Raw genomic sequence first — 144,179 nt, 5'->3', positions numbered from 1 at the left:
TGGGGTCAGGAGGGAAAGCAATAGTGGATTCATTCACTCCAGTATTTAGGAAATGTCTATTGGATACTAGGAGTAAAATAACAAACAAAACAGATGCGAACTCTGCCTTCATGAAGCTCACGACCTAGCAGGAGGCTGACAAGGAAATGGGCAAGAATCCATCCTCAAAGTACTCTGTCTATGGACTTGAGGACACGCGGAGGGGGAAGGGTAAGCTGGGACGAAGTGAGAGAGTGTCATTGACATATATACACTACCAAATGTAAAATAGATAGCTAGTGGGAAGCAGCTGCATTGCATGCGGAGATCAGCTCGGTGGTTTGTGAACACCTAGAGGGGTGGGAGAGGGAGGGTGGGATAGGGAGGGTGGGAGGGCGATGCAACAGGGAGGATATATGGGGATATATGTATGCTTGTGGCTGATTCACTGTGTTATACAGCAGAAACTAACACACCATCGTAAAGCAATTATACTCCAATAAAGATGTTAAAAACATTTTTTTAAAAAGAGCACTCTCTCTGCCAAGGTAGAATTCCATGCATGGGCACCCTATGAAGGCTTCCCCCCAAAATAGTACAGCTAGGCTCCTCCAGTCTCTAAAAGATGAGTAACCAGAGCAGAGGTGAGAGTGGAGAGAGAGGAACAGCCAACCAGTGTTTTAGGCCATGGGAGCACCACAGCTCAAGCACCTGAGAGAAATATCAAGAACCAAGATCAGAGCCAAGGTCAGACAGAGGTACGTTGGCTGCGTCAGGACCTCGTATGCACCCAGCTGCACTGAGGAGCTGGGATTTTGTTTTTGCTCTAAGTGCAATGAGAATGATTGCCTGAGAAATATTGTCAAGACACATGTAGCACTTCTGTGATCTGGGAAGGTACTTAACCTCTAAAGCCTTTTCCCATCTGTAAATGGGTTGATTGATAACACTGATCTCCTAGGATTCAAGGAGAGAATCCCAATACTGTTTAGCACAGTGCCTGTGCATACAGTAACCATAGCTAGTATTTTAATTACAGCTTGATCACCATTATTACCTTACTAGATTGGTGTGATCATCCATATATTTCCAGTTGAGAACACTGAGAGCATCTTGGAGGACAGGCATGCCACTACACAATGGGCCTATGTTAGACCACAGGAGAATTCATAGTAATCACCTACTTAGCCTCCTCTCTATACTGATTCTAAAGAGACGACTTGTAGCTGTGTTACAGGTAGGAATGGGGGACAGGGCAACATCCCTGTCTGGGCAAGAGGATTGCCTGGAAAGAGGCCAAAGAAAGGAAACTACCCACTTGGAACAGGGAAGCTCCAGTTTTGGGACCAAGCTCCAGGCAGGGAGGCCTGGCCTCGAGGAGAATTTGAACATGTCTGGAAAGAGGCCACTCAAATTCTAACAGCCAGATGTCTATATAGTAATGCCTGTCCCCAAGCAGGATTCATCCAGTACCCAGAAATTAGATGGAAATATGTCCTAAAGTCATTGAACATTTCTTTTTCTTTTCTTAAATTTATTTTATTGAAGTATAGTTGATTTACGTTGTGCTAATTTACTGTACAGCAAAGTGATTCAGTTATACATATATATACATTCTTTTTCATATTCTTTTCCATTATGGTTTATCACAGGATATTCAGTATAGTTCCCTGTGCTATACAGTAGGACATTGTGTATCCATTCTATATACAATAGCTTACATCTGCTAATACCAGACTCCCAATCCATCCCTCCATCATCCCCCCTCCCCTTTGGCAACAACAAGTCTGCTCTCTATGTTTGTGAGTCTGTTTGTGCTTTGTACATAAGTTCATTTGTGTCATATTTTAGATTCCACATATACATGATATTATATGGTATTTGTCCTTCTGTTTTTGACTTACTTCCCTTAGTATGATAATCTCTAGGTCCATCCATGTTGCTGCAAATGGCATTGTTTCATTCTTTTTTATGGCTAAGTAGTCATTGAATGTTTCTTGATCTCATTCTATGGTTACTATATAACCCCCAGCAGCAGGCTTCTCTTCAGCTGTGGGCCAGGTACCATGTATGAAACACAGATGAGTCATGTTAATAACAATGATGGCAGTGGTGCTACCTTTATCAAGCACTTCCTATGTACCAGCTGCCTTTCTAAATGCTTTTACAATTATTAACCCTCACAGTCACTGCACTTCAAGAACTCACCAGTTACAGGCACAGGACAAGAAGCAATGAAGAGCAGAAGACTTGGGTCAGAGGATGATCTGTAACCATTTTGGGCATCACCCCCTGCTCTCACCTCTACAGAAGTTAAGATCTAAGAGTTCCCTGACACTCCCTGCTATAGCTCTTCTGGGAGGCAGAAGATGACCTTTGCTTTGTGGGAAAGGAAACTGAAGTTGGGGGAAATAAACTACAACTTCCGCATTAGTAAGTAATATTAATATCCTACCAATATGATTTGAGTTGGCAGAACAAACATATTAATTCAGGTCTGCAGGATTCCATAGGCCATAAGCTTTCTATGGACCTGGCTCCCCAGAGAGAAAGATGGTGACCAGCCTTGGGGAAAACATGGCAGTGGTGTGAGCCCAGGTGGGCTGGCTGGTCCAATCAGAAGAATAGAATGAACAAGACTGTCAAAAGACTGCAAAACTTGACTTCCTATCTCCATCTTGTGTCTTTCACATGATCTAAATATCGAAAGTCTTGATACTTTGCATTTCCTGGTTCTCTCACAGGGAATCTCCATGTGTAGAAGTAAAACAATATGCCCACAGCAGTGAATCCAGCTCTGTTCCTTACTAGTTCTACAGATTTGAGGAAATGGAGTTACCTTCATGGTTTCCAGGCCTGCAAAATGTAGGAGAATAATAAAGACCCCTACTAAACCCCTGCTACATCCAGTGTGGTCCCTGGACCAGAGCACCCCAGGCATCACCTGGGAACTTGTTAGAAATGCAAAGTCTCACCCTCATCATAACCCTGATGAATCTAAAACCCCATTTTATCAAGGTCTATTTTTCTAGACCACCTTTCTAAGTGTAGGGCCCCCTCATCAGAGTCACTTGAGGAGTTAGTTAAATGGAGATTTCTGGCTTCTCCTTGAATCAGAATTCCTGTAGCAGAGCCCCCAAACTGGATTTTCAACAGGTTTCCAGATGGTCATTCTGCGTGTCTACTTCACTCATTATATCCTTGTGTGGAGGGTCCTCATATGAGAGCGTTATTGAATCCCTCCCTTCTAGGCTATGGCAAAAATTAATGGAGAAAATTGATGCAAATGGCAGAATTCCTTTAAATTGCAAAGCCCTGTGCACGTGCCAAGGATTTTCTCCCCTGTGCCCTGATTTGAGACAGATAGTGATGACTGCCTAGCACAGGGGTCTTTATAGTCACAGTAAACTGGTTCCAGGACAGTATCACTCTGCACTTAACGAATAATGAGGAAAAAGAAAGTGAGGAAACAGGACAAAGGGAGGAAGGAACAAAGGTGGCAAAATCAGATGGAACTCTGTATGTGTGTGTGTGTGTGTGTCAAAGAGAAAGAAAGAGAGAGAAACAAAGATTGAGGGAGGGAAAGGCAATCAGATGCACAGGGAACTGTAGAGATTAAGGCAATAACTTGGGGGAAGAGATGAAATCCACATACATAACACATAAAATACACTTACAAAGCCCTCCTATGTGCAAGGATCTCTATAGATACCTGCCCGCCCAAGGAGGTACTCCATAAAAATTGCTTTTAAATGAGTTGACACTAATTTTGAGGAGCTACATCAAATAGAATCTATTCGAACCCTTACATTCTAACCTGAACCAACACTAGCAGATTGATTATCACTCTGGAAAGTGTGAAATTCACTGTTCATGAGAAGCCTATATCTTCAAAGTAAGAAAGTGCAAGGTGGTCTCTGAGACAGGAAGTCACAGTCTGGGGGATTTTTGTCTTTCAAGTACCCAGGCTGGAACCACTTTGCTGTCCTCGGATTTATTCCCAGGTCCTCTGGAGCTGCTGCCCAGTTCTGAATCCAGATGGCCAGCAGTCCATCTCTCCCTCCAAGAATCTTCAGGAACATTACATCCTGGGGCTCCTTCTCCCCTGCAGATCCACCTGGGACATCACCACTTACTCCCTTCTCTAGCCTTCTCTGATATTCTCATTTTTGTCAATTCCTTTGCCTGCCCTGGATGTGAGAGTGAGTTCTCCAGGGACAGAGCAGGAGGGTCACTTGGCCACTTAGTGCCCCAAGGACTAGCCCTATGCTTGCTGCCCAGGAAGTGTTACATACATAGATGGTGAGGAAAGGATGAATAAATGAAAAAATAAATGCCTACTGGATGGAGATCTATTCAACACTCAGGGGCGGATATTTAATGTAGCATTTCTTCTGAAGATGCCATCTAAATATCTGAAATTCTTCCCTCTTAGCCTCATCAAAGCAGTCTGCTTCTCCAAGAACCACAAACAAAGAAGAGAGGGACCACAACTTCTCATGAAATAAAATCTCTCTAAATCCCTGCCTGTAACTCCTGACCGTCTCACTCATCAAGTTCTAAAACCATCACTTGAAATATAAACAAACATTAACAAACAAATAAAACTCCCATAAACAAATATCTAAGAACGGAGCCTGGAGACTTAGCAGGCCAGCCTCTATATTATGTTTGTTCTTCTAGAAAGAGTGAGCTTTGCATCAGTCAACTCAACATTCAAACTCTCCATCAACAAACACCTATGCCACTTCTGGAAAGTTACGTGAACTCCTAGAGCCTTAGCTTTTCCTTCTAAAAAATAGAGATAAAAATAGTTAACTTCTAGTGCTTTTATGAGGATGTAAATCTCCCTACACAGTCCCTGGCATAAAGTAGACACTCAGTAAATGATCAATTTTCCTTTATTATTTAGGCTCTCACCTGCGTGTTTTTTGGACATAGTGGTCCCTCTTTCTGCCATTCCCAGGCTTAACTACCACCCCTTGCAAAGTTCTTACTTTCCAAGACCTGGATCAAAAGCCACCTACTTAAACATTCAAGGGCACCCTTGTTGTAAGGTTAAACATAATCCTTAAATTGTAATAAGGAAACAACACGTGTCTCTCTCCTGAGGGAGCCGTCATTGATCTGTAGACGGTCTGATGAGCAGCTTGCTTTACCAAAGGCAAGTCATTTTGAAGTGATTCTCTGTGAGAGATCATGCTGTATTGATCTGGTTGGAGGCCAGAGGGCCCGAATATTAAAAAGCAATGGTTGGGAAGTTGGGGTCAGGAGAGGCAGGAGGTTTCCTATTTTATTGTTCCCTGGAGGATCTAACAGGCAGAAAAGCTCTGGGGAAGCATTAAAATGGTGGACTTTCAGCTTTGTTTGAAGCTGCAGAAGGGCCCCCTGTTGTCTGGGTGAGGTGCCTTCCAGATTGTAGTTGGTTGGTCCTGTTATTCCTGATGTGGAGGCCACATCCACTCCAGATGGTCCAGCAGAGGTCCATGGTCAGCCCTTCACCCACCTGAGAAAGCAAGCAGAATCAGGGATGTGTACACCCAGAATCTTTAATGTGTTTATTTACACTGCCATTTAAATACTAATTTTCTTTGTGCCTATGCCATTCGTAATGCTGGTTTGGAATAGGAGTCACACACACAAATTAAATATAGCTCCTGGCCTTGGGGGCTAAGGAGTTGACTGGGAAACAGTTAGGAAGGAGTCTAAGGAAATATAATTCCAGCAAGAATTCAGGGTTTGGCATAAGAATCACCATGGGGAAAAACTTCCCTCTGTCAGTGACTTTCTATGATGTTAGTGAGTTATTGAAACTCTCTGGGCTTCCATGTTTTGAACTCTAAAATGGGGAGAGTTACAACAAACCATCCTGGGCATCCTCACAGGATTGAAGATGGCATATGCAAAGGGCCTGGCAGGCAAAAAGCATGCAGTATAAGGGGGGTATTATTATCAATACCTTTTGTAGACTTTCACTTGCAAATTTTACATCTCTATTCCATATCCATCATCTCATGGAAGGGAAAGAGAGTTGCCTTTGAATCTTCTGTATGTTCACATACCCTAGTAGGTACTTTACACAGATGCAATGTCTTCCAACCCACCTAACAATTCAACGAGGTAGGTACTATTATCTCAGTTTTACAGATGAGAAAGCTGAAGGTCAGAGTGTTTCTGTTTCTTGTCTAAGGTCACACAGCTAAGGACTGCCCAGGCAGGGATTAATTTTTCCTGGATGTACTCCATTCTGAAAAGTAAGCTCTTTCTACTATCCCAGACTTGGGTAATAGGGGAAGGTATATCTATATCTTTGAGAAATAGCATAAAACTATGGTTAAATGAATACAAGATCCAGTGCTTACTAATTACGTGACTTTGGGTGGGTAGGCTAGACTTCTAGGGCAGCTATAACAAAATACCACAGACTAGACAGCTTAAACAACAGAAATTTATTTTCTCACACTTTTAGAGGTTAGAAGTCCAAGATCAAGGTGTGGAAAGTTTTGGTTTCCTCTGGGGCCTTTCTCCCTGGCTTGCACAAGGCCACTTCTTCTCTGTGTCCTCACATGGTCTTGGCCCCATTTGCACATATCCCTGGCATCTTTTTGTATGTCCAAATATCCTTTTCTTATAAGGATACCAGTCATATTGGACTAGGGTCCACCTTAACAGCTTCATTTAACCTAATCTGCACTTTGAAGGTCCTAACTCTTATTACAGTCACATTCTGTGGGTTAGGGTTTCAGCACATGAATTTGGGGGGGACACAATTCAGCCAATAGCATTGGGTTACTGAACCCTCCTAATCTGTAAAATGGAGAGGATAAGTTGTTTATAAAGTGCTTAGAACAGTGCCTGACACCTAGTAGATGTGATAGAAATGTTTTCTAAGTAAATGAAGTAAAAACATATAGAAATGAATTTTCAGGCCTGACTTAGCTGTTTACCAAAAGAACTACAAATGGATTCCAAGTCTCTGAACCTGGGGTCTCATATAAATAGGTGCTCCAGTAATATCTGTTGAACAAATGAATGGGTAAAAGTGATTCAATTAAGAAGGAGGGGTCAGGTCTGGAAGAAAGATCAGACCTGGAAGGAAGATCAGAGATTATCTCTCATCTCAAAAGAGGAGAAAATTGAGAGGTAGGGGGTTAAGTGGCCAAAGTGTCATAGCTAGTAACAGGCAGAACTGTGGCAAGCTGTCAGGGGTCCTTTCTCTCAGGCCACTATTCTGCCTTGGACCAGGCAGCCTTCCAGGAAACTGAGTTACTTACAATATATGTTCTCCCTCTGTCCCAAATAATCACAAGTACCTAATGTGCTCAGGCTTGTGCAAGTTACTTCCAGCAATAACATCTCTTTTAAAAATATTGCATTCCTATCTTTCACCTGGGAGGCCCTGATTAATTATTTTTTAAAAACCTCATAAAATTCTGGTTCATAGAGACAGGATGTGTGCTGTATAATTAGAACAGGGTGAATCACAGCAGATGGGGCATAGCACAAGTCCGTGCAAAAAAAGGATGAACCCAAAAGGGCAAAGAAAAGTGACAAAAATAAATGCAGAAACCCTTGCTGAAAATACGAGGTGTAAAATAAGAGGAGTAATTGCTGGCTTTGGGACTCATTCTGACGTCTGCTTTGTTGCTCTTACTACAAATATCGTGGAATTTATTCACCTTGCTTGTATAAATCAGAGGGCTAATTAATCATGCATTGATATTATTATTTAGAGATATTTATTGTACTTTGCTCTTAAAGCAACAGGACCTTATTTCAAAGGAATGTAAAATCAACATGGAGTCTTTATATCCTGTCTGCTCAGTTAAAAGTAATAATAAAGTATAACTTTCTATTAAAATATTTGCCTATTATAAAATTTTTTTAATGCATACAGAGCAAATTCTTTTTTTTTCTGTGTATATTTTATAGTCTTTGAGCACAGTATTTTCATTTGCTACTTAATACTCCTTGCAAGTATTGGGTTGGCCAAAAGATTTGTTCAGATTTTTCCATAAAATATCTTTTATCATGCAAAACAGATTCATTTGTGAGGTGAAAAGGAAAGCACACTTCTGTCAAATGGAGAAGAACAAGATTCTTAAGTAGCTGACTTTGGGACCTCCTGGGTGGGAAGACTTGCTGTGTTGCCTTCAGATGTTGTCTCTTTACTTGATGTTTCAGATGCTTCAGCAGCCTTTTCGGGCTGTCCTTCACTCTGGTCTGCCTTTTCTAAGTCCTTACGATAGTTAAGCTGGTATTCCAGATAGCTTATATTCCTGGTCTGTTAATCCAGGAACTTTTTCATGAAGCGTGAGAGATTGGTTTCTTTATTCTTAGAAGCCAAGGTCTTCAGTTCTGGCAGCAGCTTGTTTAATGCTTTCTCCAACTGCAGAGCAGATTTTATAGCTTGTTAACCAGTTCCCCAGTTATCTATATCAGGCCTCTCCATCACCAGAACGAACCTTTTGGCCGACCCAATAGTATAACATAATTTACTCAATTTTCCTTATTGTACATTTTGAAAGTTTCCAATTTTGAAGGGTAAATGTAAGCTGGCTTAGTTTTATGCTTTGAATTTATTGGGGTTTTTTTTCCTAAAATAACTAAGATTGTGGAAATCAAATATTATAAGTTGCACATACTATGATGTCATTAATTGACGGTTATATTGTCAAAGTACACTGTTAGCTAAATTACCTGAAAGAAACAAAAAATGATTAATACATTTTCAGGTGTTAGCATTTGAATCCAGCTATCACTACACCATAAAATCATGAAATATTCAAATAATAATAAAACAAAGTGAGGGAAAATGAAAGGAACATAAGCTTAAGAGTCAGACCAAGCCAGGCGTGATCCAGGCTGGTCAGGCATGGCTGTGCAAATTTCAACACCTGCCTTCCCCTTCTGGGTCTTGATTTCCTATCTGTAAACTGGGGATAATGTGACCTTCTCATCATGGTCAGAGGAGTCAATTAAAAATAGCCCAGCGGCTGACATACAGTTCTTCCTTTCTCTTACTCCATTAAATCAGACTCTAAACTATCCTTCTCTAGGAATGTACAGATAATTACAGCCCAAACGAGTATTTATTAACCTCCATTTTCTACATAATTATATCAAGTCTCTTCTCTAATTTGCATATATGAACACAATGTAAAATAGCTAATTGCATTCCTTTTTTTTTTAATAATTGCATTTTTAATTCATTATCAGAAAGATTCAGGCTGAGTCAATGCAACAGAAGTGCTATTATGGAACAATCATCACCTCCAATGTGTCAGGACCCAGAAAAATAAAGTGCTCCAGCCATCATAGACCCAAGTCCTTTTAATGTGGTAGATGTGACCTTGTCCCTGAGTCCTCCAGGTTCATGCCACTCCCTCGAGCTTGCCTGGTGACAGTCTTTCCTCCTTCAAAGCTCAGCTCAAGTGCTAGCACCTCAATGTAGAGTCTCAGCTCCCCATCCCCGCTACTGCTCCACACAAGGTTGCTGGTCCCACCATCAAACTCACTTTTGTGAACTTGCCCATTTTCCCGCCCATATCCTCCACTCACCTGTGTGCTCCTTGAAGGCAAAGACAGGTGCCCCATGCATTGCTCTTCTACAAGTACCAGGCGCAGTGCCATGAATCAAATGGGTATGATCCTTTGTGGATGGAGGAAACCAATGAAGCCTGGGTTTCAATAGAGTGGTGGCCCCAGAATTTTCATACACATTGGCTGGGGGTCGAAAAGCCTGGGGACTTTTCTTGAAACCATAATATTAAGTATTCTGGTTTTGCAGATTGTTTTGTAACAGGTGAGAAACATTGTAAAATTTTCTAAGAATGCTTTTATTTACACTTTCGATAAGATGAGAAAAAAATGGTGTTTCTTGTTTAAAATGATTGTGTCAAGAGCAATGTTTAGAGGCATCTGCTGGGAAAGGGCAATCATGGAATTTATAAAAAGGCTCCCATCTGCCCGCTTACGGCACTGCCACTGGGCATTTTTCAAGGCACAGCGTAACCCCAGAATGTCACCCTCTTAACACAGCATCTGGAAGCTGAGATGTTTCATGCTCCCAAATAAAGAAAAAATGCTGAAGTGAATATCACATTCTAAATTAATTTTTTTAAAAAAACTGTGTTTTATTTGGGGCTTCCATAAAATTCCCAGTAAGATTTATAAAGTCTAAATTAATTACCAAGTCTTCCCCCGCAATTTCCTAATTAATTCTATATGAGATCCTGTTTTGATCAATTTACAGACTTCATTGTATTTAGTTAATTAAGAAATTGAAGGCATGGATTTTGTCATTACTACAGGCAGCGCCAATTGACCCTGGGTGATGGTTGACGAGCTGCTGTGAACCTAGAAAAATGGGGTCCTGACCACTGCTCCATTAGAAAACCGAGGATGATCCAAGAGATGAAGTTAAATCTGGCTTAGAAAAACAAGCATTCAATGTTACTTTAAAGTAGGAGGCAGAAAACTGCAAAGTATCATTCATAAGCAAGAGGAGGCAACCAACACTGGCAAGTATTTTTAACTGTGTGTAGTCTGTAATCTATTATGGTGAAGAATAGGAGCTTCGTAATGAAAATGATTTGTGTTTGAATTCTTACCCCACCCTTACACTAGTTGGGTGACCTCAAGTTATCCAACCTCTCCAGAAGAGTTTCTTGGATGGCAAAATGTTTATAATGATATAATAAAGTTGGGGGGGATATAAATCATCTAACATAGTGCTTGGTACAGAGGTAAGGATTAAAAAGATGGCAATTATCATCATTGTCATCATCATCATTATCATCATTGGGTACTTTCACAATACTGCATTTTTAATCCTCAAAAACCTCTTAAAATATAGAGATAAATTTCCTCTTGTACAGACAAAGAAACTAAGTCTTGGAGCAAAAAAGAAAACATTCCTAGTATCACACAGCTAACAAGAAGTGAACATAGAATTCAAACCAGGGTCTCTCTCACAAAACCTTGTTCTTCCGATTAGCTAGTTATTCTTCAAGGTATATAAAAATGGGATGCTTTCAACCTCCATTTGTGGAAATTGATACCATTCTCTTACATATGTAATATAAAGTTTTCCATCTAAATAAATATAGGCATGTAAAAAAAGTAAGTTGATTTGAAAACATGTGTGTTAAGTAGACCATTGTAAGGGTAACACATGTATTAGTTATCTATTGCTGTGTAACAACTTATCCCAAAATGTAGCAGCTTAAAATAATGAACATTTGTTATCTCGCTGTTTCTGTGGATCAGGAGTCTAGGTGTGGCTTAACTGATACCTCTATTCAGAGTCTCTCCCAGGGCTGGAATCAAGGTGATCACTGGGAGGGACCAATGTCCCCTTGAGGCTCCACAGGCAGGTTCCACTCAGACTGTCTCTCACACAGCTGTTTGCTGGTCTCAGATTTTCATTGCTGATTGGCTGAGATTTCAGTTCCTCATCACATGGGCTTCTCCACAGGGCAGCTCACAACATGGCAGCCTGGTCTCTTCACTAGATGTCAGTCATTATCAGATCCAGCTCACATGATTGGTTAATGGTAGAATCCAGTATCAATATCAGGTCTCCTGATTCCTTATTCTTATGCATATTTTTGATCAAATATAAATGTTTACAAACCCATAACCCACCAAAGACCCCTTTGATTTCCATCCCTCCCTTCCCTTTATTCTCAAGTTTTGTATCTTTGTTAACTGAAGTTTACATTGATTCAGTAATAACAGTCTATACTATCTTATCATGGGTCCATTTAAGGTTTTCACTGGGTGAGTGGAAAAAGTTGATGGGAGTCCAAATTGCTGTCTTTGGGGGCTCCAATATATTCAAGCTCAAGGTTGAGAATACTAACCTTAAAACCACTGATTTTGGAATCTTGTTGGATTTTCTGCAGCAGCGTTTGATGCTCTGGTTTTGTTTCTTTGTTTTCTTTTTTCCGTGAAATTTTCTTCTTTCTCTTCTACCCTTCTCCCTAATTCTCCCAACTTTCTGGACATCCTTTCTCAGTTCCTTGGCCTGGATTCACTTCCTCTGTCAGCCACTTAATTGTGAGTATAACCCAGGGTTCTGTCCTTGACCCTTTTCTCTTCTCAGTCATGCATAAAAAGGTTTCCTTTTTTTTTTATTTTTTTTATTTTTTTGCAGTACGCGGGCCTCTCACTGTCCTGGCTTTTCCTGTTGCGGAGCACAGGATCTGAACACGCAAGCCCAGCTGCCATGGCTCACTGGCCCAGGCACTCCACGGCATGCAGGATCCTCCCGGGCCGGGGCACAAACCCGTGTCCCCTGCATTGGCAGGCGGACTCTTAACCACTGCGCCACCAGGGAAGTCCTCCTTTCTTATCTTCATTGAAACACTTACCCTTTCAGGACTTCCTTGGTGGCGCAATGGTTAAGAATCTGCCTGCCAATGCAGGGGTCACGGGTTCAATCCCTGGTCCAGAAGATCCCACATGCTGCAGAGCAACTAAGCCTGTGCACCACAACTACTGAACCTGAGCTCTAGAGCCCGCAAGCCATAGCTACTGAAGCCTGCACACCTAGAGCCAGTGCTATGCAACAAGAGAAGCCGCCGCAATGAGAAACCCGTGCACCACAACGAAGAGTAGCCCCTGCTCACCCCAACTAGAGAAAGTCTGCGTGCAGCAACAAAGACCCAACACAGACAAAGAGAAAGAAAAGAAAACAGTTACCCTTTCATCAAAATAGGGAATGGGTGTCATTTCCTCCGGAGAGTGTTTTCTTGCAGCGTCCTCCAGATTAAATGGTCCTAGTCTCTGTGCTAGCTCTTTATCATTTACTTTCTTCTACCAAAGTGTTTATCACATTCAGAAGTTATCTGGTGACATGTCTGTCTCTTCTACTAAAATCTGAGCTGCTACAGGTTAGGCTCTAGTCTTATTTACCTTGGTATCAGCAATGCCCAACCTGGAGCCTAAAATCAAGCAAGCACTCAATAAACATGAGATGAATGGACCTGAACCAATCATTAACCTGGAAACATAATGTCAATGCACTCTGCTGTGCCCTATAAATAACTGCTGCTTTTGTTTTCCCAGCTCATCTCTACTTGCTGAAACAACTTCTCAAGAAGAACCAGTACTCACATCCTAAGTGGAATCTGTTAAAATCATAGCAGACATTTAATTAGGCCTAAAATTGGACAGAAAGAGAAGATTCCACCTGAGGGATGGTCACTAGGGAAATCACAACTCACTCCTGCTGAGAGGAGGGGAGAGAGAAAGAGGAATTTATCGCCTCTCAAAGGCTCCTAAATACAGTCCAGGAAATGCCACTACTATAATTGGTGGAGTAGAACATATTGGTTAGTATGTATTTCCACCAGGAGGGTGAGATAATTAACACTGGACTACCCCAGTGTTCTCTAAGTATACTCTATGGAACTTTAATGCTAAAAGATGTTTCTTGGGGGAAAAAGTGTTTCTGTGGACAAATAAGTTTAGGGAATGCAACAAATGATATCCTTCTTTTCTGGTCTAGAAATCACATTTGCATATAAAAGCCATTAAGGAGTCTTGAAGAAAAGAAACCTGGATAACTGTGTTTAACTGAGCATTTTCTCAAGCTTATGGGACTAGAGGTTTTTGTTTTTCTTATATCAACTTTCATCACCCAATGGAACTAACTTTCAGTGGAAAACACTATGAGAAATACTAGCCTCACTCTAGACTGCCTAATCATGATACAAATAGCATGTTCCAGGTGGATACTTCTGAGATGCTTGTGCAATCCTCTTTTCTTCAAACAGACTCAACCAAATGGGTAATTATAGGCTCTATGTTAATCTTCATAGCCATGCCTTCCCCTCTGACAATGTTTGCTTAGAAAAGTAGAAAGAGTTCTATCCTTCCTCTTTCAAATCAGGACTCAGAAGTTTTAGGTCCAGCTCAGATAGTACATTGGGCTAGGGCTCTGGTGATCATTTCCCTCCATATGTATTCGGAAGCAGAGAAAAGCAATCCTCAGAGACAAAATGAGAAGAAAATTCATCAGATCCTCAGAAAGAAGCAGGGATGACTGAGCTTGAGGTCCCAGAGAGATGGAGGAATGGACTTTATGCCTCTAGCATTCCAACCCCCATCAAGTTGTGCTGAACTTCACATCCTAGGATATTATTAATTATCCCTGCATACTCCTACTGAATCCCCTTTTTGGTTTGAATTTGTAGAAGGTGGTTTTATTTCCTTTAACAAAAGAGCCTTAACTAATACATGGAATCAGAAATAGAGACATTTAAATTCAAGAGGTATTTATCGAGCATTCTTTGTGTTGGGTACTATGGGGGGATTAAGAAAGTATAATGCAGGTTCTGCCCTAGAAAGCTTTACTAATGACAGATATATTCACATCATGTGCAGATTTCACTGGAATCAGGCAATTGCTAGATAAAGGTATGTTATAGAACATTTATTTAACACATGATGGGTATAGGAAAAAAAAAAAAGATTCCTAATGCAAGCAATTCTTAGGGTAAATCTTGGCCTCTCCCATTGCGGAGCACAGGCTCCGGACGCGCAGGCTCAGTGGCCATGGCTCACGGGCCCAGCCGCTCCGCGTCATGTGGGATCTTCCCGGACCGGGGCACGAGCCCGCGTCCCCTGCATCGGCAGGCGGGCTCTCAACCACTGAGCCACCAGGGAAGCCCTAGGGTACATCTTGAAGCTTGAGTTTTCCAGGTACACAAGTGCCATAAGCGTTTTCCAGACAGGAGGGACTGAATGTGCCTAGGAGTCCATGTGTGAAGCAGTGATGAGTGCGTGGAGGAAAATGTAAAAGGTTATGTTTGGCACTTGTTGAACAAGGGGACCAGCAGTGGGAGACGAAGCCAGAGAAGTAATCAGTGGGTATAAGGGAGAGAGAAAAAATCATTCTGCAGTACAGCTAAGATGTCAGGATGTCATCTTGTTAAAGAAGCAGATTCCAATCAGGAAAGTAGCACAGTCAGATTTGTATGTTGCAAAGATATGTTTTGGTGATTGTGCATAAGATGCATTTGATATAGGCAAAAGAGGAGGCAGAGACACTGGTTAAGAGATGATGCAACACAGTGGGAATGGAAAGGAGGAATGGAAATTAATCATAGAGTAATAATTTAAAGTGAATTAATAATAAAATATTATTGAAGAGAAAGACCTTAGAGATTTAATAGGTACTTAGACATTCCTCCCTACCACTCGAACATTCTTATCTCCTCATGAATTATATATTTCACAACAACCCTACATACCCAGCTTCCAAATGTGGTCTTCAGTATAGGGCAAATGTGAGTCTAAGCATTAACAGTATTGAGATATGGGGTCTTTTTATTGATTGACCCTGCCAGCAATGGTCCACAGAAGTAGGAGCTGGGAGATGATGGGATGTAGCTTGGGTTCCTGAAAGATGCAGATTCCTCCTGGACCCATGGCCTCTCTAGGGCTGGCTTCTTCCACCTTCAGAAAGAGAGTGTATTGGATTAAACCAGTTATTTCAAACATTTTGTCCCATAGTGAACCTTCTTACCAAAGGAAAGTGTTCATGAAAGTCCTATATTTAAACAGCTTTGGCTGAGGCAGAGGGTAGAAAGCTTCAAACCCTCTTCTTGACCTCTGCAGTGGACTCTGAGATGCCCACACAGAATCTTAGAAGTTCTGGGAAACAGAATTTCAAAACTAGAGCATTGCAGAGGTCCTTTTCAGCCTTTTATATGAACCTTGATGTCTCATTGGTGGCTTTCTCATGTCTGCCTGAGCTGGGCTCTGGTTTCCAGGGTACGTAATATGTCCCCTAGATCTCAACACATGGGCAGAGGGAGAGCCACTCAGTTGATTCCACATATGTTTCTCCAGTAGGTTGGGAGAGGTCTTGAATATGTCACAACAGGATCCCTATAAAGGAATTCTATTTAAAGAAAGCTAGTATCCCAGCCCAGAAAGAATATTTCACTGAACAACAACAACAAAAAAATGGACTGAACCCTGACCTTTCAGTTACCACTGGCTTGACCTTGGGACAAATTAGGAACTTCTCAGCCTCAGTCAGTCTTTCTGTATATGGGACTCAATAACTTTCTTATGAAAGTTCAAATAGTGTGAGGTTTATGAAAGAGATTTTTATTCTACAAATATCAACAAATTTTATTTAAAAGCCTATCAATGCTCACATATTCTATGATAGAATCAGAACACCAAAATGACAATTTTATTAACAAAACAAACAAACATCCACACTACATATTAAATTAATATCATGGCAAAATGATCAATGACTAGCCATATGGTGAGGCAATACTAACATATCATAATTGTATGAAACTTGCTGCAGAACTAGCTCTGGATTCATAAAACCGGTCCAATAACTGTTTTCTCATTTTGTTGGGAGTACTTGCCTATTCTCACAGTAACGGCCATCACATTTTCTCTGCTGCACCTGATAAGGGCAAATTGGCACTTTGGAGCTTTGTTCAGTCCCACAGTTCAGCCTCCAATTGACTGGAAGAGTTGTACAAATTGTTTTCCCTTCGTTCAGAGACACTTATCAAGGCCCACCAACGAAGGTAATTCGGGCCACTTGCCAAGCAGACATATCTCTCAAAAGAGACAGCACCAAGCCCCCCAGCATAATGAAATTGTAAGACTTTGCCAGCCCTGGAAAAAAGAAAAGAAAGAAGAAGAAAACAAAAGAACTTTCTGAAGCAGATTGTTTAATAAGGGGTACCCAACAGAGTAATTTAGTGAACTATTTCAAACAGCTATTCAGTTGTGGCATTGTAACCTCCCAGCATCTGTGGGAAGAGGAGCTCACTGCACAAATATTCTGTTTCATTTGCAGCCGATTTTCCTCTCTTAGATACATATACTCAGTGCCTCTCAGGTAAGTTGTTTGAATTATGGTTTTGTTAATCGTTAACCTCAGGATTGGAAATAACCTTGAAGAGAAACAAGTAAATAAGTCTAAATCCAACCAGCAATCAGAAAATGCAAGTTCCATCGGTAGGCAGGCTATGTTTTATTATTTTCCCCCTATGGGCAACAGAGGCTTTTGACCTCTTGAGGAAATATTATACAACTCCATCCATATCACTACACTTAGACTTCTAGCACCTACATGCTTTTGTCCCCTCTTTGCCTCCTAGAATCGTAGGTGGTTAGAACAAAAGGGAACTTTATGTCCATGTAGCCCAATGTTCATGTTTTGGAGTAGAGACAACTGAGGCACAGAAAACATAAGTAATTTCTTAAGGTCCAATAGCTAGTAAATAGAAGATATGGATGATAAAAACCACCACGACACCAGCAGTGACACTGGGTTTTGATCTATTGTTTTTCTACACTCTATCTGGCCTTATCCATATCCTTATTTCCATGTGAAATGATAAATTAGAAATTGTGCTGGAGAAAGAGTCAGTAGAATAGGAATAATCCCCACTCTCGCCAAGAGACTTGAGATGCGACTTAATCTTTCTGCTTTAATTTCTACTGCCTCAAATTGAGAATGAAGGAATGCATGTAGTATACACACACACACACACACACACACACACACACACATATATATATATACCTAGTGTGAGCCAGATATAGAGATATTGTTATTAGACCTAAGAGGTAATTATTATTTGCTCCATTTTATAGCTGAAGTAATTGAAGAACAAGGATGTTAGGTGATTTGTCTGATTCAGCCCAAAGAGAGTAGAGCAGGAAAGAGAAACCAAGTCTGTCTGAAGCTACAGTCCATTGAGTAGCCAAAGAGCAGGTCAACTGGAGACCAGGTTATGTATTTAGGGGAAGGCTTTCTCCAGGCACTTGGTTTTTAAAAGTGCCAAATGAAACCAAGCAATGGTAATGTTTCATTCTAAAGAAAGTCTTTGTTAAAGACTCTGAGTTAAAATAGGTGTCGAGAGACCATATCTTTAGTTGTCAGCCTCTGCTTGGATCTCCTCAGAAATGGGATTTTACTACAGACAAAGCTTAGCAGATGATGTCAGTGTTCCATCTATATTCCATCAGATCCCTTTAACTATTTTTGTGTCCACCAGCTTTCATGTGCTTCTGCTACCAACAGCAGCAATTGGAGGGCTGCCTTCAGGCTACCAGAGCCTTCACTGCCTATAGGCATAAGGCAAAAAGACCCAGAAGTACCTGGGAATGTATGTCATCCTAGGGCTTAACTAATGATGAGTGCAGGAGTATAACTACTCCAGCTCTCTTGCCCCTGATTCAGGAACTCTGGAATGTGCCCTTCACTGTGTCCAAGGCTCCCCTGTGGGATTGAGCCAAAGCTACCCTCCAAGAGTGGGTATATCTTATACTTGATATCATATACTTCCTTGGCCTCCTCTCCTTCCTCATCTTACTTCCTTCCCATGTCTCTGATTTGCTTTTGTGCTCATCATCATATCAGAGGCTGCTTCTGGGAAATCAACTTAAAATACAAGAGCAGCCCATCTATTGTTTGACACCATGAATATTTTTCCTTACATTCAGTAAATTGTTTTTCTTTAATTCAATAAAACTTAGACTCCCTATAACTCCCATCCAAAGATCTATTCTGTCCTCCAAAGTGACAGAGCACACATCTAATCCACTTCCACTTGACTGGCCTTCAGATGGTTGATGGTACTTGCAGGTTCCTTTCTGTCTTCTTTTCTCCAGCTCACCAATGACTTAAAAGAAACTTGTTGTGTTGACGCAACACTTGCATTATCAGAAGATAACAACAAAGAGTTGTCACTGTCACTTCTTCATCTGTTATCTGAGAAAGAGAAGGAAAAAAGAAAAAAAAAAAAACTCCTTGTCATCCTAACAAAGGATGTAGAACCCATGGGTGTCCCTTTCCCAAGTCAGAGAAATAGCACTGTGACAAGTAATTAAGCACTATTTAGTGAGCTATTATTATATTCTTGAGAGTTCACAGTCATTTTACATAGATTATCTCATTGAATCTTCCCCCAAACCCTAGTAGGAGTTACTATTGTTATTATTCTTGATTTACAGCTGAGAAAACAGAGTGCGGAGGTTATGCTACCGACCCTATGTTCAATAGGAAGTGACGAAGCTGGAATTTGAACCCAGGCAATTTGATACCAGATCCCACAGTCTGAATCATTGCAAATCACTGGGAATATTCTGTGGAAAAAGGAACTCATAAATATACATTGTTGTAATGCACTGAATTATCTCAAGTATTTATTAAATAGAGTGTGAGAGTACAGACTAGAAACTCAACTGAAATTTCACACAAGATCTTTGTGAATTCACTGAATTCTTTCTGCAATGAGACATCAAGAACCCGAGCTTCATTAAGTCCTGAAACCAGGTGTATGATCTCAGTTGGAAGACTGTGGGTTTTGGCCGGGTTCGAGTCCCGGCCGCGTGGGTTCAAGTTCCAATATGAGGTGCACAGTTTCAGTTGGAGGAGACCTGCTCAGGAGAGTTGCCTAATCTGCATTGGACTGTGACATAAAGAGAGGGATAAATCTTTGCCATTTAACCCACTGAGATTTAGGATTTACTTCTGATCACCTCACAGCCTAGTCTCAGTCTTCATTCCTGACATGTTATATGTTAGAAATAAACTAAACTCATTTATCCTTTCCTTTGGAATGAGTAATGAGAAAGTTTGAATTAATTTGTCAGTAAATGAGCAGATTCCCTTCAACATATTTTTTTTCTTCCAGTTTTGTAGAGATATAATTGACCTACAGCACTGTATGAGTTTAAGGTGTACAGCATAATGATTTGACTTACATAGGTCATGAAATGATTATCATATTAAGTTTAATGAACATCCTTCATCTCAAATAGATAAAAAATTAAAGAAAGAGAAAAGTTTTTTTTCTTGTGATGAGTACTCTTAGGATTTACTTTCTTAACAATTTTCATATATAACATACAACAGGGATAATGATAGTTATCATGTTGTACATTGCATCCCTAGTATTTATTTACCTTACAACTGGAAGTTTGCACTTTCGGACCACCTTCATCCAATTCCTACTCCACCCCTCTCCCTGTCTCTGGTAACCACAAATCCGATCTCTTTTTCTTTGATTTTGTTTGTTTGTTTGTTTTGAAGTATAATTGACCTACAACACTATGCTAGTTCTTCCTCTGGGGTGTTATCTTGTCTCTTCATTTTGAATATATTCCTCTTGCCAACAAAAATTAATCAGCTGATCTGAGAAAGAAATGGAAACTTTTATTCAAGCCAAATTTGAGGATTATAACCTGGGTAGACCATGTCAGAAAGCTCTGAGAACTGTCTCACACGTTAGAAATCAAGTCACAGTCATACAGGTTTTTTGAGACAGAGGGCTATACATCAAATGATGTATTATTGACAGTTTACACAATCCAGATGTAAGCTCCATGTGACCCTTTACAAGATCAAGAAGGAATGTTATCTTTAAGGAGTTGTTGATACGAGGAGAATGTTGCTCTTTATGGTTGAGCAGGTATTTCTGCTGATGGGGGAGGTTTGGTCAATGCATAATGCAGATACACAATGCACAGTGGGGGGAAAGAGGAGGCCAAATGGCAGAGAAAATTTTTTGTTTAAATTTTTATCTTGCCATTAAATATGAATTTTATTTCACACTCTGTTGCCTCATTTTGCCTAATTTGCTGTTTTTATTTCTATATATCTGGTAAGTTGTTTATGTTTCCTGACCTTGGAGAAGTGACCGTTTGTAGGAGACATCCTATGTGTCCCAGCTGCTCACTCCTCTCTGATCCCCAGAGCTATATGCTCTAGGGGTGTCCCCTTTGTGAGCTGTGTGAATTTTTGTGTTGTGGTGGGCTGACTACTATGGGTGTCTAGTAAGTTGGCCACTCATAGGCGGGGCTAGTCATGAGGCTGTTGGCTGCAGGGTCTTAGGGGTCCTGGAGCAGGTATCAGCCCACTGGTTGGTGGGGCCATATCTCCACCTAGGTAGTTCCTTGGCCTAAGACATAGTACCAGTGCTAAAAGGCTGCTGCGCTGGGCCGGTGCTAGTAATCTGGAAGGAGGCCAGCACCAGTGTCCACATGGTAGAACGAGCTCCCCAAAGTGGCTTCCCCCAGTGTCTATGTCCCCAGGGGGAGCTCCAGTTGCCCTCCTGCGTCTCCTAGAGGCCCTCCAAGATCAATAGGTGGGTCTAATCGAGGCTCCTTTCAAATTACTGCTCCTTCCCTGTGTCCTGGAGCATGTTAGATTTTGTGTGTGCCCAATGAGAGTGGAGTCTGTATTTCCCACAGCCCTCTGGGTCTCCTGAAATTAAGCCCTGATGAACCTCAAAACTGAACATTCTGGGAGCTCATCATCAGGGTGCCAGAGCCCTGGCTGGGGAGCCTGATGTGGAGTTGAGACCACTCCTTGGGGAAAACCTCTGCATTTGTAACTATCCTCCTGTTTGTGGGTCACCTACTATAGGGTATGTGTCTTAACTATACCATATCCCTGCCCCTCCTACTGTCCTACTGGTCTCGTGGTGGTTCCTTCTTTATATCATTAGTTGTAGGTCTCTTCTGCTAATCTTCTAGTTTTTCTCATCAATAGTTGCTCTGTAAATTGTTGTAATTTGGGTGGGCCTGTGAGAGGAAGTGAGTTCAGGTCTTCCTATTCCACCATCTTGGCTACTTCTCTCAGATTGCCTTCATCATCTTTAATCCAACATGGCAACTACTAGTGTGCACATCCCAGCTCTTGCATTTATTTATTCAATAGATGTTTATTAAGTGGCTAATAATTGTCAGCAACCATACGACAAACAGAGCTGTGTAGAAGAGTAAGGCATGGTTTATGCCTCTGAGGAGGTCACAGCCCACTGGGGAAGGCAGCCACATTAAAAGAAAACTCACAAAAGAAATCACTACAGTGATGAGCTTTTAAACCATGTACTGGGAGAACTTCAAGGCCTTGCTGAATAACTGCCTGGAGAAATCAGAAAAGTCTTCATAGGGAAGTGGTATTATAAATGGGTCTGTAAAACTGGATTTTTAATAGGCAAAAAGTAAAGAATACAAGGAAGTCACAGTCAAAAAGCATTCCAAGCAGGAGGAAGAGCAACCACAAAGTAAATGGGAATGTGAGGTCTCTTGGCTTGGAAAAGAGTTGAGGACATTCCCCTTCACAAAAATTGAGGAGAACAGGGTGATTAATCTAGAAGCCTATATTCTCATGTATCGCTCTGTTACAAACCAGCCCCAAACTTAATGGCTTAAAAAAACAATCATTTTGTTTTATCTCCTGATTTTGTGGGTGAGGAATTTGGGCAGGGCTTGGTTGGACAATTCTTCTGCCCCATGTGGTGGTGATGGAGGTCATATAGATGTATTTGGCTGCTGGCTGGGCTAGTGTGGGGTTCCAAAATGGCTTTACTTACCTATGTGGTGCCTTGAGAGGCATGGCCGGGTTCAGCTAATACTATTGATCTAAGCACTAATATCTGGCATTTCCAGTATGACAGTAAATGGTCTCAGAGTAGTCAGACTCTTTATATTGTTGCTTAGGGCTCCCAAAGAGAGTATTCTAAAAGGCATAAAGTAAAAGATGTCAGTTTTTTTAAACTTAGGCATTGACACTGACACACATATGACATACGTCAAGCATATGACACTCACATTTGCCATACTCTATGGTCACGGTTATCACAGAGCCTGCCCAGTTTCAAGATTAGGGGTCACAGATCCTGGTTCTCAATGGGACTTTTGTCAAAGATTTTTCAGGCAAGAGCAAGGGTCTTAGTGTCTAACACAAGATGACAGAAGTTTCTTCCTCACAGAAACCACCAGTAGGAGCATTAACACTCAACAGTTTCTTCTTGACCCTTTGGGATGGGATGAACTCCTACTGTGAAAAAGACCCCTGGGAACTGAAACCAGTGTCAGAGGTGGTCTTGAGCGATAAGGGAAATTTTAACAAGATAATTTTGGAGAAAAGGGCACCCAAGTTAGATAGAAAATTGAGCCTGTTCAGAAGATAGAGAATGTTCAGTGGGACAGGAAGCTAAAGACCTACAGGGAAAGGAAATAGTGGGGGGATCCAGAGGAAAGTGATTGAAACAGTAGATGAAAAGATATATTATATGTGTTTAATTTTAGGCTACAGACATTACTCTGGAAGTTATGGGAAGCAGTTGTGGGGTGATGCTAAGAGTCTTGCTTTAGAACAGGGTCAACTCTGGCATCTGCTTATTACACAGCCACACTCATTGTTTTTTGTATTGTCTATGGCTGCTTTTGCGCTACAATGGCAAAGTTGAGTCCTTGTAACACAGACCCTGTGACCCACAAAACATAAGATATTCACTATCTGACCCCTTTACAGAGAAAGTTTGCTGACACTTGTTTTAAAGACTAATCTGATAGCCATGGTCTTCAAACCCCTGACCTGTCCTAGGAACAGAAGAGTTTGGAAGATGAGTTGTGAGGCTACTGCAACAAGCTAGCTGAGTGATGGCATGAACATGGATCATGGCAGTGGGTTTAGAAAGGACAGGAAAAAGATAGGAGACATCCTGGGGGTAGAAATGACACAATTCTATGTTTAGTTAAATGAAGATGTATATGCTTGTGTGTGTGTGTGTGTGTTTATGTGTATGTGTGTGTGTGTCCTTGTAGCAGGAGGAGGGGTAGAAGACTCAGAGAGGTGTTTCACTGCTGGGTGATACTGATGCTATTAGCAAAAATGAGGGTAGGGGCATGGGACACAGAAAGTGGAGCTGTTTTGGGTAGAGGGGGGTAAATTTGTTTTTCTTTCCCCCTAGCTGACATCATTATTTGGACACTAGCTAAGACAGGTGCAATAAGCATGAATTCCTTCTGAAACTCTATTCTACCAAATAGAATAATTGTGGAAGAAAAGGGTCAGTGTCACAATTTCCAAATTTTTAATTCATTTCACCAGTTTAACATGCACCTGATTGACAAATAATTCTCTACTGATCTCTTAGAACAGCTTACAATTTCTGCCTGGATCATGCCATATCCTGCCTCAGGACATTTACTCATGTTGCTTCCTTTGCCTAAACATTGTTGAGAAAGCTCTTGCAACTCCCAACTTTCCTTGCAAACTTCTACTGATCCCTTAGGGTTCAGTTTAAACATCACTTCCTCCAGTAAGCCAACCTTGAATTTATGAGTTGGATTAGTTACTACTGGATAATTCCCTGGCAACACACCATATTTTCCTCTGCTATGTTGTTCTGTACAACTTATCTGTGCTTCTTCCCCAGGCCTCTTCCTCTAGATAAGAGGTGTTAAAGAGCTAAGACTATGTAAATAAATGTTTAACCCTCAACATATAATACAGTACTTATTAGCTGTTAATACAAATTTAATAATACAATAAATTAAAAAAAAGTTTTTATTGAGCATTTATTACTCTAAGTAACTAGTCTAAGGGTTTTATACAAATTATCTCAATCTTCAAATCAACCCTCTATTGTAGGTACCATTGTTATATCCACCTTAGAGATGAAGGGACTGAGGCTCAGAGAAGTTGAGAATCTCCATTTTACTCAAGGTAACACAGCTGTAAAATGGCATAACCAAGCCTTTAAACCCAAATATGTATATGATTCCAGACCCTACAAATTTAGTCAATATAAATATAGGTCCTTGAGTGGATACATAAATACATAAAGGAAGAAAGGAAGGAAGGAAGGAAGGAAGGAAGGAAGGAAGGAAGGAAGGAAGGAAGGAAGGGAGGGAGGGAGGGAGGCAGGGAAGGAGGGAAGAGAAAGTATTGGCTTTATGATAGAATGACTTCACAGTGTGCTATTATCAATAATGTTGTGTCTATCATAAGGAAAAATACAATTAACTCTTACTTTGTACATTATTGGAAGTGCTTTACCTATATCAACACATTTACACCTTGTAACAGTAAACTTATGCAGTGCTTTCAACTAACATCATCTTGTATCCAGAATTTAACCACTGCATACCGCTTCCCCATCATCTCACCTTCATCCAAGCCACCGTTATCTGTTGCTTTGGATTATGGCTGCAACCTCCCTGCTGCTGATCTTGCTACACTCTAGTCCATCCTCTGTCTAAAAGTCGGGATGATACTTTGAAAATATCTCATATCCTATTAGTCAACCTTTCAAACCCTCCAGTGTTTTCTATTCTTGGAGTTAAAAACCAGTTATTACAGGTCTGTTCAGGTCCTGAGCAATCTCACTCCCATCTCTGAATCCATCTCTATCCCCTCTTCCTCTTGCTCAGTCAACTTCAGCCATACTGCCCCCAACCCCATTCTTCTCAAATCTGCCAGGTATGCTCCTGTGAATTTGCTGTTCCCTCTGCATGAAATGCTGGTCCCACAAATATCTACATGATTTATTCCATACTTTGCTCAAATGCCACCCTATCAGGGAGGCATTCCCAGACACTACAAATTACACCACTCCTTTCTTCCTAGCACTCTGCTTCCGATCCATTCTTCCTTGTTTTATTTTCCCCATTACCCTAACAGCCATGTAATATGCAAAGTTGTTTACTTATGAATTTGTTCATTTCCCTCCATTTCTCCAACTCCCAGAAGGTAGAGTTCAGGAATTGTTGTCTCTTGTTTTTTTTTTTTTTTTTTTTTTTTTGTTGTCTCTTGTTTTCTCCTATATTTTCAGCACCTGGCATTAGTAGGCACTCACTAAATGTTTATAGAAAGCATGACCAATGAGTCCCCTTTTCACATATGAGGACACTGAGAAACATTTAATGATTTGCCCAATGTCATTCTGCAAGTCACTAGAAGACTAGTTATTCAAAGGCCATCAGCTATCTGGCCCTAGATCTGAGCACACACCATTCTCCTCTACTGCCTTCAGATGAAACAATGGCTTGGGGATCATAGGTCTCTAAATCAGCAGGCCCTGGATGGACCTCTGATCAACACTGCTGTGTGACTTAGGCAAGTTCAGTTTCTCTAGCTACAAAATGGTCATAACAATATCAACTCTGCAGAGATTGCATGACTTTTAAGAAAACATATGCTAAAGAATTTGCAGTCTCTGACACACAGTAGGTCTTGGATAAGTAAATGTGTAAAGTTAAGTCTTATTATCATGATTATTATTATGATTATGATGGACAAGGTACCACCCAACACAGTCCTAGAATGAAACCAGTGGGTCTCAGGTACATCTGGTGTCTGGTCCTTTGCTCTGCTGCAAAGGCAAAGATTCCCTTCTGCATAGACTGCCCACCCCGGATGCTAATTCCTCTTGTTTTCTGTCAGTGCCCCTGGTTTTGAATGGCAGGCGGACCGTAACACAGCACGTAGGGGTGAAGTTGGTTTGACTATGATTTGAAGGCCCTTGAGAGAGCCATGTGACAGCCCAGGGATGAGTTTCTCACTCCAGATCCCCTTTTCCAGGGCTGAGGGAGCATCCTCATGACATCTCTCACCATCTTGCCTTGAAGAACTCATCGGCGGTGGTGACAAAGGCTGCTGAGTGTGGAGGGAATTTAAAGTTGTTTATCACAAGCTGGGTGGAGGTTGCATGGTTACTTAAATGTCTCAACGGTAAAATGTAGTGTCGAACCTTCTTTTCCTCTCAAGTAATTTCCTGTCGCTCCTAAAGTCTAACTGGGGGTAGTAGTGTTAAAGAAAAATTCAAGGAAATAAGACCAAAAAAGGGATTATAAGTAATACAGTAAAATAAACACATTAGCACCTTCCTTATTAAAAGAGGCTTCCTGAGAATCACTGGACTCTCCCAGGGCTCTGTAGCCAGAGGAGGTAATGTACATAGACATGAGAGAGTCAGAGCCCATCCTACCTAAGACAGAGTGCTCTCTGATAAAAGGGTTCAGCCTTGGGCCAATCATTGCTATGGAGGCTGCCTTTGTTTATGTTTGCCTTTGTTAAATGCTGTACATAGAAACAGAGTGTCCTGGGAGTTTAGAACACAAACAAACCAAAAAAAAGAACTATTAATTTGGCAAAAGGATTGGTTTTTGTTTTGCAAGAGTTGGGACTGTTTACTCTTCTGTCGGTTGGTTGAAGGTGGGGAGCCCAGTAAGGAGAGTGTTGGCACCTCTCCTGCCTTCCCCAGAAGCAGAATACATGGCAGCCTCCTGAAGGATTGGGTCCACCCCCAGCCCCACCCCATCACACCAACACAGCTAGAAGAGTCTAACCCACTTGCTTGTATGAAGAGCTTCTTCCCTACCCTTCAGGGGCCTGGAAAGAGTCCAGGGTCCTTCTGCTGGTGGTGCAGGACTGACTGAGCCCAGGAGGGCCATGTGGGTATCAGAGTACAGGGCCCTATTGAGCATCTCCATTTACGGTTGGTCCACCTTGGGCAGGTTCCTAGTTCCCTGTCTACACCTTGCTGACTTTGAGCCAGGTGCTTGCTAAGCACTTTACAGGCGTTATCTCTTTTATTCCTCACTTTGGTCATGGGATAGAGGAACTGTTATCTTCAGTCAGCAAGTGGTAGAGTTAGGCTATGAACAAGAGCACTTTAACTCCAAAGTCACCCTTTTAACCATTAGTCACTCTGTTCTCTTGGATCTGATGATCTTTAAGCCCTGATCTTTAAGTTCCAATGTTCCCTTTCTCTAGGACTAAATCTTGCTCCTTGGACCTCTGGTGAAAACTGTGCTGGACTTCTCTGATCTAAAATGTAGGTACATGTTAGATTCTGTATTAGTCTCTTAGGGCTGGCTTAACAAAGTGTCACAAACTGGGGACTTAAATAACAGAAACGTATTTTCTCACAGTTCTTAACTCATTATATCTGCAAAAACACTATTTCTACATAAGTCCAGATTCTGAGACTCTGGATAGACATGAATTTTAGAGGGACATTATTCAACCCACTATGGACCTTGTTACTGTTTAAATTGTATCCCCCCAAAATTCATATGTTCAAGTTTTAACCTTTAGTACCACAGATTGTAATGCTATTTGGAAATAGGTTCATTGCAGATGTACCGGAATACGGTGGGGCCCTAATCCAATATGACTGGTATCCTTATACAAAGAAGAAATTTGGACACAAACAAGTATAGAGGGAAGACAATTTGAAGACACAAAGAGAAGACAGCTGTCTATAAGCCAAAGAGATAGGCCTGGAACAGATCCTCCCCTCAGATTCTTCAGAAGGAACCAAACCTGCCAACACCTTGATCTTGAACTTCTAGCCTGTCGAACTGTGAGACAATACACCTCTTTTTGTTAAGACACTCAGTTTGTGGTACTTGGTTATGGCAGCCCTAAGAAACTAATACAGAAGGGATCAGCCAAAGAGTCAGAAAGGGGAGGACAGCCAATGAAACAGAGATGACCAGGTCTTTCCTTAAGCAGGGTTACACCAGCCCTAAGAATTGAATACAAGGTCTAATATGGGTCTACATTTTAGATCAAAAAGTTTGACACAGTTTTTGCTAGAGGTCCATGGATCAAGGTCTAGTCCTAGAGAAAACTAATGCAGACCCCAAGAACTATAACACAATCATGCTCTTCCCTGACTTCTCAGATTCTTAAATTATTGATCAGAGCTAATGATGATTATGGTTTCCATCCAGTCATTCATCCCTCCATTTATTCAACAAATATGTATTTGGTGTCTCACTCTATGTCAAGCACAGTGCAATGCCCTTGAGGTTCCACAGTGAACTCAGGGGATCTTATTATGGTCTAGTGGGAGAGACAAACAAGGAAAGAGACAAAATCCAGGGCAGAGGTGCAGGGTGACAGGCACAGTGATGAGGCTAAGCATGGAGTGAAAGGGAAGTACACAGAACATAGGTAAGCACCTGGCCTGGGTGGCAGGAGTGCCACTGGCTGGCCAGGGTGGTGATGTCAAAGCCAGACCTCAAAGGATGAATAGGTATTTTTCGGGTGCATCAGTGGGATAAAGGGATGTTGCAGCCAGAGAAGAACATGTGCAAAAGGCACAAGGGGAAATAGTATATTTTTGAAGTGGCAGTGAGCTCAGTTTGTACAGACAAACTGATAAGAGGAATGGTGAGAATACAGGAGCCAGACTGTGAAGTCATCTAGTCCCAGAAGGAATCTGGCTTTATCGTGATAGCGAAGAGGACCCACCCGGCAGGGAAGTGACAGATCAGATCTGAGCTTCAGAATGATGTCCTGCTGACCTGAGTAAGGAGAGGGGATGAAAGGGGACAGGACTGTGGGCGGAGGACTTCCTGTTCCTGGCTCCACTGTCCCCAACTTACTCCTCCACGGCTCTCACCTCGCTGGCCACTCCCCACTGCCCTGGGCTGGAGATAGGAAGGGTGTGGGCATTATCACAACTCTAAGGATAAAGGAATTCTCAGCCAGGAGTCAGGAGACTTTCAGACCAGGGTTTCTTTGTTTCCAGAACTGAGAAAAGCTGATCTCACAGATGCCAGGACTTTAATATCTGCAGCTGCCCAGGGAAGAGGATGATTCACCAATACACAACAGCTCAGTTAACTCTGCAGTGGAGTATTCTGGATGAAAATCAACCCGTATTGCCTCAGCTCAGTCTCTTCTACTAGCCTCTGTTTCCCTATCTATAAATTATAAGAGCTAGGCTAGGATAACTTTAAGGCTGCTTCTAAAATTTTCAGAGTTTTACACAATGTAAAACGTATGATGGGATGGCTAATGCTGCTCACATGCTGTGCCTTTGCTTAATAAACAGAGCAATGATACTGGGAACAAACTGGAATTTGCATTTTTGAGCCCCTATGATGTTCTAAGGACCATGTGTCTTATCTTACATATAGTATGTTCCTCAGCAAAGCTTTTTCTGACCAGTTGGGTTATCACATTAACCTAATTTATCACATATTGATACAGAATTTATATAGGTTTCTGTCTACTTATATCTCTTTACTAGGACCTTGGTTATTTACTATCATGCCTCTTGAATAAAGAAGAATGCCTGGCACATAATGACTTCTCAATAAATGTCTGTTGAATGAATTCTGAGTAAGGTATTATCATTGTTGGATATGAGGACAGGCTCAGAAAGGCAAAATTGTCCAAAGTTGCATAGACAGTGAATTTAGAGCAGATTAGCTGGATTCAAATCCAGGTCTGGATTACAAACCCTACAGTGTATCCCCTCCATTGCAAGGTCCTTTCTAATCCAATTTAAGTAACTTTTATTATTCCTAAACTCAACCTCCTAATTTTCAAGGAAAAATCTGGTGTTAGTTGTCTGTGTTTGGTTGAGGAAATATGTATCATGAGAGTAGGAATATGGTAATAAGGAGAGACAATTTTTAAAACTCTGAAGCTCATTATCATCTTACTTTGACAGTCTGTGCAAGCACTTGTCAATTCTCACTTAACACTTCTTTCCTTTTCTCCTTTCAACTGGGTGCAGGAGAAAGTGTCTATTGTTGCAAGAGGGAATCACTGACTCCACTTCTTTCTCCTTTGAAGATGGACTAAAGCACTCAGTTTCGAAGAACTCCCTTAAGCAATTAGTATCATTTTGTGTAGTGCTTCTGGAGTCCTGGCTTGCAAACTTCTGGGAGCTGGCAAGACCCCTTGAACTTTTGATTCTTCATTTGAAAAGAAATGAGAGACAGCAACTTAATTCTTCACTAATAAAGTACAATCTAGCTCTGGTCTGGAGACTGGGGAGATAAATACCATTCTCCACTAAATATACACTGCAATTTTATACATAATTCTTCAACTATGTACCTGAACTCCATTTTTCCTGTCTAGAATTGTGTGAAAGAACAGAGCTGTGAACACAGAATAGTACCCTGGTCCAATATAGTAACTTAATGGCTAGCCATCCTCTGGGTTTGGCATGGTCTGAGGACATTGTGATCAACCCAGTCTAGAAGTTCTGCAAGAGAGCCCAAAGTTCAGACAATCAGCTGTGGACTTCCCATATGGAGAGGCCCAACCTTTGTGGTCTTGGCTGAGAGAATGAACTGCTATTTTTATTAATTGACAGGAGATGTAGTAGATTAGTTGGAATTAAAATTGCAGTTGAACTTATTTATTTGCTAAATCACTCAAAAGGTACTATAGTAGGCAGCTTCTGAATAGACTCTCAACGGTCCCCACCTTCCTGGTTTTTGCTACATGTGTAACCCCTTCCCCTTGAGTGTGGTCTAGACCTGACCTAGTGACTCACTTCTAACCAACACAATATGGCAAGAATGATGGGATGTGGTGATAAAAATTGTGACTTCCATCTTGCTGGCTTTCTCCATCCCTCCATCTGGCTATTCTCACTCTTATGAAGCAAGCTGCCCATGGAAAGATCTGGGTTGCAACAACTTGAGGGGTAGCCACTATTTAAGAGTCAGCAAGTAAATGAGGCCTTCAGCCCAATGGCCCACAAAGAACTGAATCTTGACAAAAGCCAAGTTAGTGAGTCAAGAAAAGGTTCGTCCCACTGTCAAGCCTTAAGATGACTTAGACTGTCTTGCCCAACATATTGATTACAGCCTGTGAGGGATCTTAATCCAGAAGACTCAACTAAGCTGTGTGTAGATGCTTGACCCACAGAAAATGAGAGATAATGTGTTGTCTAAAGCCACTCAGTTTGGGGGAAGTTTTCTATGCAGCAAAAGATAACTAATGCAGGCACTTTTTACCTGAAGGAATCACCCAAAGAACTATTGGAATCAGAGTTCAGTAAACTGAATGAATGGTAAACATATATTTAGCAAAAACTGGATTTAAAAATACTTAATCAGGAAATATCTCATTAACCATATCTAAATGAAGAAAATACTTAGAAGTAATATCAATGAGAAATATTCAGGGAAATTTGTAGAAAACAACAAAATATTCTTGAAAAGTATAAGATAATACTGAGTCATCAGCATATAGATCATATTTCTGGATGAGAAGACTAAAGACTCTAAACTATTATTTATTTTCAAGTAGCTTTAAAGTAGAATGTAATTTCTCTCAAAATCATGACAGATTGTCTACTTAGTTAAGAAAGATTAATCCAAATTTATCTTGCAAAAAATAAGCTTGTAAAAAATAGCGGAGAAGTTTTTCGGAAACAGAAGTCCATGGGGGAGAACTAATCTAACCAGAAATCTAAATTTTATAAAGCTACAGAAATTGAAACGGTGTGATTCTGACCCAGGCCTGACCAAACAAATGAATGGAACAAAATATACATACCAGACACATAATTCCTAAATCATAATAATTTTCTAGTTATTTGATAAATTTATCAAAATACTCAGATCAGAGTGCATATAAGTTAAAACAAAGTAATGAACAAATAAACCTAAGGTATATAAAAAGACATTGTAAATTTATTACTAATAAATCAATTTTTAGGAAACACAGAATAGGATTGTTATCAATAATAATCAGATAGCCCAAACAAATCAATAAGAAATGTACTTGTATATCTGTAGATAAATGAGAAAATAATATGTCTCCCTTAGTGGAAAGGCATTTGCTTAAAAAGCAATGGGAAGATATTCAAACTCACCAGTCATCTGAGTCATGCAAAATTGAAATCATCACAATGAAATCTCATTGCTTAAATATCAAATTTGCAAAGTTTTTTTAAAATATCAGAATGGAATGCTTTCACATGTACCAAAAGATGGAAAAAAAATCTCATGTGTTGCTAATTTTTGTGTAAATTGGTATAACCCCTTGGGAGAGCAATCCAGCAAGATGCATCATAAGTTTTATAAATATCCCTGATATTTGCTGTGATATCTCCATTTCTGAAATGTATCCATAAAAAGAGACTATATATAAACATATTCATCACAGCATTATTTGTAATTGCAAAAATTTTGAAAGACCTTAAATGTCAAGAAAGAAGTTTGATTTCACATATCCTTTTATTTTTAGCCATAAAATGATATTTGAATGTGAATATTATAACACGAACATTTCTTATCATAAATGGCAACTTAAAGTAGAACATGCAATTACCCATATATGTTAGACATGTATATATTAACATACAGCTCTTGGTGTATGCTGTATTTTTCAAGTATAGGTTGTAAAGCATATATTAAAATGACAATAACGAAGAGCTTTGCATGCTTTTTCCTGGAATGGACTAACGCTTCACAATTAAATCCTCACAGTCCTATCAGGCAGTTGTTGGTAACACCTGGAGCTCACAGATGAGGAAACCACCATAGTGACATCAGAACACACATCCAAGGTCAGACAACTTCTGGCGGAAGACTGAGATTTGAGATTTGTTTCCCTCAAAGGAAAGCCCACACTCTTAATCTATGTCTTTGAATCTATGTCTTTACATATCCAAATAATAATAATAATGACTATCTTTGGGGGATAGGACTAGGAATGATTTTACTATTATTATTAATAATATCATTATCATCATACTATCATCATCCTCAGTATCATTCTGTCTTCTTGTATTTTCTAGGTTGTATTTAATGAATATGCTTTCACTGTTTATTTTGTATTATGGGGAAATAAGAAAAAGTAAGTCACATGTGATTATTTTTGGAACGGATTTCTTTGCTACACATTTGAGGAGATGTAACAAGTATATATAACTTGCTCTAACAAGCTGATAGAAGAGGAGTGGTTCACATGGTAAATTTTGGAGTCAGAGGAGGCACAAAAATTCTCTCTATACAGACTCCTCTCATGCCTCACTTGTCTTGCCTATTTCCATAAATGGAAAATGACGTGGTTGAACTAGATTATTTCTAGGCTACCTTCCAACTATAGAATTCATTTTGTGCCCCAATAATCACATATCTATTTTTTCTCAATAAAAGTATACGCTTTTTGAAAATGTTGGGGTTTCCTATGCAAAAATGTTTTCCTTAATGTTTTCTGTAAATTAAAAATTCCATCACAGGAAATCCCCTGGCTGTTCAGTGGTTAGGCCTCCCTGCTTTCACTGCCGAGGGCCTGGGTTCAATCCCTGCTCAGGGAACTAAGATCCCACAAGCCATGCGGTCAAAAAAAAAAAAAAAATGAGAGAGAGAGCATTTCATCACAGAAAGAGCTGTATCTCAGAGTGTTACTTCAGCTTTCCCTCCATCTCAAATGCCCATCTGGAAGCTACCTGCAGGATCCTCTTTTTCCAGCCTCTTTGGTAACTATGCTTCGATGATGAATTTCAGGGACTTCTAGGATGCAGTGGCTCTCTATTTGGTCAATACACAAGCTCTTAGCTTCTACTAAGGACCACACCCTACCCTAGGTGCATGGGCTGGAGAACTTTTTCAAGTATGGGTTAGGCATTTCTGTGAATTTCTGTCTCTGAAACTCCCTCACTGCTGTATTTTGTTTTGTTTCTGACACATCTCCCTTGGAATTTAATGGATGGTGCTTCAAATCCCAGTTCTGTTATTTTATTAGCTATTTGCTTTATGTCCCTCAGCACCCCTGAATATCACAGAGCAATCTTTATTTATGTAAGAATCTTCATGAAAGCTTATGGACAATATATAAACAGCTAAGCTCTATATCGCCTATATTTACTTAAGCTATCAGGGAACAACTCAGCTTTGCAGAAATAAATCCAAATTCATAACCTTAAATTAACTACCTCTTTGACATTTGATAGGATCTTTTCCACTAAATTATTACTGTGAGTTCAAGGAATTCCCTTTCATCTTTCTAGAATTACTATAAATGGGGCTTTCAATAAAATAGAAGCCCTAATGCTGTCAGTTATGCTCCGTTATGCCTGTTTCTGGAGAAAGTATGCATAAAATACCAAATGGTAGAATAATGGATGAGAAGCTAGTTCAAAAGGGAAGCTTTTGAGTTCTGCTTTGGACATGTTTTTTTTTTTTTTTTTTTTTTTTTTGCGGTACGCGGGCCTCTCACTGTTATGGCATCTCCCGTTGCGGAGCACAGGCTCCGGACGCGCAGGCTCAGCGGCCATGGCTCACGGGCCCAGCCGCTCCGCGGCATGTGGGATCTTCCCGGACCGGGGCACGAACCCGTGTCCCCTGCATCGGCAGGCGGACTCTCAACCACTGCCCCACCAGGGAAGCCCCTGGACATGTTTAATTTGAGATCCTTGTGAGAAAATCCAATGTAGAGGTTGAGTGGACAGTCCGGAACTCTAGATATAAATCTGGAGTCATCAGCACATGGCTTTTGAAACTGGTAGTGGATGAGATTACCTAGAAGAAAATATACAAAGCAAAAAATACCCAGAAAAAAAATCTTAAAAAAGTACCAATAGTCAACTGTGGAATGGTGGAGGAGGGTGCATAGAACACAGGCATAGAAAGGGCAATGAAAGAGTAAAAAAATAAGTATGTCACAGTCTCCAAGGAAAGATACCATTTTGAGGGAACTTGGTTAATTGAGTCAACTACTGAGAAATCAAGCACAAGGAACATTAAAAACATTTCTCAGATTTCTGCCACAACCTTGTTATCAGAGTCTGTGGTAGAGAATGATTATCCTTTTCCTCACACAATTTTCCTCTTTACTGACAACTGTTCTCTTCACCTTTTCCCCTTTGTGAAACATCTCCTTTCCTCCCTACTCAACCTATATGGTTACTCTGGCAGATGCCCGCTAGTATAACTTCATCCCATCTCCAAGCCACAGTTGTTGGAGTCAAGGAAGAACACTTGGCCCAAAACATGCCAATAAGAATACTTAGCTGGCAATTGGGAATTAAATTAATATTTAAGCTAAGCTTGACTGATATTTTGAATTGAAGAGAAGTAAACCAAGAAAGCATTGACTGTGGCCATTTTTACTGCAACCAGACTATAGAGAAGGGAAAACCTGTCCACACCAAAAATGTATGGTGGTGTATGAGTTTATATGCCCAGCTTTCCCGAATTTCTAGCTTCATTCTAGCCTTAGTTTCCACAAACCTCATGTCATTTTTGCCTCAGTTATTTCAAGTATGACTTTGTTATTAATAAAAATAATATTTTTAACAAATAAATTTATACTATGATAGTTAAGGAATATCATGAAACAGTCACACACTATTTAATATGCTTAAATCTTCACAATAACCCTATTATTAACTCATCATAACAGGGAAAGCGAGGCATGTAAAGGTCAAGTAACTTGTATAAAGTCATGCAGCCAGTGGGTAGCAGAGCTAGGACTTAACACATATACTCTATATCCACATTTCATATTTTTTAACCACTACATCATACGTTCACCACAAGCAGAATTATAAGTAGCAGATGCTCAGGACTGGAAGAGAAATGGGTATCGGAAACAACAACAACATATTCACTCTGGACTAGGAATCTTGCCATTCTTGTGTTCTAGTGAACTAACTGGATAAACTATTATCTGTTGATTTTTGGTCTTGGATGTGTGCATTGAGACTAAAGCTTAAAAGCACTTTATCAGGTCATTATACTGTGTGTGTGCAGTTATTGATGGCATTCTGTGAGATACTATAAGAGAAATACTCTCTAATTCAAGCTGTTTTACCTTAAGACAAGGAATTAAGTGTCAGGACAGGAACATACATTTATTAATGTCCCTAGAGATCTGAGAGCCCAGGTAACTGTGTATGATAATGGAAATGTGGATTAGGGATATGTGGGAGGAGTCAGATGACTTGACAATCTGAACCAGCATGCGTCTCCAAAGGACTCCTGCTTATGCTCCTCCTTTATCCCGTGGGATTAATGTGTTAAAGTCTTCTTTCTGTGGTGGTGAAGTCTTCTTCCTTAAGTACTCAGTTAGAGTGTGACTCAAAGCAGGGACAACATTCTACAGTAGATGATAAAGACTTCCAGTAAAAGTTTATATGCAAGAGAAATCCTCCCAACTGACAGAATTAGATACAGCCATATGGCTGACCACGAATCTCACTCCCTGATCAAAGAGGTAATTCAGAAAAGTTATCTCCATGAGCTCCATTCATCCTCTCAATGACCTTACTATATTTGTCCAACGAAATGTGATTTGTGGTCTGGATCAATGATCAGCATATGCTCCGTCATCTTTCCTCCTTGTTTTTTCCTGGTAAAGTTTATTGCCATTATCCTGCTTTTCCTCCACTATTGTATATTAGTATGTTTGAGAATCCATAGAACAGAATGGTTAAAAGTTTCAATTCTGAAGCAAAAATGTAAGGATCAAAGTCCAGGGTCTATCATAGACTAGCTGCATGAACCTGGGTGAATTATCTAATATTTTGACGTCTTATTTTGCTCACCTGACAATACAGGTAATGTGGATCAGAACATAGTATCCCATGACGTTATTTCTCAATGCCAAACCTAAAAATGACTTGGTGTTCCTTGGGTCATTCCCAAACATTTATTAGGTTCCTACCATTAGAGCCAGATCCTGAGCTAAACAACAAACTGGACTCTGCTTTAATGAAGATATAAGCTAGTGGGGAAAATAGACATGAATCACATAATCGTACAAAAACCAAGAATAAAGCTACAACTCTGAGAGCTGATATTAAGACCCACAGTGTGAAGATTTTTGCTCATTTAGGGTAGGAAAGTTTTAAAAATGTGTGTATTGATAGAATACATGATTGGAAACCAAGAGGTAAGCTCTAGTGAACAAAAATTGCTTTGTCTGCCTAGTTCTACCACATTTCTGGGAACTTCTCCTTTTCTGAGATTTGTCCCTCCCTCCCTCATTTATAGCCGCATGGTTGTCATAAGAGATTCTGTGTGATTACACAGTATGACCCCAAACCCTAGACACAACGAGTCATTTCATAAATTGGTGTCTCCCTCAAGTAGGGTTAATAAAAAGATACTCAGGGAAGATGAAATCCATCTAAGAGATGACAGTTAGGCCTAGCTACTCTCTTGAACTTGAGTGATGCAATCCAGAGGATTTTGGCTGCTACCTTTTTTTCTGTTTTACAGATTCAGGAACAGAGACAGTTAGCTTGTAACAAGAGAGAATAAAAAAGGAAACATGTGGAGAGGCCCAAAGGTGAGACCCAAAGAGAGAAAGATTTGGTTCCAGTGGTGGCTGAGGTGTTGGTGAACCCCATTCTTGGGTTCTGTGAGATACTCTATACCATAATTATAACTTTCCTTTTTAGTTTGTGAGTTATTCAATTTGGGTTTATGCTGCTTGTCAGTAAATTATAGAGTCCTAACCGATCCTCAATAAGAACAGTTTCAGTGAAGTGTTAGGACTGGAAACCAGACTGAAGTGAATAAAGAGTTACCTGAAACTAAAGAATAACATGAGTATGCAATCATTCCAAGAAATGTACAAGTGAAGCTGTATAAGTGATGCTAGGGCAGAGCTAATGTCTAAGTAGTAAATTAGAGACAGCTAGTGACCCCCAAGCAAAGCTGTTCCCCTTCAATGGTGTAGACTTGTTACTTGAAGCAGCTGCCTTACAAGGATGACCTGTGGGGTTGTTTCCTTTTGCTTGTATTATTTTATTGTGTTAAATTAATAGTGAAGACCCAAGAGCATGCTTGAATACTGATGCAAAGTAAGTTAGTTTTGCTTTCCTGCATAACAAGTTGATCTAAACTTAGTGACTTAAAACAATATATATATTTTTTCCATTCCTGATTCTGCAGATTGGCAGTTTGTGTTGGGTTCAACCAGATGATTCAGCTAGGCTGGGCTGGTCTCACTCATATATCAATGGTCAGCAGGCAGCTTCTCGTTTTCTGAGTCTGGATAGTGTAAATTGGCCACATTTCATGTGTGCCAGTTGGCTTGCTGCCATCTAGGTTGATAAGACAATTGGACTATATGCTTTTTATCATCTAATAGACTTGTGCAAGCTTGCCACACTCAGGATTCTAAGAAAGGGAAGAGAAAAAGCCCTAATGTGCAAGCACTTTTCAAGTCTTGTTTGTTACTACTTTTTGACCAAAACAGGGCATATGGCCAAGACTGGAGTCAGAGTCAATATTGAAGGGCATTACCAAGGGGTGTGCATTCAGGGAGGCTTGAATAAATCAGGACCATTAATGATCAATCCACCACAAGAGGAATAGCGAATGAATGCAGAAGAATGAAGTGGGATAACTGTTTGCACTGACTATGTACAGCTTTCAGGTCCATTATAGCTTGAAAATGGAAGGCAGATTTGCTAAGAGTTCAACAATTTAAAAAGCATCATTTTGGGGGCATTTCAAATAAAACGCTGGTGGCCAAAGCAGTATTTCATTTTCTTGGATTTCAATCATTTATTTCTCGAAGAAGAATTATACAGCTGCAAAAAGAGGATTTTCCTTTCAGAAATCAGGACAGCCCACTGCAAGCAGTGTACTCCACTCAGCTCTCTAATTACTGTCATGCTGATGGAGGTTAAATATTTATGAAGAATGTGCTTTTTATCACCCAATCTAATTTTTAAACTCAGATTCTCTAATCTCACTGAGATGCTCATAACCTGTGCTTTTCCCCCTTTCCTTTAGGTTTTTGGCAGAAGTAAAAGATCTCTCTACTGTCATTTGTTTGGTAAAGAATCACATGTTGGTGGGCATGAATACTGCGTAAAGGGTGTTGCCAAGAATGGGGAGTGAAAGAAATTGACAAGAAATTACCCTCAACTCAAGCAAAAAATTGGTTCACGCAGAATAAGCAACGCTGGAGAGAGAATTTGCACAGTTTAACTAGTTCTGCCTTTTCTCAACATTGTGACCCTTTGACAAATTAACCTCTCTGAGACTTGGTTTCCTCATTACTAAAATGAAGATGATTTTGTTTTTTATACCTGACTCCATGAATAAGCTTCCTATGGTGTCTGTAACAAATTACCACTAACTTAGTGGCTTAAAACAATACAATTTTTTTTTTATCTTACAGTTCTGGAGGTCAGAGGTCTAAAATGGTTTAGTGGAGGTGGCTCTCTCTGGATGCTCTAGGAGAGAATCCATTTAACTTCCTTTCCCAGGTTCCAGAGGCTGCCCACATCCCTTGGCTCATGGCCACGCTTAACTCCAACCTCTGCTTTCATCATGACTTCTCCCTCTTTATCTCTGAGCTTCCTGCCTCTTAAGGACCTTTGGGATTATAGTGGACCCACCTGGATAATCCAGAATATATTCCCGTCTTAAGATCTTTAACTAAATCACATCTGCAACGTCCCTTTTGCCATGTAGGATAACATTGGGGGATTGGGACACACACATCTTTAGGGACCATTTTTCTGCCTGCAATGTCCCATATGGCTGTTACGAACATGGCATAATCCTTGTAAAGCACTTAACACAGTGTTTGGTACCTGGTAAAGTACGAATAAATGCTGCTCTCCCTGACTTGTCTCACTGTTGTTTCCTGAATCCTCCTGTATCTGCAGGAAAATGTCCCAGCTCCCTGGTACAGCCTGGGAAGTACCCAGAGACTCATTCTGACACTGGATGTCTTGAGTTAATGCTCCAGCTACTCAAAATTTACTATGTCCCATCCAACCCCCTTCCTTATGCATCAGACCTCCATGCTTTTGTTCAAACTACCTCACAGAATAATCTTTCCATCTTTATTAGATGACATAATTCCATTAATTCTATAAGACTCAATTCAGATATTACCTTCTTCTGAAAGTCACCCCTGAGCCCATACCTGGCCTGTTCCCTCTTCCCTAGCCTGGCCAAATTCTTCCTCAGAGATTTTCCAACCTTGGGCTCTCCCTCGTCTCCTGTTTGTCATGGGACTTACCACACTGTCTTGTGATTACTTCATACATATCATTTCCTCAGTGGACTGCATTTTCTCGAGGGCGGGGCCATCTCTGCATCCTAAGTGCATTTCAATGTTTGCTGCACCATTTTGTGCTCAAGTTTGTTACTATAAACTCCCTCTGAGCAGTGGATGAATTGTGTTGCTATCCAAGCTGCTGTTCTAGGCAATCAAACAATAGCAATTCTAGCTACTGGCAGAGGCCACATCGGGGACCTATACTGACTTACCGAGTGCTTTAATATTGAGACGAAAAACCTGAACGACTAATACCAGCAATGTATGACATGGGGATTCCAAGGATGTCGGCTTAGAGGCAAACTCACCTTGGGAATCATCGGGACAATAAAGAGGGTGGATGGTTTTAGATGCAGTTTAAGTGAAAGTCTATACACTGACAAGATGTGTTGGGATTTACCAAATGGTAAGCCCTGCTTTCCAGACAGGCAATCTTTGCTTTCCAGGTGCCTATAATCCCACTGAAGAAAATAAATATGCACACACTAAAATGGCAAGGAATGGTCCAAGTGTATAAATTATATGGAATTGACCATCAGTAACTGAGACCCCAGGAGGAGAGCAGTCACATGGCTCAGGGGCAACACTCAGCTTTAGCGGCTTCCAGATCTGAGTTTGAATCCTGTTTCCTCCACGTGCTCAATATAGGACCTTAAAGGAGTCTCACCACTCTCTGAAAGATGATGTAATACATTTGAGCTGTTTATTTTCTATGTGCCAGACACCACTCTCACTACCTTACCTGGGTTGATTTACTTAATCCTTACCTTCACTCTATGAGATTATGTTCCTCTTCATTTACAGAAGAGGAAACTAAGGCACAAAGTGATTCAATTATGTTCCCAAAGTCATGACCCCAGTATGGGAGGAGCAGGAATGTCACCCCACACCATCCCTCTGTGTTTCTGCCTCTGTGCCGTGCTCATCTGACCAGCTCTCAGAGCTGTTGCAAAGGCTGAACAGTGCAATGGATGTGGAAGAAGTTGTGAGTTCTTGGGACATACCCCAATGCAGAGAATGACTCCATTTCCCTCCCTCAACCCCTTCCTCTCAACCTCACTTTGTTGGCTTAGGTTGATAACCTTAGGATTTGCTCTGCTCTGAAACATGCATAATGATATTGTATATGATTTGCCTACTTCCGTTAGCAGTTGTGAGAAATCAAGTGAGATCACAAAGATTAAATGACTTAGTCGTAGGAACTGAACACATTTTTATTGATGTAGTTAGTTGTTCATGTTTCCACCAGTATTCTAGCTTCTCTTCTTTTATAAAGGTTCCTAAGTTTTCCCAGACCATTCCAAAGCTTTGTAAATCAACTAAGTTATTTCACTCACTCAATCATTCAGTCATTCATTCAACAGGTGATTATTGCCTACCTTTTTCGTTCCAGGCACTGGGGGGTTGGTATAAACAAGACAGACAAGGTTTCAGTTCTCACAGAGCTTACTTTATAGTAGGGTGTCCACAGACAACATACAAGTTAGCAACTAGATAAACAGGGTAAGTTCAGATGAAGGCAACTGCTAGGAAGACACTACAATAAAGAAATGTGACAGAAAATGGTCTATGTGAGCAAAAGTATGTTAGAGGCAGGGGTGTGCACAGGACTTTCACAGGAAGTGACTGAAGCTAAAATCCAAATGGTGAGAAGGATGCCCAAGGTCGGGGTGTTTGAGGCACAGAAGGAAAACCAGGGAGCAAGGGAGATGGAGGTCATTTTGAGGTCAGAGAGGAAGACAGGGCCCAGATTAGGGAGGGCTTTGCAGCCAGGTCAGCAGAGGAGTGTTGTGATCCGAAAAGAAAGTTTAAAAACTCTCTCTGGCTTTTGCATAGATGGTGCATGATGGCAGTGGGGTGGGGCATGGGGAGGGAGATGAAGGTACTGAGACCAATTAGGAGGCTATTCTTATGCCCACGTGAGAAATCATAGCTTGGAGTGGGTGTGACAGCGACGGCTTCAACACACAGTGTCTAGTATTTGCAAGTGCTCTTTTCCTATATGGCATGAGCCCTCACCTGCAATGTCGAATCTGTTCCATCCAAAACCACATCAGATACTTCCTTCCATCCTCACATAAGTATCTGAGCATCAGTCAAGAGTGAAAACTAAAAATTTATCTCCAGATGAATTTTATACTCTCATCCCAAAAGCTCAGCTTTCTACTTCAACAGACCTTTAGATGTTAGGTTTTGTCAGATGTGTATATTTTGAGCAAAAGCAGAAGCAAAAATTAACAAATCTAGTGTAAAATATGTTGCCACCATTTCATCTCTCCTTCCTCAACAGAGCAGAGCATGCCACACTGACTATAGAGATTAACTTCGGTTAATTTTTGGTGATCTTAGTTTCTACAGTTTCTTAGTTTCTGCATTAGTTTCTACAGTTCTCTCTTTCCCATCCATGGGATTAACTTGTAATGTTACATTTGGGGAGCAGCTCCACCCTCTATTTCTAAATTACCTGCTATCCCTCTGTGCGTGTCATTGAGGCCCTGGGTATCCCTGTAGAGCTTTGGAGACATCATTCCTTTTATGGGTTTCACCTCATCATCACAAAATGTACTGGTTATTCTAACCTTTCTTCAAGAGGCAAAGAAGGCAGGAGTCCCTCCAGGGACTGTTTTGGTTTTTTCTTGTTTTTTGTTTTTGTATAATTCTCAACGTGTAGGCCATGGGGATGGGAGGCATAGAGTGATTTCAAGAGCTCTTGAACCATATATGTACTATGCTTTGTCTCTACCCCAGATAAAATACCTTGCCCTTTATAAGTTCTAATATTTTTTCAAATGCATATTAATGATGGTTTGTGAGATAAAATCCTGACTCATTTTACATTTTTATTAATACATGACAGTCTTGTATTTTTTTTCAATACTTGGATATTTAATTGATAAGCACTTTCCCGTGGTGGTTGCAAAACAGACTTTTAAAAAGGTGTTTCACAGTCCAAAATGTGATGATTCTCTGAAGTACGGGCTGGGGAGTCAGGCATGTGGGTTCTTGTGCCTGGCAGACTGTGGACTCCATGAGGGCAGGGTTATCCCTGACGCTGTCTATGTTTCTCACATCGCTGAGCACAAGCTCCAGGACCTCCTAGGAATGAAAACAAAATCACATTCTTGGGTGTTCACACACTCTGTGCATTAGACTTGGGAGGCTGACACAATTCATTTTCCGAAACCCAATGAAGGAGGTATTTTCATGAGGATGATTATACTGATGGTGAGAATCTTCACTTTATAGAGAAAGAAACAGGTCCAGAGGAACCTGGAGCTCAGAAAGATTAAGTAACCTCCCCCAAGTTCACAGCATCTCAGAGGCAGAGTCCAGACTTGAGCTCTAAAATGTGAATCAGAAGCTCTCGGTAAGACCTCATGCTGTTTCAAATAGAAATGTGTCAAATCAGTGAACGAATGACTCACCTTACAAAGCCGAGTCCCAGACATCTCAAAAATCTTCACTTTCATAGCTGGGACCTGGGACCCTCTTCAGGGCTTCATGCCAGCCTGAGAAAAGGTGGAGATGCAAAAGGAGGGAGGGAGGAGGAAGTGTGGGATGCTATTTGCTTCTCTAATAGTCCTGTGACACCAATATTTAATTTTCTCGCTGAGGATATTTCCCGTTGTGTCAGCAGAGCTAAGGAAATTGCTCATTGCAGAGAAGGGCCATATTTATGCTTCTGTTAGGGAAGAGCAGAGTGATGCTGTTCACTGACACAGTTGGTGCCCTCCGCTGAGAGCCGACAGCAGCACTGACGTTTATTATCCACTCTCTCATCCATCCTCCCCCTGGCCCTTCAGGACAGGCAGCCGGAACTCTCCTTGCCCTGCTCTAAATGAGGAGCCAGCTGTCCACATATTCCTGTGTGCCTTTGGGCAAGTCACTTTCCTTCGCTGAGCTCATTTTCTTTTCATCTGTAAAAGAAGAAAATTAATCTTATATTATATGGTGATTTTGAGGATTAAATAAGACGTCAGGTAGAAAGTTCACAGTACTGCGGTAGTACCTTATAGATTTGACTGATTTTGTCATAGGCATTGGTAAGTAGTGACATGCAGGTAAAAGCATGGGCCTGGAGCCAGTTCTGCCCAAGATCAAGACTTCAGTCTGTCACTTACCAGATTTGTGATGGTGTCACATCTCTGAAATTTGTCATTTGCCCCTGGGAAGCCACAGTATGGCCATTTCTTTTCTCTGGAACCCTTCACTTGCCTCTCCACCTGCAGGCCCACCTCTGGGCTAGGTCAATACTCAGGGTCCAGCATTTGGTCAGCAGGTTCTGGGCTTACTCCAACCTGCAGGTCACCAGGTATCGGAGTTGTTATATTTTCCCTTGTGATTTAGGTCTTGTCAAATGCAGCAGCCTCTTCCCCAGAGGCTGAGCCCTGTCCTGCTCTTACCATCGGGGATACTTACTGATTGGCTAAGGAGTGTCCGTCACAGGGAGCAAAAAGGTGGACAAAACATAGTGCCTGCCCTCAACAAGATCAGATTTTAGGGAAGAGAAAAATAAAGGAAAAATACCAACCATTTATTTGGATGTTTACTGCAGGCCAGGGACACTATAGTACCTTCCTTACAGCCAGTTCTGAAACAAGACTTATTTTTATAACACAAATGTTTTCCAGCATAATTGATATATCAGGGAACAATTTGAGCATAACACAAATTTTGTGTTTGCTTAGCAGAATTTTGTCCACAAGAAGCATTAGATAAACAAAGAAAACTGCATCCATGTCAACAGAGACATATGAAAATAAAAAAACGAACACAAAACGTACCTCAGACATCCACCAACTACCCAGTCCCTCGCGTGTGCCCTAAGCCACACTCTCTCATCCACATCCTGTGTTATGACTTTCCACCCAGTTTTATGCCTCTCCTTCCTCACTTCTCCATCACTCACAGTATACAAACTTCAGGTCTTTTTCAAAGTCAAGGGCCACATTTATTGAAGTATTTTATTTCTTATCTACTTACTACGTGTAAAGCTGTGCCACCATTTTTAAGTTCCTATCTGGTTCTTCTTTAAATGTATCAGTGATGAAGTTTTTGAGTGCTGTGCCAATAACTCCATGCTTCCCTTGAGCCCTGTCATTTTTATTGCATGATTGTGCATAGTGTAATGATTTTTAGGGACTCATACGTCACATTACAGCAAAATTGACTGTATATAATCTCATTTAATTTAGCTTCATAATAGCAGGTGGGTATTATGCCAGTATTTACTAGGCGGATATTATTTTCACCAATAACATCTGTGGGAACTAGGGCTTAATCCAGGTTTCCATCTACTGCTTGGTAGAGCTGAAATTAAAACCCAGGTTAGTCTGATGCCCAAGCATGGCTCTTAGCCACGGTGCTTCCAGAACTGAAGAAATCTACTTCCCTATTACTCAAGAGATTCACAGAAGCAGGATCAGCTTTTCACAGAGCGTTTGAAGATTTCCAACTACAATTTTCAGAGCTTGGATGCTATCCAGGGGAAAGTAAAGTGTGATACAGTCCACTGCTTCTGTTTAAAAGTTTATCACATCTCAGAGAATGAAATCCAGGTCTTCCACCTGGAAGAATCGAGGTATTCATTAGTTCCTTTCCCCCAAGGGGTTTCACTGTGATTCAGGCATTGCTAGGTGTGTGGATACTGAAGGAAGCAGACATCTTCCCCACCTCACTCTGCTTAGGGTCCAATGGAGGGGGTGGAGGAGGAGACAAGCCCGGGGAGACAGGTGTCACGCATGCTAAGAAATGGAGCATTCTAAACTGGAGGGTGTGGCGGGTAAGGTCAAAGACTGCGGGAACCTCCTGTAAAATAGGTGTCAGCATGCAGGAACCGCGAAGGGGAGGGGCTGGGGATAGAACGCAGGTATACCTTTGGATTGAGCAAATGAGAGAGACGCGAGACATAGGGGCAGGCGGTCCAGGGAAACCCTTTGGAAAAGTTTCACTAAAAAGCAGTATTGGGCTTCCCTGGTGGCGCAGTGGTTGAGAGTCCGCCTGCCGATGCAGGGGACGCGGGCTCGTGCCTGGGTCCGGGAGGATCCCACATGCAGCGGAGCGTCTGGGCCCGTGAGCCATGGCCGCTGAGCCTGCCCGTCCGGAGCCTGTGCTCTGCAACGGGAGAGGCCACAACAGTGAGAGGCCCGCGTACCGCAAAAAAAAAAAAAAAAAAAAAAAAAAAAAAAAAAAAGCAGTGTTAATAGGTGGGGGCATGAGATTATGGGATCTTTCATTTAAAATGAGAGGAAATGAACCTGCATAAATGCCAAAGCGAAGGAGAAGATTGAAACCTCTGCTGGGGGCAGGTGATTGCTAGTAGACCCCAGCCTCCACACCCAGGAGTTCTCTTCCTATCCTCCCGCACCCTCGGGGGCCGGGGGCGGGCGGTTCAGAGCATCTTCCCTCTGATCACGCCTCTGTGCCCCATCCCCAGCAGCCAGCATCCTTTGAAATGAAAAGGCTCGTGGGTGTGTGTCCCGCGTAATTCCAGCAGTCTGGCTGCCTGAGCAGCCAGGTAGGACAGGTTCACCCAAAACCACCGGCCTCACACTTTCCTTCTCATCTTTAATCGGCCGGATCGGCACCTGAAACAGGGAGGAGCCATCATCGAAGGCGAAAACCATGGCGAGGAAACCCCATGTGCTGACCATGAGTGTGATGTGTGGCTCTAGCTGGAGCTGGGTTCCCTAGTCTGGAACCAATTCTCCTTCCTTCTTCTCCTATTGCCCCTGCCATCTCCTGCAATTGCTGAAGTGGATGTCTGCAAACATTCGGCTGAAGTAAAAGCTGGGCTTCCATTTCAATCAGCTTGTGGCAACATCAGGCAGAGTGGGGCAGAGATTTGGAGCCAAAAATAAAAGGTTTGCATTGTGGTCGCCCTACACCTAGACATGGCAATTTTATAGCACACAGATGATGATGTTTTTAGTTGAAGCTGAAATTCACATAAATACAGTTAACCATATTAAAGTAAATAAATCAGTTGTTTTTGGTATATTAATAATGTTGCACAACCACCACCTCTCTCTAGTTTCAAAGCTTTTCATCATCCCATAAAAACATCCTGTACCTAGCAAGTAATCAGTCCTCATTCCTCACATCCCCTGGTAAATGCGTATCCATTTTCTATCTCCATGGATTTGCCAAATCTGGATAATTCATATAAAAGGAATCATACAATATGTGACCTATTGTGTCTGGCTTCCTTTATTTAGCATAATGTTTTGAGGTCCACCCAAGTTGTAACATGTATCAGTACTTCTTTTTTGGCCTCATAACATTTCCTTTTATGCATATACCACATATTATTTATTCATTTATCATTGATCGATGTCTGAGTTGTTTCCATTTGGGGGCTATTACGAATAATGATGCTCTGAACATTCATATACAAGTTTCTATGTGAATATATGTTTTCATTCTTTTAGGGGGGTGGGTATATACCTAGTATTGGAATTGTTGGTCAGTGATTCTAGAGGCAGGGCAGGAATAAAGACGCAGACGTAGAGAATGGACTTGAGGACACAGGGAGGGGGAAGGGGAAGCTGGGACGAAGTGAGAGAGTGGCATGTACATATGTACGCTACCAAATGTAAAATAGATAGCTAGTGGGAAGCAGCCGTATAGCACGGGGAGATCAGCTCGGTGCTTTGTGACCACCTAGAGGGGTGGGATAGGGAGGGTGGGAGGGAGATGCAAGAGGGAGGAGATATGGGGATATTTGTATATGTATAGCTGATACACTTTGTTATACAGCAGAAACTAACACACCATTGTAAAGCAATTATGCTCCAATAAAGATGTTAAAAATATTTTAATATTAATTATGTATTTATTTTAATGTGTATTTTATATGTTTATATATAACACAGTAAGCCCTTAATTATATATATTGTTTCTCAAGACAACTCTAAGTAAAATTAAATCAGTTTAAAGAAAATATCAAATACAATGGAAATACAAGTGGTAGGTATATGTGACCCAGACTGTGTAGGTGATACAGGAATTATTTGGGAAACACTTAGGCAGATAAATAGCTCAATGGAAGATATTCAGTCTCCTCATTCTTAAAATAGGACATAATAACCACTCATGGGTTTTTATAAGGTTGAAATTAGATGACAAATGTGAAACCTCCCCAGTGTCCTCAGCTTAGAGGTAGAGATGGAATCCCGTAAGCATCGTTTACCTAACTTTCCAGCATAATCATATGACCTCAGTTCCCTTCAAAGTGCCCCCTATGTTGCAGTATTATTTCTGGGAATTTTTTGAGCCACTGACACCCAAGATGGAGACATAGTCCAGGCCATCTCAAACCTATAAAACCCTCAGGTGCCTAGTTGGTTTGGTGCAAACTTCCAACTCCCCAACAGGCTTCCAGAGAAGAGTTCCCTTTAGCTTCTGCTCCAGATTCTTCGACTTCTAAGTTTGGCCCATAGTCTATGATTATAGCCATAGCTATGACTCCCCCAATGCCTATTCCTCTGCCTCAGACTTCAGCCAAAAAAGGAACAAGTCCAGTGTGAGCAAATTGATGCTTGCAGTCCAACCCACTCAGCCCCTTTTAGATAGAGCAGGGCAAACCTGAGTTCCCCATAAGAACAACTAGAGTCATACTGGCACATGGTAGGGACTTATCAAAAGTTCTTCACCTCCCTTATTAGGGTTTGAAATCCAGGTGCCCTGACAACCCCTCCAGGGCTCTCACATGCATGAGGCATGGTGACATCTCCCTGGTCTAATACTCATGAGTAGCACTTGGGCAGTCACAAATTACCTTTCCATATATCTTCAAAAATTCTCATGTACCTCCTGGGAGGTTTGCAGTATGAGCTTCTTCTCACAGATGAGGCAACTGAGACTAAAGAAAGGTCAAATAACTTTGCTATCACTAGAGATAGTCACTGGAAATGCCAGATATTATAAGCTGAATTGTGTCCCTCTCCCCCAAAATCCATATGATGAAGTCCTAACTCCCAGCACCTCAGAATGTGACTATGTTTGGAGATAGGGTCTTCAGATAGGTAATTAGGTTAAAATGAGGTCAATGGAGTGGGCACTAATTCAATAGGACCGATATCCTTATAAGAAGAGGAAATTTGGAGACAGGTATGCACACAGGGAGAATGCCATGTGAACAAAAAGGCAGAGATCAGGGTGATGCTTCTATAAGTCATGGGATGCCAAAGATTGCCAGCAAACCCCAGAAGCTAGGAGTGGGGCATGGAACTGATTCTTTCTCACAGTTCACAGAGGGAAGCAACCCTGGTGATACCTTGATCTTGGACTTCTGACCCCCTGAAAGGTGAGATGATACATTTCTATTGTTTAAGCCCTTAGTTCACAGTATTTTGTTATGGAAGCCCCAGCAAAATGATACAGCAGGATTCAATCCCAATTCTATCTTAAAGCACAGCACTCACCACACACCTACAAGCAGGCTTAGAACAAAGAATATACATATGTGCACGCACATGCACACGCACACACACACACACACACACACACACACAATCCCTTTAAACCACCAAAAAATTTCAGAAACTGAAGTTCATGTACAACTTTCAAAGGACTACTACTCAGGCCAGCATGTAGCACCTGTTAAGTTTTATTTTATTCACAGTTCTAAGTAGTTTGACAATATATTTTCCAGCCAGTTAGGAAAGAGATGAACTAACATGTACCAGGTACTGTGTTTATGGTTTACAGTTACTGTAGACCATTTGCATCTAACAAAACTCCTCTGATTTAAAATGTTTATTCCAACACTTATGGTAAGTTGTGTCTAAGAAGAGACAGGAATTCCAAAAAAAATAGTACCCCAGAGTAAATAAAGGGAAAATCTTACATACATAAACATATCCTCAGGGGACTACACATTTCAATGCAACTTAAGGGTACATATGATGATTGTACAAATATCATGAACATGAAAATAATTTTCCAGGAAAGTTTTTCCATCTAAGAACACAGGAAAATGTGATTCATTGTTATGAAAGAATCCATCAAGAATAGTATCATTCTAAATGTAAAAGTTTAAAGGAACCAAGTTTTACCAATTCCAAGAAAATGATTCACTCTAGAAAATGTAGTTTCCTGAGATTCAAGAAGGTAAGCATTGTGTGAACTCACATTACCATGTTCTCTCCTGCAATATTACTTAGGCATAATCACCTGGAGAACAAGGCAAAAGAACTTAAGTTACAGCAGTGTAAACAGTGTTCCCAGGAAGGTCTCACACTCCAAGGTCTCCAAGATGCCAGAAAGGACATCTCCTCCAGTCCACCATGGTATTTGGAAATAAAACATAACCCCTGTAGTCATCTTTTACAAATGTTCCCTATTTGATGAGCTATCAGGAACTAAGTACAAAATAAAACAACAAAGACCCAAGAGAATGACCTGAAGAGAGACTAGAATGAAACAACACAAGACAGGAACAACTTTTTTCAGGAAATAAACGTGGGTGCAAAATAGTCAATTTTATTTTTCTAGAAATCAGTTGAATTTTTATACCTTTGCACCTGGCGGCTGAAAACTCCAGCTAGGCACTTCCAGGTAAACATTGTTGTGTTAGTTTTCTGTGGCTGCTGTCAAAGTACCACAAGTTCCTTTCATTTTCTCATAGTTCTGGAGGCTAGAAGTCCAAGATCAAGGCATTGGCAGGGTTGACTCCTGGCTGTAAGGGAAGTATCTGCCACAAGCCTCCCTCTTTGGTTTGTAAATGGATGTTGATTGGGTGTCAACTGTATCCCCCCAAAATTCATACGTTGAAGACTTAAACCCCCAGTACTCCAGAATGTGACTGTATTTGGAGATAAAGAGGTGATTAAGTTAAAATCAGGTCCTGTGGGTGGGCCCTGATCCAATAACATGACTGAAAGAGGAGAGTAAGAGACAGACACAAACAGGGAGACTGTGTGAGGACACAGGAAGAAGACAGCCTTCGACAAGCCAAGGAGAGAGTCCTCAGAAGAAATCCACCCTGCTGACATTTTGATCTCAGACTTCTAAAACAGAATCATGAGAAAATACACGTCTGTTTTTCAAGCCGCCCAGTCTGTGGCACTTTGTTACTGCAGCCCAAGCAGACTAATAGAGTCATCTTCTCCCTCTGTCCCTTTACATTGTCTTCCTCCCACATGTGTCTGTCTCTGTGTCAAGAATCTTTGTTTTCACTGGGATAACCGTCATATTGTATTAGCGGCCACACTGATGGTCTGATTACCTCTGTAAAGACTCTGCCTCCAAACAAGGTCACATTAAGAGGTATTGGGCATTAGGACTTTAACACGTATCTTTTGGCGTCACACTTCAACCCATAACAATTATTTCAGCTTTAAACGCTGTTGAACTATTCTTTTTTCCAAACTGCACAACTTGGCCAATAAACATCATAAGAGAGAGGGCTTTAGTTTCTTCATCTATGTGGAAATGAGGGGAGTGAACACGTGACACCGAGCTCTGACTTTCTATGACCCGAAGCCACCGTGACTTTCCTTAAATGCTTGCACTGTTTCTCTTCAAGACAATGAACCTGATTGATTCCTGCTAGATTTAAGGAAATGGCCTCTGGGTTTCCCTTAACTTTAATTCAGAGTGATTCCAGTGTGGTAAAGGCCCCGTTCATATTAGTGCTTTGCTGAGGGCTACGTACAGTATGCTTGCTCACGAGAGGAGGACAGGAAAAGTGCCAAGAACAGTATCACAGGCGGCAGGTTTGGGCAGTGAGTCAGTGAACAGAGGCTAATGCCTGCAGAAGGGATTTGTTGTAGAGTTTGGCTGACATTCTGCCATCAGTTAGGGCAGTTACCAGTGTTAATATCTCTGCTTGACAGGGTATAAGTGAAGGAAACCCAGGCTTCAGAATCAGACAGCCCTTAGTCACGTTCCTGCTCTGAGATGCTTGAGGCCTATAACTCTGTCCAAGCCAATTCCAACCAAAATGGGTTAGTGATTCCTCACCCATTAAATTAAATTAAATGAGGTATGCTCATTGACTTTTAGTAAATGTCAAAAACATACCAAAAAACAGCAAATCAAAAAATACTGTGTCCTTTCCCTGTCGTGCAACTTACGTGAGTCTTCACTGAAGAATCAGTACAACTTTAGGACAGTTATAAAGAAAAGGAAAACACACTAGCTATACCTTCCTTGCCTCCGTGTTCACTGTTCCTGTACTAAAAGTCTTCAATGAGGAAAGATCAGTATAATAAGCGATTCAATTATGAATTCATTTTTAAAGCAGGGAAAGCTGATTAATTTGTTAATGGATGAGTGTACTCACTGGTTAATGAATTTTATAATTTGGTTAAATTCTGTACCTGTTCAATGAGGTTTTATTTTATGCATATTCACTTAGCACAGGTATTCATTTTGTAAATGACATTTTATGAATATTTATTTAGCAGTTTCACTTTTCAGCATAGCAATGTATTTAGTATCCCTGTATGAATTTTGCCATTCTATGGAAGCAGTAAGAACGGGAGTTGTGATGCCTGCTCTGTGCCTCTACCCTCAAATTGAGGGGTCTGCTTTTCAGAACATGGCCTGTTTCGTAAAAACAGAAACAAAAACAAAACACAGTGCAAGCTGACTATTATAGGAATGAAAGAAGCAACATCAGCAGCTAAGCACAAAGGTGGGATTCTTAAGAGAGCAGACCCAATACACTGTGGGTTCAAAGATTTATATAACTCAGTTTTGCATACATTTTGATATAAATTATTGAGTAGCAATGCTGCTGGGGAATTTTATTAAACACTTAACATGAATTAGCTCATGTAATCTTTACACTACCACTAATGATGGTATGATACCCATTTTACAGATGAGATAAGTAAGTTGCAGATGAAATAAATTTCCAAAGTCACTAAAAGTGGTGAGGCTTAGCATGACCCCATGAACTCTGAGCCAGTGGGTCAGTCATTCTTTGTACAAGAATGGGGACAGGCTTGAAGCAGAGTAGATGGATTGTGACACAGTAGCAGGGGCCACCTGGAGGGAGAGGAGAAAACAATAATGATGAGAGTTTACATTTATTGAGGGATTATTATGTATCAGGCACTTGACATGTAATATCCTGGTTAGTCCTCAAAGTAAACCACTGAAATGGGTGTTATATTCTCATTTTATAGAAGAGGAAACTGAGGCACAGAGAAGTTAAGTAACTTGCCTAAGTTCAAAGAGCTTACAAGTGATGGAGCCAGGATTCCAGGGTCACTTTCACTCTGCTAGACTCCCACTGGAGTCTGGGGCTGAGGCTGCAGACACGTTTCCTGTCCTGAGCAGACATAGCTCAGACACAGGGACAAGTCTTGTTCTTAAAGGATGTCCTGGGGTCCATTCAGGAGCTGGAGTGTCATAGACTCAAAGGTAGGGCTTACAGATTCTTCTCAGGAGCTGAAAATAAATATTTTATTTGCCTTTTAGTTTATTTATCACTGGAAGACACATGTGGGAAGAATGTCTAAAATGGCATACTATAGTATAGAAGAGTATTGAAAAGCAATTAACACAATCGTATGGTTCATGAAAGCCACCAGTTTTCATAAGAGCACAGAGCCCTTGCACCCCAGCCATAAGTCCATCTCACTGTGATGCAGTCACCTACTCAAGGGCTAAAAATTCCCATACACTTAGCATTATGAAGGAATCATGGCACATCACGTGCATAAACCTATGCTTGTCAACATCAGAGCTTGTCATGCAGAGAGATACATTAAGAAGTAAGCTAGAGAACAGAAAACATTTTTAAGGTTTTTAGAAATCATGACATATTCAACAAAATCCCTTTTAAGAAGATAATTCAGTAAGATGTATTGTTCTTCAGAGAATAGTATAATTCTTCCAGAACTTATAGGGACAGGAACGAGTACCTGCTGTCTGTATTTCACAGTGCAGGTAATACCTGAGGGACCATCCAGTGGGACTTTCCAGGTGTTCTAGTCTATTCCAAAGGAACCCCTTAAAGACCAGATAAGCAAAGAAATGAACACATCCAAAGGAGTACTGTGTGGGACCTAAAATTTGATTTCTCAACAAAACCTATATTTGATGGAGATAATTAATAATTATTTTAATTTAAAATAAACAACCAAAGGAACAAAAACCTATAACAGTCTATTAATTATATAAAACACGAGTGGAACTTCCAAGTTCTAACAGGCTATCCTAGACTTTCTTGGAAATTAAAACAGTGGAAATTCTTTGTTAGAAGTTCTTGAAAACCCTGAAGAGCTTTGAACACTTAACAATATGGAAAGAGAAGAAATGGGTACCAAATTAATGAAAATATCATGGACAATACCAACAATTTATTTAGGTTCTTCTGCTTGTCAGCAAGGAGGCACTTCATTCATAATTTCATTTAATCCTCCCAAGAAGAAATCCCAAGAAAGGGAACATTATTATCCTTCTCTAGTGGCAGGAAACAAACACAGAGAAGTTAAGGAAGCTGTCTAAGGTAACACAGCTCATTATCAGTACAGCCAAATTCTCACCTATGTTACTCTAAAGGTCATTCCAGCCCCCAGGATAGCACACTGCTTCTCATTTTCAATTTTCAAAATGGCCTAAAAATTGTTTGTTTGTTTTTTAACTTTTTAAGGTGGATTCAAGTAATGAATGATTAGAAATAGTTGAAAGTACAGTACTTTGTTGAAGATCAGATCATAATGAGAGAAAATTACCTCCAGGACTCACTTTTTTCCCTTAGAAAAAGCAACTTCTGCCATAAGCTGGGACTGTAACTCAAGTGCTTGTATGAACTTGATTATCAAGTTCATAAGATATTCTGGGAATGAGATAAACAAGTTGGGAAATCAAAATGAATTCTCTTGAATCCCAGGAATATAAGGGAAAATGTCAAATCTAGACAGAGCTTCTGAGTAGGGTGTCCTGAGTATATTCATTGGCAATTTCATGAGGGGAGGAGTATTGCAAATGATAATATCTTATGCACTTGTGGGCAATAGATTCAAGAGCAATCAATTTAAATAAATCAAAAAGTGGGTCCAAGTAGGGGAGAACCATATTATTTATAAATGGCTTTGTGGATCAGCTAGTGTCCTAGACCCTTAAATGTTCACTGAATCCTCCAAGGAACCCATGAGTTGGGAATGGAGATTCTCATTTTTTTTTTTCATATAATTAAACAAAGCCTCAGGGCAGTCAGTGTGTCTGAGGTTTCACAGCTGGGAAATGTTAGAACTGGTTACATTCACATCTGTCTAAGTTGCCTCAGGAGAATGAGAGTGAAGAGGCATCTGAACACTGCTCCATCATGAGGAATGAAAGAAAGTACCAGAGGTGCTTTCCTGAAGAGCAGAAGTCTTGGATCAGATACAAGAGATGTCTGACTTCAAGTCAGGCGAAATAGATAAAGAAAGCAGGGATGCTTTGGTTAAATGAGGATAGAAGGGGTTCCAAAAAGGTGTTCCTAGGCAAGTTAAGCTAGTCAGTAACACAAGAGGCAGAGTAGTAAACAGATAGTTGAGTCCAACTGCCTGGGTTTGAGCCCCAGCCTAGGTCTGTGAACTTAGGCAAACACCTGAAACTCCCAATGGCGCATGCATTAGTTTGGGTCCACAGAGAACCAGATGTCAAGATGGGATTGTAGGAGTAAGACATTTATTGGAGGAGTGGATTAGTATCAGCACAGGCTGCCATAACAAAATACCATAGACTGGGTGACTTAAACAACAGAAATTTATTTTCTCACAGTTCTGGAGGCTGGGAAGTCTAAGATCAAGGTGCTGGGCAACTGGGTTTCTAGTGAGAGCTTGCTTCCTGGCTTTCAGATGGCCACCTTCTGGATGTGTCCTCACATGAGAGAGAGAGCGAGAGAGAGAGAGAGAGAGATTAGGAACAGGGGAAGGGGATATAACACAGTCCATAGCATGGAGGGAGCAGAAAGTAGGCAGAGCCTTCCCCCTATGTGGATCTGATATCTGTGAAAGAAGAAAAGGGAGGAAGGTTTGAGTAGGAAGGATCTTTTACTGCAGCCCACTTTCAAGAAAGGTTAGGCCAGGCTAATAAGTATTTTTTTGTTCTTCTTTTAGCTTTATTGAGTTAAAATTGACATATAAAACTGTAAGATGTCTAAAGTATACAATGTGATGATTTGACATTCATAGACATTGTGACAGTGCCCCCATTAAGTTAATTCGTACATTCACCACCTCACATATATACCTTTTTAAAATTTCTTTTTATTTTATATTGGAGTATAATTGATTTACAATGGTGTGTTAGTTTCAGGTGTACAGCAAAGTGATTCAGTTATACCTATACATATATCTATTCTTTTTCAGATTCTTTTCCCATTTAAGTTATTAGAAACTATTGAGCAGAGTTCCCTGTGCTATATACTAGGTCCTTGTTGATTATCTATTTTATATATCGATATAATAGTGTGTATATGTTAATACCTAACCCCTAATTTATCCCTCCCCCCACCAACTTTTCCCCTTTGGTAACCGTAAGTTTGTTTTCTAAGTCTGTGAGCCTGTTTCTGTTTTATAAATACGTTCATTTGTGTCCTTTTTTTTTTTAGATTCTACATATAAGTGGTATCATACGATATTTGTCTTTCTCGGTCTGACTTACTTCACTTAGTATGATAATCTCCATGACCATCCGTGTTGCTGCAAATGGCATTATTTCATTCTTTCTTATTGCTGAATAGTATTCCATTGTATATATATGCCACATCTTCTTTATCCATTCATCTGTTGATGGACATTTAGGTTGCTTCCTTGTCCTGGCTATTGTAAATAGTGCAGCTATGAACATTGGGGTGCATGTATCTTTTTGAATTATGATTTTCTCCAGATAATCTCCAGATGATTTTCTCCCAGTTGTGGGATTGCTGGATCATATGGTAGCTCTAATAGGTGTTCTTCAGATAGTCACTCTCTGGAGAAGTCTTGCATCTCACTATGCAGTAGAGTGTCCTGTCATTGGGCTGGGAGTAGCCCAAGGGAAGTGTGCTTTTGGCACACATGGTAATGAAAGCAAAGGGGCAGCAGCTGGGACTATCAGCAAATTGTGCTCTTACAGAAGAAATCTTAGTGGTACATTTCCTTGGCTGCTTCTGGGCACAGATTGGAAGATACTAACCATAGTGCATAGTTCAAACAACACTTGGCAGGATGAAATGAGTTAATATAAAGTACATGGCTCAATGCCTAGTGCATGGTGGCCATTTAATATTCATCAGCTCTTATTAAAATGAGCTTCTCATCCACCCTGGTCTTTGGGTGACAAATGTAAAGAGGGCCAATTACATATTCATCCCAGGTTGTGTTTGTTGATCATCAACACCCACACTTCAATTAAATATATCATTGGTTTTATTGCTTTGTAAAAATCTTCCAAAGATAATCAGTGTGAATGCTGAAAATTGTTATTGCACTGTAAAAGGAATAAAGAGCTCAATTTTCCTGACTTGAGGCTGGTGATCATAATACACAATTGCAGCTGCATTGGTTATTTATATGTTTCTAGTTCAGTGGAGGTACCTTAGAATTACAAAATCTCAGAATTAAATGGAAAATTTTAAGCCATCTGGTCCAAACACCATGCTCTGCTTGGATTTCCCAAAGAAATGATCCTTCAGCCTCTCTTCACCAACAGCAATGATGAAAAACATACTCTTTTATATGGTTGGATATTCCTTTTTTGACATGCTTTTCTCCATAAGGATGGTCTCTAGGGACCGTATTCTCATTTCCAGTTAGATTGAGCCAATAGGTTTAGCCAACATCCAGCAGGATATTGGTGGGTGAGAGGAGAGGAGTCAGGCTACTTCTCTCCTTGGGTCCTGTCCTAAGGGTGATGTAGGACAAGCGAGTCCCTGATTGAAGTCACCACTCCTCTCGAGCTAGTGGGTGCTGATAGCCATCTCATCGTGCTCTTTTACTAGCCGTGGTTATCACATTATCCTTCGTGGTTCTCCCATACCTTTGTAGTCAGCTCCATTTATAAACCCCTTTCAAACAACCCCAGTTTGAATTTGCCATCTGTTTCTCATTGGTACCCTGACTACCACAGACTGTTCCTAACTAATAGAAAGGTCTCCCTTATCAAGGTGATGGGACCCCTTGTTCCATTCCTTGGAGTCAGGCAGAAAGGGTCCCATGTATCTTTCCAAATAAAAGTTCTTCAAGTCCACAAGGCAGATCTTAATAGAAACCTAAAAATCTGGACATGTTCAGTCTGAGGCTTTTGTGATAAAGATTTCGAAAGCATTTCAGGAAAAATCAAATTTGAAGCTAAGTACTTTCCTTAAATATCCTGCTGAGCTTAACAATCCTTTGTACACCTTCCATTCAAAAAATGTCTAAGACTTTTAATAGTCTACTTATATTTCCAGTCTTCACATCTTAGGAAAACACTTTCCCTTTGCTCATTCTTTTGTGATGCTAGATGCTTCCTCTGTGTTGAATAAAGTATTATAGCCTTTAATTTGCCCTCAGTTGACTATGCAAAAGCTTCCCCTGAAGACAAATTCTACATCTTTAATGTTATTATATGTTTTCATTTTAAGAGACCAGTAAAAATCGGGGGTGGGGAGAAAATGGAAAAAAAAAAAAAAGAAGAAAGACAGAAATCTACAACCTCACTATTCAAACCACCCAGTTAATAGTTTCCTGAATAATTTATAGTCCTCTGAATGTATAGTAACCATATATTTATTTTTAGCCTGCATTTTCTATTTAACTTGACAAGCATTTTCCCATATTTTCATGTAGCTTTCTGAAAAGCTGCTTGAAGACAACATAATACACCATTGCATGTCTAGGTCACAAGTTACTTGACCATATCCCATCATTTGATAGGTAAGTTGTTCTTATTTGACTTTTTAGAAGCTTTAAGTATTATAATATTTGTTACAATAAATATTTTTGTAAGTAAGACTTTCCGTTGTTGTTGCCCTTGATTTTAGTTTTCTTCCTCAGGTTTCATTCTCAGGATTAACCCTAAGTACCAAAATGTTTAACCAAACATCCATCTCTCCCTGGAATGTGTAAGAATTTCTGTACAACCACATCTTGGCCAGCAAGATGTTGCTATCAATGCAAACTCTGCTAGTGTTTCATTTCCAACATTTCTGGAATTGTTGTGGTCTTAGCTAATACTGAATCAATTACACAAATGATTACTGACCCAGAGGCTTGAAAAATTAATGGTTAGAGAGTGTTTTCTTCAAATCAGGATTTATTCAGACCTTATGCCAGGTGGGCTGATGTTTGTAAAATATTCAAGCAAGATCTCTCATTTTATATATTTTGTAATAAATACATTTTAGATTGATATATAGCACATGTGTGTCTTAATAGATACACTCAGTCGCTTTCAATATAACTTTTACAATATCTGTATTACAATATCACTTCAATGCAATCTTTGTTCATAAGTCTTTGCTTCAGGTATTGCTATTTTCTTAACAGAGATTTATTGCAGCAGAATTAGTGAGCAGAGGACTCTACTCATTATTAAGGACCTTGATATATATTGTTCAGTTGCTTTCTGGAATGTTTTCACCATTTGAACTTGAGATTATATGAGCATGTCCTAATCTATCCATAGATCTTTATCAGTGTTAAATATTACACACATGTAAATTATATATGCACATATATATTTAAATATTTAATAATTTGGTGGGTGAAATTGTCATTTACTTTTTTTTTTTTTATTATACAGCATTTTTATTTTTAAAAAAACTTTACCTTCATAGAATACATTTTCACATTAGAGATTCCCACGGTGGGAAAACAACAACTTATTACTTACAATTTTATGTTTGTGAACAGATTATTTTAGGACGAGTAAAATAAACACATTTGAGGATTAAGTCTCCATTTAGAACCTGTAACAATTTGAAACGTCTATAAAGGGACCTCCTCCCTACATGAAACTTCTCTATATTCAGAAACTATCCAGGTTCTTCTTCCTAGGATCTAGAAATCAGTAATGTGAAATATAAGCATTTCTAATTTTCAAATCTCCCTAGGACACGTAACCATCAGTAACTGGTATCGACTGAAAAGAGGGGGGGGGATGTTTACAAAAACGAAACACTGCCTAATTTTCTGCAAAGTCTTTACTTATGAATTAACAGTCATTCCCTTTCTCCATCATCCTAAGACAAATATAGAAGTTTGATCAAATATTGAGAGTAATAAAGCTGAATTCCCTTTAAGAGTCTGATAAATTAACAGGCAAAGGATCATATATAATGTTTATACTGTGAGTCTTCTGAGAAGCTGTGAGACACCCCATTAACTCTCCAGAATACAAAACTCAGTCTCACAACTTCTTGGATACAATTTCTCTCAAATCTTCCTTCAAAGATTAAACTCTAAACATAACTGGCTGATTAGGAGAAGAGGTTTACCAGCGGACTAATCTGTTATTTCCTTCTTATTGTGAGTTGAAATGGCATAACATAGCAGAGGCAAGCAGGTGTACAATCAATTCTCAAGGTGTTAAGTCTAAAGGGTCAGAGCTTCCACAGCATAGCCACAACTTTGCAGATGCCCACATCATGATAGTTGAAATAACAAAGCCCAGCAAAGGTGAACGCCGAGAGCACCAAAAAGCCTGCCTTGGCAGCTTTCTGCAACGCAGCCCCTCGAACATAGTCAGTAACAACTTGTCCAATGCCCCAGTGACTATGAAGAGTGAGGGTTGCAGCCAGAGAGTAGTCCACCGCAGAGCAAGGATTCAAATAAGCAGCTGGAATTAGGCCCAGGAGCAAAACGCTGACAACCCTCTCACCAGTCCAGTGGAGAGACGCAGCCTTGGAACCAGAATGGTGGCTGGGTGACAGGTGAATGTGCTGTATTCCACACCATCCTGGGGTTGATCGGTCCTGGAGAAATGCTGAGACATGAGCCGGTCTGACCACTGGGGTTCGGAGGAAGAGAGCTCGCCCACCTCCGGCACCGCAGAGGACACTCAGCCTCCAGAGAGTCGCCATGTCGCTCGGGAAGGCTCTACTTTTATTACAATTAATTTAAAAATTATCCCTGGAGTGTTGGAGCAATTATCTATATCTTTGTTTAGTAAGTATTTTACCTCTAGGGAGTATACATTTTTCCCTCCTGCTCCTGGAATTATAGGTGGACCTTGATAGAAAGTCTCCTTACTCTACATATACATTTCTTAAATTTGGCTACACAGCCCCTCAGTTTCTCACTTTTCAAAATGAAGAGAACAAATAGCATAGGAGCCCCAGAAGGAGAATGTCCAGCTGGCTGGTGGTTATCAATGCATGGTTTGCTAATATTCTAATTCCTCCCTCTCTGGTGCTGTTTGTGGTTTTGGCTAATGCTTGTTCACTTACACAAATGGTTACTGACCCAGAGGTTCAGGGTATCAAGTTTTGAAGTGTAGCCCATTGTGGGCTTGGGATGCCCATGGTTTCAAAAGCAGGTCCTTCTCTCAAAGTGGAGAAAGAAAATATTAAATGAAGGCAGGTAGAAGAACATCAGTATCTATGAACTATCTATTAACTATTCAGATATTCTTTCACCAAACCTTTTTTTAGCACTTCTGCTATGAGGTCATTGCTGTGTGAGGTGCAATGGAGACAAGGTGACACAGGAATATTGATGGACTTTGTACCTGGTCAGGGACTTGGGCCCAGAACTGACCATGACACTGAATGGTCAGGCCTGCCCCACAGACGATATTCTTAGAAAGTGCTTTGAGGATGCCATGGAGGTGCTAAGTCCTTCCACCAGTGAGGACCAGGGAAAGTTAAATCCAAGAGGTGACATATTAGCAGGGCTCTGAAAGCCATGGAGGCCACTGCTGGGTAGCAAAGGGAGGAACATGTTTTGAACAAGGCATAGAGGCATGAAAAATTGTGGCGTGTTTGGGAATCTAGGCTAGGGTGTCTGGTACTCTTGTGTCTTAAAATGTGGCCAAGAAAGTAGACAGGTAGAGAAAGAAGACAAGAAGGTAAAGGTGGACCAATCTTGCAAAAGGCTTTAAATGCCACATTTAAAAAGCAAAAAGCAAGCTTACCTGCCATCAATGGGCAGCCATCAAGGTTTGTGAGTGGGAAATAATTAATACCCCTCCAAAGATCACAGTCAACATAGATAACTTGAACTCCATGCAAATGCCAGCCAGCTACAGAAATGGAGCTCCCAACACCATCCACTTGCTTTCTGCATAGAGGTTCCCATCCCTTTATTTACTGACTTTTATCTAAACCTCAAAAACACATTCGTGTTTATTAATGACTGTCTATAGTATATCACAATTGTGACATTTGAAAACCTGAAGTCATTTGAATTATGACATTGCCAAGGAAACAACAAATTCCTTTACATTTGAAAGCTTCCCAATTCTATCTGCCCCCATGGTGTTGGAACAAGAGCTTAAGGGTTTTCAAACCCCAAGCATGTTTCATAGGAAGAGGAACCAAGCATGAAGTATTTCAAACATTAGCTGCTGTTGTCTTTTTTTTTACACTATGAATATGTCAAGGTCTTCAACAGGAAAGATCCATTGTCTCTAGTGTAGTGATAGTAAAATACATAATGTGATATGATTATGCACACTTTAAAATGATGCATGTGCAGGACAGGGATGAGAGCAGAGCAAAAGGGAAGACAGACTTAGTGCTGTATGATGGGGACAGTTGGCTGCAGGGTGAGACAGTCCTGGCTCAAACCCCAGTTTCAGTGTCCTCTCCTCTAAGGAATCATTGTCAAGGTTCAAGGGGACAGAATATACCAAAGACATTAATGCTGAATCCAAGCAAGATCTCATTTACATGCAATCTAAAACCATGGTGTCATGAACACTACTGACTTGATTACAGGGTCTCATTTCCTCTCATCAGCATCTTCCAATTCTTTATTGGATCCCCAAAAGGAGTATATCATACACTCACAGTTATCAACTAGTTACCACAGCCTGGTGGGTTGTTTGTCTGGTTAAGCTTAGGTTGTATCATATAATGTAAGGTTTCTACAATAACGACACCCCTGAATCTCAAGGGCTTGACACCCACTGTCTGTATGGCTGGGGAGGAAAGGGCTGGGATGTGGACACTGGCCTCCCCCCCCATTCAGAGTCACGTTTTCACTGGATCCTAAGAAAACCTTGCTCCACCCAGAATTCCAAATAATCTCCCATAAAATCAACTCCTTCATCTACCCTCTTCCATGTCTCCTCTCCTGCACGCAAGTCTCAGAAAACAAACTTTCAAACACCACCTCCATCTCTCCAATGATAAGGTATGGTTTGCAGAACATTCTAAATCCATTTCCTCTCACTAGTCCCTTGCCAGGCTCCAACTCTAGACCAAGACAGCCTAACTTAGCCACTCACACCTCACCAGTGACTGACCAAGATAACATGTGAAATAGAAAATGGATTTGCATTTCTAAACCCATGCTGAAATCCTGTCTCTAAATCCTATTAGGATGGAGGGGTGACTTTTCAAGAAATAAGATTTGTAAACAGATGCTCTCAGGACAGAGGCAACAAAGTTGTCCTCCAGTTTCCTCCTCTAAGAGCATAACAAAATGGTTATGGCTTTTAAGTGATTATTTTTCTGGCTTCTACCCAGGACAATTTCAAAAATTTAAGGTACTAATTTCAGCCAGAGCAGCCTGTTACTTAAAATCTTGGCACAAAGAAGAAGAAGAAAAGACAGAAAAAGGAAAAAGAAAGAAAGGGAAATGAAGGAAGGAAGGGAGGGTGAGAAGACAACCCTTTCTTCTTTTTCTTACCTAGGAGAAATTATAGCATTCTAGAACTTATCAGGAACATAAAGATCATCTAGTTCTATGACCTTTTGCAAAGAAGGAAATCTGAGGCTCAGAGAGATGAAGATATGTATCTAAAACCACAGAACCAGTGAATGGATGAACTGAAATTTTGTACAGCAATTTCCACAGTCCCCTGTTGCCTAGATAAACAACAGCTTAGGTAAGAGGTGATTTTCTGGCCCAAATTTGAATTGCAGAATCCAGCCTCCCATTTGTATAATGGTACTTTATTTTTATGCTCGGAGAACAGCGCTTGTTTGAGCTCCTGGCCACCCGCCAGAGGAGCTGGGCTCTGGACAAGCATCATGGGACTGCAGTGAATGGGAGGGAGGCGCCCAGCTGGGAGGAGAATCTTGGCTCTCTACTGAGGAGTGTGTAGGAATCCTGCACAAGAAACTATTGAGAAATCCCTTTAGGATGGTAAACAACATCAAGTGCAGAATTGTAGGCCAGGGTGAAATACCGATGTGAGCAAATAGTCAATTAAAAGCCCTACTTTGTTACTCTCTTTGTTCTTCCTTCTCTTCTTCCACCTCCTCCATCTCTTCCCTACCTTCCTCCTCCTCCTTCTTCTTCTTCTTTTTCTCTTTCTTTCATAAACACTGAGGTGACTTATACTTTCATGTATCTAAACCTTAGCTCTTTAGACATCTACTTTACCTAGAATGTATGGTGGTAGAGTGTAGAGAAACTGTGTGTGTAACTGAGGTCTTTGCCAATCCTTCACTCTTCTTCTAGTCACTAATCAGTAAGCTTGTGCTGCTCTGAACAGATACAGTATATAGAGCATGGAACTGGGGGTCAAATAGACTCTGTTCCAGTCTAGCTGTGTGTCATTGAGGAAGTGATTGGATGTCTCTGATTCCCACTTTCCACAGCTGACCATAGGGACAAACACAGACCACAGGAAATCATGAGGGTGAAGTATGAGATGCATTCCATCCCTTCATTCTCTACCTGTGAGAGATCTTCAAAATTTGTCCCCCTTTTCTCCCTGGGGTAAATTTCTATGTGACAGATTTGAAAGATCATTTGTTCATTCATTCACTAAGTGTTAACAGTAGGGCTCAGGCACTGTTCTGGCTCTGAGGGTTCAGGAATAAACAAAAGATGCAAAGTCCCTACTCTCATGGCGCTGAGATTCTAGCAGGGGAGGGCGGTAAACCAACACCAAAAGAAAGCTTCATGATGGAAGAAACTTTACTTTTTATCTACTGTGGCATTCCCTGTCCTGTGAACAGTGCCTGGCCCACTAGATGCTCAGTTAATATCCATGGAATAACTGAACAAATTACATTTGGCACAAGAAAACTGAAATAAGAGAGATGAGTAAAATATATATATTTAACCTACAAATAAATGTATATCATCTCCAGTAATGATCAGTTCTATGACAGACCTCTAGAGCCCTGTGGTAAGCTGAATAATGACCCCCAACGTTGTCCACACCCTAATCCTCCAGAGTCTGTGACTATGTCACCTTCCACAGCAAAGTGACTTTGTGGATGTGATTAAGTTAAAAATCTTGAGATGAGGAGATTATCCTGGGTTATCTGGGTGGACCCATTATCTGGGTGGACCCAATGTCATCACAAGGACCCTTGTAAGAAGGAAGCAGAGATCACCTGAATAAAAGGTGAGGTGATATGGGCCTGCTCGTCAGGGAATGAGGTCAGTCTCTACAAGCTAGAAAAGAAAATTAAATGGATTTTCCCCTCAAACCTTCAGAAGGAATGGGTCCTTGACCACAGTTTGATTCTAGCTCACTGAGACTGATTTTGGACTTCTGAGTTCCAGAACTTTGAGATAATAAATACACATTGTCTTAAACAATTAATTAAGTTTACACTAATTTGTTATAGCTTCCATAGGAAGCAAATATAAGCACCTTGATGGGTCTTCTGGCTTGACCTAAATCCACATGTAGGTGAACAACCCGTTCCTATACAAGGCAGACACTCTGATTACATACATCATCTGCTTTTGCTTGCTAAGGAGCTTTTTTTTTTTTTATCATTTATTTCCAACTGTTTGGTCAGTTAGGCTCAACTCATGATGGGAAATTTTTGTCAAACAGAGCTGACAGAGTCATGGGCTAATTTTCACTCTGGAAAGACCTGACTGATGATGCTGAGACCCCAAGTTTGTGATGTTGAACATTTCACAGGTAGATTGGGAACAATACAATTTAGAGAGGCAGTAATGTACTTCTCAGGATGGGAACAATACATTTTAGAGGCAGTAATGTACTTCTCAGGATGGGAGGAATTGAAAACTGTGTACAGTAGCTTAAATTAGAACTATAAATAGTTTATTTTGTCTGAAGATAAGTCATAAGTTAGGTACATGAAAAGTGGGGGTAATTAGGTCTGCTTTACATTAAGTATCATGTTTATTTTCCATCTATAAACTGATAAATAATGCAGTAATTGGAAACTAGAATTGTCATGCAATTGTTGGTGACGCGTGAAGTTAACATTTTATGAAGGTCCTTCTGCATAAACTGCAGATGAATTAGGAACATAGCTGACTTGCTTGCAATTAAGTAAAAAGTTAATATAGAACCTAAGGTTGGATTTGTGTCCTTTTCTATATGTATCTATATCTATATCTATCTATATCTGTATATATATATATATATATATATATATGGTAAGAAATATAACAAAACATAAATTTTAACCATCTTAAGTATACAATTCAGGAGCTTTAATTAAATTCAAAATGTACATCAGCCACCACTGTCTATTTCCAAAACTTCGTCATTACCCCATTGGAAATTTTATGTTTATTAAATAACAATTCTTCATTTCCCCCTCTCTCTTCAGCCCCTGATCACCTCTAATTTACTTTCTGTCTCTCTGAATTTGGCCATTCTAGTTATTTCATATAATTGGAATCATACAATATTTGTTCTTCTGTGTCTGGTTTATTTCAGTCAGCATAAAGCTTTCAAGGTTCATCCATGTTGTAGCATTCATCAGGATTCATTTGTTTCCATGGCTGAATAAATTTTCATTGTATGGATAGACCACATTCATTTATCCAGTAATCTGTTTATGGACACTTGAGTTGTTTCTACCATTTGGTGATTGTGAATGAGAGTAAGACTGGACTTTAATAAATAGATGGTCATGGCTAAAATATCCCTTGAAATTTAAAACCCTTTCCAGTTTCCTTTCCAAATTTGCCATACCCCCTGGGTCAGGGGGGAGGGGGGGAACTAAGCAGGACACTGTACATTGGGAGATGGGAGAAACTGGATTTTAAAGGAATGATTTTGGTACAGATGAGAGAAATGACAGTTAATTGAAAAACAGTCATTTTATGTCCTTGGCAAATAGTTAGGAGCCTTCTTTATCAAAACAGGTAAATTTACAAACTATTTAGTGGACTATATTTTCTTTCTAAATTACCTTTAATCTGCATCTGTCATGTATAGAAAAGAAAGGAACAAAGAGGCCATTCAAACTTATCTTCTTCATTATTTGAATATTTCAGGAAAACAAATAGACTTTTATTATTCAGATAATCATCTCAAAAGCTGTGTTTGCTTGTCAATGGCCTGGATTTATGTGAATGTTTATGTTTAGAGGCACAACAAGATCTCACTGATTTTGGATGTGTTGCCCTTGATGTTCATAATGAGCAGTGATACCCTAAGGGCTGTTCTATTCCAAAAGCCAGTTCTTTATCGCAGACCTTTTGGAGGGGTCCACAAAGAGGGTATTAAAAGAACAATGGGGCTTCCCTGGTGGTGCAGTGGTTGAGAGTCCACCTGCCGGTGCAGGGGACACGGGTTCGTGCCCCGGTCCGGGAAGATCCCACATGCCGCGGAGCGGCTGTACCCATGAGCCATGGCCGCTGAGCCTGCACGTCCGGAGCCTGTGCTCCGCAACGGGAGAGGCCACAACAGTGAGAGGCCTGTGTACCACATAAAAAATAAATAAATAAAAAATAATAAAATAAAATAAATTAAAAAAAAACATTCGTTAAAAGAACAATGAATGTGTTGAATGCCTACTATGCACCTGGCTGTGCTCTTGGCCTTTAAGACAAGTAAATAAAAGACTGTGCTCTTGGCCTTTTACTTAAGAATTCCCTAAATAAAATCTTATTCCCATTTAACATATGAGCAAACTGAGCCTCTAAAATAGCTAATCAAATTTGTCTAGCATTATTCACAACTAAAGTCAAGATTTAAAACCTAGTTTTCTTACTGGGAAGCAGGTAAACAGACAGAGTGGAAAAAATTGTAAATCACAGCTGAGGTGGAGTCCTTAATTGTGTGGAAAATGTAAATTGTTACTAAAAATAGAACTTCCAAATTAAAGAAAGTAGAAATGGACTCTGCCATGCATTCTTTTCTGAATGTTATACACAGTTTCTAATATGCAGTGTTAAATGTCTCAGCAACTTTCTTTCTTTTTTTTTTTCCAGCAACTTTCTTTTGTGTTTGACAGATTTTCTAAGATGTTCTGTAGGTTTGCCTACATTAGAGGACAAAATTTTCCCTGCTGACCAGAGTCCACAATTTGTTCTAAGTATATCTTTTTCTCATGTGGTTTCATTGGGCTATAATAAAAATACAGTATAAGCAACATGGAACAAATGATTCATGCAAAATCACTTAACACCATCACATGTGATCAAAAGATTGGACTGAAAATAGGCAAATGCTTTAGGTCAAAATTGCTGAAATTACATAGTAGGCCCAAGGACTTATAATAATGATAGCTTACATTTGTATAATGGACTCTAAGGTTCATGAAAGCTCATACCTATATTAATCTCCCTTTTAAATATGACCAAAAATCCATTAAGTAGGTGTTCTGTCCATTTTATTGTCAAGGAACAAACAAGCATGAGAGCCAGTCCCCCCAGTGAACTACACCTCCTGTTATTCAGCTCCTTATGTAGTACTTTCCTACAGAATCTGGGCTGGCCCCATTGGAACAACACAATGTAGCAGTAGTTTCATTATGTAACACTTGCAACTTTTACTTTGTTCTTCTAGAACAATCACTCTCATGGGAAAGTCAGGTACCATATAAAACATTCCACCAATGACCTTAAGTCTATCATGCTATAAGGAAGCCCAAGTTGGCCACCTGGTGTGTGTGTGGGTGGGGGGAGGATGCCCAGCCAGCACCCAGGCATTTTAGTCATTCCAGCTGAGGCATCAAACATGTAATGAAAGAAGCCATCTTGGACCTCCAACACAGTCCAGCCTTCAGGCAACTTCAGTCCTAGCCACCATCTGACTACAACTGGGTGAGCACCCAAAGAAGAACTGGCCACCCACAGAACTGTGAGTGATAATAAATTGTTGCATTAGGCCACTGAGTTTTAGAGTAGTTTCCTACACAGCCACAGGTAACTGTAATACCATGTCTATGTAGCTTTTATTGTTTTTCCCATTGCACTAAAAGCACTGCTAAATGAAAACTTTAATCAGCCACTCTCACCTAGATATCAGCTTCCTGCAAAACACTGTGAGGCACTGGTTTCATAGGAAGTGCAGGCCTTCACCTGGGGAGCAAACTGTCTGGTGGGGAGTTAAACAAGTGATTAGACATCAAACATACAGTGTGGAAGGTATTAGGAAGTAGCTCTGAGTTCTCATATAGATTCAGCATGAATAGTGACTTGACTCCTCCAAACCTCACCTCCTTCTTCCATAAAACAAGAAGATTAGCTTAAATGACTTCTAAGATCCATTTCAACTCTATCAATGGATAGGTATCAGCTGATGTTTACTCTCAGGTTGCTGAGTTATCAAAAAGATGTAATTTATTTTTTAATACACACACACACATTCATGTGTTGGAAAAATCTGAAACTATACAAATCAAAATGTTGACAGTGATTATTTCTGAATAATCTTACTTGAAGAAGCTGATTTTCGTATAATGGACATGTATTCCTTGGGTAGCAAAAAGTCATGCATTTTGTTTGTTTTCAAGAGAGAGTATAGAAAAGTGAGTATAAACTGAGAAGATGGCTAAAAAGTAGATTTAAGTCTTTGTATTAGTTTCCTATTACATAAAAAATTACTACAAACTCAGCAGCTTAAACCAACATACTTCTACTATCTCAGTTTCCATAAAACAGGAGTCCAAGCAGGCCCTCACTGGGCAACAGTCAAGGTCTCAGCCAGAAGTGTTTTCATCTGGAACTTGGGGCCCTCTTCCAAGCTCACAGCTTGCTGGAACACTTTGCAACTGTAGGACTACAGCTTTTGTTTCCTTGCTGGTTGCTGGCTAAGGGACACTTTCAGTATTGCTGGCCACTGCAATCCCTTGCTAGCCCTCTCACATAGCAGGTAACTTCTTCAAAACTAGTAGGAGAATCTCTCTCCCTCCCCAGTCTGCTAAGTTGGAGTCTTAGATAACCTAATAGGTCACATCCCATTATCCTTATTAATTATCCTTATCCATTATCCCATTAATATAACCTTATCAAGAGGGTAAACATCCCATCTTATTTACAAGTCCTGCTCACATTGAAGAGGAGAAGATTACATGGAGTGTGTACACCAGGGGCTAGAAATCTTGGGAAGACATTCTTGAATTCTGCCTACTATGTCTTTTTGCTGATTTTTATCTTAAGTTCCTAATCTCTATTCTTTTCTTCTTTGTGCTCTAGCTCTTTTCATGGGCAGATATGTTGGAGAAAGGGTTCTCTTTTGCACTGAAAGGTAGGGTAGCCAGGAGGTTAAGTATGCTAGCCATGAAGACAGACAGCCCAGGGAACAGATCTGACACTGCTATTTACTAGCTATGTGACTTTGGGAAAATTACTTAATATCTCTGTGCTTTGGATTCCCCATCCATAGAATGAAGTTAATAGTGATATCTGTCTCAGAGGTTGACCTAAAGATAAAGTGAGATAATACACACCCAGCTTTCATTAATACTCAGTAATTATCCCATTAGCCTCTATAAGGGATGACACCAGTCATAAGATCTGAATTACTTTTCAATATTAGATTAATTTTTATAGAATTATGATCTCCTATATTTATACATTGGTCACTAACCATGCAATACTCACAGAACCTCTGTGAAGAAGGCATGATTTATCCTGTTTCGCAGAAAGTTACCAGAATTTCAGAGAAGCTAGGGAAATTGCCCAAGGTCACATAGCTATGAAAAATCTCTAAGTTCAGGACTTCAGAACCCAAGGCCAGTGTTTCATCCAGTGTGCCAATACGGAAAAGTGGAACGAGACTTGTTCTCCATGACGCCCTGTGGTAAACTCATTTCTATTGGAGGAAGCTACGGGAATAGAGATTTAGTTACAGGAAGTGTGAATTTTAGTAGCCAATTTGGAGATGTAATGGGTTGCCTTAGAGAATACTGGATTCTCCACTAGTGCTATATTCAGGAAGTGTGGTTGTATAGTACTGCGTAGTGGAGAGAGCTTGGGCATTAGAATGATTCATTTAGTTAATAAATATTTGCAACTCCTATGTCAAGCATTGTTCTATTTGCTGGGGATATGATGGTAAGGAAAAAACAATGAGCTTGGATTGATTATTTCCCTAGGGTTTTCTAAGGATTAAATAAAGCAGTATATTGTGAAGTGCTAGCAGTGCCTGGCCCACAGAAGGTGTTCCCAGGAGGTCAGATCATGAAGCTGGGATATAGTAGAGGGGATTTTCACATCAGATTGACAACTGGGCTAGAATTACAATTCAATCCACAAACAAGTACTTTCTGTCTACCATGTGCCAGGCACTGTGCTAGGTGCCAAGTTGTTGCAACCAAGAGCAGAAAACATTCATGCACAAGCTCGAAATGAAATACTTATCAAACAATAGAGATACGATATCCTGTAACATAAGATAGCGTGATGCCCTTATATTTGTGAGAACCAGAAATCTTTCATGAAGTTAAAGTTTGATGTTGATGCATGAACACTATGTTGATAGTCTGATAAGCCAAAGAAGAGACAACTATTATACTTGGTAACAATCGTGTCTATTATTGTATTTAGCTCTTTTATGTGTCAGAGGATAAGACAGACTCATTCCTTATTGTCTGTTATTTAACTGGAAAAATTATAATAACCCTGTGGGCTGGTCATATTACTCATATGAAATATAGAGAGAATAAGACATGTATGCAAGTTTACTATCTTAGATTGTATGCCCTAGAGGCAAACATGAGATGGGGATTCCTGTATTCTTGGGTAAGTCATTTACTAAGAATGGGATTACAGAAGAAATGGGTAACAAGGGGCACAGGATAAAGTAGAAGAAACTAAGCAAAAGTGTGGTTTCAGAAGTCTAGCCTCAGCCTGATCCCAGGAGGAGTTCTGGAGCATAAGTTGTACCATAGAGGTTGCCCTGCCCAGAGACCAGGAATCTGGGCTGCTTCCCTAAGACACCACTCCACATCCCACATCAATCAAGTGTTACTCACAGGCAACCCCAAGGAGAGTAGAAAAGAAGGGTGGGCATAACTTCCCAGGTACCTCCAGGGAAGGCAGCAGCTGACAACTGAGAGAAATGCTCCAGAACACAGTACAGGGTGAGCTTTTAGTAGCCAACTCTTCTGATGGTGGGGAATGGGGACACTTCCCTGGTAAATGGGCTCTGGATGGTGCACCAACAGCAAAGGTTACAGTCCCGAAGCTGGGAAATGGATGGAGCAACCAAGGCAGTGCATGTCTGCTGACTGTTTCAAAACCAGTTTTGGTCTACTTCCCAAAGTTCTAAATGCTCTTAACCACTAAGCCACATACCCACAGATTTTACAGCTTTTACTTATCTCATTGAATTCTCCCCCAAACAGAGTTAAGCGCATTTACATTGAGAAAGAAATCGAGCTTCTGAGAATTTGAACCTAAAAACTGGTAGAGGTGGGATTCACATCCAGGTCTCCTGGCTCTACTTGATTTTTCTCTCAGGTCACCTAACTGGGAAACTTGAGGAAAATGGAGTAAAGATATTGATATCAGGGTGAACTGAAGAACCAAGGCCATTTCTTACATCAAATTACTTCAGTCAAGCATCTCAATCAGGGACAGTCTGTAGCTTTGGTCCTCACCCCTTGCTTGCCATTTGGAGAGCTCCATTGTGTTGCTTTGGTCTCTAGCTCAAGCTTAGACTTTCTAAATGAATATCTGCCGGTAAGGGACATGCTTTATCATGTGTCCCTTGTATCAGGTCCCAGCCACTCCTGGCTTGAAGGTGATCTGATATAACTCTCTCTGTGCATCCTGGCATTCTGGATGCCCATCATTCTTCCAGGCTCTGCCTAATAGACAGATGCCTATGCTTTATTTCTTCCTCCCCTGTCCCACAATTGCATAGACTGCAAAGCAGCAGAGCGTGGACACTAGACCCTAAATTCCAGTTGTGGCAATCAATGGCTCTGGCATCGTGAGCAAGCCCTTTAGTGTCTGAGTTTGAGTTTCCTCCTTTGTACAATTAGTACTATGCCATTTCCTGCTTCTCAGAATTGTCACATGGATTAGAAGCAACCTATTTCAAATGCCAAGCACATAGCAGGTATGCAAAAAATGGTAGTTATTTTTATATGATAGATACACCTGCACAGGAGACAGAGACACATGGGTGCCTTCTAAGCAAGCTTCCACCACTTGGAAAGCAGATGTCAAGGCCACAGAGTGAGTTCCCAGTGTGCTTAACTCACTCCCATGACCAGTAGACAGTCTCTTGCCTGCATCTCTCTACTTCCTTCCCCCTCTTTATCACCACTGTTGTGATTCCTCAAGCTGCCCTTGTTCAGAATGCCCTGTTCTGGTTATGTCCTTTGCCTCCTGTACTCCAGCTCTATGGCAATTTCACCAAGACTTCCTGTGGAAAGAACAGGGTCCTGTGGCCCACAAGGTAAGTGATCTGGTTCACAGCTTGGCCGTGCAGCCTTCGGGAAGATTTCCCATCTCTTGCTACTCCTGAGTAATGAAACATGTCTCTGTCATCTCTCACTTTCTGTGTATGATCCTTAATTCCAACATTCCCCATCGCTGGGGCAACCATCCCCCTACCGTGAGTAGTATTCCTCTATTTATTCTAAAACAATGAGTGCAGGTCCATTTCTTATGCCCAGTTTAGTCCTCTCTATCACAGGGCTAGTTGATTTCTCCCAGGGATGTTCTTGAATTCAATGAGAATGACTGCACTGGTCAGTCTACACACAGTTAATACTACCTGCCTTTCTAGCCTTTCCATCCTTTCCATGTGTGTCTTTTTGTTTGTTTTGTTTTGTTTTTAATTTAAACACAGAACAGCCTTCCTAGCCCTTCCATATTGCTGTTGTCGTTTTTAATTTAAACACAGAACAGTTAATGTCTATTCGTTCTTGCATTAACATTTTCCTACTCCTGAGATCTTAATACCATGCTAAGCACATAGTAGGGGCTCGAAAGAAAAATACAATTTTAATGAATACCTGAACTCTTGGCAGTGATCTCTGATTCCACCTCATTGCTCAGCAGGCACCCCGAGCAATGGCCTCTTCTGCTTCACACCTCCCTTCTGCTGAGTACAGCCTCCCAGGATAGAAAGGGCAAGGCACTCTGCTCAGAGGCACATAATCATTTTTGCTAAAATGGCAAATTTTCAGGCTGTGAGCTGATAACCAAAGTGTTACCAGGGTTTCAGCACTATCCAGTTCCTGGAGGATGGGAGGGGGCTGTCCTGACTCAGAAGCATCAAGTGAAGTGACTATTCCAAATATAATAGCTGAGGCCCTGCTCAACTGCCCTCAGCCACCTCTGGGAGGCTGTCATCCAGAGGCCCCCAGGCTGCCCCTGAGCCTGGATCAGTCCAGGCAGCAACCTCACTCCCTCAGCATCTCTCTCTTTGTTAACAGACTTAGTATTAGGTGTGTTTGGAGAGGGGTCAGGTGCCCATCTGGCTCCTGAGTCATTGCATTTGTCTCTCTGTGCAGGTGGTCTACTGCAGGATCTCCTCTGAATTTGACAGAGCTCAGATGAGATCTAAGTGCTTGGGCTAGGTCTGGAGCGACAGGCTCCTACTGCTTATCTCTTCCAAATGGCTGGCTCGGGTTGTACCATAAATAGATGAATAGAAATATTCATCTGACCCGTGACCCCTTGCCCATGGTGGACCCCATGAATGCATTTTTAGTCAAGACTCATACCTCCAAACCAACAATTATTGAATTTATACCTTCTGATCATTTTAAACTGGATCATCCCCTACCATCAGCTGTGTGAGCCGCAGCAGCTAGATGTGTCTCCAGTGCTTGGTCTTCCCCTCCTCCAGCCCCACCCACCACCTTTTGTCCCAACAGTGCAGGCTTTACGCACACCATCCTTATCAGGGAACAGACATGCATAAGTATTTTGCAAAGAGCACCCTCTTAGGAGTCAGAAAACACACCCTGGAGTCTCCACTCTGTCAGCCAATTCCTGGGCGAACTTGATAACTCAATTTCACCTTTGTTGGTCTCTCTCTTTTTTTTTTTTGTGGTACGCGGGCCTCTCACTGTTATGGCCTCTCCCGTTGCGGAGCACAGGCTCCGGACGTGCAGGCTCAGCGGCCATGGCTCACGGGCCTAGCCGCTCCGTGGCATGTGGGATCTTCCTAGATTGGGGCGCAAACCTGTGTCCCCTGCATCGGCAGGCGGACTCTCAACCACTGCACCACCAGGGAAGCCCAGCCTCTCACTTTTTCAGTCTTGAATGAGTGTGATAAAAGTAAGATCCAATGATGTGCTACAGAGAGAAACACTCCGCAAATGGCCAAGTACCATGTCAACAGGAAACCTGCTATATTTCTGCCACACCCTCTGGGGAGTTGTTTGTTTAATGACAACCTTAATAAAGGAGGAGAGATGACATTCTCTGCTGTCTGTGCAAGGCCCAGGCTGGGGCATGGGCCATGCTAAGGTCAAGCCAGGGTGCAGCTGCAAAGCACAACCAAGGTGGCTCATTTCCCTGATAGCACTGCTGAGAGAACTTCAGGCTCATTCTTGCCCTCTTCCTCTGACTCAGGCTCACCTCTTGGGGTGGAAGACATTTGGCACCAGGGAAGGAATATGTCAGGAAGAACTGTCTCTGAGCCTGGGCCTTTCCATTTGAATTTAGAAAAAATTGTGTAGGAAAAAAAAAAAAAAACCAACCCAAAAACCCTGTGCTTTGGCTTTAAGTGGACTCTGAGCTCTGGCTTATAGCCAGTGTGAACTTGCGCGAGTTCCTTATCTTCTTCATGCCTATTTCTTCCTCTTTGAACTTGCTGTAATAATTCCTTCTTCCTGGGGTTGCTTGGGGGGAATTTCAATGAGTTCCTATATATAATGTCTATTTCATTCATAATAAGAAAAAATATCCAATTTATTTAATTCTGTAAAAGGCTGACTGAATGAAGAACGCATGAGAAAACTGAGGCACAGAAGGGCTTATTCTATCACTTCTAACAACCCAGTTGTCCGGGGCAGAAGTGAAACTGAAATTGGGCCTCTGGCCTATCAAGGCAGGTGCAAGGGATTCTTTACCTTTCACCATTTGCTTTGCACTTTTCTCTTTTCAATTGCAACCCTTGGGAGTTTAAATTTCCTTTCACCTTCAGGACTCCAGAGTTGATTTTTAAACATACATACACCTATGTCTCAAAGTATATGGAGTATAATATTTATATTTAAGGAAATAGATTAATAGACTCCCAACTCAAGGAAACAGTTACCACTTTAGTCAGCTTTTTACAAATGGGGACATGCATAGGTTTTGCAATTCCTCTTTTCTATTCTAAGTGGCTTTCCAGAGACCCACTGCCACCTGGGGCAAAGTACACAGCCCCAAGATCGTTCTGAAGACCAATGGTTTAATTCCCTTTATTGTAGTTTCACATATTGCTGCAGTCAGAAGTAAGTGCAAGCACTCTCGGAGGCAAGCCTCTTGCTGGTTAGTAACTACTTCTCCAGCTTAATTTCTTTGTCCACTTGGAGTTTACATGGGGTTAAAATCCACATTCAGGTACTTGCTTTAGTTGCGAATGGGTGAGACTATCACCTCCAAAAATAATAGGGGATCTCAATGAAGAGAAATCTCACCATGCAAGTAAAAAAATAAATCTGATGACCACAGCGAGCCATTAAAATTTTTAAAAGGTAATGAAGAAGGGAGAGAATGGGAGAGGAGTATAACAGCTATGAAAAACATTTTTTTTTAAGTAAGTAATAAAGGAATATGTGCAGTGAGTGAACACAGACAGCTATCTTGAGTTGGGGGCAAGTTAATTACATTCAAAAAAGACAGCGTGTCCAGAATTTTTTTTTTTTTGCAGTGAAATATTTTAGTTCCTTCATATAGAGACATATTACACATGTTAACAACCATGAAAAACAATACAAAATGCCCTCAATTTAACAAGTAGAAAAATATAACTAGTATATATGGCAATTGTGAATCTAATACTGTACAGAAGTAATTTATGGATTTTACAAATAAATTATAGCTTAAATGCCCTTTCAAAATTCTCTTTCCCCCCTAGATGTACACTAGAACTTACAATAGGAAAGGTTCCGAGCCTAGCTTATCGCAAATCAGTGCCAGTCAAATGTTCTGCCGACAAGCTCGAAGAATTTCTTATTTGGCTCGTGAAAATATTCATGCAGTTTATTGAGGAGCTTGGGGTCGACTTGCGGGTGCGCCCGGCCTTTGGACTCGTGTAAGCAGCGGTCCCGGCCGCTGTCCCGCAGGCAGTAAAAGCCCTTGGTTTTGTTAAAGTAGAAGTTCGAGGCATTGATCTGTGGCGAAAGCCTCAGGAACCTCTCGACCTTTTGTATCTCGGGGAAGGGGTCCCTGATGAGGCGGTCGCCGTCCACGATGTGGATGCGGCGCAGCGAGAAGAAGCGAAGCCAGTTCTGCATGTGCACGTGATACAGGCTGCGGTTGAGAGCCTTGTAGTCCACGTTGAGCCGGCCATCACGCACCAGGAACTCCTCGATGGACGGGTAGGGCTTGTGCTTCTGCATGTGGTTGTAGAACACTTGGGTGTAGTCGGACAGCACGCGCTCTGACGGGTCCCGCAGGATGAGCAGCAGCCGGATGGACGGGTTCATGCTGTGGACCCGCTCAGGCACTTTGGGCGACGTGAAGTACGCGGGGGTCTTTTCCACTGTGAGCTGGTGCGGGGAGGAGAAGGGCATCTGGCTGAGGTACCAGCCCAGGCCTTGGCTGTAATGCTCCTCCCAATCGAAGAAGTGCACCTCGTTCTCTGCGGCCGCCACGTCGGGATGCAGGCTGAGCATCTCCAGTAGCGCGCGAGTGCCGCCCTTGCGCACACCGATGATAATGGTCTGCGGCAGCTGCTGGGCGGAGCCGTTGGGGGCCGCGCCTTCCCGGATCTCGTCCTGCAAGGTCGCCGCTTTCCTCACAAGCTCCGGCTGGCCCAGCTCGGCCCCGGGCACAGCGGGGCGGGAAGGCACTAGCTGGAGCTGGACCACCAGCATCACCGCGCCCAGGAGCAGCGCGGCCATGCTGGACACCACGGTGGCTTCACTGGGCGGGGCGCCGCTGGGTCATGAAGCGCTGCCGCGAGGGATGCCTCCAGATCAGTGACACATGGGTGTCGCAGGCTTCCGATTACTAGGAAACAAAGGGGAGAAGTATTAACCCCACATAAATACTGGGCTTAATCAAGCTGACAACTCTGTCGTTTTGGGCACGACATTCACCTCCTGGGGCTTTCTTGGTTCCTTTATCCTATGAAGCAGGGGCGGCGAATGGTTTCTGTACAGGCAAGAGAGTAAATGTTTTAGGCTTTTGGGGACATATAGTCTCTATGGCAACTCCAACTATGCTATTTTGCTCTAAAGCACCCATAGATGATACACAGAGAAATGGGTGTGGTTGTGTCCCAATAAAACTTTATTTATGGACACTGACATTTGAATTTCATATAATTTTCATGGGTCATTAAATATTCTTCTTTTAATTTTTTTCAAACATTTGTATTTTTACTGCTCTGTTGGCACTAAAACCAGACCAAGCTTTGGCCTGCAGTCATAGTTTGCCAACATCTGCTATAAAGGAAAAGGTTGGGAAGGACTTTTGGACCTTGGCAAACATCAGAGAATATCTACCAGCTGCCCGCCCCAGGCAGAGGGGCAAGCGATATGGAAGCAGGCATTGTTTCCAACCCACTAGGGGCTCCTGATCTAACAGGGCAGGTGAACCTGTTTGAAAGATTGAATGATTAACTACAATTCTTTACTCTTCCCTGAATCCAATTCTTGCTATAGCCTCCTTGTAGGGGGAGTGTACTTCCTAGCAATTTGATTTTTTTTTTTTATTTGCCATGAGAAGAACATGCCCTGGCCAGCCAGCTGCTGGTGCCAGGAGGAAGACGAGAGACACCTGCAGTAGAGCTGCCCCATCAGCCCCCTGTGTGCAGCCCAGCCAACTCCCTCAGGAGTGAGAATGCATGCTTGTGGTTTTAAGCCAGTGAGTTTTGGGGTGGTTTGCATTACAGCACCAATTTGGCAAAGGTTAATTGATACAACCGGACTGTAAGCATCAGTGCGATATATGTTACGATTATAATTTAGGGAGAGTACTGTGAGGGCCTATGTTCATTCATTTTGCCTGAAATGATTAGAGATGTCTTCCAAGTAAAGCAAATGTTTGAAGTGGGCCTAGAGGGATAAACAGGCGAGGTTATTGGAAAGAGCAAAAAACCTTCATGCATGCAAACGTTTACTATTTATAAAGAACAGGTCTTGCAGTCTGCTCAGTGGATTGTCATTTTAACACTACAGTGTAAGGTAGAAACGCAGGACAGTTATAGAAACACAAGGACACAAAAATTTAGTCCACTTCAAAATTCACGGTCCAAATTTAAAATTCGAAATTCAGGGCTCTTCCTGTGAACTGCCTGCTTTATACCTTTTTCTCTTTAACTGAGACTTATCACATTTGGGCGTTAAAGTCCCTCAGGAACACGGGCACTGCTGAGCTACATGGCATGGAGTTCCCAAAGACACAAGAGCTATGGTTGTTGTTTTTAGGAGGCTGATAAGCAGCAATCCGTGTTCGACCCTCTCCCGGAAAGAGCAGATCGGACACTCTCTCTCTTTTTTTTTTTAAAGTTTATTTATATTTATTTATTTATTTTTGGCTGCGTTGGGTCTTCATTGCTGCGTGCGGGCTTTCTCTAGTTGCGGCTCCTCTTCGTTGTGGTGTGCGGGCTTCTCAATGCAGTGGCTTTTCTTTTCGTGGAACATGGGTTCTAGGTGTGCGGGCTTCAGTAGTTGTGGCTCGCGGGCTCTAGAGCGCAGGTTCAGTAGTTGTGGTGCACGGGGCATAGTTGCTCTGAGAAATGTGGGATCTTCCCAGACCAGCGCTCGAACCCGTGTCCTCTGCATTGGCAGGCGGATTCTTAACCACTGCACCACCAGGGAAGTCCTGGAAACTCTCTTTTAAGTAATCTCTGTCTAAACACAGCTCAGGAAGAGTTGCACAGAGGCCCAGTTTGGGGACTATGGGATTTACAGAGCCAGAAAAATGTTTTCTATCAAGAGGGCCCATCATCTTCTTTATGCCAGGTTTAAAATTCACTTTATTAGCTTAAAACTTGTCTAGAATGTGTAAACAAAGAACAACAGGCAGGACTTCCGTGTTTATGATCAGATCAATTGATCTACCTCCCTCAGATATTAACTGTAATAGCCACTTTGTAAAATGTATATTAAAGATCAAGCAATTAAAAAGCTGAAACCTTTAGAAAATCACAGAACACTAGAAAAGGGACTTGCCAAATCACCTGACATACATATTTAGGAAAAAGAAAGAGAAAAATTTAAGGAGGGATGGCCAAACAAGATGGGGCTCAAGGCTGGTCTTACTGATTGGATGAGCCCAATTTAATGGGCCATTTGCTTCAGTCAAATGAACGTTTTAGTATGTTTCAGTGAAATTCTATTTCCTTCTCAACTGCCCATGTGGGTTGACCAAAGGGACCAGTTGTGCTTGCTTTTTACATGTTTGGGGTATGTGTGTGCCGGTGCAAGTGTATGCTTTTGTGTGTTTATGTATGTATGTGTGTACACATGTGTATGTGGGTGTGCACATGTATGTGTGTGTGCGTGCGTGTGCAGGGGGTGGGGTGGGTGAAGTGATGGAGAGAGTAGCTTCTCCACACTAAACTGCTATACTCTCTGTGGTGGGTATTGTCATCCCCATCATACAGCTCTGCATCCAGACTTAGGAAACAACCTGATCCTGCAACATCTGAGGGTTAGAGTCAGAGCCCAGATCTGAGATTCATATTATCTGACTATTTATGCTCTTTCCATTCTGTTATGAGGCATCTTGATTAGCACAGTGCACATCTGAGATCTTTTTCCTAAAGGGAAGTTACCAGCAGACAGCAGAAACAAGAAACTAAATATAGTTTGTCCTTTACAAAAACAAAGCAAAAAACAAAAACCCTCCCAAACAACCAAAAAACTGGGCACTTTGTAGTTTAAAAGCTCCTCATTTATAATGTAATAGTTTCTAAAATGTATATTTACTTATTCTAAGCCATCTACATTACATTCCAAAAGTACTTGAGGTATATGGAAAAAAAAATCTAAAGTCTCATATGTACACGTGTGTGTGTGTGTGTGTGTGTGTGTGTGTGTATGAAACTTTAACTAAGTTTTATGTATATATTATACACACATATATATTATGTATATATACACGCATATATTTGTACATCTAAATATATATAAAATGTGGTTACACACACACAGTGGCCATCGAGAGCCAAGTTCTTCCTGTTGTAGTTTGATAATGTGAATTTCTCAGTGGTACAGATAGAAATTTTGTGCCTTTTAGTAACATTCTCAGAAAAGGAAAGATCCCCAAGCTCAGGTGAACCTGTAAGCCAGGACATCTGGGCCAGCTGGTCTTGACAATGGAATTATGAGCATCAGAGCATCATGTCATTAAGTCCCTTTTTTTCATTTTATGGGTGAGGAGGCCCTGAGGTGACAGGCCCAAGATCAGGTAGAAAATTAGAGCCTAGAACTTGTGGATCCTGAGTTCCAGTTCTGTACTCTCTGCTATTATTGCTATCTCCCTAGCATGTGGTCTTAAAACAATGGCAGTGTTTTGGGGATCCTAAAGAAGAAAGCCCCCCGAAAAAACCTACCTAGCACTGACAAGCCCTGGCTGCCAACTCCAGAATCAGCTGTTACACAGGGGATATACATATAGCACGTGGGTGAAACTCATTCATTTGTTCTACTCAGTAGAAGAGTTAAAGGAATCACACAGGCTATGGAGTCAGGAATCCTGTCTCCAGTTTTGACTTTGGTCCAAGTGCCGTAACCTCTCTTAGCCTCAGTTTTCTCATCTGTGAAGTGGTAATAATTCCACTTGCCTCAAATGGCTACTTTGGGACTGAAGTGAGATGGGTTATCAGCACTGTCCTATAGAAATGTAACGTGAAGCACATATGCACTTTTTTTCCAATTATCAAACAAATATTTATTGAATTCATGCTACATAGCTAGCATTTTAGCTAAGCTATGAGATGAATTCCCCACTTTCACCAATACTTTCTCCCCTCCATTATGCCAACCACGATGCCTTCCCCATAGGAGTTATGCAGCAGATGAGTTGTGTAAATAAAAAGTGTAACAATTTTACTACATTCGGAGAAAAAACTCAAATCTCCTTAGGCGATCTAGAGATGCTCAGGAAAGTAACAGCAACTCCCCTCAAAGGTGATAGCAGCCACTATTTATTTATGTCCCTGACACTTAGTCATATCTTGCCCTAAGACAGATCATGTCTTATTGTTACTTTTATTATAGGTGTTAAAATGACCCACATATGCACTTGTACATTTTCCAGGAGCCCCTTTTTAAAAAGGCATCTTCTATGTAAGCCAGTATTTCCAAAATGTTATCACTCTAACACATAATCACTATATAAAATTAAGGAGCTATTTTGCATTTTTTTTGATTTCAAAATCCAGTGTGTATACATTTACTCTTACAGGACATCTCAAGGCCACATGTGGCTACTGGCAACTGAGGTGGACAGCAGAGAGGTATTAGAACACTGAGCAGTGTTGCAGTTCTTACTCGGAAATCCCTTTAATTGTGGAAAGTGCTTTCTTAATAAGTAAGATACTCTACCCCATTCACAAATTAGGAGCTTCCCAAACAGGAAAAGGACCAGGAAGGCAAGTTTGAACTTGCAAGCAGCACAAAGTTGATTATTCTCCCTCTGGAAGTAAACTAGGTACTGTCAAAGGAATCTTCTGAAAGTCTGGAGCCCTGAGTTGGCACAGGCACAGACAAAGACTGTTCAACAGAACCTGGAACCCAAGCCACATTCCTCCCAAAAGCAATGATGGCAGCTGCCATCTGCAGCCCTCGCTACTAAGCGGACACTAGGCTGGCAACTTTGCACACAGGACCCCTGTGATGCTCATTGCATTCTCGATAGAACTGATATCATTATAAGAAAGTGAGGCTCAGAGAAACAGAGTGGTTTGTCTAGAAAGTTAGAGGCAGTACTAGGACTCAAACTCAGTCTGAGCAGGCAAAACCAGGAACCTCACCATCCCTCACACTAGGTGGCAACACCCAGAGTTAGTGTATAAGTAGTTACTGGGCTCCTTGGTTTGTCTTTGGTCTTGTTGAACCATCATGCCAGCCACTGATTCTTTGATGAAGAACAGGATTCCTTGGAATGGCCCAGTCTTGCTAGAATGAGCATAAAATGAACCCCATCCTTCCCTTTGTAGATGGGTTAAAAGGTCCCCAAAAGAGATCCAGCCCACTCCCTGTTCACTCCCTTTTATCCGGGAGGCTGTTTGCTTCATCCTGCAGTGATAAACCAAGCCTGGAGTTTCAAGAATTCCAAAGACAAGAGTCTTTCCCATCAGCAGCACTAGGTGTCCTTGGACCCCACCATGAAGATGCTGACCACACACCAGGCATTGGGAACACATGGGAGAGGACACAGGCTTTTCCAGATGGAGATTTCCTTGCATTAAAAATTAAATCGAGGGCTCCCCTGGTGGCGCAGTGGTTGAGAGTTCGCCTGCCGATGCAGGGGATGCGGGTTCGTGCCCCGGCCCGGGAAGATCCCACATGCCGCGGAGCGGCTGGGCCCGTGAGCCATGGCTGCTGAGCCTGCGGGTCCGGAGCCTGTGCTCCGCAACGGGAGAGGCCACAACAGTGAGAGGCGCGCGTACCGCAAAAAAAAAAAAAAAAAAAAAAAGAAAAGTAAAAAAAGAAAATTAACTCAACACTCCTCTTCAGGTCAGGGAGGAACCTAGGATGGGACCTGCCTGCCCCTCCCGCCTCCTTTAAGCCAAGCCCTGATTTTTCTGTTCATCTGAACACACCAAGCTCACACCAGCTCTGAGCCTTGGCATTTAATGCTGCCTCTTTCCAGGATGCTAGCCCCAGGCTTTGCGAGGCTGGCTCTCTCTTGTCATTCAGATTTTATTTCAAATGTTGGCTTTCCCGCAATGTTAGCGCCCCCACTCTCCTTTAATCACTTTCTTTGACATCATCTTGTTTTATATTCCTCATATACTATCCAAAATTGTTTGCTTGTTTACTGCCTGCCTCTCCACCCAACAATGTTAATTCAGAGCTTCCTTATCGATGTCCTGTCTCTCTTTGCTGCATCCTCTGGGGCTGGCATGATTGCTAGTACACAGTGGGTACTAGAGATGCTATTTGCTGAATGAATACATTGAATGTTGTGGAAAGTCAGGCAAATGATTGAAGGCACTGAGAAAGCCTTTTAATTCAGCAGAAAGAGAAACTTAACAGTCTGTCCCTTTATGAAAATGTCTGTGTCAAAAAGTAGTGAGTTTTCCCTCCCTAGAGGGTCAAGCAGAAACCAGATGTTAAGGGGGGACTCAAAATTTCTCATGGCGATTGGACAAGATCACTGAGAGTCTAAAACATATTTTCATTACAAAAGGAGGGGAAGCAGTGAAGTCACCCTTCAAAAATATTTTAATTTTCTCCTTAAGTCTTCTTACTACATAATTCACATCATGACCCAGATTTCAAATGTAACTAATACAATATATTTGCTCTCAGTCCCACTACTGGAGTATATTCGTGGATAAAATGAAATAACTAGAATATTTAACAGGAGAGAAATTCAGTGCATCGGGAACAGTGAGGCCTGCGGTCCCTGTGTCTGCAGAAAAAACTTCCCAGCCTCTCAACAAAAGACGGTGACCCAGCTGGCACAGGTGAGAATCTCCTTGGATAACAGGGACGATCAAAACATGGGGACCCAAGTCATCTAAGGGATCTGACAAAAGGGTTGAAAAGAAATAGATTCCTCCCTGGGTGCCCACTGTGTATCAGGCAGTAGGCACTCGTGTATAAATTATCTCCTCTAATACTTGTAACGATAGTAAGAGGTGGTTAGTCTCCTTTTATTTTATATATTTTTTAAGCAATGAAAAGGCAGTGTGCAGTAGTAGAAAAGCAAAGAGGCTTTTGTAATTGGACAGAACCAGGCTAGAATTCTTATACCTAACTGACCTCAGCTAAGTTTCTCACCTCCCCGGGGCTCAATGTGCCGTTCTGCAAAATGGGCTAAAATCTACTTCATAGGGATGCCATCGTGCCTCAGTAAGATTACCCACGCCAAAGAGATAGTGCAGTGCCTGGCACTCGGTGGGCATCCAACGAATGTTAATGGCCTGTCTCTCTCCCCAAGGCAGACATGGAAACATGCTATTAAGGTTAAATGACCTTCTCAAGGTCACAGAACCAGGAAGTGTGATGACTAAAATTCCGCAGGCCATCTGTAAAGCCCATTGTGCTGCTTTGCCTTTGAATGGAGATGCCTTCTGTGGGCAGCGGCAAGTGCAGGGCAAGTGCATTCCCGGCAGAGGGGAGAGCTTACTCCAAAGAATGATGATAACATAGCAGGAAGGATAAGAGCTCTTGTGCTGCTCTACAAGGATTGTTTCTCTCCAAGCATCCCCGAGTATTGAGTGATTTAATTTTCTGGAATGCACTGATGCCTGAGCCAAGACAGTTTGATCAGAACTGTCATTTCCATATCCAACCAAACTTCTGAGCAATCAACAGTATACGATTTTTTGTTCATGTTTAGGAGAAAAAAAGGTCTCTCTTTTACCTTTGCACTGCTAACTTAAGAGTGCATGGCAGATCTGTCAAATTTCTATCCTTGGCAGATCATCTTGGAAACCAAGAAAGAGGAAACAGATTTAGCTCATGCCTGTCAGTCTACAGAAGGACAGTGAGATCTCAAGACTTGCATTAATATTTATTTTCTTGAAATTGCCTACACATGACACTTGTCATCCAGTGTTGACATTCACTTCTGTTTGGGTTTACTTATGGTAATTGCTGTGAGGTAGGATGGGGTGGAAAGAGTCCAGGGTAGAAAAGACCCCAGGTCAGTCCACATAATGTTAATAAGTTTCTCTGGGTCACATTGGCTATCTGGGAAAAGGAGGAGTAATTGGCCCTGTTTTCCCCTTGAAAAAGATCAGGACTCTTCCAACACTCCCTCTTCCAGACTTTCTATGCTCTGTTGCTTCCATGGCACGGCTGGGAGGTTCCATATATACAAAAGGTTGCCTGCATAATGAATGTAATTCTTCAGGATTGAAGGAAGGAGGGACCTGGGCCAACCAGGGAGGGCAGCATGGTGGGGCAAGGCTTTAGGGCCAGAAGATTTCAGTCACAATGTTTTGCCGAGCTTCTGAGAATTCCATGATATTATGAGGATGATAAAGGAAAACTGTCCCATAGGTAGTCTGAAGTCAACCCATGCAAAGTTGTTTTCCAAATTAGTGAGAGATTAGGGTTGAAGCATCTAGAAAGGAGTTGCAAGTGGGAGGTGACTAAAGCATCCCCCCAGGAGCTCTGTCTGCCCCATGACAATCACCAGCAACAGTGCTTTGAAAACTTATACGTGCACACCGATCCGCTAGAGAGGTAGTTCAAAATGCAGATTCTGATCCAAGAGTTCTGGGGAGAGGCCTGCGAGTCTGTGTTTCAATAAGCTCCCAGGAGAACCGGTCTGCCCACCCATAGCCCTCGGAATGGCAAGAACTCAGTGAGCTTGGAACAACTGTGTTCATTCACATTCAGATCCTGATGCCCTTGGCCTTGGGCTGTGAAGGCTGATGTGCCTTTGGTTTTTGTTTCTTATGATTGTTGGGGCAGTTTGTTTTTAAATCCAGGTTTGGAACCACCTGCAGTAGACAAAATAGAGAGGGATCAGTCCCGTCACAGAGCTGGTGTTATCTGTGGAGGCGGGCAGAGGGGAGATGTTGGAATTCAGAGGATTAGAGCCAAAAACCCAGGCTCAAACCTCAGCTGTATAACTTAAAATCCACAAGACAGGATTGAAATCTCAGAGCCTTAGATTGAATGCCTTGGCCCAATATATACCGATTTTGAGGATTAAATAGAACAGTCTGTGTGGTGCTTACGAAGTTGCCATATTGCCTGGCCCAAGGCAAGCCCTTCAATCGTGGTAGCTATTTCTGTCCCTAAAAAAGAAGGCTGTGTGGTATAAATGGGAATCAAGGATGATAATTAGTCAAACGCATTTGTTCATGATCCAAAGTACTGCAGTGACTCAACCAGACAGAGGCTTACAGAAGAAAGGACAGTGACACACAGAAGCAATCCAGGCTCTCTATCTGGGGAAGGGGCACACAGAGGGTCCTCCCTGAATACCCCCTGCCTGAGTGATGGGCAGCCATATGTGTGCAGCGGGGAGGCCCCCAGGAGGGCTGAGGAGGGGCTACTTCTCCTCAACATGTTTAATCTGCGGTGCTGTGCACAGAAGGCAGCAGTGACCTAAATAAATCCTTCATTAGAAGCAGAAACACACTGGCACAGGCAGAGTTCTGTGACAGGAGGGCGGACAGGGCCTCTCTTATTACTCGGTGCGGCTGAGTGGAAAAGAGGGCCACGCTAGCAGACAGGAGACAGGAGCTGGGCTGCCTCAGTGCACTTGGATATGCATGGCTCGATCCCTGCTCCAGCTGTGACCCAACCTCCCAACAGGTACCATCTGACTGTGGGAGCCTCCCTGGCTGAGGTGGACGGTCATCATCACCCCACAGATGGCCAGCACCTATGAAATCCATACATTTCCCCAGAAATGGCAAGGAAAGACACACAGAGCATCAGAGGCCAAAGAACCCTGTGCTGTCATCTTGTCCTGTCCGTATCCCTGTTGATGGGGAAACAGGTGGGCACAGAACGGGAATCCCAAGGTCAAGTGTGTAGGGGCTGAAATGAATCAGAAAGCAAGGTGTTCTGATTCCCATGCCACCAGGGCCCAAACACATGGGAATCTGTGTTTCTTTTATGTTGGGACAGGGAACATTAGAATACTTTTGCAGCTGAAAATACATATATACAAGCCAAAGTAAATTCTTCCCCTGGGTGGGCAAAGGTAGAGGGCGGATTTGTCTCATTTCTTGAGCCAGACTGTACAGAGAGAATTTTGTTTCCCCCCAAAATTCAGAGGTTGAAGCCCTTATCCCCAGTGTGGAGATGGGGCCTTTGGGAGGTAATTAAATTTAGATGGAGTCCTGAGGATAAGACCCACAGTGGGATGAGTGTCCTTATGAAAAGAGGAAGAGAGATTGGTACTCTGTCTGCCACTTGAGCACACTAGGAGACAGCAACCATCTGCATCCAGGACAGAGCTCTCACCAGGAGCTGAATCTGTTGGCATCTTGGTCTTGGACTGCCCAGACTGGAGAGCTGGGAAAAATACATTTTTGTTGTTGTTTAAGCCACCCAGTCTATGGCATTTTGTTACAGCTACCTGAGCAGACTCATACATAGCCCTTAGAAGAAATAGTAAAGAAAAAGTCTGCTTGGGACTGCTTCCACTGCGTAAGTTTTCCCAGGGGTAGCACACAGCGGTCTCCTGGATCAGGCAAGTGACATCCACCTAGGAAGGCTGCTGGCCAGTGGGGACTGCAGCAGGCAGCCACGTGTGTACGTGGTCTGTCTAAGGAGCCAGCTGCTGGCAACTCTGGCAGATGTGGTTGGAGACAAGAGACCCGTGTGGGCTGATCTTTGGAGCTTTCAAAATTGAACTATGGATATTTATGTGAAAACTCATGATTATTATTAGGTATGAATGTAATAAATGGCTATCAGTTGCCAAGACAGGTGAAGATGAAAAAAAGAAAAGATTAGAAAGCAAGTCTGCAAAGACTGATGCCTCAGGTCTATACTTTGCCCACAGGTGCCCCTCCCCCCAAACTTTTACAAGGCACCTATGATGTTGCTAAGATTGTACTGAGTTCCCGGGGACACAGAAATAACCCAGTCACCATCCTCAGAGCACCCTGTAAAGTAGAAGATACAGGTGGAAGGAGACCTATTACCGTGTTCAGTGTGGGCAGGGATCAGGTACAGTTGCATCAGAGTCCAGGGGAGAGAGGCCACACAGGTAGAAGACCAGGGAGGGCCTGGTGCCATTCTACCAAAAGGTGATCAATGGCCGGGTATAACCCGGGAGGAGGCTTGGGGTCTGCTCAGCAGGCAGTTCCCCAGGGACAATCATCCCAAATGGAGTTTGTAGCAGAATCAGGGCAGGGCAGGGCAGGTTGCGGGGACTTGGCCTGTGCTGGGGTTGGCTGTGGAGGTGGAGGGGGAGGGTGACAGATATGAGGCTGCAGGAGCCAGCAGGGGCCACGACTTGAGATTCGGAAACACAGTGGAGGGAAAAGAGCCATGGCAACGGAACAAAGCAAAAGGTGCTGAGCTTGAATCCCAGCAATGCCACTCACAGACTCCAAGATGGGGCAAGTTAATGGAAAATCTTGGAAACTACTGCTCACTTTTGGTCCAAGAGCTTGATTTTGTCTTTGCTTTGGATATGCATGTTCTTGGTTTAAACATGATCATTTAAAGGCAGACATTTAAGTGACAGCTTAGTACTGACCTTGAAACACACTGGGGGTGCAGTGAGGACTGACATCCCTGCCTGCAAGTCGCTGAGGGGGAAACAGGCATGGACAGAATTAAAGCATGGTACCATGGCTGGTTTTGATTTTACATTGTCTGTATTTTTTCTTTCATTTTTTGAATTAAATTGTTGCTGTTCCTGTAACAGCACTGAATGCAGCAATGGTGGTGCATGGCTTTTTCCTCCATCCTCCCCACATACACATAGGGCTGTGATTTCTGTTCATCCCTTACTTAAAAATTTTTTAAAACCACTATTCAAGTTAAATATTCCTTTATTCTTAAGCTTCAGGTTTTAAAAAATGAATTAGTGTCTCATGTGCCTCTGATTTGAGCTTGAACTTATCTATAATGAATTTACTTTAAACAGGAAACACCTACCTTATTATCTCAGTCATCTCGAAATCTTTAAATGCCATTTAATCTATCGAAAAGATCTTGCACTTGACACAAGCTTCCCTGTGATCTCTTGTTATCTCTTGCTATAATTTCAGTATCTTCAGATTAAATGTAACACTCTACAATAAGTTCAATCATCATCAGCCTGGTCATTTATTCTTTCTGAATATTGCTGCAGAGTGATTTATGGTTTCTTCTTTTAAAATATTTTCAATTTATTATTACTTAAATAACATATTTGAAACGATCTGGCATCTGAGGGAGACATTCAGGAATCCTAAGATGAATTACAAGAGCTCAGAGGGGGCAGGCTGGTGGTTAAGAGTGTGGGTTTGAATCCCATCTCCATCCCTTACTCCCTCTGTGTGACCAAGAGCAAGTTATGTGTTCTCTGTGTGCTTCGTTTGTTTTTTACCTGAAATGTAGGGATGGTTACAGTATTAATTTTGTAGGATTGTCATGAGGCTTAAAGGAGATATTTACTACATGAGTGCTAAGAAGAGGGCCTGGCATATAGAAAACCCTCATCAAATGTCATCATCAGCCCTGGCAGGACTCTGTTTTCCACTGTAGTGGCTGATAAAGGTCTTATTCAGGTAGTCAATATTGCTAACACCAATCATTTCAGGCACATAAAATGCATCTCCACAAAGTCACCTTTGCTTGAAAGGACCAGTGCACAAGAGTGAGCATGGTGCTAGCTGGGGTCAGGAGCTGGGGTCTAGTCCCAAGTTCTGTCCTGACTTCTGTGTGACCTTGGCCAAGACAAAGAAATACTCTAAGCCTCTTTTACAAAAGGAAGCAATCGGACCACAAATGCTAAGAACATCCGCCCTCTTGTATCTATCTACAACGCAAAGGCTTTAGAGAATTAAGAAACATTCTTGACTATCAAAGCAAGATACTATTATCCAAAATTCCAAACAAAACAATTACTGTTAAAAATAAATCATAAAGCTTTGTCACTTGGCATCAGTCTAACATTTCATGGGTTAAAGGTAGCAACATGTCTTGAATTTCTACACTGCCAAAGTCCTTTGATATAAGGGAAAATAATACAGCTTCTAGCAGGAAAGACTGTCCCCTTGGGTAGGGTCTCCCAAACTACCTGCTGCTCTAGTTCTATTCAGATCGTATCCAGCGTTCATTCAACAAATATTAATTGAACGTAGCACCTGATTAAGAGGTGGATCAGCTAGATTAGAGAACCATCTCCAAAGGATGCTTAGTCACCACTAGAACAAAACATGATGAAGAAAAATAGCATTATATAAAAGGCTTCTCAGTGATAAGAAGATATACATTTAAACCAAGCCCTTCAGGCTGGGGTAGGGGCTGAGGGGTTGTGTGTGCTGAGATAAGCCTTCCCCACACCCAACTCCAAAGGGTCAGCTTCAGGACCTTCTAGGCTGGCTAGAAGCAGTGGACTCTAGGGCTTTTGCTTGTGTAAGAGAGGGATGTAAGTTTGGGAGTGAGCAAAATTGCCTAAGACAACAGAAAAGGGCTGAGGGCTGCCACAGGCGTTCATTTTCTTGGTTCTGACCACACATAACACTCAGTCTCTCCCTAAATAAATGAAGATGCAACCTTTGAAGAATAGTAGGACGTGCAAAAACCCAATTATCAGCCTGCTCAGCGTAGCCACAATTCAGACAAGCCCTAAATAGACTAGCTGTGTATCAGGCACTGGGGAATTGGAGATACAGCTTGCATCCTGTTCCTTCCCTCAAATGACTCAGGTACACGCAGGGGTGTAGGGTGTACTGGGAGGCAAATGGAGGGAGACGGGGCAAAATATGTGATGACTGCACTAAGGTTAGGGCTGAGAGATGGCTACAGATATGCTGCTTATTAGCAGAAAGATTCATAGACAACAGAATAATGGGTAGACATACATCACACATCAAATTGTTTTGGTCTTATTAATGTGTCAAGAGACGAGAAGAATTGTAACAGAGTTACATTTAGAAATAGCTTGTTTTGTGTTTCAAAATCAAAGATGGAAAATGGCGTGGGAATGAGTTATCATGTCCCAATAACTGTATTTCTCCAATTCTTAGTGAACAAGAAGGAAAAAGCAAAGGCATTGGAAGAGGGAGTCTTCATGTGATTTTCTACATTGCTCTTTGTTTTTTGGTGTTGATTAGATTTGATGGAACTTCAGTAGGGCTCATCCACGGGATTCCCCATTCCAGTTCCTTCTGAAAGGAATTTGCTACATAAAATTGTGTGTGTGTGTGTGTGTGTGTGTGTGTGTGTGTGTGTGTGTGAGAGAGAGAGATAGCTCCAATGATGAACTAAGTTTTCAAGACTTCCTGCAACTTTCACACCCTCTCAAGGTCATCAATGCACTAATGAAGCTAACACGTGTCTTGAGGTCCTGCCCATGTGATGCTTCCATGACAATGAGTTTCCAAAGTTCTCAAAGAAAAAATATGACTGTGTCCCCCTTGATCATTGAGCCACATTGCTTTCCCACTTTGACAACTACCTTCATTCCCCCATCAGCTGGTAGGAACGTGCAGGCCTGGCTTTGTACCCCAGATTAGGACCAAACTCAAACTAGCATTGGTGTCCAACATGCCAGGGAAAAGGAGGGGCTTGGCCAAAGCACAAGGGTTCAAATTAAATGAGGTTTTGAAGATTGTGCTGAAATTCATAGTTTGGCTTTCCACAAGTCTCCTTCAAATGTTTAGAGTCATAGGAGGAAAGACATTTAGTGTGAGTCACTAAATTAGATTTCAAGAAGATTTCTTCTTACACATATTACTCTCCTTCTTCCCTCAGACACCACCCAGGAGTCTATGTGATTTGCTCAGGACACAGACACCAGGTCTCCTGAGGGCAGGTCCCTTCCGGGCATTGGCCAGGGATACAGGAAGGAGACAGGTCCCCCCTCAGCCTCCAGGAGACCACTGTGGAAGGGGAAAGATGGATGTGGAAATATATACTTACAGCTCAATGAGACGGAAGGAGCTCTGTGGTAGACACAATTTTAGCAACTTAAAGGAGGCCAGGAAGAGGAAGTTTGTGACATGCTTCATGAAAAAATACCTAAGAAACATTCAGAGGTCTGATGAGGACAAAAACCAAGCTCAACGCTTTTAACTGACATCCAGGGTAAAGTATATAAACAGAAAAATAGAGAAATAAATAGAACGGTGTGGGAAGATCAAAGCAAGTGAGTTGATATCTGCCGGAGTTTAAATCCTGGCTTAGTTATTTGATCACGGAAAAGCTACATGCCTCCCTGGGTCTTATTATTTCCCATCCAAAGATAGGGTATGCTTCCTACCATGTTGAGTGGCTGTAAGAATTAAATGAGATATTGCAGAAAAATACCTCAGTCCACCTGACACAGGGTTAGACCCTCAATACATAGGAGTTCAATAAAATTGGTTCAATCAACAGTAGTATGATGAATTAGCTTGAAGAGAAAAATAAAAGGACAATAATAGCAATTAAAATTCAGATTTTTATAACAAGTAAGCTGCTAAATAATTGTCGTAAGAAAGGAATTGCAACATTCCAAAAATTGACAAGGAAAAGCATTCTTCAGAAAAAGTGGAAAATTTTGAGTATAGAGAGCTATGCAGAGAGAGATAGATGGCAAAGAAAACAGCAGAATGAAAAGCACCAAGTGGCTCAATCTAATGTTTTTAAAGGACAACAATTATGAGATAATTACCCTTTGAACCATCTTTGCAGAGGACCGAAAAGAACTATTTAAGTAAGAAAAGGCGGCAGGTGAAGGCAATTCTGAACACACGCGATTGTTTAAATCAGCAGGGCCCGGTGGCTTGTGTAATCAGAATCCTCGCTAATGGCTCCATGCCAACCCCGAGCCCTTCTGCTGCATCTGCTGGAATTTGTGTGATGGAGGAAGCGTGGCTGGGATCAGAGCAAGGCCAAGGCCGGCTCCACTTTCAAGAGTAAACAGTGTAGAGCCTTCCCTGGGACAGGGGCCTCCCAGGCTAGGGGAAGGCTTATGCACACAGGGCTGCCTGCAGTGAGAGGGCTCGGGAAAGGACAGAGAGCCGGGTGGCACTGACTTTACCCAGAGGACATTTTCTGGGGTCACTTTCATTCCTTGGTGGGTCACTAAGGACAGCTGCCCACGTGAGCTCAAAAAATCTGAACTAAAACATCAGGTTTCTCTCAAAGACTGATGTTTCTGTTTACGATAATGGTACTTTCACTTCCCAGTGGTACATTCTGTTGAGCAATCCTGCACTGAGATCAGGGAGCAGGTGGGAGCGGGTGCAAAGCTCTAAGAGCAGTGGTTTATCCTGCTCTCTGGGGGCAGCTGTTTCCTGAGGGATGCGGTGAAGCCCACAGCAATCACAGCAACGTCACGGCGCCAGAAGGAGCCAGGAGAACTGAGAATCGACCCCACATCTCAGTGCCTCCTCCCTCGGCAGCTTGTCCCACTCAGGTCGGTGGCAGGACTCTGCCTTGAGGCTCTCAGAGACCTAGAAAGACAGTGCAGGCCATCACGCCAGAGTGGGGAGAAAATGCACAGAACCTCAGCTGGCCCTTCAAGCTCCAGGAAGTGACACTTCACTTTCTCTTGCTTTCACTGCCCACAGCAAGTCACAAGGCCATCTAATCTTCAGATAGGAAAAATGCAACCCTACTCTGTGCCTGGAAGAGAGAGAGCCGCAGAGCTGCCACATGCAACTGCCACATGCACGTTATTTATTATGGATGGAGCTGGGGGGTGTGGTGGTTGGAGAGCATCCAGGACAGACCTAAGGGAAGGACAGTCTGGAGCTAATAAAACAGGGCGAAGGGCTTCCCTGCTGGCACGGTGGTTAAGAATCTGCCTGCCAATGCAGGGGACATGGGTTCGAGCCCCGGTCCGGGAAGATCCCACATGCCACGGAGCAACTAAGCCCATGTGCCACTACTACTAAGCCTGCGCTCTAGAGCCCGCAAGCCACAGCTACTGAGCCCATGTGCCACAACTACTAAAGCCCACGTGCCTAGAGATCATGCTCCGCAATAAGAGAAGCCACCGCAAAGAGAAGCCCGTGCACCGCAACCAAGAGTAGCCCCTGATTGCCACAACTAGAGAAAGCCCAAAAAGCAACAGCAACGTGCGCAGCAACAAAGACCCAACACAGCCAAAAATAAATAAATTAATTAATTTAAAAAAAAGGGGGGAGGCTGTCAGAGGGAACAGCATGGGCAAAGGGTGGAATGTCCACATTCCTGATTTATCTGGGGAAACAATGGGCAGTCCTGTGGTCAGAACACAAGGTGTGTGTCAGAACAGAGGATGGTGAGGGACGAGGCTTGAAAGATTAGAATGTGAATGCCATGCTGCAGGATTTGAATTGCATCATTACTTATAATTATATTTAAAAAAAAAAAACAAAACAGCAAAAGAAAAACTAGGTTTTGAGCACCCACTCTGGGCATTAAGTGTTCCCTATGCACCACCACATTTAATCCTGACAAATCAGAATTAAAAACAGAATATATTGGGTTCTTAGGTTTTTTTAGTCAACAGTTATTTCCTGGGTGCCAACTGCCTACCAGGCATTGGTTCAGAATTGTTCCAGGGTTGTAGCCTCCATCCTCCTATGATTTAATCTACTGGAACAGATTAAACATTAAATAAGTGTATGAAAAAATCCATAATTAAAAATCACAGAATATGTGAGGTTTAGAGAGACGATGACCTTGCCCAGAGGGATATCGTGATGTAGCAACATGGCTGAGCCGAGATCTCATCTATGTTTAAGTGTCCTGCACTCAAACACTAATACTGTAAATCACGGTGATCCATGGGACATTATTCATCAAGGCACAGGGCAGGGACCTGATTATAGTTGTGTTTTGCAAAGATTGTTCGGATCAGGGCTGGAGAAATTAACATAGAGAAATACTGCAGATGCAAATGGTTGTAAAAGTTATGGAGCTGGGGAGGGAAGGAAAAGCATAACCAGGAGAATACAAGATTTGTATTTCAGCCGAAGACAGAAATAAAAGATGTTATGAAGCAGAGCAGGGTCCATAGCCCATTGCAAGATACTAACATAAATGTAACAGTTGCTCAAAGGCAAGAGGGATCAATTTGGGATGACCGTATTCGATTAATTGGCCTCTTCCACAGTTTCAAATGTCTGTGCCTTAGTTTCTCCTTCTGTAATTCTAGCCTGTGGCTAATGGGACCTACCGGGGAATCTTCTGCAGGCTTTTGAGAAAGGTTTCCTTCCCCAATTAAAAGAGTTCCCCAAACTTGCTCCCTTCCTATGTTAGAGCAAAGGGATGAGGGAGGCTGCTGGGGCCACCATGGGCTTCTCACCACCTAGACAGAGATCAGCAGAAGTGGGAGGTGACCTGGAAGGCAATACACAGCTAGAGTCTTAATAACATTCTTGATCTGCTTTTCACACAAAATCAGGCTTACCAGCAAGAAAAGCTAATGATCACTACTAAGTGCGGCATTATACACACTTCCTTGGTCCAGACTCTCAAATCAATGTTTCACATATGTTATTAAATGTGATTCTAGCAACAAAAGGTCCATGAAGTGTAATTCCATTTAACAAGGCAACCAAGGTTGGGAAAAACAAAATCATTTTTCCCAATGTCAAACACCTCAGATAATACACTACCTTTTGGAGCAGGGGCAGTTCTTTTCCGTGACCTCCAAAGTGCTCTGGCCCCGAGGATGCTCCCAGCTTGCTGAACAACTGAGGAGGACCGACCTGTCCCCCCAGAAAAGGTCAGTTCCTCTGATGTGTGGTGTGGAAAGTGCTTAAAGATCAGAAGGGAGGGAACCATTTCACAGGGAGAAATAGGGGCAGGAGAGATGCCACACTGAAACTCTCTCTAATAAGAGTCCATGTTTAATGAAGGGAAATGTAAAACTAAACCCAAAATAACAGACCCACCTCTCGCAGCAAGAGGAGGACCAAGATGGGCACGGTGGCTGTGTCCTCCACACAATGTCACTGGGTTCCCTTGTGTTCAGTTGTCATCTAGGACTTTATGCTGTTACAGAGCAGGGGGAAAGGTTCCAGTTTCTCTATTTCCATCACGTTCCACACTCTTTCCAGTTTCACCATTACAGTTCTTGCAGTCCTTCCCTCAAGGTCATAAGTATTAAGTTGGGGTCCTGAGAAGCCTTGGGAGAGGGAGAGGGAGTGGCATTTACTTAAATGACTGCATCGGGATAGGATTTAACCAGGGACTTATTGTTACAAGATGTCACTGCACTTCCCTGGGCTTTAAATCCTCTGTCTTCTTACATTCCTTTTCTGCCCTGCTTCTCTCCCTTCTCTTCTCTTCCCTCCCTCTTCCCCAGGTTCTTCCTCCCTCCCTTTCACTCTCTGTACTTTGTGTCTTCCCCTAACAGTAAAAGCTTTTCTACATTACTGCTTCTAAGCTATTGGCCCAGAAAATGAAATAATAAGATCTGTACGGATTATATAAATAAAGACTAAAGAAACAAAGGGCAAAAGACTCAGAGAGTCTCCCATGAGTATGATGCATGAGATTCAGTCCATGGTCTCTGTGACATGACATTGAGTTTGCAATCTCAAGGTCTACACTGCTTTCTTTTGCCGTCTTATTAATAACATTTTTTAAAAAGATGACTATGAGCCAGGCACCATGTAAATGCTTGACACTACTTATTTGGTTTAATGCGCACTAAGCAATCCTCTGCTATAATTTTAATTGTGCCCAATTTGAAGATGTGGAGACTGAGGCTTAGGGAGGGGAAGTAACACCTCCTACTGCATGACTGAGAAGTAGCAAAGTAGATCTAACCAGATCTCTCTGGCTGATTAAGGCTGCATCCTCACCACCATGACGCTTTGCCTTCTTTCTGGTCCATATTCCTTATAAACATAATGCTAGTAAGCAGCTCAGGTTAAATGAGGAGTTAGTAATATAAGCTGCAACAGAAACTGATTATTTTGGCATGAGCAGTATCTCACTATAGAAGAAAGCATTAAATTCTGCTTGGGAAAAGTCTACCGGCAGCCAAAGTCTTGCTTATTGAATTCCCCAGCAGGTTATTACTTGAAATGGAAACACATTTTCATGGCCATCCTCAGAACAACATATCCTAGCAGTCCTGGGGAGATCTCAGACTCAATTCATAACCTGAGTTCATCTACTTGGGAGGAGCGGGTCTGAAAGGCCCTCTCACTGTTTTATGAGCTTTGGATTCATCAGACGAGGGAGACATTGCAGGTGTGAGTTTTCAAAGCACAAAGTATTCCTTCAGTGTACTCAGTGGAACCCTTGTGTGTGCCTCATAGTTCCAACTCCAGCCCTGTGCGGTAAATGAGCTCGGAGCAATATTGTTGAATCATGTGCTGCGTTAGCGGACTGAATGCTCCCCTGGTAGCCTCACAGGATTAAAATACCTTCTTCCCAAAGGGTATTGGGAATAATCTGGTGCACGCATGGGAGATATCTGACTAACTTATTAAATGCACTCAGAGATCTGACTTGTCCACAATTCTTCTGCTTCTTTTAGCAAACAAGTAAGGTTGCCTTGGTTTAATCTGTTGCTAAGCTCATCAGAGAAAACAGCCCTTCATCATAGAAAACAGCCCTTCCTGCTCTCCTTGGAACCCTGACTAAGTCATTTCACCTCCAAATTACTGTATTCCCCCCTCTGTAACTGTCTACAGCTCTGGAACTTTCACCAAAGGCATTATCCAGAACTGTCACTGCAAGAATAGAGATGCTTAATAAAATATAGGACTTCCGGTTAAATTTAAATTTCAGAAAAAACAATCAATCATGTCTTAATATTGAGTAGCTGGGATATACCTATACTAAAACAGTATATGCTATTTATCTGAAATTAAAATTTAACTGGGTGTCCTGTATTTTTATTTGTTAAATCGGGCAACTCTGCATAAGATGAATATAAGTTTTCTTGAGCATTACACTAGGTATTTGATATGGGCAATCTCTTTTAATCCTCATTAGAATGTTGAAAAATCTGAGACCCAGAAAAACTGTCTTTTTCTCAGGGTGATACAATCAGTAAGGAGGGGAATCAGAAATGCCAACAGACACGACTTCAAAAGCCATGCTGTTTCCACCTCAAGAATAACTCCGAAATCTAATCCCAGAAATCTGTAATTGACACCTTTTCTGTCCTTCCTGTCCGGGACACTGGGAAAAATCTGGTTGAAGACATAATTTACATCAAGTGCAAGTGAGTTTTCCAGAGACAGTGCCAGCCTGCTTTCACTCCATGCCACTTGAGTATGTATTTTTCTGAGCACAGCTAAAAGAGCATGCCTTTTCATTTCAGCTGCATCTGCAATCACCTTTCTCCCACTGTATTTTAACTGCTGATGCAGGACTCTGATTTACTCTCCTAAACTAAAGAGTGAAGACATTTACATAAAGCAACCCTATTGCAGGGTGTACCTCATCTGCAGAATTCTAGGGGAAATTCAACAAGACACAAAACACATCTCAGAAAGTGCTGAAATGGAAGTTCTTAACAAATCAAAGGAGACGTGAATGTTTGAAATCTAAATGTATTTCTTCGCTTATAGAAAACTCAGTCCTCCAGGGATTTAACCAGTCTCCACCTTGAGCGATCTGCTCACTGCAGGCGGAGAAGCACAGCCCTGGATCCAGGGTCTGCTGCCTTCGTTCTGAGGATCTAAGAAAAGTCGCTTCACTCCTGGACCTTGGTTTCCTTAAATACAAAATGAAGATGCTAAGAGCTCCCTGTCTGCCTTGAAGGACTGGGTACAGAAGAAAAAGGAGACAGTGGGTATTAACGTACTAGATGGAAGTAAAGAGTTATCATTTTCACTCTTTTCTCTCTTTTTCCATTTTTTTCAGTCTTTTTAAATCATTTTCATTCTTTTCATGCCAGAGTGCTTTGGAGCTGCCAGGATCTAATCAGGGAAGGGTTTGTATTTAGCATGTCAGCTCTTCACCTGGGCTGACCACACTAGGAATCCCTAAAACCGACAAATGAGATCGCACCTAGGGCTTGGGGCCATATTTTGATTATCTTGTATCATCATCTTCTTTGGCTTTTCTCTGCAAGCCTTTCTCTTTCCCCCATGAAGCCTTTCCTAATTCCCCCAGGCAGAAAGGTTGCCTCTTGTTTCTTTTCTGAGCAACTACTTGGAACCAGACACACTGTTCTGGAAGCTGGTGGGAGAAACAAGCCTGTACCTCCAGATGCCTGCTCACACAGCGTGCATATTCTGATGGGGGCGTGAGAGATAGTGAGCAAGTGAACCAATGAAGTAATGAGAGGACTCCAGATAAACATTATGGCTACAAAACCATGCTGTGGGAGCGAGTACTGCAATGAAAGAAATAAATAGGGTGATTGTAAAGAAGGTGTTCTCAAGGACAGGCTTACCTGATGACACAGGCAAAGGCTCAAACAGGATGCATTTCTCAGCTCATACGCAAAAAAAAAAAAAAAAATTGCTAATTTATCTGACTACCATACTAAACTGTCAGTTCCTCAAGAACAAGAACTATTTTCTTTAATTTTCTGCACAACTTCCCTGGCAACAACAGTCACTATCAATGGCTGGGCCGACTGGGGAGAGGGTGTACTAGAGTTTCAAAAATCATAAGTACATTTCACACTTAGAACAGATTTTTTAAATACTTTGTTTTCTTGACACAAAATGAAATTTGGTAATCACACAAAATGTCATGGCCAAGTAAAAAAAGCTTTAAAAAAATCTTCACTGATGATGGGGTCCAGGATTCAAATAGGTTGAGAAGCACAGACCTAAACTGTTCCTGACACATATCAGATGCTCCATTAAAAAGATGCTGAATGCCAGCATTCCGAATGTCAAAACTCAATAGCTATGATACCCTTTCCACCCTCCTTGCTCACTTTCGCCATCTACTCTTTTGCTATCATTTATTCATGTCTTCCATGCTGGTCTACAATTTCCTTGAGGACTGTCCCTTGATTGGTTTTGTCTGTTAGTGGATTCTAGCACCTAATCCAGCGCCTGGCACCTGCTAGACACTCAATGAATGGGCTCAATAGTTGATTTCATTAAAATTAAGATAACAGTCTGTTATTAGGGGTTTACCCACAATAGCCACTCCCAGAATATAATCCAGGGTCCAAATTCTCACACCCCAAAATCTTTTATTTCCAACAGTGAAAGCTGACTTTGGTTATGCTGAGTCAGAGATTGAACTTGGAGATTCCTGCCCCGCCTGCCGCAGGTTTTACCCCAGCACCCTGACACTTCCTCTGATTTATTTTTATTCTTAGCACATCTCGATCTAATCTAGGATAGATTGTCCTTACCCATCTTGCTTTTACCTGTCTCTTCCACTAGAAGACAAGTAGAAGGGCAAGGCTTTCCCTCTGTTTTATTCCCTACTGTGTCACCAATGAGAAGAACAACTCTTGGTACATGACTGGAACTCAATAAACATATGTTAAAGGGATAAATGCAATTGGTGTAACTGCTTACAGGACAAGGAAAAGGAATACCGCAAACACAAATTCTGTAGACATGAAATTTAACTCACTGGAGCACTGTCTACACTACACTCCCAACATATCCTTGCCTCAATACTCCCAAGAACTGATTTTACTTAGCCTCATATTCCAACCAATTTCTTTTCTATTCCCAGAACCCAGAGGCCGTAAATTGGAGGCCTGTGGGATATAGATGAGGAGGCCTACCTGTAGAATTGCTTTGAATTAGCGGCTGGTACTTAAAAGTCAGTAGATTCTACATAAAATTGTGAACTTGCAGCCTATCTTGGAAAAAAGAAAAAAAAACAGATGTGGCAAGACAGGGCCTGAGGTCCCAACTTGTGTGTTGGGTCAGAGCTGCAGCCCCCCACCCCCCTTACCCTGATTGTTCCCAGGCCTGTTTTGCTCAGGCTATTTCTTGCCTGGCTGCTGAAGGCATTTGAGTGAGCGACCCCTGCTGGAAAGTTACCAAAAAGCATGTAACATGAAAAAAAAGAAAGAAAGAAAGAAAAGAAAAGATGTCCCCTGGGATCTATTTCCGTTATGTTTACGCTATTTCTTGGAAGAATAATATATTCATTTTTCTAGAACTCTGGTGGTATCACATAACAACCGACAAACTATGGCCCAGTAAATATTATTCTAACGGCCTGAAAAAGCTATGAGATTAATTCCCTGTGGGTAGAGGAAGCTGAGAATGCTTCATGCCAGAGGCAGGCCTGAAGACAAACTGTGAACGGCTGTGCATCAGCTGGTTACAATTCTGGCTAAATCAAACAGAGAAAAAATTTACTTGAAGACTATGAGTTACCTCTAGGAATTAATGAGAAGCTGAAAAGCCAGGCTTGGAAATAAAAAGGAATGGAGGCAACCTGGCACCAGGGACCGTCAGGATAATGACATAGGAATGGCATCCCTGGGACATCCTGTGACATTGAGGCTGCTGCTGACACCACTTGATTCATGACCCACGGTCATAAGTAAATGCTCAATTGTCCTTTTGTCCCTTAGTTAGTCCCTCGAGATTCCAAGTCTCAGGTGGAATCATCCAGCTGAGCCCCAGTTCAAGGCCCGGAGATGTGGACACAGAGGAAGAGCCCCACCCCACCATGGAAAAGTCCCTCCATGAGGGGAGGGTGGTACCCCCTGAATAAGAAGGGTGTGTGGTCGCTGGGAACCTTCCAAAATGCAGAAGTCCACTATGGATTAGGAGGAGATTTTAAGTGGTGATGGGAGAGGGAGGGCAACACAGGCAGTACAGAGGAATGGAATGAGGACAGATCTGAACTCCAATCTGGAATCCTCTGTACCCTCAGAAAATTAATTAACTTTTCTAATCAGCAGATTCCAAATCTTTAAAACAGAAATGATGCCATCTGCCTGTGTACAGCATGGGGTTGTTTGTGAAGATTCAGTTCAATCGTTCATTCACTCACTTCAAAAATACTTATCCAGGGCTTCCCTGGTGGCGCAGTGGTCGAGAGTCCGCCTGCCGATGCAGGGGACACGGGTTCATGCCCCGGTCTGGGAAGATCCCCCATGCCGCAGAGCGGCTGGGCCCGTGAGCCATGGCCGCTGAGCCCGTGTATCCGGAGCCTCTGCTCCACAACGGGAGAGGCCACAACAGTGAGAGGCCCGCATACCGCCAAAAAAAACAACAACAAAAAACTTATCGAGCATGTATTAGCCACTTAGCTAGGTCCTGAGGACAACTTTTGAACACCAAAATGCAATAGAGAGACACTTTATGTTGATGACAGAGGTAGACAAGGGAAACCCAGGTCATCTCCTGAAACTGATACACTCATCTGCAAGTTCCTCCTTTTTTGGTTAATCAATATAAGGGCCCTTCCTGAAACATATATTTCCTGAAGACATATGAAATGCATTAAGCTAAAAAAACCAAAAAACACTCAGAAATTTAACTCTGGTTCTACAAACAAGAAACTAATAGTTCTCAAAAGCCAGGAGCCCTGATGCTGGTGAATTTCAGGTGGCATAATCACAAGAAGATACTGGTCCATTATATGGAATCCTCTCCCTCATTTAAAGTTTAGCATATGTAATTCACACAGACATTCACAAACTATAATAAAATTTAGCATTAAAATAGACCAAATGAAATTGGCAGGAAAAGCATATTAAGTAACCTTGTACATTTTTCACCGGTGTTTGAGAACTGCCCAAATGCTCTTCACATACATTTCTCACTTTTAATCTTTCAGTCTCTATTTTGCAGAGGTAAAATCTGAGGCTCAGAGATTAAAAAATAATTTGCTTAGGGTCCTGGGGCAAGAAGCTGGCTCCAAATTCAGCTAGCACTCTTGCCATTCCCCACTGGAAAATGTTGGCCTTGCTAAGAAGCACTGGGTCATTAGTGAGGTTGAAGGAAGATACTTACATCAAAGTGATGGGGAAAAACCCAGATCTTTTCCAACACCAGCTGGAAAGTTACTGCATTTCCCACAGAGCAGTTAGAAAGTTGCTACTCCCCAAAGTTGCCTCTATTCCTTTACACAGGCCTTTACTCCTCCAAGACTCTCTCTCACACAAGGACCCTGGCTTAGAAGCATGCCCTGGAACCTGGATTCTCAGCTGTGACCCTGAATACAGGCTCAGTTCCATCAGGACATCACTACCTTTTACTGTCCCTCTCTCCAAACTGTCCTCAATAGAGAGAAAATGACTCTGTACTCCCTGTGGGTATGGGCCACGCTGGGTAGATGCCCTGTTCTGGGAAAGGCACTGTTTACCCATCAAGCAATTTTACATCAGCCAGTCCACCTCCCTAGCCCCTTTCTATTCGCCATCAAATTTTAGTTCAAGATAAGAAAAGCTTCCACTTTGTGTTTCCCTTCAAGGAGCACTCCAGACTTTTCCAGTAAGAGGATTTCTTCTTTTCACAACAAAAGTGCATCCCCAATTATATTGTGGAGTCCAAGGGTTCCTGAAAATCTACAAAGTGGAGGACTTGAAATTTCACACAAAGCACAACACAGCTGAGAACCATGGGTTTTTCCTGATGCCCTTTGCAAGTTCAAGGTAGCACTTTCTCACCAGTTTCCCAAGCAAAGAATTTCCCATCTTAAAGCTACGGTGCCCTGAACAGCCCGCAGCTTCAGCCTGGATCTCTAGCCGGGAAACACCGCTCAAGATGCCTCCATAAGGGATCTTCACTGGATGTTACCTCCGTAATTAACTGCTTCGACTTAAGAGTGCTTAGTCACGAAGTTGCTGATCCCAGTCAAACTCGGCTGAAAGAGTTAGAAAGGACCCACTGAAGCCCTGAAAAGCTCCTTGGGAAGCTGATCTTTCCCTGCCTAGCGCTGGAGAAACCTTATGTAACACAATGGTCCATTTCAATATTATTTGTGCAATCCTATGGGAGGGAAAAAAGAAAAAAATCTAAGCACTGGAAACACAAAGAGTAGCGCGGGGATTTGTAGCAGAAGCGTCCATCTCCTGAGATTTCACTGGGTCACGCTGATTCGAATCGCACCCAATCGTTACTGAGAAAGCAAAAGGCAACAGTAATTCTGAACGCCAAAGGAGGGGCGTTGCGTTTTAGAAACCCATTTAGAAATGCAGAGAGTCAGAAGTTGGGTTATCTCCCCTTCCTTTTTTTTTAACATGAAATTCCTGAAATTAACACTTGAGTGGAAGTTGGTAATTACATTTCAACAAAATAAGGTAAGATTTTGAGGCAAGGCGAGAACGCCCGTGTAGGACCCAAAGGATCCTGCGTGTAAAAGGGCTGTGGCCACGAAAGTCGGTCAAGCACCTGCGCCCAGGCCCTAAGGAACTCTCCGGGGATCGGCTCCCGCAGCAAGCGGCGGGCGGAGCAGCCGAGCCGGTGGTGCCGGGGCTTCGAGAGCTCAGGCTGCAGAAGGAGAAGTGGGCGCACTCCATCCTCATCCCTTGGCTGCTCCCTGCTAGCAGGGGACCGCTTCGGGGAGCGCAGCGAGAAGGATTTGGAGTCGCCTCCCTAGAATCCCCTCAAAAGCATCTCTGTACAAGTAGTGGATAAAAATAGCCGGCGGACAACGCTGTGGGGAGGAGCGAGACTCGCGCAAGACAAGGAACGGATACAACTGGTCCTGCAAAGTGGAGGGCGGAGGAAGAGGGATAAAATCCCCTCCCGAGAGAGGGGCCCGGGAGTGCGAGGAAGCGTGGACTCCCGCCCGGCGGAGGGGATGAGACGGAAGACTCACAGAGCCGGCAAACGTCCGCGGAGCAGAGCACACCTCACACCCCGCACCATGCATCCCAGCTCTTGCCCCCGCTCGCTTCTCCATCCCATTTTTTTTGCCAGCTCAGGAAGCGGCCCTCCGGCTCCCGGCACAGGCAGGGGCCAGAAGGGTGAGCAGCGCGCAGTCGGCCGCCTGGCTCGGAGGGCGCACCTGGAGACACCAGGCTCCGTGAGTGTGCCCCTGGTTCTGAGCCGGGTTCTACGCGTTCCCACCGCAGGTTGGCGCCCCTCCTCCCCTCACCTTCATCTGCCGTCACCACCCAAGGTTCTCGAAATAGAAACAGATGCAGGGGGAAAAAAAAAAGAGTAGAAAGTAACACGAAAAATCAGAACCGTGCATAATTGGCATTAGGGGAAAAGGGTACTTACTGTCTGTCGCCTCGATTTCTCTCCTCCCGAGCATCCCCGCCCCTCGGGAAATGCCCCATCTCTGCTCCGCTCCAAAAGCAAACCAGACCAAGGTTTCCCCACCCTGGATGCTCCCTCAACAGACTGACTTTTTGCTGACTGTATCCGCGCCCCAAGTTCTCAGCCAGAGTGGTACCCGGGCTCCGCTGCGCTTTGAGCTCCTGCTATCCCTCACGGTCGGTCCTAGAGAGAAGCCTCGGGCAGGAGCGAACCTCCTGACTCTGCTAGGGGGTAAGGGAAAAAAAAGAATCCAATTCACCAAATCAGAAACCCGATACCTGCCTGTAAAAACCAGTCCTTGAAGACTTGCACAGCTGAGGGACCAAGTCAGGTTAGGAGGATGGGAAAACCTCTGGCCTCTCCTTCCTTTTTCCCCCAATGTACACTCCACTTGCTCCAGCCTCAACTCACCTTGGGCTCTGCTCTTGCCCTAAGTCCGGGCTGCCAGGTCAGGGCACCTCGACGGCCCCTCGTCTTGCCACTCCCCAGACTGACGGCCCTCGCCTCGCGCGCTCGTCACTCACCTGAGCCGCGCCACCTTCCAGCAGGTCTGGCGCCCGAAGTCGGCTCTCGGGCTTGGCCATGGGCAGCGCCGTGGAGCACCGGCAGCCGGCGGAGCGAGCCTCGAGACGACCTGGGCAGGCGGGTGAGGCACGGGCGCAGGCACCCACTGAGACCAGGCAGTGGCGGAGGTTCGTGGCTGCCCGCGAGCCGGGGACTTTGCAGGCGCGAGGCTAGGTTATCAGACCCGAGGAGGGGAGGGGCAGGAGGAGGGGCAGGAGAGGGAGGAGGGGACGGAGGAGGCGGGCGCTGAGGGAGAGCGCGTTGGGCAGAGGAGGATCGCGAGCGCCCACTGCTGCCCGGCCCGCGCCGGTGCTGCCCCGAGTCGGGTCCGCTCGGTGACCGGCTAGCTACTTAGCGCTCGCGGCGGCGGGGCTGGGCTGAGGACTCCCGCCGATGGGTATTGAAAGAGTCAGTCCTGCCCACCTGACACGGCAGTTCCTCGGGTTTTAGTCCCGGGAGGCTGGGGGGTGGGGATGGGGGGTTGGGGAGGGGACCAGCGCTACCGGGAGGAAGGGGTCTGTTGTGGGTTGGGTGACTCTGCCGTCGCTGCAAACCTGGGAAGTCCTGTCTACTCCGTCACTCTTGCTAGGGAAAGGTAGGTCCGAACCCCGAGCCCATCTCTTCCTCCACTTTCCAGCCTTGCAAGTTCCCCGATACCTGCACTCCTCCCACGTGCGTCAGCACGGCCGGTTTCCTTCCCGGCAGGTGCCCTCTTTAGGCGTCGGTGCTCCCCGCGCCGCCCAGGAAGTAGGGTGAGCCATCCTCACACACCGCAGCCCAACCGGGACGCCAGTGGCTGGGCACCCCGGGCCGGGATCAGCGCGAGCAGCCGGCTCCCAAGCGCTCCGTGTCGCCATGAACACGCCCTCCAGCTTCGGTTTCGCGTCCGCGAGCCGATGCCGATTCACCAGGGGAGCGCAGAGCGTTCAGCTCTGCCTTTGCTAGTGCACCAGGATTGCAAATGTCAGCTCTGAAATTAAGCAGGTCTCCCTGCCCCCTACCCCGCGTTCCTGTGGCTGGGAAGTTTTGTGTGAGAACTAGACCGGCCTTCAGTTCAATTTCAGATTTAAGGTTTCCAGGGGCCTGGAGTTGGAATCTCCTTGGGGAAGCTGGGCTTCCTGCCTAGCCGAGCCAAAGCAAGTCACCCTCAAAGGCAGATCAGCAAACACGTAAAAAAAAAAAAAGAAAGAAAAAGAAAAAGAGAAAAAAGAAGGAAAGAAAAAAAGAAAAATGCCAGGTGAGCGTCAAAGTAATTTATTTTATATGAAATTTCAGCAGCTCTTCCATATCTTAAATATTAGAAGGTAAATACTTGGAAGAATTCGAATTTGTCCTTTAAGTTTAAAAAAATCTTTCATTAACTTTGCTTAGATTAAAAATACTCTCCCATCTAAGTAATTAATGCTGTAGGAAATTGACCCCTTTCTCAGGTACTGTTACCCAGTGCCCTTTTACAATAGAAAACAAGATAATGACCAACATTATCTTGCTGTCTAATAAAGCTAGTAGCATCTGGGAAGCCAAGGCCAAGTCTTATTTTGGAAAATAAGCTTTTAGGGGTTTTAATGACCCTGGTTACTTCTTTGAGCCAGACTAATTTTGACATGCCTATTTTAGGTTAAAAAAAAAAGAGGAAAAGAAAAAAGAAAAAAAAATATATATATGTTTTAAAAAGTCACTTTAATCAGACTTGTGGTTAGGGGCTGAGATTGGAGGAAGGTGGTCAAAAAGTACAAGCTTCCAGTTATAAGATAAATAAGTACCAGAGGTATAATGTACAACATAATGACCATAGTTAATTAACACTGCTGTATGGCACATAGGAAAGTTGCGAATAGAGTAAATCCTAAGAGTTCTTATCACAAAGTGAATTTTTTCTTTCATTTGTTTCTTCTTTCCTTACTTTTTATCGTGTGTATATGAGAAAATGGATGTTAGCTGAACCTATTGTCGTAATCATTTCACAATATATGTAAATCAAACCATCAGGCTGTGTGCCTTCAACTTACACAGTGATGTATGTCAAATTTATACAATGATGTATGTCACTTATTTCTCAGTAAAACTGGAAAAAGCAAAGTCAGTTGAAAGCCCCACTTTGAAAAGCCTTAACGTTCAAATTTACATTAGCTTTAAAAGAAGTGCTTTTTTCCCCCTATTCTATGAAGCCGTGTAAAATCACATATGAGGCTGTGTGGGTCAAGTGGTAGTTTAAGATATACCCTTGCCAATTACTGGTGTCCTTAAGCTCCTACCAGAGGCTAAGCCCTGCACAGACCATGAGTTCTTCGAAATAGGGAGCGGCTTTGATGTACTAAGTTGGCATGATTACTTTTCCTTAAGAGTTCAAAGTGATTTTGTGCCCATAGTCCGAATTTCACAACTCATTTGTAAGATGTGAAGGGAGGCTGGCAGTGATTCCATTTGCACCCTGGGAGCCAAAGTCGGGTGAACTGATCTGCTTAGTTCCCCACTACAAGTCCAAAAAAGGAACTAGAACCTCAGGCCCCAGCCTTGAGTCTCTGTTACAAGCTTCACTTGCACCAAGTGACTCAAGGCAGATCTGGCAACTGGCAAGAGTTTAAGGACTGGAATTTTAGCTTCTTTCAATTTTTGATTTTAGCCAACATTCACTGATCGATGGTGAGTATTCTTGAGAAAGAGTTAATTGGTTATTTTGTTATTCAGCATTGTTGTCTTTGCCAAAACATTTGTCATTTCTCCTGAACAACCTTCCCTGACCTCTTCTGGGCCTGAGTTAGGTTTTCTATCCAAGTGTTTATGTATCACCAGAACTCAGCTCTGCTATAACAACACAAACACTGTACTGAAAATATCTGCTTAGAGATCTGTCTTCCCCACTAGATTAGAAGTGCTTTGAACATGGGGAGTACAATTTAGTTATCTCTTCCAGAACCTTGCATGGTGTCTGAAACATAGTATACTCTCAAAAAAGATTGTAAACTGAACTTCCCTGAAGGAGTCAGGGTTTAGGTCAGATGTGGTTCCGTTTTTCCATTTCAAAGCTATCAGTGTAAGAATGGATGGACATAGGAGACACAGTAACAGTCAACTAGAAAAGTAGGTGTCACTCTCAGATGGGTGGCCTAAGACCTTCTTACTCAGTGTCATCAACTAGAAAATGAGAGGGTGTTAGTAGGTGATCTCTCAGCTGCTCATATTCTAAGGTACCAAAGTCTTTATAGAGCACCCAGTAGGTATGTGTTTACTACTATGCCAGGTACTCAGGAAGAGATGGAAAAGTAAGACATCGCCACTGCCCTAAGGGAGCAGAAAATCTTATCTCAAGGAGAAACAAGACTGACAGAACCCATTTTTACCAGGACTCACTGGCATCAGTTAAGTTTCATACTGTGTCCTGCAGAAGATAAAGGCTGCAGGAAAGAAATGGAAGTGGAAGTAACTGGCCTGTGTGTTGGATCAAGAATCAGGAATACACCCAGCTGAGACTCATCCAAGACTTTTGTGCCAGGTTCTGTACAAAGTGAATGATATGAACCTCACCATTTGTTCTTTCATCGATCTTCTTGGAAACCATGATGTCCACATTTTACAAAAAAAAAAAAAAGGCACAGAAGTTTCAAGTCATGACATGAGTGAGTGGGAGTAATGAGGGCACCAGAGGAGGAAGTGATTTATCCAAGGCAGCTACCCTTCCAGTAAAACTTAGACTCCTAGCCCATGCTCTCTGTACTTGAATAGTTTGCTTATGTTTGTTTTTGGTATTTTCGTTTGTTTACTTTCCCCCAAATATGTGATGGAAGAGAGAGGTCAGGAGAAGGGGAGTTGGAGAGAGAGACAAAGAGAGAGCTTGCTTCCTTGGAGCACCTCCAGGACTCACGGTCACTCTACCTGCCTGGGCTCAACCTGATTTTATCTGTAAGGCTACCCTGCGCAGCCTCAGCCTTTCCTCCCTTAATGGCCATTTGACTCTTTCAGGTTAATAGCATGAATATTAAGGAGTTCAGTGGGATTCTTTATAAGCAGAGGAAATTGGGATCAGGTTAAAAATCCAATTTTAATAAACTTTTCAAGTCTTGATTTAGATAGAGCTCTAATGGCTCTCAGTGCTGAATCATCTTAAAAGTCAATGTTTTTGGGTTTTTTTTTTTGCGGTACACGGGCCTCTCACTGCTGTGGCCTCTCCTGTTGCAGAGCACAGGCTCCGGATGCGCAGGCTCAGCGGCCATGGCTCACGGGCCCAGCCGCTCCGCGGCATGTGGGGTCTTCCCGGACGGGGGCACGAACCCGTGTCCCCTGCGTCGGCAGGCGGACTGTAAACCACTGTGCCACCAGGGAAGCCCCTAATGTATTTTTTAAAAGGTCCTTGCTGTATAGAAAGTTTGATGGGTATTGTTTAATTGTAGATTGTGCGTTCCTGTCTTCATAGGAAAGATCACATGTAAAACTGATAAAAGCAGATATGAAATGCCACCATCCACAGAGCTGGTTGGGTAGAGGAGAGGGAGTTGGGTTTGAAAGATAATTTTCACTCATTTGACCAAAACAAAGAGAGTATGATTACACTGTGTGGAAATGGTATCCTCAAATAACTCCTCTAATTTGATTGTGCTGAGGTCTAGAATTGTTTCTATATCTTTTGACTTGCTAATTAGCTGGAGCAGACGGCTTGTGAGAGAGAAAATGAGGGTCATATCCAGAAAACATGTAGGATTGTGGTTCCTTCCAATCAGCACACCCATCACATGCCTCCCCCAACAGCCCGACCAACTCCCAACTTTATCTATATGTCCTTGAAAACGTTTCACGCCTCTGTGATTAATAGATTATTGGATGTTTTTCTGAAAACAGAACTTTCATCCCCTTCCCGATACCAGATGTATTCTTGGCACATGTGGTTACAGGGTTTAGTTCTAACTTTTGCCTTTATAGGACCTATCCTTCACCAAAATGAATTACTTAATTAATTAAAAATTAAAATTATATTGCATGACTACATTGGTGTAAAGAAGAGTATATTATTCTTATTTATTTAAATATTTTCTGAGATATAAAGCTTGTTATTTCTTCTGATTTTAAAAGAAATTAAAACTTTTTTGAGAAGCACTGAAAGTACCCTGGGCTCTCATGACTTCTAATGGAGAGCTTGGCCATGTGTAGATGGTGATATTGCAAGGGATGAATGCTTAATTGATTCTGGTGAAGAATGTATGATAAACCCAATTTGATACTCATACCTTATAGTCCATTTGTTGTGTTGGGTAAACAGCTCTAGACAGCATACTGCTTTTATTTCTGATCCTGTGTCAAACTTTGCCCCAAATTACACACATCAGTGCTGCAAAAATTGCAATATTGCAGGTCCAAAGTGGTCCCCTTGTTCAAATTATTAGACCCTGCTGAGTGCTGGAAAGCCTTCAGGGCGATGGGAAATTTTGGCACTCTCTTTGATTTCAGGTTTGCTCGGACCAAAGCTGACTGATGCTTTGATGAGCAGGTCTTGCTGATTCTCTCTTTTAGGTCTTATTCAAGGATCCTGGGAGGTTCAAACTCTCCAGGAAAAAAAAAAAAAGGACCTTTTCCTCTCTCTTCAGCCCTATCAGTTCAGTGGAAACATTTACTGGGTATATCCTATATAGCAGCCCCGTGGTACATACCTGGGCTGAGATTTATAGAGAAGAATAAAATGTAATCCCTTACCCGAAGGGGCTCACAGATGAGCAGAACAGAAAAATTACAATTCAGTCTGACGATTCTCATGTGCTCCTGTTCTCTGTATACTAGGAAGGTCAAAGGAACATTTGGGCTGTGATTCTCACACCCTTACATTCCTACCCTGAACTCTCAGCTTCAAGCAGCACATGATATTTCTAGCAGCTCTCTCCTCTCCGAGTCCCCGCTGAAGTCCTCCAGAATGTGGCCTATTGTCTGTGAAAACCGGCAGGGCTGCCTTCTCACTTCTAAGCCTTGTTTTGATTCTATATTTAAAATAGAGCCAGAGCTATGAGAAGAGTCTTGAAAGATGCTCAAGTTCTCTTTCTGACTTTTGCTATACTTTTCTTATAAAGAGTTTGCAGTGACACTCAGAAGAGCTAGCTATATTTATATATTTTTTCTCCTTTATGGTAGCAATATGTATTTCAAAGAACACTTTGAAGCTCAGACAACTTAGCTCTAAATGAAAAACAAACATTTTGTATTTAAAATGATCAAGCTGACATCTCAATATATTAGTAACAATATTTATTATAAAATGTAAAAATGACTAACCTGCAAGTATGATACCTCAATTCCTTTTTGTAGCTGTCCTGTGACCATGAGAGACCTCAGCAGGGAAACAAAATCTGACCTCTGGTACACAGAAGATGTAAAAACAAGTGGATCAGAGAAGAATTAAGACAGAGCCCTGATCAAACCATGCTTGAATTCCATGTTAAAAAAAATGGTTAACTTGTACAAAGTTAGGAAAATATATTAGACAACATGGGAAATAAGGAGGAGGTATGTAGAGGTAAATAAAAATCATGACATTTATTGATATGCGTTATGCTAGGAGATTCGAATACATTCTCCTTTTATTCCCATTTTGCACATGGACATATAGAAGTTAAGTACGTTCTTAAAGGGCATATAACTAGCAATGCTGGATTTAGGGCCAGGTGAACATCAAGTCCTTCTATGTTTTTTTCCTGTCTCATGATGTAATTCTCTCTTTCCTCTCTCTCTCTTTTTTTCTTTTTCTTTCCTCTCTTACCTGCATGTATGCACTTTAAAAAAGCAGAAAGAAGAGTCCAGTGGATTTTATGTCCTGTCTCCAAATGTAGAAGAAGAGATCTAGGGTTCTCTTCATGCCTAGAAAATGTACTTACATTCTAGGAATTATCCATAAGGTATTTACATCCAATATTCATACTGTAATTGCATTCAGTAAACTCACTCTAGACTTAAAAGCTCAGTTCTCAGTGTAATTGTTTTTCTCACCCCACATACAATCAGTCCTTTAATATAGTAGCTGTTATGGAGATGTATTTGCTGCAAACTTTATCTCACATTGGGGCCCTTGATTTCATGTGGTGCTTCAGATCTCAGCTCTAGTGTCTTATGGTCACTAGTTCATTTATTCCAGCATCAGGTAGTTTTCTAGCTCTTACTCTCTGCCAGGCACAGGGGTGGGCCCTGGAGATACAGGGTGAAGTGGAGACAGCACCTGCTGTCGTCTTAGAGCTGAAAATCAGGAAGGTGTCAGTACATCCTTTGGAGGATTAAATGCGCTTGCCAGCTCTTGCTCTTTATTTGGAGACAGCCTGCCTTTCTGAATTTATTTCTTCCTGGAAGCTGTTCTGGTTGGTGGGGACACTACCTGTCTAGGGAAATGGATGGACTGATTTGTGAGCAGATTGCAAAGAAGAATAACTTCAGATGCTTCATCAGCTCTGCCCTTCTTCCTCATGGGAGCAGGATGCCTGCAGAAAGCATCCAACCTGCTCGACTCCTCTGCTGCTTCTCTGGGGTCCTCCCCTGTTGGAGAGAGGTATTTTCTGGCCTGGGGCTGTCTCTTCCTCCCTACGTAAGTGTACCCAGTTCTGGGGTTCAGCTAGCAGCCCTTTTGGCTCTCATGTGGTACGTTCTCCAGCGTAACTTCCCTCAGTAGTGAAGAACTTATTTAGCTTTCATCTGTCTTGGTGTTTATTGCAGAGGCACGGAAGAGGGGTGCCACTTATGGAGGTAGATTTAAAATCTCCCAACTGATTAACCCTCTTTCTTTCCTGGTCCTAATTCACTTATCCCTTGCCCACAATTAGCACTCATTATGTACTGCCCTGTTCTCTAATTGTTACCATGGCCAAGGTCATTTCCTCGGGTTATTGTATGTCTATTGGGCTCATAGTCTATGCCTTTTAGGCCCTACTCATACTTAGAAAGAGAACATGAAGTGAACTCCTCCAAAGTAAACATTCAGGAGATATTGTAAACCCCAGGAGGGCAGGTTCCAGAACCAGATTGCTGGGGTTCAGATCCCAGCTCTGCAGAATGAGCTCTGTGACTTCACCCAAGTTATTTAGCCTCAGTTTCTTCTTCTCTAAAATGGTGAAAATAAAAATGGCCCCCTTCTCTTCATATTACATGTAAAGCATACAGTACACACTGAATGCAAGCACATTATTATAAAAGGGAATAAAATCAGATGGTCCCGCCTTTCTTAAAAAAAGTACAACAAAACCCATCTACTTTCTTAAGCTCCCTAAATGCCTCTGGATTACAGACCCTTTAAGGGAACAGTTCTTGTGAACTGACAACGTCTGCTCCAGAGGTCATTGCTGCTTGAAAATCATAGCAGTGAAGGGAAGGAGAGTTCTCAAAGAGAAAAGCTTGGGAGTCAGACAAAGCTAAGTATGATTCTCTGCCTTTCAAGTCTATTCACATTTTCCCTCTGAACCTCAGTTTTTCTTCTATAAGATAAACACAATGGTACTTAGAAGACAATATTTTGAGATTTAGGTAAGATGATGCAGCTAACAGCCACTGACTGTGTGGCACATATATTTTGGTTTTACTGAATACAAGGAATATTCCTTTTGTCACTGATTTCAAGTAGTGCCATTAACCAGAGCTGATGTTGCTTCCTGAGTGGACTTGTATTCACTTGAAAGGCAAGTGACACAGAAGGGGTGGAACAGAGCAAGAGGAAGAGACCCCAACCCCATGGGAAATCAAACTGGGCCATTATCTTCTGAATAAGCGAGAATGGGAGGTGTTTCTTTTGCAGAGAACATCTTTCTAAGTTTGCTAGCTGTACTCCACTCACACGTGTGGCATGTTGAAGCATAAAGGAAACTCTCTTTCATCATCCACCCTTGATATATGCAGAATAATGGCCTCCTAAGATGTCCACATCCTAACACCCAGAACCTGTGAACATATGATCTTATGTTATGAGTTGAGTTGTGTACCCCGACTCTCAAATCCATATGTTGATGTCCTAACTGCCAGGACTTTAGAAGTTGACTGTATTTGGAGATCAGGTCTTTACAGAGGGAATTAAGAGAAAATGAGGTCATTAGAGTGAACCCTAATCTGACTAGTATATTTATATGAAGAGGAGACTAGGCCACAGAAATGCACAGAGGGACAACCATACAAGGTCACAGGGAGAAGATGGTCATCTACAAGCCAAGGAGAGAGACCCTTAGGAGGAACCAACTCTTCCAACACCTTGATCTTGGACTTCTACCTTCTAGAGCTGCGAGGAAATAAGTTTCTGTTGTTTAAGCCATCCAGTGTGTGGTGCTGAGTTACGGCAGCCCTAAAAAATGAACACAGTTCCATAAACACTTTGTTGTTGGTTTGCAAGAGAATAGAGAATTCCTGGTCATTACTACAAATACGGACATTGACTTTGTGAAGTCACATTTATACCACAGTGCCCTGTTTCTGTTCTCTTTGCATATATACTATCTTTTAAAAAAAATTTATTGGAGTACAGTTGCTTTACAATGTTGCATAGTTTCTACAGTACAGCAAGGTGAATTAGCTATACATATACATATATCCCCCCTTGTTTGGATTTCCTTCCCATTTAGGTCATCACAGAGCATTGAGTAGACTTCCCTGAGCTATACAGTAGGTTCTCGTTAGTTATCTATTTTAAACATGGTATCAATAGTGTATATATGTCAATCCCAATCTCCCAATTCATTCCACCCCCCCTTCCCCCTTGGTATCCATACATTTGTTCTCTATGTCTGTGTCTCTATTTCTGCTTTGTAAATCAGATCGTATATACCATTTTTTTTCAGATTCTACATATATACGTTAATATACAATATTTGTTTTTTTCTTTCTGACTTACTTCATTCCAATGAAAATTCTTAGTGTATTTCTAAAAGACATTTTAAAACAATTATACTCACCACATGTACTTCAAATAATAATAACATGAAGTGATGGCAGTTGGGTGTATCAGCTATATATTGCTGTGTAACAAATTAACCCTAATGCTAGTGCCTTAACACAACACACATTTTTCTATTGGTTTCTGTGGGTCAGGATGGCTAAGCTGGGTCCTCTGGCTCAGAGTAGCTCAGGTTCTAATCAAGGTGTCTGTCTGAGCTGCAGTCATGCCTAGGCTCAGAGTTGGAAGATCTGCTTCTAAGCTCACTCACTTGGCTGTTGGCAGGATTTAGTTCCCCACAGGTCATTGAACTGAGGACCTGGTTCCTTGCTGGCCATTCTGAGGTTTCCCTCAGTTCCCTGCTGTATGGCCTCCCCATAGGGCAGTGGGCTTCATCTGAGTTAGCAAAAAGCACACCCCAGATGGAAGGCAGAATCTTTTTATAACCTAACCTCAGAAGAGACATCCTGTCACATTTGTCACGAGCCATTTGTTATAAATAAGTAGCTAGGTCTAGCCTATACTGTAGGGGATGAGGCTACTGGAAATATGAAGTTCAGGAGGCAGGGATCATGACAAGTTTCAAAACTGACTGCAGCAGCAAGCAAGTCCACCAACAAGCAGGCAGCGACATCAGCCCCATGACACTGCTTGGCTGACCACAATGGCAAGATGCCATCAACTGTGGGATAATCCCAATTTCACAAATATTAAAATGTAAAAAAAAACCTTAAAGTCAGTGAAATACAGTATGTTATTTCTTACAATCTTTGAAACGGCACCCTTAAGTGATGTATTATAACATTTTTTTTCCTGTAATTTTTCACAGTACCTTTGTAATTACATGTTATAATAAGAATAAAGAAAGCCAAAACCATTGAATCAAATTTTGAGGTACTTAATTAGTAAATCATTCAAGAGATCGATACTACTGTGTTCTATGCATGTGAACTAATCCTCAAAATGTTTGATGTACTCAAAGAAAAAGATCATTTTAACTTGACCATCAAGGGTCCTGCTTGACCATCAAGGGTCCTGCTTCCAAATGACTAGTCAGAGAATGAAAAGCCTCACAAAGAGGTGGGATCTGGGCCACATCCAGGAATCATGGGCTTGGTTTCTATAGAAGAGTTTCAAATGGCAAAATTCTCCACTGAATTTACTGAAAACGTCAGAGGAGAAAGAAGCATTTACAGGCCCCAAGTGATACATGAATAAGGACTACATGCTACTTTTAAACTTCCGCATCTCAGTATTAAGGGTTCAGCTAAATTTTAAAGTTTACTTTTGCATTTGTTTGATTATAAAGTAATACTTGTTCATTATAGCTAATTTGGAAAATCACAGAAAATTAGAGGAAAAAACAAAACAAAACAATAACACCACTACCCAAAGGCAATTCCTGGATTAAGACTGGGTAGATAATAGCTGAAATGAAAAATGAAATTGAAATTGCCAGTTTGTCCTACTAGGGTATTTCTAAGCCTGTAGCATTTAAAGTTGTTTAGTTTTAACTTTATTTAGCATAACATTTTTTGTATATTTGGATTTCTAATTTCTTAGGAACAGGCACAAACAGGGGCCAGGTCTTTGCTTTAAAAAAATTAAATTAGTGGGTAATACTTCAACATTCACGTCATATAGAAAATGAACAAATATTGTCTGATGATACATGGAAGTCTGAAGAAGGGTAAGTAGTCAAACAAACTCACTTTCACCCAATTCATGAACCAGGAATGAAGAACTGGGTTCAAGACGTAGGGATAGGTCTTGTTTACCTCCGCAAGGCTCGCATGCCTCTTCCTCTTTGCACCACCCTCCCTCCTTCCCCAAAGCACCCACTCTCCTGACTTTTAATTAGAGATTAAATTTGCAAACTGGAATGTTATTTACATACCATCATCCAGTATTCTTCTGTGTCTCAGTCCTTTCTTTCAACATCATTTATGCAATTCATCTACACCATTGCTTGGAGATGAAGTTCATCGTTACTGCTGAATCGTATTATATCGTGTGAGTAGCGGAATGTTCTTAGTCCTACTGTGGATGGCATTCAGGTTGTTTCCAGTTTAGGACTTTCCCAAATCACACATCTGTGAATATCCTGGTGCATGTGTTTTTGGTGCACAAGTGCAAACATTTATGTTGTTCTACACTTGGGAGTGGGATTGCTACATCACAGGACTTGCAAAAGTCCAACTGAGTGGTTAATACCAAACTGTTTTCCAGAGAATGTGTGCTGACTCAGTCCCCACCCATAGTGTGTGAGTTTCCATGGCTCTGCTTCTTCTCCAGCACTTGGTAGCACCAGTCTGTTTACTGTCAGGAACTCTACTGAGTATGTAATGCTGTGCCATTTTGGCTTTAATTTGGACTTTTGTGATTGCCAATGAAGTTGAGCAGCTTTTTTTCTATGTTTAGTGGCTATTTGGATATCCTCTTTTCCCCCCCAGTTTTACTGAGATATTATTCACATATAGCATAAATAAGTTTAAGGTGTACAACATGATAATTTCATATATGTATATATTGCAAAATGATTATCACAGTAAGGTTAACACCTCCATTCCCTGACATAATTACTGTTTGTTTGTTTGGTTTTCTTTGGGGGTGGTGGTGATAACATTGAATATCAACTTTCACTTTTTTAAAAAAATTAGAGTATAGTTGATTTTCAGTATTATATTAGTTTCAGGTGTACAGCATAGTGATTCGGATTCAGATTTTTGCAACTTATACTTGATTACAGGTTATTATATGAAAATGGGTGTAATTCCCGGTGCTGTACAACATAATCCTGTTGCTTATCTATTTTATATATAATAGTTTATATCTGTTAATACCATACCCTTAATTTGTCCCTCTTTTATGAAGTGCCTATTTATGTCTTTTGCCCATTTTTCTGTTGTGTTTTTGTCTTTTTGTTATTGATTTGTAGAAGATCTTTATATGTTTGGGGCAAGTTACTATGCCTCTGTTTCCTTGTCTACAAAATGGTAATAATAATAATACCTGCTTCACATGATGCTGTCACAAGGATTATACGAGTTAATGCATGTAAACACTTAGAACCATATGTGGCACACAGTAAGTGCTCCCCTAAGTGTTTCCTATCGTTATCAGCCAGGTTCCCATGGCTAGCAAGTTGTGGACACAGAACTCCAAAGAAGCTTCTAACTTCCATTCACCAGACATTGTCTTGCCAACAGCAACTTTACACATCCAGAAAGATTGAAACTCACCATAGTTACCCCTAATTGGGCCCACCCAGGGCCCCAGTGGTAGCTTTAGAGGAAAATGCTGGTTGTGATTTTATTATCATCACCACACTATTTTTAAAATATTAAAATTGTGTTTTTCCTCTGAAGAGAACAAGGTAGCTTTTTAATTGAAAATTACTGAAGAAGCACTGTTTTTTCCTCTGAAGAGAACAAGGTAGCTTTTTAATTGAAAATTACTGAAGAAGCATTTATCTCACAGCCACTGTATGGTGCAGTTGGCATTTGGCATGTTGATTCCAAAAGTTTTAACAAAATGATTTTGCACCAGGAGGGTAAAAAAAAAAAAAAGAAAAACTCCCCGAACACAGGAATTAAATGTATTAAAAATTAAAGGACATGCAATGTGAGCAATGAAGTATTTTAGGCTAAGTGCCCATCCCAGGCTCTTCCCTTGGTTCACAAGCCACACTTAGGAAAAAAGGGATATTTTTTTCTTTTCCACTCTATTGCTCCCAGGGGCCATGGCAATAGAATTTCTTATAAACAAACAAATCAACAGACTATAATCAGCCTGCCTTGGCTCCTTCCATTTGTGAAATTTTCACAGATAGTTTAAATAAATTATTTTTTGAGGAGGGAAGTGTGCAGGGGACCATAATTTAGGCCTTTACAACCAAAAATGACAATCTTTCATTTATTATTCCTCACGGAGAACAGCTACTAATATCTTCTTTCTAGGTCCCTTAATTAAATTCAGCTTCTTATATTTTTTTCTTGATTCACTCCCTTTCATTCCTGGATTAACCTAGTTCTTCGTAGTTGTAATTTCTCTCAGCTGTTAAATTTCATTTACCTCATTTAAATTTCTGGAGGTTTCTTTCCCGAGTGGAAAGTGTTTATTTTTTCACTTCTCTCCCTAGGCAAGAAAACCATCCCACTTAGACGAGAGTTAACTAAGTTATAAACATTCACACTGAAATGTATTATCCTGTATAGTAAGTACATGTGTGAATATAGAGTGATTTTTGGAAAGGGAGAGTGATTGGCCCAAGACTGTCAAGAAAACAGTCTTCTCCATCCTTGAAGTCCCTTCAAAGGGTTACGTCTCCCACAAAATCTTGTTCTCTCAACTTCCATAGAATGACTGTGAGGGTACTATAGTAAACTGTGTGGTTATTCCTGATATTTGCTCCCACCTTCCTGTATAGGGTTATACATACTTGCCTGTTGCTGTGTCTTACAGGGCCCCCTGTGGCAAGACTGTACTATTTTGTCCATGGACATTGGCATTGAGCATGTGACATGCTTCAGCCAATGGGATGTGAGCAGATTAGTCTCCTCTGAGGGGAAACTTTCAAAGGCGTCACAAGTTTCCACCAACACTCTTGTTCTTCCCCTGTCCCAAGTTCCTTCATTCTGGTTCTAGAATGAGCAGGCAGATGGAACCCCAGGAGCCGAGCTGTGGCCTCCTACATGGGATATGAGCAAGAACTTAATGTCTGAGGCTTGGAGGTTATTGGTTATTTCCTGTCATTGAAACTGTTTATTGACTTGTCTTGTTCAAGGTACGTTCCTTGAAGACAGGGAATGCATCTTCTTTGTTGGGTATCTGCATAGTTTGGTGCTTATCCATCAGTAGGAACCAATAAAAGTTTGTTGAATAACTGAACGACTTGATGAAGATCTCCAGCAATAAGCATCTACCCTCTTCTATGGCAGCTATGCCTTTTGGAAAATGTTTCTCACCGTGAGCAGAACTCTGATTCTCTAGGACTTCCACTAAGTGTATCAGTTCTCTCCCCTGGGCTCACATAAAACCACCTGATACCTCGTCCATAAGACAGACCTCTAGTGTTTGAAAACAGTGCTATTCTCCATTCGGGAGATTGTTCCTTTTGTTTTGTTATCTTCCATGCTTTCCAACTCCTCAACCTCCTGGGGGCTCTCCTTTCCAGGTTCAGGGATGTCCCCATGTGCCCTCTAGAACGTGAGATCTGTAATCAGCACCAGCCTCTGTGTGTGGTCAGAGTAGCACAAAGTGAGAAAAGGTCATCTCCTCTCGGGTAATCCTCCATCTGGACTAATTACACTGCATGTAACACAACCTTTGCTATTCTTGGCAGCCACATCACACTGCTGACTCATATTGAGTCAATCAAATCCCTTAAGCCTTATTCACGAGTCTTTATGACCAAGTTCTGCCCCAACTTGTGAGGTAGGTTTAGGGGACCCAAATACTTTTCCTTGTCAAATTCTTTACCTCATTTCATTTGGTTTGTGGTTTCTGTCTACTTGGGAAAAGGAAAGCTTTGATTTCTCGGAATGGAAACTCAGCTATTAGCCAAGAGAGAGGAGAAACAACCTTGTCCCATCAACTGTGGAATGATTAGAGAGCCCCATTGTCTGGTCCAGCAGTCTGTACTTAACTATGTGAGGCAGTTCATTGCCAAGCCTATGGTGTCTTCGCTGAATTTCTCAAGGAGAATGGAAGAATATTGAGAGCCAGCACCAACAAGCAGCTCTACTTTTGTGTGACAGACTCAAAGTGGCTCCCGTGATCCCCACCTCCTAGTAGCCACACCTTTGCATAATTCCCTCTGCTTGAGTGCAAGTGCATCCTCTAATTTGCTTCAAACCACTAGAATTTGGCAAAGGTGATGGGATGTAAGTGACTGCATGTACACTGTTATATTACATGAGATTGTAATATTATCTTTCTAGGAGACTCTCCCCACTGGCTGTGAAGAAGCCATGAATGTTGTGAGCTGCCCTGTGGAGGAAGCCACATAGCAAGGAACTGAGAATAGCAGTTTCTAACTGACAGTCAGTTAGAAACTGAGGTCTTCTGTCCTACAGCTTGTAAGAAATGGATGCTGCCAACAGTCATGTGGCCCTGGAAGAGGATCTTTCCCCAGTCAAAACTTGAAGTGAGACTGCAGCCCTGGCCAGCACCTCCATTGCAGCTTTCAAATGAGACTCTGAAATGGAGAACCTAACAAAATAAAGCCTGGACTCTTGATCCACAGAAACTGTGATATAATAAATGTGTGTTGTTTTAAGGTGCTACGTTTCTTGTAAATTGTTACTCAGGGATACGTAACTAATATACCGTGAACTTAGGTGATAGAAACCAAATTCAGCTGGAAGCCAAGGATATCACGAAGCCCAGAAAACACACACCCATTGTCTTTTTTTTGGTAGGTTGATTGACTTATAGAATCTTTGATGAGCCCCATGTACCATACCACCAGGATGTTAAAAGGCCACCTTAATATCCAACCTCAGACAGTAGAGATTTTTTTCTAGTATTTGTCCAAAGAACCTTCTGCTCTTTCATCTCATTCAATGGTCTACTCTTCTCTTTTACTACCTTTGGATTCCTTGGTACTGTACCTGAGTCTGAATGTTTTCTTCCTGCTCTCTGGTCTCTTAACTTTGATTCTCCACTGAAGCAGGGTTCCTAGTTTTGATGCCTCCTGTACTTTTATTGAGAGGAATCTCCATCTTGGTTCTGTTATATCTATGTCTTCCTGGTCTGGTTCTCGCAGACCTCCTCCCACCAAAGGAGAAGCATCTAATGTTCTAGACCACTTAATGGTGAAAATCCTCCAGGCAATAGTATGACCTTCAATACAATCTTAGATATTGCTGATGTCAGTGGGGTCACCTCAAGCCATTTTGTTATTTCCACTGGGGTTCTTTTCCTCTTTGAGCATAAACCTGATCATTATCATCATCATATTAAAATTCTGTGTATATCTTCACATATAAAAAGGAACTTGTGAGTACCAATGGCTGGCTAAGAGTCATTTGTATATACATGCTGTTGGCCCATTGGTATGACCCAGCCGTGGCTTGTAGTTCCTGGGAAAGTGCTTGAATCCAGCTTGTTATCTCAGAGACTGGATGCTGCAGCCTGAGAGAGAAGCTGATGAATGGGCCTTAGTGTTTATATCAGCCATGCTGTTTTTACATGCAATTGAGCTTACCAGAGATAGAAAGGGCTCCTGGATTTCTTTAGACCTAATGTACTTTAAATACTATGGATATAGAGATAGAGAATCCAAGAGCCCAGGTTCTACTCACCCAACCTTGTTCTTTAAAAGCAAAGCAGTCTTTGAGCTTAGGGACACAGGGCCTCCTCATAGACTTGACATTTCAGGTTCAGACAATTTCCCTTAATGTATTACTGCTGAGGAAAAACATATGCTACGAGCAACTTGAGTCATGTCCATGGACAACCTTAGAATAATAGAGAGATCAGAAATGGAACAGAGCTAACCACTCAGTCCAACCCTTAATTTTTCCAACAGAAAAACAGAACCTCAGAAAGGTCAAATGCCTGGATCAAATTTATGCAGTTGATTCATGGCAGTGTCCAGACTTGATTTCAGACAAGGTAGCCATGGTGTTCTTTAAAAGCCCATAAAGAAATGAAAGTCCAGAGGAGAAGGTCAATCACTTCTAATTACTCAGAGGAGAGGTGAGTTAGAACATACAAGGCCAGACCTGAAAGGACAGGCACCAGATCCAGGGAAGACTATTCTCCATCTCCTGTCTAGACTTTGAGGAGTCCAGATAACAGGTGGGGATGAAAATAGATATCCACTATCTCAAGGGAGACTAGGGTCTAAGAAGAGAAGGCATCAGGCATGATGCCCTTTCCTCAGGGATCCAGTGTGGAAGGAGAAGCCCTCTTAGACAAAGTTGTGATATTATTAGGACTGTTTATTTCCTTGTTTCTGCTCCTGATCATTTAGTAAAAGGCTTATTGATTTCCATTATTTTTAATTCCAGCCTGGCCTCAGCTGTACAGTGGGGAGTTAATAGAAAGGTCTTTTCTGTCTGGTCCAGAATATTTGAAGATTGCTACCCTCTAAGGCCAGTGGGATGGTGATAGTGGGAACCAGAAAGGGATGAAAAGCAAAGGAGAATCTGAAAAATGAGGTCAGGGCCTCAGAATCACGTGCTTCTTTCTCCAAGATATTCTCTCTTAAGTACCCACCTTGCAAGGACTTTTTTTTTTTTCCGGCTTATAATACATTTAAGGCCTAGATTAAAGGCCTCCTCTATCACCAAGTCTTCAAGATTTACCATTTACTCCCTCAATACTGTCTTCTGCATCCCCACAGCCTTTAACTGGATGTAGCTGCCTTGCTAGCTGTAAGTATGTCTGTCCATCCTACCAGAGGGTAATCTTTCTCAAAGAAGGGAAAGTATCTTTTTTATTTTATATCCCCCTCCTCTAACCCCCACCCAAAGTGGCTAAAATATAAACTTAAAGGTGGCAGATAATCACAAAATACATCTTCTGTTAAGGAGAAGTAGCAGCACATTGAGGTTGAGCCTAGAGTCACTGAAGTCACATGGCCTGGATTGGATATGTGGCTCCAGTGAGCGCTCATCTTGTGACTTCCACCAATATCCTTGGCTTTTCTATGCCCTATTTTCTTAATCAGTAAAGGGCCATGTTACTAGTACCTGTTCACTGGGATTAGTGTGTCTTAAGGGAGTTTGTTTCATGAAAAGTTCTTAGAACATTGCATTGTCTGGCATTTACAAAGCCCTCCAAAGGTAGATTGTATGCACTGGGTTCCATGGTCCAACTCTACACGTGGTGGCATCCCACCAGTGTATGGCAGAGTCATTCTGGGAGCTTCGGCCTGGTTCTTTCAGCTGTGTCCAGTCCCCACCCCAGCATGCCCTCCCCTTCCTCTCAGCTGTCTTCTCCCTGACGCACTAGGGATGTGTCCCAAGGCCCAGGTGTTTTTGTATCAGTTTCCTTGCTTTGACTCTGCCATGGGTCTCCCAAGGCTGTACTGTAGAAACATTGCCTCTGTACAGGCATCCATATCCCTCCAACCTCCTACTTTATTCAGTTTCAGGAGGGTTAGGATTTGGGTTGCATCTCTGAGTCTACTTGATGACCACAATCGGGATTCTAGATTTTATTGTCTGATATATTGTGCGGGATGGGGAATCTTGGCCTCTGGTGCCTCAGGTTATGTAATTCTGGATTGAGGATCTCCTGTTCTTTTCTAATAGTTCATCGATTGGGGGAGGGGTTTCCTCTGGGAGAATAGGTGAGTGATAATTTCCATGGCCTGACATCCAACATGAACACCTGTGGACATTGTGTTCCTTCTAGGTCAGTCATTCTCAAAATGTGGTCCAGGACCAGCAGCTTCAGCATCACCTGAGAACTTGTTAGAAATACAAATTCTCAGACCCCAACCAAGACCTTCTGAGTCAGAAACTCTGGGAGTAGAACCAGCAATCTATATTGTCACAAGCCCTCCAGGAGATGCTGGTATGTACAATATCAAGAACCACTATTCTTGGCCTTCAAACCACCTTTTTTCTGTGATGATACTGCAGATGGCCAGGGAAATCCCTCCTAGGCGTCTATGTTATACCTTTATCAGGTAAGAGACTTTACAGTGGTGTTTCCCAAACTTCCATGATGACAAGAATCCTATGGCAGAACATGGTAAAAAATCATTCTCAGCTTTTACCCCGACCTTCTGAATCATGATCTCTGGGGGCAGCACCTGGGAAGCTACATTTTTAACCGGAGTTGCAGGTGAATCTTACCCATGAAGTTTAGGAAACACTTCTTGAAGATGGGCGTGGTGGCTATAGGCTGGGTGGGCTTTTCCCACCTGACATGTTGGAGATGAGCACTGAGGGGTCAGGAGCTGTCAGAAGAACAGATTATTATCAATTTTTCATTCTTTCTGGCTCCACAAAGTGGACAAAACACAGCACTGGAGTCTACACAGGCTGCAGGAAATGTCTCTCCTGGCGTCCTCATTTGTCCCTGGATTTCCCAGACAGGTATACTTGCAGCCTCTGTGTCCCTTGTCTTTACTTCCCTGGTGTCCTGAGCCTCTGTGTGATGGGAAGATGAGAAGGTCCTTGCTCCCGGGGTGTCAGCCACTCTGAGCAGCCTTCTTTCTGCTCCTTAGCATCCAGGAGCATTCACTCCTGTGTGTCCTTTTGTTCTGATTGCCACTAGTTTTCAGGGAGGTCTCCATCATCCCTGAAGAATGAGTGCTGTGCTGAAAGAATTTTTACCCATTAGTAGCTCTAAAGTCCAAAATCCTAAATGCAGCCTGGCCCTGCCCACTGGTCTCTGACGGAGACATCTTTACAAGCACCAAAGACTGACTTGTAGCAATTTAGTTGAAACGGGTGATTATTGAAGTGTTTTCAGGGCTCATAGAAACAACAAGAGGAGAAAGAGTAGATGTAGAAACAGGTAATCACCAGGGAGAGCTGACCATCAAAGACTGCAGCAAAGGTCATTATAGAAGCATGGGATGGCCCTCTCAGGGCACCACGGTGATGAAAATGACCTCTGTTCCCACATTATTGCATCATTCTCTCAAGATCCAAACCCTGGAATTGATTGCCAACTTGCAGAGCCCAACTCACGAGCCAGCTTCTTGCTGACCCAAGACAGGGAGAGAAGAATTGTATTGCTTCTTCTTCTCTAGTGAGGGGTTGGTGTTTCTCACCAGGACTCCAGCTAAGAGGAGTTTCCCAAATGGGAGACTGGGGATGGTAGGAAGAGGAGGCTGGTTGTCCCAGAAGCTAAAACTTCTGATAAGTGTCTACTATGTGGATGCTCCAGCTTTTGACAATGCAGATATTTAGAGAAAAATATAACTTAAACAACTTCAACTGCTTTCTTGAAATTAAAGGTAGCAAATGGCCTTCCCTTCCCTTCCCTTCCTTTCCCTTCCTGTTTCTCTCTCTCCCCCGACCCACCTCCCTCTCCTTTTACTGGCAGCAATGTCCTACCACTCAGTATTAGACAAGTTCTGTATCCTTGGAGGTAAAGGTAGAAAAGTAATATTCTGAATTATGAGAAAAGAAATTAGAAATTGTGTTCATGGAAATTGCTGAATTAAAACTGCCAAGAGTTTATTTATCTTGTTTATGGGTCGATCTGGGGTCCTTTCTGTCATTCCATAGCATGCTAATATTCATTTTAAAAAGAGGTCCTTAGCAAGTACCTAATAGTAGAATCCAGGTTTGGGTATATGGGTGTTTACTGTAAAATTCTTTCCAATTTGTTGTATGTTTGAATATTTTACTATAAAGTTATAGATAACCAACAAGGAACTATACTCAATATCTTGTAATAACCTATAATGGAAGAGAATGTAAAAAAAGAATGTATATATGTATATATATATATATATATATATATATATATATATATATATATATACACACATATATGTATAACTGAGTCACTTTCTGTATACCTGAAACTAATGTAACACTGTAACTCAACTATATTTCAAAAAAAATTTTTTACAGTTAAAAAAAAATAGGTCTTTAGAGTTTGTCATCTTAACATTTAACATAGAAATTTCCTTATTTAAAAAAAATTTTTTTAAGTACAAAGTAATTGGGGAGAAGTCTTATACAGAAAGATGCTCATTTTAGCATTATTTGTAACAGCTTTCAAATTGGAAACAATCTAAATGGGATGAGTATCTATATGATGTACATACTTTATGGTATACTATGCTGACAAACCATTTAAAGTTTGTTTGTTAAAAAGTGAAGTGAAAAAAGCAGTGCATAAAACCTAATCACAATTATGTGGAGCAAATTAAAGGAACAAAACCTACCAACTGAGAAAACAGAGGAGTTGGACACAACATTAGTATAGGGCTCGCCTTTAGATGATAGGATTAACAGTGATTAATTTAGAACATGTTTTTTTGGTCACCTCTTGCATTTCTTTAATTCCCCCTAATTTCAGTCAGAACATGCATGTATTTCTTTACACCAAAATAAAGTTGACTTCTGTTTACAGCGGCAAGGAAGTGTCCTTCCTTGGGCATGGATCCTGTGTGCTTCCACTTTGCATTGGGGTCTTTTGAGATGGCCACCCTCTTGCTGAGATCACCAATCATCCCTGGAACCAAATCCTGTAGTCATGTTCTGCCCTCATTCTACTAAACCCGCCAGCAATATTTAATATGGTTAATCAATCTTTCTTGACACTCTGTCAACTACTTTCTGAAACATTATTTTCTCCTGGGAACAAGCTTGCTTCTCTCCACACTCTTTACTCTTTTGCTTCCTCAATTTTCTTTGATTGTCTTTCCTCCTCTGCTTAAGCTCTAAATGTTAGAATTACCTCCTATTTACACCTTCTTTTGTTACTGAAGGGATCCCATTCACTTCCCTCTCTGTTCTGACACCTTGTTGGTTTGTGGCTCCAACAGGTCTTCTCTTGTGATTGCTGGTCTAACTGCTTACCTGACATCTCCACTCAAATCTCTCTCAGATATTTCAAACTTATGTCCAAAATGGAATTCTTTATCTTCCATTCTATGACATGGAGATGAAATGAAGTTCAATGTGTCGATTGATACAGTCAACACTGATCAAATGTGATTTTCTTATTCTTTTAAATTTACAAATGAATGAAAATAGAAGTTCTAATAGTTTTTTCCTGAATCTCAGTGGCTCATCTTGGTTACCCTCTAAAGTATACACAATCCCTTTATAAACAAGTATTTGCATTTGCCAAAATTGTAGATGATTTTCTTCTCTGGGCTAGCTAGTAGGATTCTGATTCTCTTAACCCAAGAAATGAAACAGAAATTCCAGGCCTCAAAGAGACTTGGACATAAAAGGGTTTTTCTACTATCATTTTATTTTATATCCAATGCAATATTAAATAACATTTAGATAGTACCTACAATAATTCCTGTAGGTGCCATCTAAATGTAAAAAAAAAAAAAAAGCCTGTGTTTGTGAGGATTTTTAAATAACATCCTAGGATATCTGGATACGACTCACCCACTCCCACATCACTGTAATGGGGGGAAAAACACAAAGTTTTTACTTCAATGAGAAACTATTTCAAAGTATTTTGGGGTCAAAAAATAATTGATTCCAATAAGGTACAAATGTAACTATTTCTTCATTGGAATGACTTCAGTGCGGGGGATCCCTCTTTGTTCTTTAGTAGCAAAATTTCAAAATATAAAACAGGATAAGATAATTTTGGACAAACATTTGTTACGGTGACTCTGTGACATAACCATTCAAGGTCTAGCAATATGTGTTATAACCCGTGGAAGAGATACAATTATCTTAAGGTATTTATTAATTCCATGTTTTTCTTCTAAAAGAAAAGGAAGATTTGATTACATGATGAGTGTTGGTCAGCTCTGGGGTAGAAAAGGGAACTTAACCAGGATCTTTTAGACTCTTGTTAGTTCAAATTTGACATAGGCACCAGCGGCACCTGGGAGCTTATTAGAAACACAGATTCTCAGGCTCCTTTCCAGACCTACTGAGTCAGAATCTACATTTTTAACAAGATGTTCAGATGATTCATTTGTACACTAAACTTTGAGAAGTACTGTTCTATAACTAAATATGTGGACTTCTTAAAATCTAGGTGTCTGTTGTTACCATTGATTCAAATTCTATTTATAATAATCTTGGGTATTTGGATTTTTCTTGGTGAACAAAAAATTGTAAGCTTAAATATAGTTATTGAACTCAGGAATGAGAAAACAACTCATTTAAAATCAGGCAAAAGGTTTGTGTATACACTTCACTGAAGACAATTTACCACGGCAAGTAAGCACATGAATAGATGCTCAACATCATTTGTCACAAGGAAAATGCAAATTAAAACCACAATGAGATGCCACTACATGCCTATTAGAATTGCTATAATAATAATAGTGCTACTACTAATACTAATATCTGACACTACTAAGTGTTGGTAAGGTTGTAGATTGACTAGTACCCTCATGCATTGCTAGAGGGAATGCAAAAGGGTCTAGTCACTTTGGAAAACAGTTTGGCCGTTTCTTATAAAGTTAAACACACACTCACCATGTGATTCAGCAATTCAACTCCCAGGTATTTATTCAAGGAAGTGAAAACTTATGTTATACAAAAACATGTATGTAAATGATTATAGCAGTTTCACTGGTAATCATCAAAGCCTGGAAACAACCCAAATGTCCTTTAACTAATGAATGGATGAACGAACACTGGTGTATCCATACAATAGAACGTTACCAGGCCATAAAAAACACAAATTACAAGACAACATGGATAGATCTAAAATATATGATACAGTATGTAAGTGAATGAAGCCAGATTTCCACTTATATGACATTGTGTAAAAGGTTGGGGCTTCCCTGGTGGTGCAGTGGTTGAGAGTCTGCCTGCCGATGCAGGGGACGCGGGTTTGTGCCCCGGTCTGGGAGGATCCCACATGCTGCGGAGCGGCTGGGCCCATGAGCCATGGCCGCTGAGCCTGCGGGTCCGGAGCCTGTGCTCCACAACGGGAGAGGCCACAACAGTGAGAGGCCCACGTACCGCGGAGTACTTGAATACAAAAGGACAGCAGTTGTGTGTTGATGGAGCTGTCCTGCATCCTGAATGTGGTGGTGGTTATTTGTCAAAACTCAAAAAAAACTCTAGGCATTTGTCAAAGCTCAAAAAAAAAAAAAAAAAGTACACCGAAAAGTATACATTAGGTGGCTTTCATGTCTTGGCTATTGTAAATAGTGCTGCAGTGAACACTGGGATGCATGTATCTTTTCTAATTATGGTTTTCTCAAGATATAGGCCCAGGAGTGGGATTGCAGGATCATATAGCAGCCTAAATGTTCATCAACAGATGATGAATGGGTAAAGAAGATGTGGTCTATATGGACAATGGAGTATTACTCAGTCATAAAAAAGATTGAAATAATGCTATTTGCAACAATATGGATGGACCTGGAGATTATCATACTAAGTGAAGTAAGCCAGACAGAGAAAGACACTATCATACGATATCACTTGTATGTGGAATCTAAAAAGAAAAAAGATACAAATAAATTTATTTACAAAACAGAAATAGGCTCAGAAAAAAAACTTATAGTTACCAAAGGGGGAAGAAGAGGGAGGGATAAATTAGGAGTTTGGGATTAACATATACACACTACTATATATAAAATAGATAACGAACAAGGACCAACTGTATAGAGCAGAGAACTGTATTCAATATTTTGTAATAACCTATAAGGGAAAAGAATCTGAAAAAGAATACATATATCTATATGTATAACTGAATCACTTTGCTGTACATCTGAAACTCACAAAAATTGTATATCAATTATATTTCAATAATAAAACAGTATACTTTAGTGTATGTATATTAAAAATAAATTTACACAAGTCATGTATTGTTTACAATGTATGCACTTCATTTTTCAGCCATGCTGAAGAGACATGGTATACCCAAACTCATCTCACATTCCAGGTATCCCTGAGACCTGGAATGAATAAAATAGCCCGAGAAGGCTTGCATGCCTTACAACCTTAATGCAGCTGGTGTGCTGTAATGCTCAAGAGCAGAGCACCCGACGTCACAGTCCTTAGTGGACTGGCCTTTATCTCAGGCAAGTGGGGCCTTTCCAGTTGGATCTCTTCCTGACAGGTGTGCAGAGAAAGATGAGAGCCTGGCCCATGGGTGAATGATTGCTTCTCATCCATGGAATTCATTTTCATATTTGAAATGCTGCATAATCTGGTGGATAGAGCAGTGAATTGGAAATCCAGGGTATGTGGACTTTGTAAGGACTTTGCTGCCGACACCTAGGTGAGAGCTTTAACAGCTTAATGCTTGAATTAACTCAACCATTATCATGATTGGTAATTTGTAATAAGAATAAAGAAAATTTACACATGGTTTAAGTTTATAAAGTGCTTTCACACAGCTTAACCCTTTTAATTTTCGGGTTCACATAGGGAAAGAACAGCTGAGTGGTATTCAGTGTCTGGTTTTATAGGACTGGAGAGCTCTCAGCTCTTTTGTCCTTCCTTCCCTCTGTATTCATTCTGTAAAGATCCTTTAGTTAATGAAACAGATTTGGTCCTGGACCAGATCCATTCCTGAATCACAGAATCACAGAAACCTGGCCTTTTCTTTTTCTTTTCTTAGTTAAAAAAAAAACAAAACAAAACGAAAGAAAACATTATAGATGAGTTAGTGAGGTCCAGAGAGGGGAACAAAATGGGTAAAGGTCATTCAGCCTATAAATTACATCCTTAGAAAATTAGGCCTTAAGCCTGTGAAATATCATCTTATGGGACCTAAATGTGTTCACACGTGTGAAAGGGGCTAGATTGCTTTGTATCTGTCCTGACAGTGAGGGAGGATACACAGAGGCAATTTATGAGGTACTTTGGGATTCTTTAGGTTCAATAAAGTGACTGCAAAATGGTGGTTGACGAGACATAAAAAGAAAGTAAAAAAGGAGACATGATTGCAACTGGGATGATGGGTTAAAAGTTAAGTTAAACATAGTGAAATGGAAATAAATTTAAATAACATATTAATCTTTTTTTAATAACTTATTAATCTTAAAGCTAAATTAGAGATTAATTGTGAGCCTCCTGACCTTGACGAGAAACAGATGTTTTCAGTTCTATCCCCAGGGTGGTCCAGCACTGGTGGTCCAGCACTGATGTCTCCCTGTCCCCCATCACTCAAATGCAAAGCATGGTCATGGACGCTGAGTGGCCACATCTCCTCCTCCAACACTAGGTAGTTCTTGAGCTGGAGAGAACCAAGGCTCCTTGGAGATCAACTGACTCCATGTCTTGGTATGGAGAAAAATTAGGATGAACTTTGAGCTACAGTGAGTGTCAGAAGTCAAGGACACTTTTAAAAATGTGTAGGGTCATCCTGCAAGGACAAAGGAGATAGTTTTAAGAAACTCCTACTTGCCAAGTTATAATAATTTGACCATCAAACAAGAATATTAAATATATCTAACTGGAATGAATTGAGTCTATAAGAAAGCTACGACATTCAAAGATGAAATAAGTTCATTAACACGTATAAGATGATCATTATAATACCAAAGAAGGGTGAATAAAAATTTTAAATGAACTAAAATTGGTAAGGAACTATTGACATATATGACATACATGACATTCTGTTTTTCCAAGTACATGTTTATAAGCATTATGGTTTTTTGTTTTTGTTTTACCTAGGAGATCGAAATTATACCCAGAGCAGCAAAGGCCTGTCAGCTCAAGAGACCATGGGCAGAAACTAAGTGGAAAGCATACCAGTGGGTTGCCACATGATAAATGGGTCAAATTCAAGAAGAAGGACTGCTAGGTCAACTCAGCCTCTTATCTCCTAGAAAATGAAACTTCTGGATGACTCAACCAATTTTCCTGAGATGCAAAAACTGTAAATCGAGTTAAATTGTAAATTGAGGCTAAATATTATATATTAGTTTGCTAGGACTGCTGGAACAAAGTACCACAGACTGGGTGGCATAAACAAAACTTACCTTCTCACAGCTCTAGAGGCTAGAAGTCCGAGATCAAGGTGTCAGCAGGATTGGTTCCTTCTGAGGGCCATGAAGGAAGAATCTGTTCCAGGCCTCTCTAGTTGGCCTATTGAGGGCTGTCTTCTCTCTGTTTATATCATCTTCCCTCTGTATTCGTCTATGTCCCAGTATACTCTTCTTGTAAGGACACCAGTCATATTGGATTAGAGTTCACCCATATGACTTCGCTTTAATTAAATTACCTCCTTAAAGATACAATTTCCAAATATATTTTCATTCTGAGATACTGAGGGTTAGGACTTCAAAATATGAATTTGGGGAGGACATAAGTCACATCCCATGATACAGATATAATGAAGGAAGAAAGCAGAGACACCAAGTTGCAGGAAAAGACGTGGCTGTGGACATTCTCATTGACACAATGAAACAATCTTGATAAAAAATATCTGCTAGGGTTTGACTCACTTTGGAAATTCAAACAGTGGCCTTGGTGTGATTAATAATCAATTCACTGATAACAATCTCAGCTGACCAACCATAATCTTTTGGTTTTATGTTCAATAGGTCATGTAACCCGGAAAGATGCATTAAAATATATTAAAGTATGTGAATAATGGAGAAATTTAGCTAAACCTATAGAATCACTAATTTTCTCATAGGCTAAGTATGAATATAACAATATATTTTATAAGCATTATGATACTTTGTGACTATCACACATTTGTGAATGTGTTTTTAAGGTGTTTGACGCACTTAAAGGAATGCAGCACATTAGGCTCATGCTTTTATTGAGATAGAGAATTTGACTAAGGTTTGTTATTAACTTTTAAATGTGTAAGAGGTTTCATAAAGTTTAAATTTTGATTTATAAGTTGTGTAAATTTATGTTTAAATGTTTAGAGAAAATTTAGCTAATATAAGTATAATTACATTGAACATTAAAGAAAGAGCAAGTAGTAAATTTGATTGTTTATACACACAAAAACCCCTTCAGAAGTAAAGCTCCATGCAGGACTGCGAAGGTGGTTGGAGTTGGAAATAGGTGTGATGGCAACACTCCTCGGCACCAATGTGTGGCATGAACTCATGGCCCTTACATTCAGCCCTCCCCCTTCCCACCTCCCAGGGCCCTTGGCTGTTAATTCTAGTGTAAAAGAGGAAGGCTGGGGAGTTCCCTGGTGGTCCAGTGGTTAGGACTCCACACTTCTACTGCAGAGGGCACAGGTTTGGTCCCTGGCCAGGGAACTAAGATCCCACAAGCCGTGTGACACAAACTAATAAAAGGTTTTGTTTTTTTTCTTTTAAAAGAGAGAGGTTTATTTTCACTCATATATATATTTCACTAACTTTATTCTTTTACAAGATTAAGATCCCTGATGGCAAATAACATTGATCTGCTTCACTGGAAAATACTATGGCTATTGTTGTACATCCTTTTTTTTTTTTTAAATAAATTTATTTATTTATTTTTGGTTGCGTTGGGTCTTCATTGCTGCACGCGTGCTTTCTCTAGTTGTGACAAGTGGAGGCTACTCTTTGTTGTGGTGCATGGGCTTCTCATTGCAGTGGCTTCTCTTGTTGTGCATGGGCTCTACGTGCGTGAGCTTCAGTAGTTGTGGCACGTGGGCTCAGTAGTTGTGGCTCGCAGTTCTGTAGAGTGCAGGCTCAGTAGTTGTGAGTAGTTCAGTAGTTGTGGCGCACGGGCTTTGTTGCTCCGTGGCATGTAGGATCTTCCCGGACCAGGGCTCGAACCCGTGTCCCCTGCATTGGCAGGTTGATTCTTAACCACTGCACAACCAGGGAAGTTCCTGTCGTTGTACATCTTAAAGAGGTGGGAATAATGGAAGATAATCTGCCACCAAGGAGATATGCATCAAAATAGTTCCTATAAACAATCACTGATCTTCACTATCCCTCTTTGTGTTCCAGATTTCCCCACATCCTTGTCTTTACCTGTTTTGTTACCCCCTCTTGTAGTACTCTCTCCACTCATCTTTTCTCAGAGATGAGAAACGAATGGGTCTGCTCCCCAGGAAGAACCTTATAAGTATAGACAGAATATGTCCCTGGCCAGAGTCTACTGTTGATGTGAAATCGATTCAATAAATTTAATTCAGTAAAAGCTTCCATGATTCAAGATATTATTAAAATATTACATTACTATTTACATTTAAAAATAAGCTTGTAGGAGAGACCAATGCTTAATTTGAAGAAATTATCTGAGTACTAGACATGAATTCAAATCTGCTTTTAATGGTACTGTTGTCATCATTTCAAAATAAGTATAACTGGTACTCTCTTCAGGGAATGAACAGGAAAAAATGGTATTGTTTTGGCCAGAGAGAGAGATTTACTGGAAAGAAGGAGGGAGGAAGGAAGGAAGGAAGGAAGGAAGGAAGGAAGGAAGGAAGGAAGGAAGGAAGGAAGGAAGGAAGGAAGGAAGGACAGAACAGACAGTATGCAAACCACTGCAAGAAATTACAGGTAAGGAAGCTATAAGCAAACATATTTTTCTTTACAGAAGGTAAAAATATCTTTAAAAGTGTTCTGAATATGCTGAAAACTTGGGAAGAACTGTCGCTTTGCCCTCCTGGAGCTGCTAATTCAGCTGCAGTCACTGCCTTGGTCTCCCCCTACTTTCCCAGTACCTCTAGGTGGCACAAAGAGTGTCATTTTGGTGGTCGTGACACCAGGGAGCATCTTCAGTGCTGCCATTCCTTCACAGGAAGAGGCTAAAATAGATCTGAGTTTGCCTTCTCAAAGGAACTTCATGCAGCTTGGAGACCTCCCTTCTGCGGTTTTTGAAAGTTGTGGTAGAGACTTGATTCTCTTCCCTGGAAGCTGATTGTCTTTCTGTGCTGCTGCAAGGAGGCTTGGAGCAACTTCATCATTATAAAGCCTTATTGTTTTACATTAGAAAGAAAGCATTCCCATCCTTGATTTCAGTTGAACCTCAGATCCAGACTTTTAGTTAGTCTGGACAGGGGTAATCCTTGCTAGTTATTTCCTACCTGGAAGAACATTCCAGAGCCCAAAGAGATGGTGGTGAGTGACCAACCAAGGTCAGTTTCTGGAGGTGAAAGTGAGGTTCCAGGAGGGAGAAGTAGCTGCACCAGGCCTTCTATAACCTCTCAAGTTTCAGGGAACTCAGATCCCCCAGGTACACAGGAGGGTGATGGGGCAGGCCAGAAGCTTCAGCTTTCAAGATTTTTAATTACTATTATTATTTCTCCCCTCTTGGTCCAAATTACTTGTCCTTTTCACTCATTGTGATTGGTTTAGCCAGATGCAGCAATAAAACATGTTCTAGAGTAGAAATCAGAATGATACCTAGGATGAGGGATTAGTTCCTGCTCTGCCACTAATTAGCTTTGTGATTTTAGGCAAATGATTTCCCTTTCTGGGCCTGTATTTCTTTAGCAACACTATGAAGATATGCAACTTTGCCACTGATTACTAATCTCCAACCTTTTTTTATTTTTTCCCCTGCTATGAGATATATGTATCAGGTGAAATGTGAAATGTATGTTACCTGGAACTTGGGACTCCAGTATATGGAACGTGCACAAGCAAGCAGCTGAGTTGGCTGGTGTGATTGGCTGAGCAAAGGGCAGAGAAATAAGTCAGCAGAGCATCCTGCCCTTAGGGGGCCCCCTCCCCAATAGGCTCCTACACAGGTTTCTGGGGCATCACCAAAACGAATGTGGAAATCCCTAAGCATTTTATCCACAAATGTTGTACATATTTTCCTAAATGTACTCTATATATGAAAAGAGATCATAGAAGGAAAAGCACTGAGCAAAACTGAAAGGATATTGTTTTGTTACTATGATGATTATGATCTTTGGATGGAGCCGAAGGGCCCTTGTTTCTGACCTACAGAGGCACGGGTTTGCATGACCTTGGCAAGAACAAAACCTGAGGCACAGCTTCGGGAAGGCGGCTTGGTTTTCCTCTGTGAAAATAAGAGCTTGAAAAAGTATTGAACAAGTCAGGAAAAAAAAAATAGAGAGTGAGAAAGAGAGATCTGAATGTCTTTTCTTAATAAAGCATTTCCTCTAATAGAAAAGCAAAACACAGAAGCCAGGGCAACAAGGAACCGCACCCTGCCCCCAACACACACACACAAACACGCACACACGCAGACTAGGGTTAATCACCAGCTGCCATCCCCAAATTCTTCTCAATGTTCCATCACTGAAGGAAAGCCTGCTGAGACTGGTCCATTCTCTCTGGTGACCTGTAAGGATGACAGAGAGGCTCACCTGCTGGGAGAGCTCATCCCACTGGGCTCCTTGCAGGTGAGGATTTATTCCCTCACTTAGTCATTCACTCTCTCATTCATTCATTTAATCAGGAATAGTGCAGTCCGTACACAATGGAGAACACCTCTATTTCTTTTTCCAAGTTCACCAATTAGTGAGTTCCCTATACGTGCCAGGCTTTAGAACACAGGGGTGAGCAAGATTTCACAGGTTCATCCATCTCTAAAAATCCATTAAGGCGGCATCCCCTCTGAGAATCCTCCCAGTCTGGATGTGAGATCCATCCTTCCCAGGTGCTCCCATAGTGCTTGTGCTCACAAGCGTCATCTTATCCACTGCAACCGAAGGTCTGGAAGGACAGAGCCCAGGGCTCTGCTGTCCACAGCTCTGGTCCCAGAGAGCTAAGCATAACACCTGGCACCTAGTAGGTGTTCAATGAACAGTGGTTGGAAGACTTTAACAGTACTTATCACAGCACTCTATGGTATCCAGTTATTTTTCTTTCTTTTTATTTTCAGTTTAATTTTTAATTTTTTAAATTTATTTCTTTTTAAAAAAATGAAGTATAGTTGATTTACAATGTCATGTTAGATTCATGTGTACAGCAAAGTGATTCAGTTAAACATATACATATATCTACTCTTTTTCAGATTCTTTTCCCTTATAGGTTATTGCAAAATACTGAGTAGAGTCCCTGTGCTATACAGTGGGTGCTTGTTTGTTATTTTTGTTTGTTTGTTTGTTATTTTGTATATACTAGTGTGTACATGTTAATCTCATCTTCTTAATTTATCCCTCCCCCCTTAACCATAAGATTGTTTTCTATGTCTGTGAGTCTTTTTCTGTTTTGTAAATAAGTTCAATTTGTATCCTTTTTTTTTTCAGATTCAACATATAAGAGATATCATATGATATTTGTCTTTTCTATTTTCCTTCTCTACCCTCCCTATAGGCTCTGAGCTCCTGAAGGGTGAAGCCTCACCTCTTCCCACCTGACCTCACATGAACTGTCCCTTCTAGTGATAGGAAATGAGTCCAACCTGAATTCAAATCCAGGACCCTGCCAAGTCCTGCAGTGAGTATCCTGTTTCAACTTCCTCATATCAAAACATGAAAATGATTTCCACATCCACAGCTATTTAAAAAGTTTAGAAAGAATGCCTGTAACCTGTCTAGGACATTCTATAGCAAATGATGGGCACACAGTAAGTACTCCCTATTAATAGAAATTTCAATTTGTTTAAACTTCTAAAGCTCATTGAATTGCTGGAAAAACAGTCTCTCTCTCTCTCTTTCTCTCTCTCTCTTTCTCTCTCTCTAGAGAACTTCTGGATATACTTCTGCCAGATTCACTGGTTTTTAACATTTTGCCACATTTGCTTTATCATCTTCTCTCTCTATATATGTAGATAGATAGATAGGTATACAGTTATATGTATACACACATGTATCTGCATGTACATATGTATGCTTAAATTATAAATTCTAAAATATTTATTTGTTTTTCTGAGCTATCTTAAAGTAGATTACATACATTCTGCCCTTTTACTTATTAATATTTCAGTGTGTAATTCCTAAGAACAAGAATATTCTCTTAAATAAATACCCACAATACTGTTCCATTTAGGAAATTTAACATTATTACAGTACTTTCATCAAATCTACCTTCCAACATCCCATAGCTGTCAGTTGTCCCAGTAATGTCCTTTAAGCACTTTCCCCTTCAATATAGGATCTGGTCCATTTAGTGGCCTTGTCTATTTAGTCTCCCTTAATCTGAAAAGTTTATCAGTCCCTCCCACTTGCACACACTGACATTTTTAAAGAATCCAGACCAGTTATAGACAGTTCTTCCGTGTAGGTTTGTCTGGCTTTTCCTTATGATTAGATTAGTTGTGGCGCATGGGCTTAGTTGCTCCGCGGCACGTGGGATCTTCCTGGACCGGGGCTTGAACCCATGTCCCCTGCACTGGCGATAGATTCTTAACCCGTGCGCCACCAGGGAAGCCATGTCTTTACTCTTTAACATTTTTTTTTATTTCCTTGGTTTGACTTAAAATCCTATCCTAAAACTTTGCAGAATCCAAGTTTTTTAAATAACCACATCCACATTTTGATGAATGAATGAGTCTAAGTTTGCAAGCAAAGAGATCACTAATTTCAAGAGAGTCTCTTTGGAACCTCAGAACGCTGACTGCAGGTTTCTATAGAACTTCTTTACTTATGCTCTCTCCCCTGTCTCTCTGCCCCCCACCCCACCACCTTCCCTCTCCCTGTGTTGCATTATCCAGCTGATACCCGTCTTTCAGAATCTTACTAATTCTTCAGGATCCATTTCAAACTGTTATTGCTTTGCAATACCTGTCCGGATTGTGATGGTCTTTCCTTCTCTTGATTTTCTATTATATTCTTTGGGTAAACCACTCATCATTTCACAAAGTTTGCATTGTATTTTTAACCGTCTTTTTATGCTTACACGCCCTATCTCCTTATTTACACTGTATATTTCCTAGGATCAGCCAGTCTACCCAGTGCCCTGTAGAGCAACTCTACAGAGCCTGGTAGTGGAAGGAATTGCCAAGGCTTGCATGTGGTGCCTACATTTAGGATCTATGTCCGGCTCTGTCGCCAATACTAAGTTACTCTTTTCTTGAAAAGGAGGGGGAATAGCAAGCATATACTCCAGCCCTGAAAGAAGCTCAAAGTCCAAAGCCCAAGGCCAGCTGTGTACTCGTGCAACTGAGTGAGACAGAGAATTGCAGGTCCATGTTAACAGAGAAAGAATCCTGGCCAGAGTTTAAATGTGATCAGGAGACATTTTTGGAGTGTACCATATTAAAAAGGAAATCTTATTTATTAAGATTTAATGTTAACTTTGAACATGTATTAAAGAAAGATTAAGAATTTCCTATACTTACTAATAGAATCTGAGAAACTCTACTCATTATGGGCAAGTCATTCATGTGACACAGCAGGTAAGCCTTGTTTTACCTTTAAAAACACCTTTCAGAACTTTTAAGGCTTGGAGGTGTTATGTTCTCTCCAGGCTTCAAGCCGTTGTACATATTTCCCATCTGCCTGGAAGCAGCCTTTACTTTACCAGGATAACTTCTTTGCCAGGTGGTTTTTTGTTTGATTTTGTTTTGTGTTTGAATCTTTACCAGGATAACTTCACACATCTTCTTAAATATCTCCTCTTCTGAGAATTAAAGTGTTCTCTTTTCCCATCTTTCTTCCCTACCCCAAGTTAAGTTACTTGCTTCTATCATATGCATTCTGTACTTCCACTATTCCAGCATGTTCCTGCTGTCATTTCTTGTTGAATGATCCCTCTTTTCTGATAGAGTAAGCTCTATGAAGACAGAAACCAAGCTTGTCTTGTTAGCTGCTGAATCCTTCTTCCCTTGCACAGTACCTTGATACATCAGGCACTCCAAAAACATTTGTTGCAAAAAAATGAACACAGTCCCCAGACTTGGGCAATGAAAGAGGAGAAATCCAGGTAAACCAAACTAGAGTCTTATCTTTCAGTTATACCTGGCTTAAAATTGTTCACGTTATTGAAGAAAAGATTGACTTTTTTTCTAGAAATCTATGGTGCAGTATTTATAGTACAATAGTACAATATATTTATTAGGAAGACAGTAAACTATTTAGAGTTACCCAGTCATTTTGTGGGTTAATTGTACTCATTTTCACCTACATGGGATGCATTACCCTAAAGTTTCCTGCTAAAGAATCTGAACAAATTGTTTTATAGAGATATGTCTAGATTCTGTCTTCCCCACCTGATTACTGCTGTCAAATTTTGTCCCCAGAATGGGGACTACATTTAAGCGTCCACCTTACACAAGAATTGACTAAGAATCGTTAATATTAGTTGTCAAGTACTTATTATGTGTCAGGCACTGTACTAAGGTATTTACATCAATTATTGGAGACTACAACCCCTGTATGAGGTCAGCACTATTATTATCCCAGTTCATTAATTTATACACCAGGCATGTATTGGGTTCCTGCCATACACAAGGCATTGAAATAGGCCTCAGGGAATATGGCAGGGATTGAAATAAGTGTAACATTTTGCTCCCTTGGAATTTACATCTAAGTGGAGCAGAAGAGAGCAATAAGACAAGCATCAATTATGTTAAATGTTAAGAGTGTCATAAACAAGTGTAGCAAGGAAGGGAAAAGGAGTGCTGGGCTATGCAATTTTGCAGAGAGAGTTCAGAGAAGGCTTCACTGATAAGGGACATGTGAGCAGAAATGGGAAGCAGGGAAGACAGGGAGCCATTCAGATACTGGGGGGAAGAACATTGCAGGCAAAGGGAATAGCATGCACAGCATCCCGAGGTAGATGCATATGGGGTCAGGAGTGAAGTTAGTGTAGTTAGAATACCAGAAGTGAGTGAACAAGAAGGAAACTGTGAAGGAGGGGACAGATAACACGAGGTCTCCTGTCATTCTGAGTGACAGGAGATGTTGTTGGGGGTTTTGAGATGAAAATGACATGAGCTGGTTTACATTTAAAAAGGGTACTCTGATTACAGTGTTGAGAATAGATTGGATAGGTTAAGAGTAGGAATAGGGAGTCCAAATAGGAGGCCATGGAAGTATTCCAGAGAGAAGGACATGCTGGCTGAGACTGTGTTGTACTGGTGCAGGTGTTGAGAACTGGTTGGGATTCAGTGTGTTTTTTTTAGGTGGAATCCACAGGATTTGCCGTTGGATTGATGTGGGCTATGAGAGAATAAGAGAAATCAAGGATGGCACCAAAGTGTTTGCCTAATTATAAATGTCAAGTTGCTATTTACTGAGGTGGGAAATACTGAAGAAAGGACAAGTTTAGGAGAAAAGATGACGAGTTGGAACTTGGACAATTTTGTCGTAGGTTCCTATTGGATAGCCACTGGAGCTGTTCAATAGGGATTGGATATATGTGCCTGAAGTTCAGAAGACTCTTTGGGTCTGGAGTCACAAATTTGAGAGTCTTTAACATACAAATGGCATTAAAACCCTAAAAAT

General features: G+C 41.6%; 2 protein-coding genes across 5 annotated transcripts; both read right to left on the bottom strand.

Moving 5' to 3' along the window:
• Window positions 1-43,393: 43,393 nt before the first annotated feature.
• HS3ST1 (heparan sulfate-glucosamine 3-sulfotransferase 1) lies at window positions 43,394-107,567 on the bottom strand. Of its 4 annotated transcripts, XR_009519452.1 has the most exons (3): window positions 107,401-107,567; window positions 44,005-44,496; window positions 43,394-43,675 (listed from the first exon to the last, which is right to left on the bottom strand). XR_009519452.1 is itself a non-coding variant. In XM_060011795.1 (2 exons), the coding sequence occupies exon 2, from the start codon at window positions 78,858-78,860 to the stop codon at window positions 77,925-77,927; it is 936 nt and encodes a 311-aa protein (XP_059867778.1). In that variant the 5' UTR covers window positions 78,861-78,969; window positions 107,288-107,567; the 3' UTR covers window positions 77,083-77,924. The 4 variants fall into 4 exon arrangements, 3 of the variants coding, with proteins under 3 accessions (XP_059867778.1, XP_059867777.1, XP_059867779.1); XM_060011795.1 differs by lacking the exons at window positions 43,394-43,675; window positions 44,005-44,496 and adding an exon at window positions 77,083-78,969 and having other exon boundaries at window positions 107,288-107,567; XM_060011794.1 differs by lacking the exons at window positions 43,394-43,675; window positions 44,005-44,496 and adding an exon at window positions 77,083-78,969.
• Window positions 60,853-61,582, bottom strand: LOC132425521 (succinate dehydrogenase [ubiquinone] cytochrome b small subunit, mitochondrial-like). Its single transcript, XM_060011792.1, has one exon. The coding sequence runs from the start codon at window positions 61,569-61,571 to the stop codon at window positions 61,092-61,094; it is 480 nt and encodes a 159-aa protein (XP_059867775.1). The 5' UTR covers window positions 61,572-61,582; the 3' UTR covers window positions 60,853-61,091.
• Window positions 107,568-144,179: the final 36,612 nt, after the last annotated feature.

The sequence above is a fragment of the Delphinus delphis genome, chromosome 5, assembly GCF_949987515.2.
Source record: "Delphinus delphis chromosome 5, mDelDel1.2, whole genome shotgun sequence".
Classification (NCBI taxonomy): Eukaryota; Metazoa; Chordata; class Mammalia; order Artiodactyla; family Delphinidae; genus Delphinus; species Delphinus delphis.
The sequence above is the reverse complement of the archived record's forward strand: the minus strand, read 5'-3'. Positions and strand labels throughout refer to the sequence as shown.

Excerpts from the sequence above, each read along its gene's own strand:
- LOC132425521 (XM_060011792.1), bottom strand. The coding sequence starts at position 61,571 with ATGGCGACTCTCTGGAGGCTGAGTGTCCTCTGCGGTGCCGGAGGTGGG.
- HS3ST1 (XM_060011795.1), bottom strand. The coding sequence starts at position 78,860 with ATGGCCGCGCTGCTCCTGGGCGCGGTGATGCTGGTGGTCCAGCTCCAG.